We start from the raw sequence: 121,556 nt of genomic DNA on the forward strand, positions 1-121,556 counted from the left end.
ATATGATATACCTATATCTCACAAACAAATGAATTAGAATTATTTTGTGAGAATTATACATTAGTGTATACATTTGTTAAATATGACAAATAAATAAGTACATTTGAGTTTAAAGATAGATGTAAACGACAAATGCATGGCAAAGACAATTTCAATGTCATATAAGCCATAATTCTTACACTCTACTCATTATCATGTCCACATCCTTTCATGGCACTTTCGTTTTATTATGTTGTTATTTGAAAATTTTAACTTTAGAGATAATTATTAGTATACTACGATATGATATAATATAGATAGAAAATGATACGTATTTTAAGGTATATCAAATTTATATGATACAATGAATGTATTATATAATACGATATGTATCTTACAATATGATACATATTATCAATATACATTTTTTGGAGAAAATAAAAATGTAATAGAGGTATATATAAGAAATTATAAAATTTTTAAAGTTGTTTGTTGTGATATTTTTCAAAATGATTACTTGTTAATCAAAATTTTTTATTATTTTATTATATTATTTTTTTAAAAGGTATCTTATACAATACAATATACAATACTTGATATAAAAATTTTGATTTTTGATACATGATATGATACACTATCAACTACCATGTTTAGGAGATATGATTTGTCTTGTCTTTATGCATTGATGGAGAGAGAGAGCTAACAAAGATTTATGGTGAGAAGAGAAAAGTCGTCAAATACGGAGATAATGGGTAGAGAGGAAGAAAAAAAAACCTTAGGGATGGGGGGAAGAAGTCAAGTTAGAAAAGTTGAGATAGAGTGAAATTATTAATTTTCAAAACTTAAGGAAAAATAAAATAAAATTATATATTTTTTAATATTACTAATAAAATATAGATTTATCGTCACAATTAAAAGAGAATTTTAATAGAATTTAGAGGATGGGTGGACATTTAAGTTTTTGAAACTTAGTTACTAGGAGTTTTGATAATAGACTAAACCTTGGGTGGGAAAAAGTGTTTTGGCCTTTTTTAAATTCCCAAGAAATGGAGCTCATACAGCAAGGCCTACAGAGGAATCAACGTTTGGAAAACTTTCAAAATGGTAAAAGGGCGTTTAATTTGGGTAATAATTTATTATCAAAATTAATAGATTGCTTTGAAAATAAATTACTTTAGAAATTACTGAATATAAATTAATGTCGTGTTTGATAAAATTTGATAAAATGGATAAGTATAAATAATTATTGTGTTTGATTAAAGGTAATAAAAGAATACTAATATATTATTTTACTTAAATATCCTTGAATATAATTATTCTAAAATATTTTTAGATTATTTTTTATATTAATTGAAAATGAAATTATTTTTATCTTAAAAAATTAATAAATAAAAATATAATTATAATAAAATTAAAATTATCTTAGTAATATTTTAATGTCTAAGGTAAATATGGTAATCAAATTACCATATATATTACGTGTTACATCAGTATTGATAATAAAAAATTATCAATAATATTTTATTATTGATAAATCAAACAAAATAACATAATTAATAAAAAATAGATTATCAGAGTAATATTTATAAAACTTTAACCAAACACCCCCTAAATTGCAAAGTCAGCCTGTGAATTTATATATTTTTGCTGCCACTTGATAATTTTTTGTTGTTAGAGTCAGCATTGATTGTAATGTTATACCTGATACCTGATACCAGCTTCGAAAATATTTAATGAAGGTTTTTCTTTCCCCATTACAGCCTGACCAATATTTTAAGTTTTTTTAATTTCTTGATGCTACATTATCTGCTTGTTAATGACGGTGTCAATTTGGGATATTGGATCAAAACCTTTGCCCCAACCCAATTTAAATTAAAATTGTGTTAAAATTTTCAACTTTAACTTAACTTTAACTATGATTGGATTAACTTAACATCACCGAATTGATCTGAAATCACTCTGAGAGAGTTTTTAGCTTTTAATTTTTTATCTACATCTAATTGGCTTGACTCTAACAAAGTTGTTCAGTGTATAACATAAATTAATTTACTCTAGCGATGTAATTGATGAGGTGTTCTGCCCAAAATTAATTCCAAGAAATGGAGGTCAGACACATAGGCGGGCGGGGGAATCCATGTCTGGGAAGCTTTGAAAAACCTAGTATGTGAAGTCAGCTATTTTTAAGTTGCCATTGTTAGTCAGCATTGTTTTTAATATTATAATTTTATAGCTGCGGTGAGTATATGTAATGAAGTTGTTTCCTTCACCGTTACAATGGGATCTAAGCTCAATATTGTCCAATTTCTTAAGCATATGCATCAAGTATGAGTAGTTAAGCCATAATATAATATATTATCATATGAATAGATTATACCACTCAATTTAATCTGATTCAATCCGATATAACTTAAAAAACATTAAACCGTAACCGTTTTTTCTCAAAAAATACAACCAAATTGATCCAATTTTTAATACTTCAGTGATAAGAAGTTCACTTTAACAAACAAGCAAGCAATAGCTGAAGGGTACTGTTTCAAATTTTAAACACAACAATTCCTACGGGCAACATTACCCCCTCAACCCAATTATTGATATAATAATTGTAACATTACTTTGTATCACTCATTCTAAAAGTATTATCTTTCAAAATAAAATATTACTATTATTGATGATAAAAACATATATCTTTATAATAAATAAATAAGAAGAAATTAAAACTATAACTAAATTTTGTTTAAAACCAAGATATCCTTATTTAAAATATTGCAGAAAACGTTTCAATGATGTCTCTACTACACGTAATAATAAAATTCAGATCCCAATTACAATATTCAATTGATAAAAACAGATAATAGTAATAGAGTCAAAAATATGGGAAACATGGAAATGACATAAATGCCCCTCTATCACTCATGTCTGTCGAGACTTCGCACTGCAACCATCACTCAGTTCTGTCTCTTACAAAACAGATAAAATAGGACAATATAAGTGATAAACACTATAAGAAAAAACATAGTTTAAAATTTTTTATAATCCCTATTTTACCTCTTGACTCTAAATTGGTCATTGAAGGCATACTTTTTACTCTAACTATATGACGCGAACTCATATGTAACTATCTATTACTTAGGATCTCTAGGCCCCTCAAGTCTGCCTCATGACCTCTAATCCTCATGTCAAGCATCTATCGATCTCTCGAGATCCTAACCAAATTGATATGTTATAAGTGAAAGCTTACTTAACATAATTAAACTGTAACTGACTTGTCGATCAGACTAAGTTGATATAAGAATTTGATATCTTGACCATGTGAGTCTGTTATTATGCAGTCCACTCCTTGCACCATTATCAGATTGTAGTCTAACTCAAGCCTATTGTGGCTCACCATACCTTGTTGCAAGTGATTGGATTCTACTATAAACCAAATGTTCTATTGTAGACAGTGTCTTACTGTAGACAGTATAAGGAGTATCTTACAAGTATCCTCTTGTAATGACCCTAAAACTCATACTACTAACTAAGGTATGATCACACTACACATGCATGTTGAGCTATTTGCCTATGAGCTCATAACACTTACACCTTTATTGTTCTTATATCTTAGACTCTTTAGGTAATATTTTATATTGAACTCAAGATTCATGCCTTAGCTTTCTCATAATTTTTCTATCAAGCACAAACATTCACTTATCAGGTATACAGTTGTCCCTTTATGAAATGTGATGCACAAGTGTGTATGGTTTTATGCACGGGCATGCATCACTCTTTAATGCACGACTATCCTTCTCCATTATGTTCTTCCCTAAACCCTAAGGGTAATTCTATTATTGTACATAAATGCACACTTAGGTAACCTAGTCCAAAACTTTTCAGAATTTTTCTCTAAAACGATAAGCCCCATAAAAGTACTTAACTAAGGAATTTTGTAAACCTAATAAATTAATTTTTTTTTTGGAAGTTTTATAGGCGAACAATAGAGTTGAGATGTTGTTTTAGTTTTAACAGCAAGTAGAATGTCCTTATATAATTGTTGCATCTAGCGAACCTTGGCGATCATAGAAGATGTACAAAGCTGTCAAATTTTTACTGTTGTTTTATTCACTTTCATACATCAAATCAACAACTTCACAGCCTCTATTATTGAGTAGATAAGGAAATATTAGAAGCTTGTGTAAAGAAAATGGCAGGCAAAAGGAGGTGCAAGGGGTGGATATGAACTAGGTTGAGTCCGAACACTTTTTGGTTTGAGTTCGATTTGAATAAAAAACGGTTAAGTTTAAGATTGTTAAGCCAAATTTAAGATTTGAGTTTGACTCAAATAAAAAATAGTTTGGTTCAATTTAACTCAAATTTGATTTGAATTTATAGTTAAAATTTAATGTTTGAATTTGTGATTCAAGTTTACGATTTGTTGACAAATCGATACCATTTTACCTAAATAGTCCAAGGATGCATGCAACTAGTGCCTCCAAGTTTTTTCAACCTTGATAACCTTTCTAACTAGCCCTAAAATTGCCCACAAGAAACCTGCATAAACTCAAATTTCTTTATTTCTCTCTTTTACACTTGTCAATTTCATAAGTGCCTTTGAGTGTTTCAGGGGTAAATACCTAGCCATCTGTTAAATTTTGTTGTTACTATCAGAGATAAAATTATTATTTATCAAAATATTTAAAAAAAACTAAAAATTTATCGCATTTCCCCTTCTTAAGTTCAAAAATTTTAAAAATTTTCCCCCATCCCAACTTTGAAAACTCAACATTTTCCCCCTAGGGTTTGCATTTTCCCTTATTGTTGCTCTTTCAGTGACTGGAGTTGGCCAATCTCCACACCAACACTCCTCCCTCTCCCAGAAGGTGACGATTTTGCCTGTAAGAAGTTTTCACTTGCTGCTTGCTCCTCTAGTGAGTCAATGAAGATGAAACAAATCTAAATTAGGGACTGGTGCAATAGTAGAAGTAGAAGAGGGTGACGAGACATCACAAGGTGGGGGGAAGAAGCAATGTTGCTGCACAAAGGAAAGAGTGCACCAAGTTGTCAAGGAATAGTGTGACGCACAGAGATTCCTTTTTTAGGGACTTTGTGTCGATAATTCGTCATCTTTTGGGAGAGAGAGGAGCACCGGTATATAGGTTGATTGACTCTAGTCACGATAGGAGCAATACCTAGGGAAAATGTAAATTCTAGAGGGGAAATGTTGATTTTTCAAAGTTTAGGTGAAAAAAATTTGTTAGATTTTTAAACTTAAGGAGAAAATGTGATAAATTTTTAGTTTTTTTAAATATTTTGATAAATGATAATTTTATCTCCGACAGTAACAATAAAAGTAAAATTTAGCAAACAGGTGGGTACTTAGATTTTTGATAGTTAACGGGTGAAAAATTGGGTTTGCATGGAACCTTGGGTGGGACATAGTCATTTGGTCTAATAATAATTCTATAAGAAATGAATTGTAAACTTGAATCACAAATTTTAACAACAAATTTGAATAATAAATTCGAATTAAACCCATGTCAATATTTATTTGGGCCACTCGAGTCCAAACAAGAACCAATTAGAAGATTAACAAATTAAAACTCACACTTGACTAAAAAATAATTTAATTTTAGATTTTATATATACTAATTTAAACTCAAATATTTAAATTAACTTAAAAGTTTGGCTCATTTCATAAAAATAAGTCCGGTATACAAGACTAAACTTTTTCAACCATAAGCATTGTTCAATCACGATAAAAATCATTCCCTTGTGAATCTTGCTAGAATATTTTCTAATATAATATAAAATTTTGTCAATTTTCACACCAAACATTCATAATCGACATAAGATAATTAAAATAAATATTGAAAAAATAAAACAAAATTGGCAGCTACAAATAATTTGTTATCAACACTTAGACATGACAATTGTAGGCCCGACCCAAAAAACGAATTTTAAGCCCACTTCGAAAAGGCTTGGCCCAATATTGCAACATGTCAGACCAAGCCCATTAGCTTGATGGGTCAAACTGGAGTCGGCCCGACCCATTGACATGTCTACCAACAGTCATTCAACCCAAAAAAAAAAGAAGAGAAAAGACAGGGGTGTGATGGAAGGATTCAAACCCTTCATTTAATTAGACATTGACATCTGCAAAATTTCTTCCGTGCAAAAGGCAAACAGTAACTCATAATTTTCATTCTTATAACTCAAGCTATCACTGTAACTTCTGTAATTGAAAGATAATTTACAAAAAGATTTCTTAAAACAGCCATAAAGACATGGAGGAAAGGTTGCAGAGGATCCTTATGTTTTGGAGCGTATTGATCAAGTACCATTTGTGACTACTCCCACTTCGCCAAGGAAATACTAAACTTAAAGCCATCATTTGCTTGGAAGTGAGACCATTTGGCTTTGGAGGGGAAGCACCTGCAGGAAGGGCTTAGGCCTCGACATACAGATTTGGAGGGAAAGTTACAGGAACTTGTAACATGGTTGACAAAACATGACGGTGGGCTTGTCCGTGTTAAAGCAAGGGGGTGGTTACTCCTTTGCATTATGCAGCTCAACTAGACGATTAATCCAGTTTGGCTGGGTTTTTGCATGTTTGTCCATCAATAATCCAAGATTTGACTGTTAAATCTGAAACTGCTGTCCATCTCGCCCTAAAAAACAGGAATTTTAAACCCTTAAGAGTGTTCTTAAAATGGCTTCGACGCTTCAATAAAGAAGAGATCCTGGACTGCGAGGACGAAGAAGGAAACAATGCATTGCATACTCCAGTATCTGCATATCAGCCTGCTGTAAGCATCCGATTAGTGTTTAACTGCTTGCTATTTTTCTTTACATAAGCTTCTAATATTTCCTTTTTTACTCAATAATGAAGGTGTTGATTGGATTCATGGAAGTGAATAAGAAGAACTGTAAAGGTTTGACAGCTTTTGACATCTTCTATGATCGCCAAGGTCAAGGTTTGCGAGATCCAGCAGTTGGGGACATTCTACTTGCTGCTAAATGTAAAACTGCATGAAATTCTTTACTGCATCGTCCTTCACAAAAAACTCACTAATCGAGAACTTTTCTAGCGGCTTATCGTTTTCAGAAAGAATTCCGAAAAGATTTTGTCTTGTTACAGAAGCGTTGATAAAGTTCCTCGTAAAGTCTGAATGTGTTGTTCGAATTTGTGACTCAGATTCATGTTTTGAGTTTATGGCTAATAAATAAAATGATATTATTTTAGAAAACGAAATTGTTTCGTAAATGAGTTACAAAGATAAAACACGAATCCAAGCTACAAATTCGAGGCAAATCTGAATTATAGATTCGAATTATGAATTTAAACCTAATTGAGCTGAATGCCTTTAACTCGTGTCCAACTTGGTTTAAAAAATGAGCAACTAAGCAAATTGAAACTGAGTTAAGCCAGTTCCGCCCTAAAAGCAGCTAGCAGTTAAAAACAAATAGAATGCTAACCTCAGGTTGATTTGCAGATACGGCAGTATGCAATGCATCGTTTCCTTCTTTGTCCTTCCGGTACAGCATCTCTTCATTGTTGAAGCGTCGAAGCCATTCTAACAAGATTTTAAAGGCTTTGAAACTCCCGTTTTTAAGAGCGACATGTACAGCAGTTTCAGATTGAACAGTCACATCGTGGATTGAAGATGGACAGACATACAAAAAATCAGCCAAATTGAATTCATCGTCTAGTTGAGCTGCCTAGTGATAAGGAGTAACCATCTCCTTCGCTTTAACGCGGACAAGCTCACTGTCATGTTTTATCAACCATGTTACAACTTCGTGGAACTTTCCCTCCATGTCCGGATCTCGAGGACTAAGCCCATCCTGCAGGTGCTTCCCCTCCAAAGCCAAATGGAGGCTTTAACTTTAGAATTTCCTTGGCGAAATTTCTCTCAAATTGTACTTGATCAATACGCTCCATAACATAAGGATCCTCTGTAAGTACTGAAAAAAAATGCTTCTACATTTCCTTTTTTGACAAAATTCTGCAACCTCTCGTCCATGTGGGTGTTTAAAGGAATCTTTTGCCAAATTTCTTTGAATTATAGGAGAAACAGTAGTGGCAGTTTAAGGTAGAAGAATGAAAATTATGAGTTACTGTTTGCCTTTTGCAGCACGGGAGAAATCAGCACCGCCGATTCCTATCTTCCGATAAGAACTGCAGCATAGTCTGGTCAATGTTTGATTAAACCAACTAGTCTTTTATACAAAACAAAAGTGATGGAGCATCAAACCACAGTATATACAGTAAAACGATTATCTTGTTAAATAATTGTTTAGGTGATTTTTATTTAAAATAAAATAATAATCAAACTCATAATAACATATTATTTATATATCTAATTAAATAATTAAAGTATGCAAATATAGAATTGCTCAACTTTATAATATATTTTCCATCTCTTGGCCAACTACCACGCTCTTTGCACCTACTCTTCAATTTCCCTTTTTCTTTTACATATATTTATTATAATTAAGAAATCCATTAGCTTATTAACAATAAATTACCTTAGCTACCACAATTGACCACTAAGGTTTTTGTAATTGAATCAAATACTCTAGCTTTATAACTTTTTCAAAAACACATAATTATGACTGATTTTTTTTTTTTAACCTGAAATGGAGTTTGGTTCATCTTATTAAACATAACAAAATGGAGGTGGACATATCAACAAACCAGTCAAGTGGTCTTCAAGATCATGAGCTCCAATTGCAAACAAAACTGGTGACTACTAGAAAGGATAGTTACTCCATATAAGTTCGGGTGAAATAGCCTGAAATTCATGGTCCCGCTCAGTGTTTCAAATGACTCAATAACTTATAATTTGAATTCGATTGCAAATTAAGTTAGAATGTTTCTTGATTCAAGTTCATCTCGAATAAAAAATAATTTTACTTAAAGTTTTATTCATAGAATTAAATAGTCACTTGAATTAAATAGTCAAATAATAAAACAAAACTGGTGACTACTAGAAAGAATGTTTCTTGGTAGCTTCACCTGAATTTCTTAGCAACTTCCTTTTGTCATTTTTATAGAATTAAATAGTCATATAATAAAAAACTTTTCAAGTGACAAGACTGAGAGAAGGATCCAGAAATAAGCATGCAGGTAGACTATCAACTCAACACAATGGAACTAGGGATGACAATGGGACACATAACAATATTGTATTAAATCTGAAATTGTCGAAACAATTTTGTATCTTCTATTATAGAGTTGCCCTTATTACTATTTAAAAGCTTATAATGGACAAGGTCACTAACTAGTCTGGATCATTTAACGAAAAATAATAATAATATATTTATCTAATAATAAGAGATAATTAAACAATTTAAAGAATTTTGAATATAAATTTTTTTAATTTACGGATAAGTTTAAAATTTATGTTTCAAAGAAGTAAATATACTTTATTATTGTTGATAATTGTACAAATTTGATTTTAATGAACTTAATATGGTTTATGTTTAAAACATGTGTTAAATGTAAGATATTATTTAATAAATTTGATATTAAATTGAACTGAACGAATCAATCAAACCGTAAACTAGTGAGATAATCGGTTTGATCATCAATCCAATTTTAAAAACATTGCTTTGATATTAACTAGTAACTGCCCTTCCAAAATTGCCCTCCAAAAGGAAAATGTTATTACACTACACTAACTAAATTGAAGCATGAGAACACTTAAAATCTTGCGGAAATTAAAAACAGTCATTAAATGACCAGAACACCTTTAATCATAAACACCAATGAAACTTCAAAAGATGATCATATATACATAGGTAATAAACATTTTAACTCCCCTGTCTTAAAATTTATTTCTGTAATATGTCAAATATTTATGTGCATAGTTGGGAGTTGAGATCCCATTTGAATGGTGAAAGAGGTAAGTTCATCAAATATATTCAGAGAGTTGTTGTAACATTTCAAGCAATTACAAAACATAAACAAGTGGCAGAAAAAATATATAAATTCACTATTACTATTTACAGCTGATTTCCCATCTTCGGTTGTTCAAAGCTTCCCAAATGTAGGTTCTTCGGGTGGCCGTTCTGTGTGAGCTTTGAATGTTGCCAAGCTAAGAACCATGGGATATAATATGTTGCAAGATGACTTACAGATATAAAAAAGATAAACAAGCAGCCTAGAAAGAAATTTACGTTGTAGCTAGTAGTTTCAATAATAGAAGAATAATAAGAAAATGCCATCCCAGTTGTCATTGCGATAATGATTCCGCAAAATGGGAGGTCAGTTACAAGAATGGAAATAAAGCACACAGACGTAAAAAAGACCAAAGAATTAGTTGCCAAAAATGATAATTGTGCTGAAGACCGCGGAATCATCGTCCCTATATCATGTTGTTCAGAAGGTTCTGTATTACAGAGGATGCTGGTGGCGTTACTGATACCAGCGTTGTTGACGGCAGGATGCAGATTGCCGTCATCTCCTCCAGGGGGGCTTAATGCTGCTTGATAGGTGGCTGTGGCTATCAATATAGCCACCACAAGTAGTACGTTCCGGACTTCAAGAGGAACTTCATGAACTCTTCGGTAACCTAGCGAGAATCCTTTCAGAATTTTTTCTGGAAACGGTAAGCCACCAGAGAAGTACTCGACTAGTAAAGTTTTTTTTGAATCTCTTAAAGACTGAAGATGGAGTTGAGATGCAGTTTTAGCATTAGCAGCAAGTAGAACGTCCCCAACTGCTGCATCTACCGAACCTTGACATCGGCGAACGTAGAAGATGTCCAAAGCTGTCAAACCTTTACTGTTGTTTGTATTCACTTTCAGATATCCAATCAACAGCTTCACCATCTTCACAATTGAGTAGAAAATGAAATATTAGAAGCTTATATAAAGAAAATGACAAGGCAAATCGGATGCTTACCTCAGGTTGATCTGCAGACACTGCAGTATGCAATGGATTGTTTCCTTCCTCGTCCTTCCACTTCAGGATCTCCTCTTTGTTGAAGCGTCGAAGCCATCCTAACAAGACTTTAAAAGCTTTCAAACTCCCGTTTTTTACAGCGACATGTACAACAGTTTCAGATTCAACAGTCAACTCTTCGATTGATAATGGACAAACATACAAAAAGTCAGCCACACTGGATTCATCGTCTAGTTGAGCTGCATAGTGCAGAGGAGTAACCATCCCCTTTGCTTTAACACGGACAACCTCACTGTCATGTTTTATTAACCATGTTACAAGTTCCTGGTACTTCTCTTCCAAATCCAAATCCCGGGGACTAAGCCCTTCCTGCAGGTGCTTTCCCTCCAAAGCCAAGTGGAGGGGGCTACGCCCAAGATGGTCTCGCTTCCAAGCAAATGAAGGCTTTAAGTTTAGTATCTCCTTGGCGAAATGGATCTTTCCCTCCCTTGCAGCTGTATGCAAGGGAGTAGTCACAAATGTTTCTTGATCAATACGCTCTAAAACATACGGATCCTCTGCAAGTACTGAATATAATGCATCCACATTTCCTTCCATGGCAGCATTCTGCAACCTCTCATCCATGTCTGTGTGGGTGTTTAAAGAAAGGGATATTAAAATTTTTACCACTATTTTATTCCGTCTATACAAAATTATCACCTATTCTAAAGCTTTCACAAATATACTACAACAGTACTCACCTTCCCCAAAATACCCCTCTTCAATCTTTCATGCAGATATTTTCTCTCTCCTTCTCTGCAACTTTTTTCTCTCTTCTTCCTCTTCTTTCTCTTCTTTCAAATGATAAAAGAATCATATAGAAAATATAATAAGTGTTTCAAAAACAAAAAAAGAAAGGAAAAAAACTAAAAAAAGAAACAGATTTCAGATTACGAATTTTTTACTGAAAAAAAAAGTTAAAAAGATTGACAGAATAAAAATGTGGGTGTTGACGCTAACTCTTTTTATTATATTATATTGATATTTAATTAAAAGAAACTGGAAAAAAAAACTTGCTGATGGACTCATGAAACCTTATTTTGCTGATTTCAGATTTCAAAATAAGATTGATATTTAATTTAAAAAAAAACTAAAAAAAAAACATTTTTTGGGGGTTGGCGTTACGCCAACCCATTAAAAGCAGAGCACCTAACGCCAACCCAATATTAATATAAAAAACTGGCGTAACCCATTATAATATAAAAAAACTGGCAGGCAAAGGGTTGGCGCACGCCAACCCTTTGCAATATAATATAATAATATTATATTATAATATAATATTATATTATATTTATAATTATAATAATATAATATAATATAATATAATATATAATATATTATAATATTATAATATTATTTATAATATTATATAATATTTTATATTATAATATGTTAAATATGATATAATATATTATATTATATTAATATTATTTATTATATATAATATAATTATATTTTAATTATAATATAATATATATTATATTATATAATATATTATATTATAATATAATATAATTTAATATATATAATATATAAACTGATAATATATATATAATATATTATAATATATTAATATATATTTTATTATATATAATATTTATAATAAAATATTATATATATATATATATATAATATTATAATATTACAATAGGTTATATATTATAATATATATATATATATATATATATTAATATATATATATATATTGCCAAAGGTTGGCGGCAACCCCTGGTAATAATTATATATAATATATTTTATATATATTATATTATATATGTAATATTATATTTTAATAATATTATTTAAATTATAATATATTATATATTATATTAATATATTATTATATGATAATATTATAGTATATAATATATAATTATATAATATAATTATAATATTCTAATTAAAATATAATATAATATATCATATATTAATATATAATATAATTATATATATATATATAAAATTAAATAATTATATATATATATAAATCATGTTTTGCTTTATAAAAGGTGGGCCCACCTTACATTAATGCTACAGGCCAATTTCCCTTATCGCCAACCCAGATTGCTTTTACATATATTTTATAAAATATAAAATTATATTATAATATAATATTTATAATTATATAAATTTTATTATATAAAATAAGTAATATATTATAATAATATATAATTATAAAATATATAATATTATATATAATATAATATAATATTATAAAATATTATAATAATATTAAAAATTAATTATATAAATTATAATATTTTATATATTATATTAATATAAAATATTAATATATAATTATAATATTTTAATATAATAATATTATTATATATATAATATATATTACAGGGGTTGGCGATGCCGCCAACCCCTGTAATAATTATATATATTATATATAATATATTTTATATTATATATGTAATATTATATTATAAAATATTATAATTTAATTATATAAATTATAATATATTATAATATTATAGTATATAATATATTATATTAATATAATAATATTATTTAATATTATATACATATATTAAGGGTTGGCGTTACACAGTAACTTTCACGCCAACCTTTTTTTTTTTTTAAAGTTAAATGCCCAGTTTTTTTTGTTTCACTTAAATCCTTAAATATCAATTTTTTTTCTTTTTCCAGTTAAATACTGTTACATGATCATCTTACATGGTCATTTCTTCGATGGTCATTTTTTATCTTGTAGGTTGCTCTTTTTTTCCCCCTTTTTTTTTTTTTAAATCCTTACTTTGAAGAATTCTTAATTTGAAGAATTTGGTTGTTTCCTTCCTGTTTTTGTTTTTGAAGATGAGGGAGAAGAGAGAGTGATTTCTTTATAACTTTGGAAGAAGAGGAAGAAGAGAAAAAAAAGTTGCAGAGGAGAGGAGAGAGAATTTATGCATGAAAGATTGAAGAGGGGTATTTTGGGGAAGGTGAGTACTGTTGTGGTATATTTGTGAAAGTTTTAGGATAGGTGACAATTTTGTATACACGGAATAAAAAAGTGCTAAAAATTTCAATTTCCCTAAATGTTTTGCAAATTTTCTTTCAACTACAGGAGTAACAATGGTAGTTTGGGTTATAAGAATGAAAATTAGGAGTCACTGTTTGCCTTGTGCACAGGACAGGAGAAATGAGCACCACAGATTCCTCTCTTTGGATAAGAAGGAACGAAGAAACATCGAAACAGAGAGTCTTGGTCAATGTTTTGGACAGCTTTTGGAGTATTCCATAATGTCCCAATTATATGGTCCATCATCCAGGAATTTTGAGGCTCTCAACTCATACTGTCAAGATTAGTAAAACCCTAGATGATAGATGCTTGTGAACGAATCATTCTTCAGTATCATTCCCTTCAATTTTGCAAGCAATTTTGCCTAGGCTCACACGAAATAACTATCCCTTATGTGTGATACCACCTTGCACTCTAAATCCTAAATCCTAAAATCACACAATAAATAATATCTCTTATATATAATATCTCTAATCAAATTAATGATTTGATTCAAACTGAATTGGTTTGGTTCGATAAAGAAGGAGGTATGATAAGGTGGAGTGGCAACCGAGAGTGGAAATTGTGAATGTGAGGTCATGAAAATACGGTGGTGAGGCTTCCATGCCAATAATTCTAAAGAAAAAAACATAAAACTTGTATCTTGATCCTTAAGACTTCACTACAATAAGGAAGCTGTTAATGACGTGTTTTCAAAAAGGGCAACTCAATTTTATTTCATGGTAGCTTCACAAAATTTCCTAAGTACTTCCTTTTGTCGGTTCATAATAGTTAAAAAATAGTCAAACAATCCAAAACAGTTCAAGTCTAAAAGTAACAAGACTGAAAAAAATTTAAAAGTCATCTCCTTTTTCTCAAGGCAATGAAGGAGCTCCAAAAATAAGCATGAAAGTAGACCATCCAGCAACTTACCACAATGGAATTAGACATGGCATCCTCAACATAGAGATAACAAGGAATCTCACTCCCTTTCCCCTTGGGAAAAAATTCTCTCTCCTTCTCCTTCTCATTTCCACTAGAAAAATATTAAAATATTTATTATATATTAGAATATATTTATAATAATTCAAAAATTTTTAAAGGTATTTCAATATTTAAAGATTCAAAGAATATATAGGATAAGAGACAAATTGAAGAGAGGATCGGTTGGAGATATTTCTATTATAATCCTTGATTACAAGGATTTTAGTCATCTCTATTCTCGTTTTATCCTCATTCTTATTGAAGAATTAAGAAGGGTGGACCACAGATTCAGTTTGACAGATCCAATTGTCAATTCTAAATGAAACTTGAGGAACTTAAAACTATCTTCATTAAGCGTGGCCACATTAACGAGAAACAAGAGAAACGAGTTTGTTTCTAAGAAACGAGAGCACATCACCTAACAACCATATACTTATTTTTTTCAGGGATTGATTCTAATCTCAGTTTCACTCTTTCACACATCCAACCAGTAATGCAAAAGTTGTTGTATACACTTGACAAACTCTCTGTTGTCTTCCATGATCTTCTTCATGGCGTTCTTAATGTCAGAATTTTTTATGTGAGCATATATTGATTATGTTTTTATTTGATAAAAATAAAAATCGGGTAAATGTGTATCTAAAAATAATTTTTTTAAGCATTATGTGATCATTCCTTATCTTCTGGACAGGATTGTATTTGTCAAATTTTCAAACTTGTAGGGACTACATCAATATTTTTTTTGTAGGTTTTTAAATTTGTAGGTTCATGCGTAATTATGATTTTTTTTTTTAACTGAAATGGAGTTTGGTTCATCTGATTAAACATAACAAAATGAAGGTGGACATATCAACAAACCAGCCAAGTGGTCTTCAAGATCATGAGCTCCGATTGCAGACAAAACTTGTGACTTCTAGAAAGGATAGTTACTCCATATAAGTTCGGGTGAAATAGCTTGAAATTCATGTTTTGACCCAGTGTTTCAAATGACTCAATAACTCATAATTTAAAATCGATTGCAATTAAGTCAGAACGTTTCTTAATGCAAGTCCGTTTCTAATAAAAACTAGTTTTATTTTATGTTCATTCAAGTTCGTCGAACCAATATTAACAATGGCTCGTGTTTGCTTGATTAAATAATTATTTGGTTTAATTTAGTTCGAGTTTGATTCAAATTCATGGTTCGAATCAGTGTTTAAATTCTTAGCTCAATTTTGCTTGAATCAATAGTTTGAATTTATGACTTATTAGTAGAACAATATCGTTTTACTCAAATAATAGGTAAAACCATTTATTCGAATCATGGATTTGAGTTGAATCAAATCATAAATTCGAATTATTAATTTAAGTTGAAGCAAGCCATAAATTTGAACCATTGATTTAAGTCATGAATTTGAATTGAATTTGAGTCGATTTAAGTTGAACACATCCTAACTTTGAATATAGTTGTTAAATCAAAACTTAATTATCTAGATTGAAGATCCACATGTCTCCTTATATATTGATAAACAAAACAAGTTAGAATAATATATTTGAAAATTCGAATATCAATTACTTAGTTTAACGCTATTTTTTCAAAAGATTGAAACTCTGTCTTTGGAAATGAAATTGTGTGAGGTATGGTTGCCAAAATAAAGTTGCAGATTTGGAGGAAGAAATTCAATTTTTGAAATTAACCTCCTTGATTTTAATTGACATGTGCTTTGGTTTTTTTATAAAAATGTGGTGTTTGGGTAATAACCTAAGTCAATTCTACATTTGGTTTAAAGTTTTATTTTGTATTAAGACAAACATGTCCTTTAATTCTAATTTCAAACTCATTTGAGAGTGAGTCTAATAATATATCTTTAAATTTATTTGTTCAAACATATTTACCATTAAGGGTGGACGCAAGTAACTTATTTTCAATTTTTTTTTTTAATTTGAGGATGAATTTAAATAATGTTTCTTCAATTTTTTTTCTAATTGAAGAGTGGGTTTAGGCCAACTAACAAAGTTCATGGGGTCGTGAAAGTACGATGGCGGGGCTTCCATGCCAATAATTCTAGAGAAAAAGCATAAAACTTGTATGATGACTCTTTTTCAAGAAGTGCAACTCATTTTTATTTCTTGGTAGCTTCACCTGATTTTCCTAGCAACTTCTTTTTGTCATCTTCATAGAATTAAATAGTCATATAATAAAAAACTTTTCAAGTAACAAGACTGAGAGTAGGATCCAGAAATGAGCATGCAGGTAGACTATCAACTTAACACAATGGAATTAGGGATGACAATGGGACACATAATAATATTGTATTAAATCTGAAATTGTCGAAACAATTTTGTCTCTTCCATTATGGAGTTGCCCTTATTACTATTTAAAAGTTTATAATGGATAAAGTCACTAACTAATCTGGATCACTTAACGGAAAATAGTAATAACAAATTTATCAGATAATAAAAGATAGTTGAATAATTCTGAATATAAATTTTTTTAATTTAATGATGAGTTTAAAATTTATTTTTCAAAGAAGTAAATATATTTTATTGTTATTGATAATTGTACAAATTTGATTTTAATAAACTTAATATGGTTTATGTTTAAAACATGTGTTAAATGTAAGATATTATTTAATTAATAAAACTATGTGTACCCACTTTGGGTACACAAATATATACACATTTATATGTGTCATCATGTGATTGGATGATTTTGAATTAAGAATAAAATAATAACCAATCATATGATGATACATATGAGTGTGTATACATTTGTGTATCCAAAGTGGGTACACATAGTATTGCTCTTATTTAATAAATTTATTATAATTTGATATTAAATTGAACTGGTTAAATCAATCAAACTATGAACCAATAAGATAATCGGTTTGATCATTGATCCGATTTTAAAAAGATTGTTTTGATATTAACTAGTAACTACCATTCAAGAAGGACAATGTTATTACACTTCACTAAATAAATTGAATCACGAAAACACTTTAAATCTTGCGGAAATTAAAAACAGTCATTAAATGACCATAATACCTTTAATCATAAACACCAATGAAACGTCAAAAGATGATCATACATACATAGGTAATAAACATTTTAACTTCCCTGTCTTAAAATATATTACTGTAATATGTCAAATATCTAAAAACTTAAATATATTCAGCGAGTTGTTGTAACATTACAAGCAATTACAAAACATAAATTCACTATTACTATTTACAGCTGATTTCCCATCTTCGGTTGTTCAAAGCTTCCCAAACGTAGGTTCTTCCGGCGGCCATGCCGCGTGAGCTTCGAATGTTGGCTAGCTAAGAAAGATGGGATATAATATGGTGCAAGAAAACTTACAAACAGAAAAAAGAAAAACAAGGAGCCTAGAAAGGAACTTTCGCTGAAGTCAATAGTTTCATGAATAGAAAAAAAATAAGAAAATGCCATCCAAGATGTCATTGCCATAATGATTCTGTAAAATGGGAGGCCACTTACAAGAGTGGAAATAAAGCACACAGACGTAAAAAAAGCCAAAGAATTAAATGTCAAAAATGATAATTGTTCTGAAGACCCCAGAATCATGTCCCCTGCAGCATGTTGTTCAGAAGGTTCTGTATTAAAGCTGGTGCTATGACTTGATGTGATTATGTTTTTTTGGTGGGTAAAAACATAAAACTTGTATCTTGATTCTTGTGTTTTCAGTGTGATATGGGAGTTGGTAATGACTTGTTTTAAAAAAGGGAAACTCATTTTTATTTCATGGTAGTTTCACCTTAATTTCGAAACTATTTTATTTTTTAGTTTTTTATTGAGTACACAAATAGATACAAATTTGTGTATCATCATCTAATTATGTGTTTTTTTATCTTTAACTCAAAATCACCTAATTACATAATAACATATATATGTATTTATTTATGTGTTCAAAATAGATACATATAGTTTTATTAAATAATTAAATATTGAAATAATAAAAAATATTTCAAGTTTGAAAGTGACAAGACTGAGGGAGAATTTTAGGAGTCTATCTTTTTTTTAATAAAAAATTTTATTCAAATTAGATTTTTGTGTTGAAAGTAAAATTTTTTATTTATAAGCTGGCCTTAAAACTATTATACCGAATAATTTAAAAGTCTAATATTGATCTAATATCATAAGTTTTAAATCCAAACCCTCCCCTTTAGGAAATCCCATACTTTTGACATTCAATCAACCCATTAGGGTAAGTCATCTCTTTTTTGTCTGGGCAGTGTATATGAGTGGGTAATGTTACCGGCACGCAGGTTACATTGAGCCCAAAAATGAAAATAGTATTTTGTAGATTCGTTTCCAGTCATTGCTTGCTTGCTGCAGTGAGCTTCTGATTCTTACAGCGACCTTTCTTTTTCTATCTGCATGCATGGGCCAATTAGCCAGCGTATTCACCACTCGCTTTCTTTCAATTTACAAATTGGTCAATGTCGGCAGTGGGCATTTAAAACTCACCGAACTAACGTGTGACAAAATTTCTTTAAACCATTAACTTTCAAATGTTTTTCATTTTCGTCCTTAGTGCCAAGCAAGTGTTTGACGATCAAGGTTTTGGAAGTTAATTGTTTCTTTTTTGCCAAAACACTAATTCCCACCCAAAGTTTGGTAAAATTCAAAACTCTCACATACGAAATTTAAAAAATCTAAATATCCACTATTATTAAAATTGATTACATTTTTATAATACGAGTTAACTTTAAATTAATCTAAATATTTAAGTTTGAATTGATTTATATTAAATTTAAAATTAAATTAATCTTTTCTAATCAAGTTTAAACTCATTCAACTGTTATTTAAAGTTAACGTGGATTGGATTTACTGTTAGTTATATACAGCCGTGATATTTTAAGGTTGAGTTATTAGATATTGGTATGGTAGATTAGTCATGTGAATAATATTTGAGTTATTATTTTAATAACAATTAAATTATATATATTTAAATATTAATTTTTCTATTAACGGTGTAATAGAATATTTTCGATAATCGGCGAGGAGGTACTGTTACTGTCACGGTAGGAATTATCGTATTTAAAATTTGAAATCGTAGATTCCACCGCTTGCTTGCTGCAGAGTTACTTCTGATTTCTTCTCAGTGACGTTTCTTTTTCCAACTGCACTCACAAATTTTTTACTCTTCACGCACCAATAAGCCAGCGTAATCTCTACTCGCTTCCTGCCAATTTGCAAACCGGACCGGCCAATTTGACGGAGAATGGGCAAATACCGCAATCTAATTTTCACTAACTGTTTTGATATATGATTTGATCAAATTCAATAAAAACAGTAAATTGATCAAAATTCGTAGAATTGGGTTTGATTAACTTTTATTACTTTAACCTTTAATTTTAATTTTTATTCTAGTTTCCACAGCTTTTTTTTTTTGTTTTAATGAATTAAAATTTATGTTCCAAAAAAGTAAATATATTTTATTGTGGTTAATAATTGTTTACTTTTAATGAACCTAATATAGTTCATGTTTAAAATATATGTTAAATGTATAGTATTATTTAATAAATTTATTATAATTTAATAATAAATTAAATTGATTAAATCAATCAAACTATAAAACAATAAGATAATAGATTTGATTATCGATCCGATTTTAAAAACATAACTTTAATATTACTTAGCAACTACCCTTCCAAAGATGCCCTCTGAATCACACACACTTAAATCTACCTTTATTTAACTAGCTAAATAAAACATGAGAACACTTAAATCTTCGGTAATTAAAAACCGTAATTAAATGACCATAATACCTTTAATCACATACACTAAGGAATCGTCAAAAGACGATCATATATACATAGGTAATAAACATTTGAACCTCCTTGTCTTAAAATTTATTACTGTAACATGTCAAATATCTAAAAACTTGAAATATTTATGCCCATAGTTGGGAGTTGAGATCCCATTTGAATTGTGAAAGAGACGAGTCCATTAAATATATCCAGAGAGTTGTTGTAACATTACAAGCAATTACAAAACATAAACAAGTGGCAGAAGCAATATATAAATTCACTATTACTATTTACAGCTGATTTCCCATCTTCGGTTGTTCAAAGCTTCCCAAACGTAGGTTCTTCCGGCGGCCATGCTGTGTGAGCTCCAAATGTTGGCAAGCTAAGAAAACTGGGATATAATATGTTGCCAGCAGACATACACCTATAAAAGGGATATAGAAGACTGGAAAGAAACTTCCGCTGTTGCCTATATTTTCAAGAATAGAAAGCCAATAAGAACCTTCCATCCAAGTTGTCATTATGAGAATGATTCTGTAAAATGGGAGGCCAGCTACAAGAGTGGAAATAAAGCACACAGACGTAAAAAAGGCCAAATAATTAAATGTCTGTCGGAAAGACTGCCGAATCATCTTCCCTGCAGCATGTTGTTCTGTATTAAAGATGGTGCTGGTGGTGTTACTGATACCAGTGTTGTTGGCTGCAGGCTGCAGATTGCCGTCATCTTGCCAATATCCTCCGGGGGGGCTTAATGCTGCTTGATAGGTGGCTGTGGCTATCAATATAGCCACCACAAGTAGTACGTTCCGGACTTCAAGAGGAACTTGATCAACTCTTCGGTAACCCAGCGATAATCTTTTCAGAATTTTTTCTGAACACGTTAAGCCACCAGAAAAGTACTCGGCTAGTAAAGTTTTTTTCGAATCTCTTAAAGACGGAAGATGGAGTTGAGATGCAGTTTTAGCTTTAGCAGCAAGTAGAATGTTACCAACAGCTGCATCTACCATACCTTGACATTGGCGAAGGTAGAAGATGTCCAAAGCTGTCAAACCTTTATTGTTCTTTATATTCACTTTCAGATATCCAATCAACAGCTTCACCATCTTCATAATTGAGGAGAAAATGAAATATTAGAAGCTTATATAAAGAAAATGACAAGGCAAATCGGATGCTTACCTCAGGTTGATCTACAGACACTGCTGCAGTATGCAATGGATTGTTTCCTTCCTCGTCCTTCCACTTCAGCATCTCCTCTTTGTCGAAGCGTTGAAGCCATCCTAACAAGACTTTAAAGGCTTTCAAACTCCCGTTTTTTACAGCCACATGTACAACAGTTTCAGATTTAACAGTCAACTCTTCGATTGATAATGGACAAACATACAAAAAGTCAGCCACACTGGATTCATCGTCTAGTTGAGCTGCATAGTGCAGAGGAGTAACCATCCCCTTTGCTTTAACACGGACAAGCTCACTGTCATGTTTTATCAACCATATTACAAGTTCCTGGTACTTCTCCTCCAAATCCAAATCACGGGGACTAAGCTCTTTCTGCTGGTGTTTTCCCTCCAAAGCCAAGTGGAGGGGGCTACGCCCAAGATGATCTCGCTTCCTAGCAAATGAAGGCTTTAAGTTTAGTATCTCCTTGGCGAAATGGATCTTTCCCTCCCTTGCAGCTGTATGCAAGGGAGTAGTCACAAATGATACTTGATCAATACGCTCTAAAACGTTGGGATCCTCTTCAAGTATTGAAAATAATGCTTCCACATCTCCTTCCATGGCAGCATTCTGCAATCTCTCATCCATGTCTGTGTGGGTGTTTAAAGAAATCTTTTTGCAAATTTTCTTTCAACTACAGGAGTAACAATGGTAGTTTGAGTTATAAGATGAAAATTAGGAGTCACTGTTTGCCTTGTGCACAGGACAGGAGAAATGAGCACCACAGATTCCTCTCTTTGGATAAGAAGGAACGAAGAAACATCAAAACTGAGAGTCTTGGTCAATGTTTTGAACAGCTTCTAGAGTATTCCTTCTCATTTTCTCAAAAATCAGAGCCATAGAAGACTATCGTCGCTATTATATGATCAATCTTCCATGAATTTCGATGCTCTCTACTCACACTGTCAATATGAATAAAACCCTAGATAAGAGATGCTTGTGAACGAATCAGTCTTTAACATCATTCCTCTCAGATTTGCGAGCAATTTTGCCTAAGCTCATGCGTAACACCTAAGCTTATGTGTATCATCTTTCTCTAGAGGATTAGATTCGAACTGGGTTGATTTGGTAAATAATGAGGTGTGATAGGGTGGAGTGGTGACCAAGAGTTGAAGTTGTGAACGAGAGGTCATGAAGGTACGATGGTGGGGCTTCCATGCCAATAATTTCATAGAAAAAACATAGAACTTGTATCATAATTCTTGTGTTTTCATTGAGATGGGGGAGTTGGTAATGACTCGTTTTCAAAAAGAGCAACTCATTTTCAGGGCAGCTTCACCTGAATTTCCTAGCAATTAAAAAATAGTGAAACAATGCAAAATATTTCAAGTATAAGAGTGACAAGATAGAGAGAGAGAGAAATTTAAACGCCAAAAGACTAATTCCCACTCAATGTTTAATTTTTTTTTAAACTCTCACTATTTTAAATTTTAAAACCCTAAATATCTATCTATCATCTAATTTTTATTAAATTTTGTTATTAATATAAAAAGTAAAAACATCATTCAATCATTCTATTTGCAAAATAATAAATTTTTTCTCTTTTTATCTTAGTTTTGAAAATTAATAATTTTTCTTTAACTTAATTTTTAAAAAATTACTTTTTCTACCACCATTTAAGGTTTCTATCTTTTTCCCATTTGCAGTTGCCCCTAGATTTTTGAAAAGTTTAGTTTAACCCCACCTCTTCAACTTTAGATTACTTGAACATTTTGGCATCCTCTCCCTCCATCTTTGATGTCCTCTTTGGCCTAAAACTAAGCCAACATTAGCTTTACATTCTCTCAGATGCTTGAGCTATCTTCTAGCAATGATGTGATGTGATTATGTTTTTTTGGTGGGTAAAAACATAAAACTTGTATCTTGATTCTTGTGTTTTCAGTGTGATATGGGAGTTGGTAATGACTTGTTTTAAAAAAGGGAAACTCATTTTTATTTCATGGTAGTTTCACCTTAATTTCGAAACTATTTTATTTTTTAGTTTTTTATTGAGTACACAAATAGATACAAATTTGTGTATCATCATCTAATTATGTGTTTTTTTATCTTTAACTCAAAATCACCTAATTACATAATAACATATATATGTATTTATTTATGTATTCAAAATAGATACATATAGTTTTATTAAATAATTAAATATTGAAATAATAAAAAACATTTCAAGTTTGAAAGTGACAAGACTGAGGGAGAATTTTAGGAGTCTATCTTTTTTTTAATAAAAAATTTTATTCAAATTAGATTTTTGTGTTGAAAGTAAAATTTTTTATTTATAAGCTGGCCTTAAAACTATTATACCGAATAATTTAAAAGTCTAATGTTGATCTAATATCATAAGTTTTAAATCCAAACCCTCCCCTTTAGGAAATCCCATACTTTTGACATTCAATCAACCCATTAGGGCAAGTCATCTCTTTTTTCTCTAGGCAGTATATATGAGTGGGTAATGTTACCGGCACGTAGGATACATTAACCCTAAAAATGAAAATAGTATTTTGTAGATTCATTTCCAGTCATTGCTTGCTTGCTGCAGTGAGCTTCTGATTCTTACAGCGACCTTTCTTTTTCTATCTGCATGCATGGGCCAATTAGCCAGCGTATTCACCACTCGCTTTCTTTCAATTTACAAATTGGTCAATGTCGGCAGTGGGCATTTAAAACTCACCGAACTAACATGTGACAAAATTTCTTTAAACCATTAACTTTCAAATGTTTTTCATTTTCGTCCTTTCTCCTTAGTGCCAAGCATGTGTTTGACGATCAAGGCTTTGGAATTTAATTGTTTCTTTTTGGCCAAAACAGTTTTCCCCACCCCAAAGTTTGGTAAAATTCTAAACTCTCACATATAAAATTTTAAATATCTACCGTTCTTAAAATTGATTACATTTTTATAATACGAATTAACTTTAAATTAATCTAAATATTTAAGTTTGAATTAATTTAAATTAAATTTAAAATTAAATTATTTTTTTCTAATCAAGTTTAAACTTTAGTTTATTGATCTCATTCAACTGTTATTTAAAGTTAACGTGGATTGGATTTACTGTTAGTTATATACAGCCGTGATATTAAGGTTGAGTTATTAGATATTGGTATGGTAGATTAGTCATGTGAATAATATTTGAGTTATCATTTTAATAACAATTAAATTATATATATTTAAATATTAATTTTTCTATTAACGGTGTAATAGAATATTTTCGATAATCGGCGAGGAGGTACTGTTACTGTCACGGTAGGAATTATCGTATTTAAAATTTGAAATCGTAGATTCCACCGCTTGCTTGCTGCAGAGTTACTTCTGATTTCTTCTCAGTGACGTTTCTTTTTCCAACTGCACTCACAAATTTTTTACTCTTCACGCGCCAATAAGCCAGCGTAATCTCTACTCGCTTCCTGCCAATTTGCAAACCGGACCGGCCAATTTGACGGAGAATGGGCAAATACCGTAATCTAATTTTCACTAACTGTTTTGATATATGATTTGATCAAATTCAATAAAAACAGTAAATTGATCAAAATTCGTAGAATTGGGTTTGATTAACTTTTATTACTTTAACCTTTAATTTTAATTTTTATTCTAGTTTCCACAGCTTTTTTTTTTTGTTATATTACTATCTCATTTCATCACCTTAATTTTATCTCATTTCATCACCTTAATTTTAAAAATTCACAATTTTCTTCTAACCTAAGTTTTAAAAATTACTTTTTTCCCTTAACATTTATTTTTCTTTTCTATATTTTCTAACCACTAGAATTTGGCTGACAAACTACCTTCTTCAGCCTAGTCTCTCTCCCTCCCGGCATTCTCTCCAACCAAAATCTAATACCAATTTTTTTTTTTTTTCACATTTAATGGTCAAATATCTCATTGACTATTACTGATCAGAACTTGGATCCTTCAACTGCAAGTATTGGTATGATCTAAATGTCAATTTGAAATATTTAGTTGTTAATTTGAAGTTAATTTTAAGCAAGCAATAATTGTAGATTTCATTAACTAAAAAAAATTATTTATCCTCATTAAAATCAAGAAGGGCATGGTAATTGGTAGCTTTAAATTATTCACCCTAGGCCATTATTTTTGTAGTTGGCAAAATAAATTCAAACACTAAACCATCTCAAAAACAATTATAAGAATATAATTCAGCCTCACCTTTGAAGTTTCAATAATTTCCGGTAATTACTATTATTCGAAATCTAACTAGCTAAATAAAACACGAGAACACTTAAATCTTCCGGTAATTAAAAACCGTAATTAAATGACCATAATACCTTTAATCACATACACTAAGGAATCGTCAAAAGACGATCATATATACATAGGTAATAAACATTTGAACTTCCTTGTCTTAAAATTTATTACTGTAACATGTCAAATATCTAAAAACTTGAAATATTTATGCCCATAGTTGGGAGTTGAGATCCCATTTGAATGGTGAAAGAGACGAGTCCATTAAATATATCCAGAGACTTGTTGTAACATTACAAGCAATTACAAAACATAAACAAGTGGCAGAAGCAATATATAAATTCACTATTACTATTTACAGCTGATTTCATATCTTCGGTTGTTCAAAGCTTCCCATACGTAGGTTCTTCCGGCGGCCATGCCGTGTGAGCTCCGAATGTTGGCCATCTAAGAAAGATGGGATACAATATGTTGCAAGAACACTTACAAACAGAAAAATGATAAACAAGGGGCCTAGAGAAAAACTTTCGCCGTACTCTATAGTTTCAAGAATAGAAGAAAAATAAGAAAATTCCATCCAAGATGTCATTGCGAGAATGATTCCGTAAAATGGGAGGCCAGCTACAAGAGTGCAAATAAAGCACACAGACGTAAAAAAAGCCAAAGAATTAAATGTCAAAAATAATAATTGTCCTGAAGACTGCAGAATCATCTCCCCTGCAGCATGTTGTTCTGTATTAAAGATGGTGCTGGTGGTGTTACTGATACCAGTGTTGTTGGCTGCAGGCTGCAGATTGCCGTCATCTTGCCAATATCCTCCGGGGGGGCTCAGTGCTGCTTGATAGGTGGCTGTGGCTATCAATATAGCCACCACAAGTAGTACGTTCCGGACTTCAAGAGGAACTTCCTCAACTCTTCGGTAACCTAGCGAGAATCTTTTCAGAATTTTTTCTGAAAACGGTGAGCCACCAGAGAAGTACTCGACTAGTAAAGGTTTTTTTGAATCTCTTAAAGACGGACGATGGAGTTGACAGGCAGTTTTAGCATTAGCAGCAAGTAGAATGTCCCCAACTGCTGCATCTACGGAACCTTGACATCGGCGAACGTAGAAGATGTCCAAAGCTGTCAAACCTTTACTGTTCTTTATATTCACTTTCAGATATCCAATCAACAGCTTCACCATCTTCACAATTGAGTAGAAAATGAAATATTAGAAGCTTATATAAAGAAAATGACAAGGCAAATCGGATGCTTACCTCAGGTTGATCTGCAGACACTGCAGTATGCAGTGGATTGTTTCCTTCCTCGTCCTTCCACTTCAGGATCTCCTCTTTGTTGAAGCGTCGAAGCCATCCTAACAAGACTTTAAAGGCTTTCAAACTCCCGTTTTTTACAGCGATATGTACAACAGTTTCAGATTTAACAGTCAACTCTTCGATTGATAATGGACAAACATACAAAAAGTCAGCCACACTGGATTCATCGTCTAGTTGAGCTGCATAGTGCAGAGCAGTAACCATCCCCTTTGCTTTAACACGGACAATCTCACTGTCATGTTTTATCAACCATGTTACGAGTTCCTGGTACTTCTCCTCCAAATCCAAATCCCGGGGACTAAGCCCTTCCTGCAGGTGTTTTCCCTCCAAAGCCAAGTGGAGGGGGCTACGCCCAAGATGGTCTCGCTTCCTAGCAAATGAAGGCTTTAAGTTTAGTATCTCCTTGGCGAAATGGATCTTTCCCTCCCTTGCAGCTGTATGCAAGGGAGTAGCCACAAATGGTACTTGATCAATACGCTCTAAAACGTAGGGATCCTCTGCAAGTACTGAATATAATGCATCCACATTTCCTTCCATGGCAGCATTCTGCAACCTCTCATCCATGTCTGTGTGGGTGTTTAAAGAAATCTTTTGCAAATTTTCTTTCAACTACAGGAGTAACAATGGTAGTTTGAGTTATAAGAATGAAAATTAGGAGTCACTTTTTGCCTTGTGCACAGGACAGGAGAAATGAGCACCACAGATTCCTCTCTTTGGATAAGAAGGAACGAAGAAACATCGAAACAGAGAGTCTTGGTCAACAACATTCCACACTGAGCCACGAATTGACATGGCTTGACACTTTGGATAAACCGTTAAAATTTTTTCCCTTGTTCACAAAAACTCCGAAGTGTGCATTTGGTATAATAAATTTTTATATTTTTTATTACTTATATTATTTATATTTAATCCGTTAAATAATAATATATTAATATCTCTTTTAATACTATCAATCAAATACAAAAATTATTTATAAATATTTATTACATAAACATATTATTAATTTATTTTTATTAATATTTAAAATAATTTATTTTTATAATAATCTTTTAAGTTTTGATAATAAAATATTTTTTAATTAAGTAGACCCTAATTGGAGTCCTATCTATAGTATACATGCAGTTCAATTGAAGTACTACGTCATAATTTACGTTTGAATGAAGACTTATATGATGTTTTACAAATTACAACTAAAGGATGTCTCATGGAACATTTCACATCTAAGGGGACTCATCATATTTTACATCAAACAGAACTGATCTGATATTTTACATCTAATGGTAGACTCATGAAACTGTATATAAAATAATAAAAAACGACATTAATAATCTACATCCAAATCCAATTACCTTCACTTTATCCAACAAAATGATTAGGCGCACTTGGTTAGGCCATATAAAAATTAATATAGTAATTTATCTTTTATTCTGATTTCTCAATAAATAAAAAATTTCAAGAATTTTATATTATCATGATAATGTAACTTGGATAATATTTTTTAATAATTATACTTATAAATAATAAGTAAAATAAACTCTTAATGTTTTTTTTAATTACCACAAATCATACACCACCGAAACTTTTTATATTTCATATTATATTTCTTTTATTGATCCTTTTTACTACACCGAAAGTTACTTTGTGGGGCCTTTGTTTATTAATTTTTTTGGTTGTAAGTTTTCTTGCAGCATATTATATTCCTTTTTCGTTTTTTAAATCACCAACGTTGGAAAGTCACTTGGCATGGCCGCTGGAGAAACCTGCGTTTGGGAAGCTTTAAACAACCTAAGATGTGAACTCAGCTGTTGCTGCTATTTTTTATGTTATGTTGATAGAGTTAGCATTGTTTATGATGTTTCTTACATTGCCTGCAGAGCTGGACTATATGTGGATCCGGTCCAGAGGTCGATTAGACTATTTAATCGGTGATCAAATTATTTAATTGATTAAAAATAATCTTATATAATTTATCATTAGATATATTATCTAATTTATTTTAACAGAAAAATAAATTTAAGGGAAATTTAATTAAATACCCAAATTATGATCTAATTAAACATAATTTCCCAAATACATTAACACAAAACCAATATACCCAATTTATGTACAATGACCAAAATGCCCTGGTATAAAACCAAAACAAAATGAAGACCCCAACTATTGCAAAATCACCAACCAAACCCGTTAGCTCAAGGATTTGCAAGCCGTCCAACCCTGTGACTTTCTCTAGAGACGCAAATGGCAAATCAAGTTAGTCATATTTTTACAATTTGATGTAAAAATTTAGGCGATTGAAATGAACACTTTGGGTGTTTTTTATGTTAAGGTTTTGAGATATGAATTTTTGATTAAATGGCTTGAATCTTTCATGTTTTGGATGAATTTTGTTAAAATGCATCTTCTCTCTCCCATTTTGAACCCTAACTTTAATTTAGCTACTTCTCCTCTATAACTTGTTAAAATTTATCTTCTCTCCACCTTCAACTTCTCCAACTATTAGTGAACATTAAAAAATTAGCTTTGTTTGATTTGATATATACTGTTTATTTGGTTATCAGTTCATAAATCAAGTTAATTGAATGCACACTTTATTGTTATTAAAAAGTTGTCACAATTTTTTTTAAAGAAATACAGTTTATTGTATATTTTATATAAAAGTTGGCATAGACTTAAATCTAATATAATTAAATGTTTTTATATAAGTTATAATCCATGAAAAAGATTCCATACAAATTTAGAGTTCAATCACAATTTTAATACAAGTAAAAGACACAAAAGTTTATAAAAAGATTGATTAAATTTACTAGAAAATTAATTGATATTTAAGTTTTATAACTTTGAATCTAGTTGTTAAATCAAAACTTAATTATCTAGATTGAAGATCCACATGTCTCGTTGTATATTGATAAAACAAACAAGTTAGAATAATATATTTAAATATTTGAATATCAATTATTTAGTTTAACACTATTTTTTCAAAAGATTGAAACTCTATCTCTGGAAATTAAATTCTGAGGAATGGTTGCCAAAATAAAGTTGAAGATCTAGAGGAAGAAATTCAGTTTTTGAAATTAACCTTCTTGATTTTAATTGACATATGCTTTGGTTTTTCCAATAAAAATGTGGTGTTTGGGTAATAACCTAAGCCAATTCTACAATAGGTTTAAAGTTTTGTTTTGTATCAAGACAAACATGTCCTTTATTTCTAATTTCAGACTCATTTGAGAGTGAGTCTAATAATATATCTTTAAATTTATTTGTTCAAACATATTTACCATTAAGGGTGGACGCAAGTAACTTATTTTCAAACTTTTTTTTTTTATTTGAAGATGAATTTAAATAATATTTCTTCAATTTTGTCAAATTGAAGTGTGGGTGTAGGCCTACTCTAACAAAGTTCAAATCCGCCGCCGGGTGTGATTGGATGGAGTAGCGGAAGTTGTGAACATTTTTAATTCTAATTTCAGACTCATTTGAGAGTGAGTCGTGAATGTACGATGGTGGGGATTCCATGGCAATAATTCTAGAGAAAAAGCATTAGACTTTGTATCTTGATTCTTATGTTTTCACTGCATAATGACTCTTTTTCAAGAAGTGCAACTCATTTTTATTTCTTGGTAGCTTCACCTAAATTTCCTGGCAACTTCCTTTTGTCATTTTCATAGAATTAAATAGTCATATAATAAAAAACTTTTCAAGCGACTAGACTGAGAGAAGGATCCAGAAATAAGCATAAAGGTAGACTATCAACTTAACACAATGGAACTAGGGATGACAATGGAACACATAACAATATTGTATTAAATCTGAAATTGTCGAAACAATTTTGTATCTTCCATTATGGAGTTGCCCTTGTTACTGTTTAAAAGTTTATAATAGACAAGGTCACTAACTAATCTGGATTACTTAACGAAAAATAGTAATAATAAATTTATCTCTTAAGTTATTATTTTCAAACAAATTGTTGGACCATCTCTTTCAAACAGATTGTTTCTCACATGGAACAATCTTAGGTAATCTCTTTTGTGTATTATCTCTTAAGAAAATTACATTCGAATTGATTTGATTCAATAAAGAATGAGGTGTGATAGGGTGGAGTAGCGACGCAGAGCGGAAGTTGTAAATGCGAGGTCATAAAGCTACGGCGGTGGAGTTTCCATGCCAATAATTTCAGAGTAAAAACAAAAAATTTGTATCTAGATTCTTGTGTTTACACTGCAACATTTTTATTTAGTGGTGGCTTCACCTAAATTTCCTGCCAACTTCTTTTCGTCATTTTCATAACAATTAAGAGCAATGCTATATTTATTTAAGCGAGTTGCATCCTTACAATACAATAATTATTCACCAAGTGCCTTCCACGAACCCAGTTGAGTTGGTGACTCTGGTGCCTATTCGGCTCTCTCAAAAGATGACTGAACTGTCGTGCTACACCGCATTTGGTTTCCACGTCATCAGCCTTCGACCAAAACTATTGTTCTTTTGCGCAGAAAAAACAAAAAAAGGCAAAAATATATGAAAAGCATTTGAATAATAAAGACAAGGATTTTGAGTAAAAGTTATTTGAGTAAAACTATTGTTCGGATTCATATACAACAAGTTTGTTTCAAATTTATTTGAGTAAAAGTTAATTTAAACCCGAACAAGCTCACGAATCAACTGGATGTAGTCTACATCGGATAGATTATTAATATCATTAGTTATATTATTTTAAATACTATATATTTTATTATATTCTGGATATCTTTCAATTAGAGATACATACATGTATTAATATTTTAAAAGTAATGTTATGTATATATATTTTAATTTAGATATATAATTAATATATAATTATGTGATTAAATATTATTTTATCTTTAATTCAAAATTATTTAAAAAATTTTAGTATAGTGAAATTCATTAGAATGAATATTAAAAAAATTAAATCATCATATTTAAGTTTCATAAAAAAATAATTATTTTTTTAATTAATAGATAATAAAATTATTTTTTATAAACTGTAAAATATTATTTAACCTTTTTTTTTTCCCTTTTTTTGCCTCTTAATTAGTTTTATAGTCCAGACTAACCCATACCAAGTTCTCTATAAAAAAGAAGAATGAGCTCCTTATTCTCCGATAGGCTGAAAAATTTGCAAAATTGATCACTAATCGTAGAATGGAAGGCCCCAGCAGCATGGTGAGACTTGATACGTTGCGGAATCTACAGAGCCTGGCCAAGGAAGGAGATGTGGAAGCATTATTTTCAATACTCGAAGAGGATCCCAACGTTTTAGAGCGTATTGATCAAGTACCATTTGTGACTACTCCCCTGCATACAGCTGCAAGGGAGGGAAAGATCCATTTCGCCAAGGAGATACTAAACTTAAAGCCTTCATTTGCTAGGAAGCGAGATAATCTTGGGCGTAGCCCCCTCCACTTGGCTTTGGAGGGAAAACACCAGCAGAAAGGGCTTAGTCCCCGTGATTTGGATTTGGAGAAGAAGTACCAGGAACTTGTAACATGGTTGATAAAACATGACAGTGAGGTTGTCCGTGCTAAAGCAAAGGGGATGGTTACTCCTCTGCACTATGCAGCTCAAGTAGACGATGCATCCAGTTTGGATGAGTTTTTGTCTGTTTGTCCCTCATCAATCGAAGAGTTGACTGTTAAATCTGAAACTGCTGTCCATGTCGCCATAAAAAACGAGAGTTTGAAAGTCTTTGACGCCTTGTTACAATGGCTTCGACTCTTCAACAAAGAGGAGATCCTGAACTGGAAGGACGAGGAAGGAAACAATGCATTGGATACGGCATTTTCTGCAAATCAATCTGACGTAAGCATCCGATTTTCCTTGTCCTTTTCTTTACATAAGCTTCTAATATTTCATTTTCTCCTTAATAATGAAGATGGTGGAGCAGTTGCTTGGATATATGAGAGAGGATATAGAGAACAGTACAGGTTCGACAGCTTTGGATATCTGCTCTGAGGAAAATGAAGCTGTTAGGGACAATCCACTTGCTGCTAGAGCTAAAAGAGCATGTGATCTCTGTTGTCCTTCACTAAATATTCCAGTAGCAGTCATGAAGTTTCCTAGTCGCTTATCGCTAGCAAAAATAATTCTGAAAAGCCCTGGTCAGGTATACCAAAGCGTTGGTAAAATTCCCCTTGAAATCCGAAATGTACTACTTGTGGTAGCTACATTGGTAGCCACAGCTACCTATCAAGCTGCACTGAGCCCCCCGGGAGGATATTGGCAAGATGACGGCAATCAGCTGCCTGCAGCCAACAACACTGGTATCAGTAACACCACCACCTCTGCTATCAGTAACACCAACACCACCACCGCTATCAGTAACACCACCACCACCGCTATCAGTAACACCACCACGGCCGTCTTTAGTTCAGAGCCTTCTGAACAACACCGTGCAGGGAATATGATTCTGGGGTCTATAAACCAATTAGTATTTTTGGCAAGTAATTCTTTGGCTTTTTTTACGTCGGTGTGCTTAATTTTGACTATCATAGCTGAGCTCCCATTTTTTGAAATCAATTTTCTAATGATATCTCTGATGGTAACTTCGTATTTTATTTCTATTTTTGACACTTTTCACCCCACCGAAAGTAACTTTGAAAAGTCTGCTTCTATCATTATTCTGGCAGTAGGTATTTGTACAGCATATGTTATTGCATTTTATTTAAGCAGAGCCGGTGTAAAGATGCGACAACGTAGGGTGTAAACTTAGGAGCCTTCGTAGAAAAGTGAATTCAATTTTAGCTGCCACTTGTTTATGTTTTGTTGTTAAGAGCCAGCAATATTGTTTGTAATGTGATTGTCATCCCTGATTTTAATATATTCAATGAATTTGTTTCTTTCACCGTTACAGATTACAATGGGATTTCAACTATGATTATTGTAAGGACGTAGCTTATTATCCAATCCAATCATCTTAAAACATGTGAATTTGTAATATCACTCTTATCTGATAAATGTGTTAGGACTATTGAAATAAATATGATCAATTACAAAGCATAATTATAATCACATTTTTTTTATACAAAATTTGGTATATAAATAATATATTAATATATAATTGAGTGACTTTAAACTTAAAAAAAAGTTACACCTAATCATATGATAATATATCATATATATATTCAATTATATATTAAAATATATGAGCTCATAACATTACTCCTATATAATATGGATGAGCATTTCTAAAACACTCAAGGGCAGTTATGAAATGGACAATTATAAAAGAGAGAGGGGAAGAAAATTTGAGTTTATGGGTTAATTAGAAAGGTTATCAAGGTTGAGAAACTAATTGCATCCTTGGGTTTATTTGGGTAAAACGTCGTCATTTTGTTAATAAACAAGAAACTTGAATCATAAATTCAAACATCAAATTCAAACTATAAATTTAAGTTAAATTTGAGTTAAATTATTTTTTATTTGAATCAAACTCAAACCAATCTTAAATTTGGTTTAACAATCTCAAATTTAACAATTTTTTATTTGAATCAAATTCATATCAATAGGTGTTTGAATTCAACCTAGTTCGTATCTACCCCTTGCGCCTCCTTTTGCCTCGACATTTTCTTGACACAACTTTCTGATATTTCCTTATCTCCTCAATACTAAAAGCGGTGAAGTTGTTGATTGGATGTATGAAAGTGAATAAAAAGAACAGTAAAGGTTTGACAGCTTTGGACATCTTCTATGATCGCCATGGTTCGCCAGATGCAGCAGTTAGGGACATTCTACTTGGTGCTAAAGCTGAAACAGCATCTCCAGTTCTCAACTCTATTGTTAGCCTAAAAGACTTCCAAAAAAAAAAAATATCATTAATTTATTCGGTTTACAAAATTCTTTAGTCAAGGACACCATTGCTTTAATCTGTTTTAAGATAGTAATTAAATTTGAATATGTTTGTAGGGCGACAAATTTGCTATTAAGTGAAATTTGTTTTCTGTTGGACACAAATTTCTGTTGGATTCAATTTAATTTACATTTAAAAATTTATTATATCACTCATATATTTTTTTAATTATCACTTATATCATGTGAATGTTATTGATCTAATCTAACCTAAAAGGGGTATTAACTGAATTAAGTTCAAACACCCCCTATCTTAAGTTCAATTCAAATAAAAGATGAGCCCGCTAGAGTTTGATGAGTCAAAATTAAGGATAATTTAAGTTCAACTTCAATTTAAAAAATTTTAGTTTGGTTCAATTTAAATTCATTGCTCATATTCACGCTCTATTAACAAAACAATATCGTTTAACCTAGAAATTAACACAACTTCGTTTTAAAAATTATTTGACATAACTTGAATTGAGTCATAAGTCAAGTTTAAACCAAACTGAGTCATTCCTTGTAAGTTAAATCAAACTCTCTCTAATTGGAGTTTGGTTTGGTTTTAAAAACAAATTAACTCAACTTTCTCAATTCAAATTTAGGTTAAATTCAAATTAAATGAATTCAAACCTAACTAGGCTGAACTAGTTCTGTTTGGGTCCAATGCTAGTCCAACTGGTATTGATTGAATCTATTAAGACTTATTGAAATTCAAGTGATAGAGCCTCTTGAGTATTCTTTGTGATCCAAATTACTTTATGCACACACTTTCGAGTATATGATTAGGTATACAAATTATATATATCATCATGTGATTAGATGATTTTAAATTAAAAATAAAATGATACTCAATCAAATAATAATACACTATCTATATATCTAATTATATATTAAATAAGATTGCTCAACTTAAATAAGATTATTTTATGCACACACTTTTGGAGTATGATTTAAATCATAGTTATCAATATCCTATGATACAATACATGCTACGTATCTTATGATATGATACGATACATATAGAAAACTTATGTATTATAAAGTGTATTGAATTAATATGATATAATAAATGTTTAATACGATACGATGTATATTATTGACATAAATTGATACACTTTTTTTAAAAAAATGATGGTATAGTATGAGTGTTTATGAAAAATTTTTAAATTTTAAGAGTGTTTGTGATATTTTTCAATATGATGATATGTTAATTATAATTTTTTTAATATTTTATTTTTTAGGGGCGTATCATACAATATCATATATGATACATAATATAAAAAATTAGATTTTTGATACATGATTTAATACACGAATCGACTAAAATGGTTTGAGCTTTTTAAAATCATATATATATAATTTAATAAAATTAATTGAATTATATTTTTTCAAAACAAAATATAAACATGTAAAATAAATATTATATATACATATATATAAAATATACATTTAAAGAAAATAACAAAATAAATATTAAAAAAAAAGTTATATATCTAATTGTTTATTAAAAAATTTTGTTAAACATAGTTTTATATATACATATAATAAAAAATTACGGTTTATGGTTTAGTTCAATTTGAAAATCGCCTAAATTGAAAAAAAACGATTTAAAATTTTTTCAACCCAAACAAAACCATTTTACAAACCAAACCAAACTGTAATTTGTTCCGAATTATGTGCTCCCCTATTTAAGATCATGAGCTCTGAATGCAAACAAAACTTATGACTTCTAGAAAGGATGGTTACTTCATGTAAGTTTGGAAGAAATTGCTTGAAAACTTGAATATATGCTACCAAAGATTGATTTGTTCTCAAATACTTTTCATCTAGTGTTTCAGTCTTGACAATAGAAGTAGATAGCATGAATTTTTCACAAAAATTGGTACAATATTGATGTTAGTCTTCTAAGTCTCTAATACGATGTTCAAGGTCAAAGCAACGACAAAAAAAATTGAGAGAAAAAATATCAATTCTTTTATTGATTGATTGATTGATTGATTGATTGATTCAAGATAAAATACATCTTAGATGTAAATACTCTTGCTTCTTGATACAACCAACTAACAAGCATCTTGTCAATTCTGAAATTGATGTAAACAACCAACTAACAAGCATCTTGTCAATTCTGAAATTGATGTAAACAACCAATTAACAAGCATCTTGTCAATTCTTTCCCAAAACACATCATCATGATTTGGGTGTTTTTTTTTTTTTTACCTGAATTAGAGTTTGGTTCATCTAATTATTAAAACAAAATTTTGAAAAATAGAATGGGCAAAGGTTTACTGAATTGGTTACAGACTGCTTCTAAAAATCAGAGAGGAGGATGATTAAAAAGACTTTAATGTTATCAAGGTTGTTATACATTCTAGAAAACTTTAAAACACAAGGAAAACTCAAGTAAACTAAAAATTAACAAATTCAAAGTTAAAAAATAGAAAAACATGAACCATTCCACCTGAGAAATCCTTGTCAATGGAGAACTGACGTCAGAACAGAAGATTCAAGGCTATAGTCTTGAATTGAAAACCAGAGACGTGGAGAGAGACGCGAATGAAAGTGAAGAAAGCCACAAACATTTCGTTTCTTTTAATCTAACCAAAAACGACATCGTTTGCGTGAGGAAGACATGACTCGTGAGCTGAGTTGAACTACTCGGCTTAAAGCTTGGGCTCGGGCTCGATTTTGCTATCATATGGAGCTCGAGAGTGGGCTCGTAAATCCCTGGCTTGTTTCAGGCTCGAATAGGCTGAGCTCGATATCGAACTCGAACAAGCTTGGCTCGAATCCACCCCTGCTTGTGAATCTTTCTAAAATATTTTCTAATATAATATAAAATTTTGTCAATTTTCACACCAAACATTCATAATCGAAATAAGATAATTAAAATAAATATTGAAAAAATAAAACAAAATTGGCAGCCACAAATAATTTGTTATCGACACTACATGACAATTGCAGGTCTGACCCAAAAAACAAATTTTAAGCCCACTTCGAAAAGGCTCAACCCAATATTACAACATGTCAGACCAGACCCATTAACTCGATGGGTCAAACTAGAGTCAGCCCGACCCATTGACATGTTTATCATCACTCATTCAACCTAAAAAAAAAAAATGAGAGAGATGTGTGATGGAAGGATTCAAACCATTCATTTAATTAGACATTGACACCTGCAAAATTTCTCTCGTGCAAAAGGCAAACAGTAACTCATAATTTTCATTCTTATAACTCAAGCTATCACTGTAACTTCCATAATTGAAAGATAATTTACAAAAAGATTTCTTAAAACAGCCATAAAGACATGGAGGAAGGTTGCAGAGGATCCTCATGTTTTGGAGCGTATTGATCAAGTGCCATTTGTGACTACTCCCACTTCGCCAAGGAAATACTAAACTTAAAGCCATCATTTGCTTGGAAGTGAGACCATCTTGGGCGTAGCCCCCTCCATTTGGCTTTGGAGGGGAAGCACCTGCAGGAAGGCTTAGGCCTCGACATACAGATTTGGAGGGAAAGTTACAGGAACTTGCAACATGGTTGATAAACCATGACGGTGGGCTTGTCCGTGTTAAAGCGAGGGGGGTGGTTACTCCTTTGCATTATGCAGCTCAACTAGACAATTAATCCAGTTTGGCTGGGTTTTTGCATGTTTGTCCATCATTAATCCAAGATTTGACTGTTAAGTCTGAAACTGCTGTCCATCTCGCCCTCAAAAACAGGAATTTTAAACTCTTAAGAGTCTTGTTAAAATGGCTTCGACGCTTCAATATAGAAGAGATCCTGGACTGCGAGGACGAAGAAGGAAACAATGCATTGCATACTCCAGTATCTGCATATCAACCTGCTGTAGGCATCCGATTAGTGTCAATAAAGATTTTGTCTTGCAGCTCATTGATAAAATAGTGTCGTTTTAGAAAACGAATTTGTTTCATAAATGAGTTACAAAGACAAAACACAAATCCAAACCACAAATTCGAGGCAAATCTAAACTACTGATTTCAACAAAGAATTTGAATCTAACCGAGTTGAACGCCCTTAACTCGAATCCAACTTGGTTTAAAAAATGAGCCGTTTCTTCATATTTGAAGTCGGTTTGAATTCGAACTAAGCAAATTGGAACTGAGTTAAGCCGGTTTGGCTCGGATTCGGCCCTAAAAGCAGCTAGTAGTTAAAAACATATCGAATGCTAACCTCACGTTGATTTGCGGATACGGCAGTATGCAATGCATTGTTTCCTTCTTCGTCCTTCCGGTACAGCATCTCTTCTTTGTTGAAGCGTCGAAGCCATTCTAACAAGACCTTAAAGGCTTTGAAACTCCCGTTTTTAAGAGCGACATGTACAGCGGTTTCGGATTTAACAGTCACATTGTGGATTGAAGATGGACAAACATACAAAAAATCAGCCAAATTGAATTCATCGTCTAGTTGAGCTGCCTAGTGGAAAGGAGTAACCATCTCCTTCGCTTTAACACGGACAAGCTCACTGTCATGTTTTATCAACCATGTTACAACTTCGTGGAACTTTCCCTCCATGTCCGGATCTCGAGGACTAAGCCCATCCTGCAGGTGCTTCCCCTCCAAAGCCAAATGGAGGCTTTAACTTTAGAATTTCCTTGGCGAAATTTCTCTCAAATGGTACTTGATCAATACGCTCCATAACATAAGGATCCTCTGTAAGTACTGAAAAAAAATGCTTCTACATTTCCTTTTTTGACAAAATTCTGCAACCGCTCGTCCATGTGGGTGTTTAAAGGAATCTTTTGCCAAATTTCTTTGAATTATAGGAGTAACAGTAGTGGCAGTTTAAGGTAGAAGAATGAAAATTATGAGTTACTGTTTGCCCTTTGCAGCATGGGAGAAATCAGCACTGCCGATTCCTATCTTCCGATAAGAACTGCAGCATAGTCTGGTCAATGTTTGATTAAACCAACTAGTCTTTTATACAAAACAAAAGTGATGGAGCATCAAACCACAGTATATACAGTAAAACTATGGGCAGATCCTTTTAGAAAAAATGATTATCTTGTTAAATAATTGGTTAGGTGATTTTAATTTAAAATAAAATAATAATCAAACTCATAATAATATATTATTATATATCTAATTAAATAATTAAAGTATGCAAATATAGAATTGCTCAACTTTATAATATATTTTCCATCTCTTGGCCAACTACCACGCTCTTTGCACCTACTCTTCAATTTCCCCTTTTCTTTTACATATATTTATTATAATTAAGAAAAATCCATTAGCTTATTAACAATAAATTACCTTAGCTACCACAATTGACGATTAAGGTTTTTGTGATTGAATCAAATACTCTAGCTTTATAACTTTTTCAAAAACACATAATTATGATTGATTTTTTTTTTTTTTTAAACTGAAATGGAGTTTGGTTCATCTGATTAAAACATAACAAAATGGAGGTGGACATATCAACAAACCAGTCAAGTGCTCTTCAAGATCATAAGCTCCAATTGCAAACAAAACTGGTGACTGCTAGAAAGGATAGTTACTCCATATAAGTTCGGGTGAAATAGCTTGAAATTCATGGTCCGGCCCAGTGTTTCAAATGACTCAATAACTCATAATTTGAAATCGATTGCAAATTAAGTTAGAATGTTTCTTGATTCAAGTTCACCTTGAAAAAAAAAATAGTTTCACTTGAGTTTCATTCAAGTTCGTCAAACCAATATTAACGGTAGCTTGTGTTTGCTCGAATAAAAAATTATTTAGTTTAATTCAATTCGAGTTTGATTCAAATTCATGGTTTGAATCAATATTTCAAATTTTTAATTCAATTTTGTTCAAATCAATAGTTTGAATTTATGGCTTATTAGTAGGGCAACATCGTTTTACTCAAATAATAGATAAAACCATTTATTCGAACTATGAATTTAAGTTGAACTAAAACATAAATTCAAATCGAAGCAAACCACAAATTTAAACAACTGATTTGAGTCATGAATTCGAATTGAATTTGAGTTGAATACCTCCTAACTTGAGTTTAACTCAGTTTCAATAACGAGCCAAATCTTTTTGTTTGAATTCAATCCAAGTTGAGCGAGTTAAGTCAGTTATTGAGATTGAGCAGCTTGGTTTAGATCCAACCCTATCTCTACAGCTCTACCATTGTTCATTAATCAAGTAATGAAAACTTAAAAAATAAAAATCACCAATCCATGAGTAAAAGAAATAATAGAAAAGAAAAAGTATAATAACATAAGTAATATTTTAGGTAGAATAAACCTTTTCAATGTAAAGAAAAAAAAAAACCATAGAGATCTAACCATCGACTTAAGTCTAATATAATTAAATGTGTTTATATAAGTCATAATCTATGAAAAAGTTTCCATACAAATTTAGAGTTCGGTCACAATTTTAATATAAATAAAAGACACAAAGGTTTATAAAAATATTGATTAAATTTACTAGATAAGTAATTAATCTTTAGGCTTTATAACTTTGAATCTAATTGTTAAATCAAAATTTAATCATCTAGATTGAAGATTCATACATCTCGTTGTGTATTGATAAACAAAACAAGTTAGAATAATATATTTAAATATTTGAATATCAATTATTCAGTTTAACACTATTTTTTCGAAAGATTGAAACTCTATCTTTGGAAATGAAATTGTGAGGTATGGTTGCCAAAATAAAGTTGCAGATTTAGAGGAAGAAATTCAGTTTTTGAAATTAACCTCCTTGATTTTAATTGACATGTGCTTTGGTTTTTTAATAAAAATGTGGTGTTTGGGTAATAACCTAAGTCAATTCTACATTAGGTTTAAAGTTTTATTTTGTATTAAGACAAACATGTCCTTTAATTCTAATTTCAAACTCATTTGAGAGTGAGTCTAATAATATATCTTTAAATTTATTTGTTCAAACATATTTACCATTAAGGGTGGACGCAAGTAACTTATTTTCAATTTTTTTTTTATTTGAAGATGAATTTAAATAATATTTCTTGAATTTTTTCTAATTGAAGTGTGGGTGTAGGCCTACTCTAACAAAGTTCAAATCCGCCGCTGGGTGTGATTGGATGGAGTAGTGGAAGTTGTGAACATGAGGTCGTGAATGTACGATGGCAATAGTTCTAGAGAAAAAACATAAAATTTGTATCTGTTATAAATATAATAGAATGAATGGCAAGTGATTGAATTACAAAATGAGAATTATGATTTTATTAAGCTAAAGCCACGACAGAAAGGAAAAAATAAGCAAAAGAAAAAGCAAGAAAAAAGCTTAAGGGAAAGAAGTGTATATCTTTCACGAGGAGAGGAAGGCGGTATTTATAAGAAATTTACCATCCCTCCAGTCAACAAAAATAGTTTTCTTCTAAGCCAAGGTTTCAAAGCATTTAATGTTTTTACATTACTATTTAGCCAAAGTCAAATACATATGGTGGAAAAATCCACCATGTATCACAGTATCTTGATTCTTGTGTTTTCACTGCATAATAACTCTTTTTCAACAAGTGCAACTCTTTTTTATTCCTTGGTAGCTTCACCTGAATTTCCTAACAACTTCCTTTTGTTATTTTCATAGAATTAAATAGTCATACAATAAAAAACTTTTCAAGTTTAAAAGTAACAAGACTCGGAGAAGGATTCAGAAATAAGCATGAAGGTAGACTATCAACATAACACAATGGAACTAGGGATGACAATGGGACACATAACAATAGTGTATTAAATCTGAAATTGTCGAAACAATTTTGTCTCTTCCATTATGGAGTTGCCCGTGTTACTATTTAAAAGTTTATAACGGACAAGGTCACTAACTAATCTGGATCACTTAATAAAAAATAGTAATAATAAATTTATCAAATAATAAGAGATAGTTGAACAATTTGAATAATTTTGAATATAATTTTTTTTAATTTAAGGATGAGTTTAAAATTTATGTTTCAAAGAAGTAAATATACTTTATTGTTATTATTGTTATTGATAATCGTACAAATTTGATTTTAATGAACTTAATATGGTTTATGTTAAAAACATGTATTAAATGTATGATATTATTTAATAAATTTATTATAATTTAATATTAAATTAAATTGATCAAACTAGTCAAACCATGATTATTGAGAAAATCGGTTTGATCATCGATTCGATTTTAAAAACATTACTTTGATATTAACTAGTAACTACCCTTCCAAAATTGGCCTCCGAAAGGAAAATGTTATTACACTTCACTAAATAAATTGAAGCATGAGAACACTTAAATCTTGCGGAAATTAAAAAGAGTCATTAAATGACCATAATACCTTTAATCATAAACACCAATGAAACGTCAAAAGATGATCATATATACATAGGTAATAAACATTTTAACTTCCTTGTCTTAAAATTTATTACTGTAATATGTCAAATATCTAAAATCTTAAAATATTTATGTGCATGGTTGGGAGTTGAGATCCCATTTGAATGGTGAAAGAGATAAGTTCATCAAACATGTTCAGAGAGTTGTTGTAACATTACAAGCAATTACAAAACATAAACAAGTGGCAGAAAAAATATATAAATTCACTATTACTATTTACAGCGGATTTCCCGTCTTCGGTTGTTCAAAGCTTCCCAAACGTAGGTTCTCCCGGCGGCCACGCCGTGTGAGCTTCGAATGTTGGAGAGCTAAGATAGATGGGATATAATATGTTGCAAGAACACTTACAAGCAGAAAAAGGATAAACAAGGGGCCTAGAAAGAAACTTCCGCTGTAGCCTATAGTTTCAAGAATAGAAGAATAATAAGAAAATTCCATCCAAGATGTCATTGCGATAATGATTATGTAAAATGGGAGGCCAGCTACAAGAGTGGAAATAAAGCACACAGACGTAAAAAAGGCCAAAGAATTAAATGTCAAAAATGAAAATTGTCCTGAAGACTGCAGAATCATCTCCCCTGCAGCATGTTGTTCTGTATTAAAGATGGTGCTGGTGGTGTTACTGATACCAGTGTTGTTGGCTGCAGGCTGCAGATTGCCGTCATCTTGCCAATATCCTCCGGGGGGGCTTAGTGCTGCTTGATAGGTGGCTGTGGCTATCAATATAGCCACCACAAGTAGTACGTTCCGGACTTCAAGAGGAACTTCATCAACTCTTCGGTAACCCAGCGAGAATCTTTTCAGAATTTTTTCTGAAAACGTTAAGCCACCAGAAAAGTACTCGACTAGTAAAGTTTTTTTTGAATCTCTTAAAGACGGAAGATGGAGTTGAGATGCAGTTTTAGCTTTAGCAGCAAGTAGAATGTTACCAACAGCTGCATCTACCAAACCTTGACATTGGCGAAGGTAGAAGATGTCCAAAGCTATCAAACCTTAACTGTTGTTTATATTCACTTTCAGATATCCAATCAACAGCTTCAACATCTTCACAATTGAGTAGAAAATGAAATATTAGAAGCTTATATAAAGAAAATGACAAGGCAAATCGGATGCTTACCTCAGGTTGATCTGCAGACACTGCAGTATGCAATGGATTGTTTCCTTCCTCGTCCTTCCACTTCAGGATCTCCTCTTTGTTGAAGCGTCGAAGCCATCCTAACAAGACTTTAAAGGCTTTCAAACTCCCGTTTTTTACAGCCACATGTACAACAGTTTCAGATTTAACAGTCAACTCTTCGATTGATAATGGACAAACATACAAAAAGTCAGCCACACTGGATTCATCGTCTAGTTGAGCTGCATAGTGCAGAGGAGTAACCATCCCCTTTGCTTTAACACGGACAACCTCACTGTCATGTTTTATCAACCATGTTACAAGTTCCTGGTACTTCTCTTCCAAATCCAAATCACGGGGACTAAGCCCTTCCTGCAGGTGCTTTCCCTCCAAAGCCAAGTGGAGGGGGCTACGCCCAAGATGGTCTCGCTTCCAAGCAAATGAAGGGTTTAAGTTTAGTATCTCCTTGGCGAAATGGATCTTTCCCTCCCTTGCAGCTGTATGCAAGGGAGTAGTCACAAATGGTACTTGATCAATACGCTCTAAAACGTAAGGATCCTCTGCAAGTACTGAATATAATGCATCCACATTTCCTTCCATGGCAGCATTCTGCAACCTCTCATCCATGTCTGTGTGAGTGTTTAAAGAAATCTTTTGCAAATTTTCTTTCAACTACAGGAGTAACAATGGTAGTTTATGTTATAAGAATGAAAATTAGGAGTCACTGTTTGCCTTGTGCACAGGACAGGAGAAATGAGCACCACAGATTCCTCTCTCTGGATAGGAAGCAACGAAGAAGCACCGAAACATTGAGTCTTGGTCAATGTTTTAGAAGACTAGCTTCGCTATTATAATGTCAATCTTCCAAGAATTTTGATGCTCTCTACTCATACTGTCAATATGAATAAAACCTACATTAGAGATGCTTGTGAATGAATCAGTCTTCAGTACCACTCTCTTTAGATTTGCAAGTGATTTTGCCGAAGCTCACACTTTACAACCATCCCTTTCGTATATCAACTCCCCCTAGAGAACTAGATTCAAACTGAGTTGTTTCGAGAGGGGGGCGAACGAGAGTGTGAGTTGTGAATGTGAGGTCACGAATGTATTGTGGTGGGGCTTGCATGCCAATAATTTCAAAATAAAAACATGAAATTTGCATCTTCATTCTTGTGTTTTCACTGTGACATGGAAGTCGGTAATGACTCGTTTTCAAAAGGACAACTCAATTTTATGGTCGTTTCGCTTGAATTTCCTAACAACTTCTTTTTGTCTTTTCATAACAATTAAAAAATAGTCAAACAATCCAAAACATTTCAAGTTTAAAGGTATTTTAATATTTAAGAATTCAAATAATACATAAGATACAAAGCAAATAAAAAAGGGGATAAATTGAAAATATTTTTATTTTTATCTCCGATTACAGGGATTTAATTACTATCATTACTATCCCTATTCTTGTTGTTATCAGAAAATCATCTTTCCATTTGAGAAAAGACAGGGTACAAATCTGGTTGATTCTTAATATTTGACTGGTCAAAAGATTGTTTAACCATCAAAAATAATATTTTAAATAATTTATTATTAAATTTATTTGCTAAATTATTTTAATATCAAAATAATGTAATGTATTAATAAAATGATAGATAAAATTTGGATTTAAGTCTTAAAGTCTAACTATTCCAACCACTTAGTTTAATTCAATTCAAATTAGTTCAATCTAATCTTACTCAAAAAAATGGTTTTCAAGCAAACCATTACTACTTTTGGGAGGGGGTGGGTGGTGACAATCCACTCAGTTTGATTTGGTTACCATTATAAATTACAATGGGACTTCAACTCAATCACCTTAAATTATACACATTACACGTAGTTTTAACTATTTAATTGAGTATTCATATAATATATCATCATATGATTAGATATTATTTTATTTTTAATTTAAAATTATCATATTATTTAAATATTTAATTAAATATTCAAAACTAGATATATATAACATTTTTTGTAATATTTTTCATCAAGGAAAACTGCAATATTACATATCTGGTGGACTTTTTTGATATAATACATATTAAAGTGAATTATGTGTTATTATAGTTAGAATTATGTATAAATATGATATTTTACAATTAACCTATTTTTAACATTATTGTATTATTTTCCACCGTGTCTAAGCATAATCCACGCTTTATATTTTAGACTAGTCGGTTAAACCAGTTTGATCTAAATTTGATGATTGATATGATTCAAATAAATGTTTAAACTTATACTAATTATTAGATAGAATCAATTTGTAGTTGAATTCAATCAAATGATGATTTTAGATGATTTTGAATCAAAGATAAAATAACACTCAATTAAATGATGACATATCTCAAAGCAAGTTGCAAGTAACATTGCTAAGTGACCAGTGTACGAGCATGATCAGCGTAGATAAATCATGTTGTAATACCAACTAGAAACAACTTCTCGAGAATTGTTGCCCTTCAAATAAAAATGTTACTGCACTTTACTAAATAAAGTATGAGAACACTTAAATCTTGCGGAAATTAAAACAACTATTAAATGACCATAATACTTTTAATCATAAATAGTAGCCAAAGGACTTATTCACCCAACACCCCCCTACAAAGTATATTGTTTTCTCAAGTTTTTTTCTTTTAACTTTGAAAATCTCAAATATGTATTTATAATTGGTTAAAGTTAACAGTTCTAGGGGTAAAATTGTTATTTTATCTGTAATACTAAAAATAAACTAAAATATAATCTACTTTTTCTCCCCTAAACTTTAAAAACTAAAAGTTTCCTTCTAACCCAAGTTTTAAAAAATGATAGTTTCCCTCATAGTTTAGTTTCCAAATCTCTGACATCATTGCCAATGGCCTCTCTCTCTCGAAGCTTCCTCTCTCTCCGACAATCTCTTTCCACTTAGTTGGATGCTTGATTGACATCCAATGAAGCTTTAGACCAATGAAGCTTTTCGTCTTTCTAGACATCTCTGAAGCTTCCTGTCTTCGTTTGGAAAGATAAAGAGCTTTTCTCTGAACAAAGCTCTTCATCTTTCCAGGCTGGATTTGCGTTGACCGGTGTTCTAGAGAAGGGAAGAGAGACCGCTAGAGCATGGTGGTGTATCAGGGAAGCTTCTAGACGACGATGACATTGGATTTGGTGTCGTGGTTTGTAAACTAAACCCTAAGGGGGATGCCATTTTTTAAAACTTGGCCTAGAAGGGAAATAGCTAGTTTTTAGGGTTTAGGGGAGAAAAGAGAGAAAATTCTAAGGAGTTAGGATCCTGATAAGTTTAACTATTTATGGGTGGATAAATAGGATTTTCAAAGTTAACAGAAAAAAACTTGAGATAACAGTATATTTTGGGTGGGAAATAGTCCTTTGGCCTAAATACTAACGGCAACCTCAAAAGATAACAATAAATACATAAGTAATAAACTTTTTAACTCCCATTTGAATGGTGAAAGAAACAGTTCCCTTAAATATATTCAGAGAGGTGTAACATTACAAACATGAATGTTATATTCTATTATGGTAGGAATGTGATAAGCCTTCAAGAGGAGTAGTTGTTGGATTATGTTTTGTTTTCAATTCTATCCTAGAGTTTTTTTGCTATCCTCCTGGTGGGTTGGATGTGCTTAGGCTGTTCTCGAGTCATTTCATTAGGGGTCCCTTTGCCTTTTTGTTTATATATACATTTATTCACAAAAAAAAAAAAAGAATTACAAACAATGCTGACTCTAACAACAAAACATAAACAATTGGCAGCAAAAATATATGAATTCACTATTACAAATTGAAGGCACATAAGAAGTTTTTGGAACAATTTTCATTCATTTATTCTTTACACAAGGATTACACCATACACACACACACACACAAAAGAGGTTAACTAAATCAAGAAAAAATCTTTATCTTAAGCTAGTAATTAGGCTAACTATATGGCAGCTAAATATTCTTACACAATGATACAAAATACAGCTAGTTATTCCTATACAAAAAATATAACTCATGCTACGCTATTATTTCCTATATAGAAAATACAGCTCAGTCAACACTAATCACAGCTGAGTTCACATCTTAGGTTGTTCAAAGCTTCCCCAACGAAGGTTCTTCCGGCGGCCATGCAGTGTGAGCTTCGAATGTTGGTGATCTAAGAAAAATGGGATATAATTTATTGCAAGAAAACTTGCAGGCAGGAAAAAGATAAACAAATAGCCTAAAAAGCCACATTCGGTGTGGTTAAAAGTTTCACGAATTGAAAAATAATACGAAAATACCATCCAGGATGTCATTGTGATAATGATTCTGTAAAATGGGAGGCCAGTTACGAGAGTGGAAATAAAGCACACAGACGTAAAAAAAGCCAAAGAATTAAATGTAAAAAATAATAATTGTTCTTGAGACCCCAGAATCATCTCCCCTGCAGCATGTTGTTCAGAATGTTCTTGGCTGCACGTGGAGTTACTGATACCAGTGTTGTTGGCTGCAGGCTGCAGATTGCCGTCATCTTGCCAATAACCTCCCGGGGGACTTAGTGCCGCTTGGTAGGTGGCTGTGGCTATCAATATAGCCACCACTAGTAGTACATTTCGGACTTCAAGGGGAACTTCATCAACTCTTCGGTAACCTAGCGAGAATCTTTTCAGAACTCTTCCTGAAAACGATAAGCCACCAGAAAAGTGCTCTACTAGTGAAGTTTTTTCTGAACCGAATAGATGAATAAATATTTTTCTAAGTATTGTAGGCCCACGATAGATTAGTTCAGATGCTCTTTTAGCTTTAGCAGCAAGTAGAATGTCCCCAACGGCTGCATCCAGCGAACCTTGGCGATCATAGAAGATATCCAAAGCTGTCAAACCTTTACTGTTCTTTATATTCACTTTCATATATCCAATCAACAGCTTCACCATCTTCTTAATTGAGGAGATAAGGAAATATTAGAAGCTTATGTAAAGAAAATGACAAGGCAAAAGGAGCTATCTGTGAAAAGCAAATCGGATGCTTACCTCAGGTTGATCTGCAGACACTGCAGTATGCAATGGATTGTTTCCTTCCTCGTCCTTCCACTTCAGGATCTCCTCTTTGTTGAAGCGTCGAAGCCATCCTAACAAGACTTTAAGGGCTTTCAAACTCCCGTTTTTTACAGCCACATGTACAACAGTTTCAGATTTAACAGTCAAGTCTTCGATTGATAATGGACAAACATACAAAAAGTCAGCCACACTGGATTCATCATCTAGTTGAGCTGCATAGTGCAGAGGAGTAACCATCCCCTTTGCTTTAACACGGACAACCTCACTGTCATGTTTTATCAACCATGTTACAAGTTCCTGGTACTTCTCCTCCAAATCCAAATCCCGGGGACTAAGCCCTTCCTGCAGGTGCTTTCCCTCCAAAGCCAAGTGGAGGGGGCTACGCCCAAGATGGTCTCGCTTCCAAGCAAATGAAGGCTTTAAGTTTAGTATCTCCTTGGCGAAATGGATCTTTCCCTCCCTTGCAGCTGTGTGCAAGGGAGTAGTCACAAATGGTACTTGATCAATACGCTCTAAAACATAAGGATCCTCTGCAAGTACTGAATATAATGCATCCACATTTCCTTCCATGGCAGCATTCTGCAACCTCTCATCCATGTCTGTGTGGGTGTTTAAAGAAATCTTTCGCAAATTTTCTTTCAACTACAGGAGTAACAATGGTAGTTTGGGTTATAAGAATGAAAATTAGGAGTCACTGTTTGCCTTGTGCACAGGACAGGAGAAATGAGCACCACAGATTCCTCTCTTTGGATAAGAAGCAACGAAGAAACATCGAAACAGAGAGTTTTGGTCAATGTTTTGAACAGCTTCTAGAGTATTCCTTCTCATTTTCTCAAAAATCAGAGCCATAGAAGACTATCGTCGCTATTATATGATCAATCTTCCATGAATTTCGATGCTCTCTACTCATACTGTCAATATGAATAAAACCCTAGATAAGAGATGCTTGTGAACGAATCAGCTTTAAAATCATTCCTCTCAGATTTGCGAGCAATTTTGCCTAAGCTCACACGTAACACCTAAGCTTATGTGTATCACCTTTCTCCAAAGGACTAGATTCGAATTGAGTTGATTTAGTAAATAATGAGGTGTGATAGGGTGGAGTAGTGACCGAGAGTTGAAGTTGTGAACGAGAGGTCATAAAGGTACGGTGGTGGGGCTTCCATGCCAGTAATTTCATAGAAAAAACATAGAACGTGTATCATAATTCTGGTGTTTTCACTGAGATGGGAGAGCTGGTAATGACTCGTTTTCAAAAAGAGCAACTCATTTTCAGGGCAGCTTCACCTGAATTTCCTAGCAATTAAAAAATAGATAAACAATGCAAAATATTTCAGGTTTGAAAGTGATAAGATAGAGAGAAATTTAAACGCCAAAAGACTTAGTCCCACCCAATGTTTAGTTTATTCCCAAACTCCCATACATTAAATTTTAAAATTCTAAATACTTATCTGTCACTTAACTTTTATTAAATTTTATTATTAATATAAAAAATAAAAACATCATTCAATCATTTTATTTAAAAAATAAAAAATTATCTTCTCTTTTCACTTTAGTTTTGAAAATTAATAATTTTTCTCTAACCTAATTTTTAAAAAATTACTTTTTCTCCCACCATCTAAGGTTTCTATCTTTTTTTCATTTGTAGTTGCCCCTAGACTTTTGAAAAGTTTAGTTTAACCCCACCTCTTCAACTTTAGATTACTCGAAAATTTGGCATCCTCTCCCTCCATCTCTGATGTCCTCTTTGGCTTGAGACTAAGCCAACGTTAGCTTTACCTTCTCTCAGATGCTCGAGCTATCTTCTAGTGATGACGTGATGTGATTATGTTTTTTTGGTGGGTAAAAACATAAAACTTATATCTTGATTTTTGTGTTTTTAGTGCGATATGGGAGTTGGTAATGACTCGTTTTAAAAAAGGGCAACTCATTTTTATTTCATGGTAGTTTCACCTCAATTTCAAAACTATTACATTTTTTAGTTTTTTATTAAGTACACAAATATATATATATTTGTGTGTTATCATATAATTATGTGTTTCTTTATCTTTAATTTAAAATCACCTAATTACATAATAATATATATTTATTTATTTATATATTCAAAATAGATATATATGATTTTATTAAATAATTAAATATTAAAATAATAAAAAACATTTCAAATTTGAAAGTGACAAGACTGAGGGAGAATTTTAGAAGTCCATCTTTTTCTAATAAGAAATTTTATTCAAATTAGATTTTTTTGTTGAATCTTTAGGAAATCCCATACTTTTGACATTCAATCAACCCATTAGGGCAAGTCATCTCTTTTTTCTCTGGGCAGTGTATATGAGTGGGTAATGTTACCGGCACGTAGATACATTGAGCCTAAAAATGAAAATAGTATTTTATAGATTCATTTCCAGTCATTATCACAATGAAAATAGATTCATAAATATAATTTTAAAAAATATTTATGATGTTTTCTTAAAGAGTATTCTTTTCTAATTTGATTATATTTTTAAAAAATTTGTAAAATACAACATGATGCCACATGTGGTAAGGAATACACAGCCCCACTCAAGTAAACATCATCTCCCATCAAATTTATTACGATGGGCCTTGGGCGGTTGTAGAAATGGTAGGTTTATATCTTTAGCATTTATTGTGCAGTTGTTTTTTCTGTTTTCTTTTAGCTATTTTTTTCTCAAATTGTATTTTTTTCGGAAATTTTATATTTATATGTGTGTGTGTGTGTGTGTGTGTGTGTGTTATGAATATAAAAGTCGTGTTTTAATGGTAATTTGATTTGGATAAGAAGGAACGAAGAAACATCGAAACAGAGAGTCTTGGTCAATGTTTTGGACAGCTTTTGGAGTATTCCTTCTCATTTTCCCCAATATCATAGCCATGGAAGACTAATGTCCCAATTATATGGTCCATCATCCAGGAATTTTGAGGCTCTCAACTCATACTGTCAAGATTAGTAAAACCCTAGATGATAGATGCTTGTGAACGAATCATTCTTCAGTATTATTCCCTTCAATTTTGCAAGCAATTTTGCCTAGGCTCACACGAAATAACTATCCCTTATGTGTGATACCACTTTGTACTCTAAATCTTAAATCCTAAAATCACACATAATAAATAATATCTCTTATATATAATACCTTTAATCAAATTAATGGTTTGATTCAAACTGAATTTGTTTGTTTCGATTAAAAAGGAGGTATGATAAGGTGGAGTGGCAACCGAGAGTAGAAATTGTGAACGTAAGGTAATGAAAATACGTTGGTGAGGCTTCCATGCCAATAATTTTAGAGAAAAAAACATAAAACTTGTATTTTGATCCTTAAGACTTCACTGCAATAATGAAGTTGTTAATGACGCGTTTTCAAAAAGGGCAACTCAATTTTATTTCATGGTAGCTTCACGAAATTTCCTAAGTACTTCCTTTTGTCGGTTCATAACAGTTAAAAAATAGTCAAACAATCCAAAACAGTTCTAAGTCTAAAAGTGACAAGACAGAAAGAAATTTAAAAGTCATCTCCTTTTTGTCAAGGCAGTAAATGAAGGAGCTCCAAAAATAAGCATGAAAGTAGACCAACCAGCAACTTAACACAATGGAATTAGAGATGGCATCCTCAACATAGAGATAATAAGGAATCTCCATCCCCTTCCCCCTAGGAAAAAATTTTCTCTCCTTCTCCTTCTCATTTCCATTAGAAAAATATTAAAATATTTATTATATGTTATAATATATTTATAATAATTTAAAAAATTTTAAAGGTATTTCAACATTTAAATATTCAATGGATATATAGGGTAAGGGACAAATTGAAGAGAAGATGTGCCCAGGATATTTCTATTATAGTCATTGATTACAAAGATTTTAGTCATTTCCATTCTCATCTCATCCTTATTTCTATTGAAGAATTAGGAAGAGTGGGCTATGGATCTAGTTTGATAGGTCAAATTGTCAATTCTAAATGAAATTTGAGGAACTTGCCGCATTAATGAGAAACAAGAGAAATGAATTTGTTTCTATGAAACGAGAGCACATCACCTAACAATCATATACTTGTTTTTTTTAGGGATTGATTCTAATCTTAGCTTCACTCCTTCACGCATCCAACCAATATTGTAAAAGTTATTGTATACCCTTGACATACTCTCTGTTATCTTCCATAATCTTCTTCATAGCATTCTTATTGTTAGAATTTTTTATGTTAACATATATTGATTATGTTTTTATTTAATAAAAATAAAAATCTGGTAAATGTATACTCCAAAAATAATTTTTCATAAGCATTATGTGATCATTTCTTATCAATTCTGGACAGGGGTGTATTTGTCAAAATTTCAAACTTCTAGGGATTACATCAGTGTTTTCTTTTAAGGTTTTTAAACTTGTAGGTTCATGCATGAAATAGGTCTGAAATAGGCCAAAAGCCTGAAAAATTTTAATGAACCAAGACAAAACAAAAAAATTTGATGCCCGAATGGGCAAGTCTAAAGCTTGAACCTAAACTTTTTTTCAAATTTGGACTTGAACAAGCTACACCCGGTTCAATAGGCCCAATTAACAAACTTATAGATAGCAACCCAAGCAAAAATGATTCCTTTTGGTCAAAAGCTGTATTCCCTACACACTGCTTTTTGATTGAGGGGGATATTAGTCAACAAATGCTAAAATCAGTGAGTTTTTCATTACACCCCTTGAGCAAGATTGAGTAAATCTTCGACTTGCCGCCTTGACCCTTCCACACAGTGTTTTGGTTTCTATTCTCTTTAATCCAGTGGTGAGTTTTGTTACAATTTGTTATTTCTAGTTTGATTAATCAATGGTTGAGATTTGATAGTCTTTTGTAAAAATATTTAGAATCTATAAAAGAATCCATACAATTTTGGAGATCATTTGATTGGTTTGTTGATATGTCCACCTCCATTTTGTTATGTTCAATTCGATGAACCACACTCCAATTCAGGTAAAATAAAAAAAACCAGATCCCAATCATAATTATGTGTTTTGGAAAAGAATTGATATGAGGCTTGTTTGCATTAATTTCAAAAACATGTTTATAATTTATAATTTTTTTTATAATATTATAAAATACATTTGTAGGCCATGTTTTTATGGGTCAATATACTAAATTGTAATTTATAATATTTTTTAATTTTTATTAATATTTAATCAATTTTTAAAAATATGCTTTATTAATATTTTTAATGAACCACCCACAAGTTTTATCTCATGACCCCGTTAAAGCTTGCAGGCCTGACACAGCCGATTAAGTTGTAGGCCTGACACAGTTCGCTTTGATCCATTCCGAGCTAACACAGGCTTTTTCAAATTATAGGGCCGAACCAAGCTGGGGTTGGGGACTTTCACGGCCCCATGTTGTAATTTGTAACAGTGAAAGAAGCAACTTTATTAAGTTTTTTCAGAGCAGATGTAACAACAAAACGTAGACAACTGACAGAAAAATAAATTCACTAGCTGAATTCACATCTTAGGTTGTTCAAAGCTTCCCAGACGTAAGTTCCTCCGGCGGCCATGCCATGTGAGCTTCAGTTGTTGGTAACTTAAAAATATTGGAATATAATATGCTGCAAGAAAACTTACAAGCAGAAAAATGAGAAACAAAGGCCCTACAGAGGTCCTTTCGTTGTAGTCAAAAGTTTCAAGAATAGAAACATAATACGAAAATGCCATCAAAGATATCAATGTGATAATGATTCTGTAAAATGGGAGCCCAGTCACGAGGGTGGTAATTAAGCACACAGATGTAAAAAAGGCTGCAGAATTAAATGTCAAAAATAATAACTGGCCTAAAGACCCCAGAATCATGTTCCCTGCAAGGTGATCAAAAGGCTTTGTATTATTATAGATGGTGCTGGCCGTGAGGTTACTGATAGCACTGGTGGTGGCTGGAGGCTGCACATTGCTGTCCTCTTGCCAAAATCCTCCAGGGGGGCTTAGTGCAGCTTGATAGGTGGCTGTGGCTATCAATATAGCCACCACAAGTAGAACATTTCGGACTTCAAGTGGAACTTTATCAATGCTTCGGTAACCCAGACCAAAGCTTTTCGGAATTCTTTTGCAGAAAATGATAAGCCCCTGGAAGAGTTCTTAAATAGTGAAGCTTCTTCTGAACCTCTTAAAGACGGACAATGGAGTTGAGATGCACTTTTAGCTTTAGCGGCAAGTAGAATGTCCCGGACCGCTGCATCTACCAAATCTTGACCTTGGCGATCATTGAAGATGTCCAAAGCTGTTAAACCTTTACCGTTCTTTTTATTCACTTTCATACAACCAATCAACAGTTTCACCGCCTTTATTATTGACCAGATAATGAAATATTAGAAGCTTGTGCAAAGAAAATTACAAGGCAAATTGAGCTATAGCAGTTAAAAACATATGGGATGCTTACCTCAGGTTGATTAGCAGAAACTGCAGTATGCAATGCATTGTTTCCTTCTTCATCCTCCCAGTTCAGGATCTCCTCTTTTTTGAAGTATTGGAGCCATCCTAACAGGAATTTAAAGGCTTTCAAACTCCCGTTTTTGAGGGCGACATGGACAGCAGTTTCAGATCTAACAGTCAAATCTTCGACTGATAATGGACAAACATACAAAATGTCTTTCAAATTGGATTCATCGTCTAGTTGAGCTGCATAATTGGATTCATCGCTAAATTGACAAAAACTCAGGTTGCTAACCATAAGCCTATCAATCGGGCCTATTGAACCGAATCTAACTTGTTCAAGCCTAGATTAGAAATAAAATTTTGGCTTTGGGCTTAAGGTTAACTATTTCGGTTAGAAATTAAATTTTTTTCGAAGTTCAGGCTTTGAGCTTATTCCGTGTATGTACCTATAACTTTAAAAACCTGCAAAAAAAAAAAAAACATAGAACTTGTAACTTGATTCTTGAGTCCTTGGTGCAACTTCGGTGATGGTAAGGACTTGTTTTCAGAAAATGGAAATCATTTTTATTTCATGTTAGCTTCACCTAAATTTCCTAACTATTTCCTTTTGTTATTTCATAACAATTAAGTAGTCAAAAAATCCAAAACATTTCAAGTTTAAAAGTAACAAGACCAAGAGAGAAATTTAGAAGTCATCTCTTTTTTCTCAAGGCAGTAGATATGAAGGAGTTCCAAAACTAAGCATGAAGGTAGACCAATAACTTAACACAATGGAACTAGCAATGGCCACGGGACGGGGAGAGGCCAAATCCCTAATCTCGATCCCCCTCCTTGATACATAAAGGATGAGAAATCTCCATCCTCTTACCTACAAGGAAAATTTCTTTCCTTTTTCTTTCCATCCCTACTAGAAAATTATTAGAATATATATTATGTGTTAGGGTGTATTTATGATAATTCAAAACTTTTAATGGGTTTTCAATATTTAAGGATTTAGAGGATATGCGTGGTAGGAGATAAACCGGAGAAAAGATGAGTCAGAGAGGGGATGGGTCAAAGATATATCTATCTCTATCCCCGATTTTAGGGATTTTAGTCATTTCTATCCTCATTCTCATCTATGTTTCAATCGGCAAATCCTCTCTCCATTCAGAGAGGAGCAAACTAAAGATTTGGTTTGATGGATTGAATTGCCATCTTTAGATGGACCTTGAGGAGCTTAAAATTATCTTCAAAGAACTTAGCTACATTAATGAGAAACAAGTTTGTTTCTATGAAATGAGAGCATATCACCTAACAATTATGTCCTTTTTTTTTTTCCAAAGATTGATTCTAATCTCAGTTTCACTACTTTCTACATCCAACCAATACTGCAAAGGTTCGTGGGTACACTTGACAATCTCTCTATAACCAATATTGTAAAGTTGGTGGGTACTCTTGACAATCTGTATTGTCTTCCATAATCTTCTTCATGACTTTCTTAGAAGTTGCAATCTCCTACGACAATACTCATTATCAACTCGGTATGAACAACCAGAAGCAGCAAATCATCAACGAACAGATACACATAAGCATAAGCACCTAGTGCTCTATAAAAATCATAGAATCTTCCAACACTAAGACCAGGCCAGTCCATGAAATCATACAGATCTTATCCAGTTTCAGGTTTGAATAGTCTAAATTCGATAATTTAATGGATAAATGTTTTGCTAGTCTGAATAGTCCTTTGGCCTTAGAAAAATGAGTATCTTGTTAAATAATTGGTTAGGTGATTTTAAATTTAAAAAAATAATAATTAAGCTTATAATAACATATTATTTATATATTTAATTAAATAATTAAAAGTATGTAAATATAGAATTGTTTAACTTTATAATATATTTTCCATCTCTTGGCCAAACTACCACGCTCTTTGCACCTACTCTTCAATTTCCCTTTTCCTTTTACATATATTTATTATAATTAAGAAAAATTCATTAGCTTATTAATAATAAATTACCACAATTGACTATTAAGGTTTTTGTAATTGAATCAAATACTCTAGCTTTATAACTTTTTCAAAAACACATAATTGTGATTTAATGTTTTTTTTTTAACTGAAATGGAGTTTGGTTCATCTGATTAAACATAACAAAATGGAGGTGGACATATCAACAAACCAGCCAAGTGGTCTTCATGATCATGAGCTCCGATTGCAGACAAAACTTGTGACTTCTAGAAAGGATAGTTACTCCATATAAGTTCGGGTGAAATAGCTTGAAATTCACGTTTTGACCCAGTGTTTAAAATGACTCAATAACTCATAATTTGAAATCGATTGCAAATTAAGTCGAAATGTTTCTTGATTCAAGTTCGATTAGAATAAAAAATAGTTTCACTTGAGTTTCATTCAAGTTCGTTGAACCAATATTAACTGTAGCTCATGTTTGCTTGAACAAAAAATATTTTGGTTTAATTCAGTTCGAGTTTGATTCAAATTCATAGTTTGAATAAGTGTTTCAAATTCTTAGTTCAGTTTTGCTCAAATCAATAGTTTAAATTTATGATTTATTAGTAGGACAATATCATTTTACTCAAATAATAGATAAAACCACTTATTCGATCCATGAATTTGAGTTGAACCAAATTATAAATTCGAACTATAAATTCAAGTTGAAGCAAACAACAAATTTAAACAACTGATTTGAGTCATGAATTCGAATTGAATTTGAGTTAAATACCTTTTAACTTGAGTTTGACTCAGTTTCAATAACGAATCAAATCTTTTTGTTCGAATTCAATCCAAGCTGAGCAAGTTAAGTTAGCTATTGAGATAGAGCGGCTTGATTTAGATCCAACCCTATCTTTACAGCTCCACCATTGTTCATTAATCAGGTAGTGAAAACTTAAAAAATAAAAATCACCAATCCATAAGTAAAAGAAATAATAGAAAAGAAAAAATATAATAACATAAGTAATATTTTAGGTAGAATTAACCTTTTCAATGAAAAGAGAAAAAAAAATCCATAGAGATCTAACGATCGACTTAAGTCTAATATAATTAAACGTGTTTATATAAGTTATAATCCATGAAAAAAATTCTATACAAATTTAGAGTTTAATCACAATTCTAATACAAAAAGAAAAAACAAAAGTTTATAAAAAGATTGATTAAATTTACTAGATAAGTAATCGATCTTTAGGCTTTATAACTTTAAATCTAGTCGTTAAATCAAAACTTAATCATCTAGATTGAAGATCCACACGTATCGCTGTGTATTGATAAATATTTGAATATCAATTATTTAGTTTAACACTATTTTTTCGAAAGATTGAAACTGTATCTTCTGAAATGAAATTGTGAGGTATGGTTGCCAAAATAAAGTTGCAGATTTAGAGGAAGAAATTCAGTTTTTGAAATTAACCTCCTTCATTTTAATTGACACGTGCTTTGGTTTTTCAATAAAAATGTGGTGTTTGGGTAATAACCTAAGTCAATTCTGCATTAGGTTTAAAGTTTTATTTTGTATTAAGACAAACATGTCCTTTAATTCTAATTTCAAACTCATTTGAGAGTAGTCTAATAATATATCTTTAAATTTATTTGTTCAAACATATTTACCATTAAGGGTGGACGCAAGTGACTTATTTTCAATTTTTTTTTTATTTGAAGATGAATTTAAATAATATTTCTTCAATTTTTTCTAATTGAAGTGTGGGTTTAGGCCTACTCCAACAAAGTTCAAATCTGCCGCTGGGTGTGATTGGATGGAGTAGTGGAAGTTGTGAACATGAGTTCGTGAATGTACGATGGCGGGGCTTCCATGGCAATAATTCTAGAGAAAAAGCATAAAACTTGTATCTTAATTCTTACGTTTTCACTGCATAATGACTCTTTTTCAAGATGTGCAACTCATTTTTATTTCTTGGGAGCTTCACCTGAATTCCCTAGCAACTTCCTTTTATCATTTTCATAGAATTAAATAGTCATATAATAAAAAACTTTTCAAGTAACAAGACTGAGAGTAGGATCCAGAAATAAGCATGAAGGTAGACTATCAACTTAACACAATGAAACTAGGGATGACAATGGGATACATAACAATATCGTATTAAATCTGAAAGTGTCGAAACAATTTTGTATCTTCCATTATGGAGTTGCCCTTATTACTATTTAAAAGTTTATAATGAACAAGGTCACTAATCTAGATCACTTAATAGAAAATAGTAATAACAAATTTATCAGATAATAAGAGATAGTTGAATAATTTGAATAATTTTGAATATAATTTTTTTTAATTAATGATGAGTTTAAAATTTATGTTTCAAAGAAGTAAATATATTTTATTGTTGTTGATAATTATACAAATTTGATTTTAATAAACTTAATATAGTTTATGTTTAAAACATGTGTTAAATGTGAGATATTATTTAATAAATTTATTATAATTTGATATTAAATTGAATTGGTTAAATCAGTCAAACCATGAACCAATGAGATAATCAGTTTGATCATTGATCCGATTTTAAAAAGATTGCTTTGATATTAACTAGTAACTACCCTTCCAAAATTGCCCTCCAAAAGGAAAATGTTATCACACTTCACTAAATAAATTGAGTCACGAAAACACTTAAATCTTGCGGAAATTAAAAAAAGTCATTAAATGACCATAATACCTTTAATCATAAACACCAATGAAACGTCAAAAGATTATCATGCATACATAGGTAATAAACATTTTAACTTCCCTGTCTTAAAATATATTACTGTAATATGTCAAATATCTAAAAACTTAAAATATTTATGTGCATAGTTGGGAGTTGAGATCCCATTTGAATGGTGAAAGAGACAAGTCCATTAAATATATTCAGCGAGTTGTTGTAACATTACAAGCAATTACAAAACATAAATTCACTATTACTATTTACAGCTGATTTCCCATCTTCGGTTGTTCAAAGCTTCCCAAACGTAGGTTCTTCCGGCGGCCATGCCGTGTGAGCTTCGAATGTTGTCTAGCTAAGAAAGATGGGATATAATATGTTGCAAGAAAACATACAAGCAGAAAAAAGAAAAACAAGGAGCCTAGAAAGAAACTTTCGCTGAAGTCAATAGTTTCATGAATAGAAAAAAAATAAGAAAATTCCATCCAAGATGTCATTGCGATAATGATTCTGTAAAATGGGAGGCCACTTACAAGAGTGGAAATAAAGCACACAGACGTAAACAAAGCCAAAGAATTAAATGTCAAAAATGATAATTGTTCTGAAGACCCCAGAATCATCTCCCCTGCAGCATGTTGTTCAGAAGGTTCTGTATTAAAGCTGGTGCTGGTGGTGTTACTGATAGCGGCGGCGGTGGTGTTACTGATACGAGTGTTGTTGGCCGCAGGCTGCAGATTGCCGTAATCTTGCCAATATCCTCCGGGGGGTCTTAGTGCTGCTTGATAGGTGGCTGTGGCTATCAATATAGCCACCACAAGCAATACGTTTCGGACTTCAAGAGGAACTTCATCAACTCTTCGGTAACCAAGCGAGAATCTTTTCAGAATTTTTTCTGAAAACGGTAAGCCCAGAAAAGTACTCGACTAGTAAAGTTCTTTTTGCATCTCTTAAAGACGGACGATGGAGTTGACGAGCAGTTTTAGCATTAGCAGCAAGTAGAATGTCCCCAACTGCTGCATCTACCAAACCTTGACATCGGCGAACGTAGAAGATGTCCAAAGCTGTCAAACCTTTACTGTTCTTTATATTCACTTTCAGATATCCAATCAACAGCTTCACCATCTTCTTAATTGAGGAGAAAATGAAATATTAGAAGCTTATATAAAGAAAATGACAAGGCAAATCGGATGCTTACCTCAGGTTGATCTGCAGACACTGCAGTGTGCAATGGCTTGTTTCCTTCCTCGTCCTTCCACTTCAGGATCTCCTCTTTGTTGAAGCGTCGAAGCCATCCTAACAAGACTTTAAAGGCTTTTAAACTCCCGTTTTTTACAGCGACATGTAAAACAGTTTCAGATTTAACAGTCAAGTCTTCGATTGATAATGGACAAACATACAAAAAGTCAGCCAAACTGGATTCATCATCTAGTTGAGCTGCATAGTGCAGAGGAGTAACCATCCCCTTTGCTTTAACACGGACAACCTCACTGTCATGTTTTATCAACCATGTTACGAGTTCCTGGTACTTCTCCTCCAAATCCAAATCCGGGGACTAAGCCCTTCCTGCAGGTGCTTTCCCTCCAAAGCCAAGTGGAGGGGGCTACGCCCAAGATGGTCTCGCTTCCAAGCAAATGAAGGCTTTAAGTTTAGTATCTCCTTGGCGAAATGGATCTTTCCCTCCCTTGCAGCTGTGTGCAAGGGAGTAGTCACAAATGGTACTTGATCAATACGCTCTAAAACATAAGGATCCTATGCAAGTGCTGAATATAATGCATCCACATTTCCTTCCATGGCAACATTCTGCAACCTCTCATCCATGTCTGTGTGGGTGTTTAGAGAAATCTTTTGCAAATTTTATTTCAATTACAGGACTAACAATGGTAGTTTGAGTAATAAAAATGAAAATTATTAGTCACTGTTTGCCTTGTGCACAAGAAAGGAGAAATAAGCACCACACAGATTCCTACCTTTGGATAAGAAGCAACGAAGAAGCATCAAAACAGTGAGTCTTGGTCAATGTTTTAGAAGACTAGCTTCTCTATTATATGGTCAATCTTCCAAGAATTTCGATGCTCTGCCAATATGAATAAAACCTACATTAGAGATGCTTGTGAATGAATCAGTCTTCAGTACCACTCTCTTTAGATTTGCAAGTGATTTTGCCTAAGCTCACACGTTACAACCATCCCTTTCGTATATCAACTCCCTCTAGAGAACTAGATTCAAACTGAGTTGTTTCGATAGGGTGGGGTGGCGACCGAGAGTGTGAGTTGTGAATGTGAGGTCACGAATGTATTGTGGTGGGGCTAGCATGCCAATAATTTCAAAATAAAAAATGAAGTTTGCATCTTGATTCTTGCGTTTTCACTGTGACATGGAAGTCGGTAATGACTCGTTTTCAAAAGGACAACTCAATTTTATGGCCGCTTCGCTTGAATTTCCTGACTTCTTTTTGTCTTTTCATAACAATTAAAAAATAGTCAAACAATCCAGAACATTTCAAGTTTTGTTATAAAATAATAATCAAGTATGTAAGGATAATGAGATAAAAGTAAAAATGAGAAGAGAGAAGAAGAAGAGCAGAAGCTATTCAAGGAAAATGCTTTCCCGGATGAAGATAAGAAAGAAAAGTAATCTGCAATTAATTGAGAAAAGGCATCTGTACAAATGAGAGGAGAAGGCTTTATATAGAAAGCCTGCTGCCCCCCTTTCTTGACTATAATGCATGCTTAATTTCTTGCATTCACACTATTTTGTCAACTTGCCTACGTGATGGAAAATCCATCATATATATAACACTCCCCCTTGGATTTCCATCACTTATAGATAATTATATTAACTTTGCTAAGGAAAAATCCAGTGGGATAAAAACCAAAGCAAAAGAACATAATTATTAAATGCCCTGTAAGTTGGCGTTGGACGTGCTTAAACTGCCTCATTAAAAACCTTACTAGGAAAACCCAGTGGGACAAAACCTAGTGAAGGAAAAAAGAGTACAGTGCACCTTTTGTCCAATATTTGATAAACTTCATACTTTTGCCTGATGAATGCTCCCCCTGATGAACGTTCCCCCTCTTTGTAGTAAGATTAACTTGGTTGCGTGTTAAGCCGCCGCATACCGATGTTATACACTAACTTCTCAAATGTTGATGTCGGTAGTGTCTTAGTGAACAAATCTGCAAGATTCTCCTTGGATCTGATTTGCTTGACATCAATCTTTTTACTCTGCTGGAGCTCATGAATGTAAAAGAACTTCGGTGAGATATGTTTGGTTCTGTCTCCTTTGATGCATCCACCTTTAATCTGGGCTATACATGTTGCATTGTCTTCATATAATATGGAAGGAGTGTTTGTTGTAGAAGGAAGATTGCATGCATTCCGGATATGATGGATGACAGACCGTAACCATATACATTCTCGGCTGGCTTCATGGAGGGCTAAAATTTCTGAATGATTTGAAGAAGTTGCAACCAAGGTCTGCTTGGTGGAACGCCATGATATAGCTATGTCATTATAAGTGAAAACATATCCCATCTGTAAACGGGCCTTATGGGGGTCAGAAAGATAACCAGCATCTGCATATCCAACCAAACTAGGATTTTTAGGGGATTTGACAAAATAGAATAATCTCAAATCTCTAGTTCCACATAGGTAACGAAGTATATGTTTGATTCCGTTCCAGTGGCGACGGGTTGGTGCAGAGCTAAATCGGGCCAATAAATTAACTGCAAAAGATATATCCGGTCTCGTGCATTGGGCCAAATATAATAAGGCTCCAATGACATTAAGATATGGTACTTCATGACCAAGTATCTTTTCATCTTCTTCTTTAGGACGAAATGAATCCTTTTTTGGATCAAGAGACCGAACAACCATTGGGGTGCTCAAAGGATAAGCCTTATCCATATTAAAGCGTTTTAATAATTTTTCAATATACGATGATTGATGGATAAGTATTCCATTTGAATTATGCTCGATCTGTAAGCCGAGACAATATTTTGTTTTTCCCAAATCTTTCATTTCAAATTCTTTTTTCAGATATTCAACAGTTTTTGAGAGCTCTTCAGGAGTCCCAATTAAATTCATGTCATCAACATAAACTGCTACAATAACAAATCCCGATTCTGACCTTTTGATAAAGACACATGGGCATATAGGGTCATTCACATAGCTTTTTTTTTTCAAATATTCACTAAGGCGATTGTACCACATACGTCTGGATTGTTTTAATCTGTACAATGATCGTTGTAATTTAATTGAGTACAAGCCTCTTGAATTGACCCTTTTGTTTCAGGTAATTTATATCCTTCAGGGAGTTTCATATAAATTTCAGTATCCAAATTTCCATACAAATAAGCAGTAACTGCGTCCATTAGACGCATATCCAGTCTTTCAGAGACTGTTAAACTGATTAAACATCTGAATGTGATTATATCCATTACAGGTGCATATGTTTCATCAAAGTCTATACCAGGCTTTTGGGAAAAGCCTTGGGCTACAAGTCTGGCTTTATATCTAGCAATTTCATTTTTCTCATTTCTTTTTCTCACAAATACCCATTTATATCCAACGGGTTGTACGTCTTGAGGTGTTGGAACTACAAGCCCAAACACTTGACGTTTTGTTAGAGAAGCTAATTCTGTTTGAATTGCTTCTTCCCATTTAGGCCAATCATGTCTTTGTTTGCATTCAGCCATAGTACGTGGCTCAAAATCATCATCATTCAAAATTTCAGTAGCTACTGCAAATGAGAATATATCATCAACTATAATTGTTTCACGATTCCACATTTCTTGTGTATGAACATAATTTAAAGATATTTCAATATTCTCATTTTCCTGTTCTTCAGGATTTTGTACCACTTCAGGGGTTTGTGCCATTTCAGGGGCTTGTGCCACTTCAGGGACTATAACCTCTTCTGGTGGAATATTTGTTTGATTATTTGTCTTTCTTTTTCGAGGAACAGTGTCCTTCAATCCAACAGGTCTACCACGCTTCTGGCGTGAGGTAGATGGATCAGTCACGGCTCAAATAGACTGTTCAGCAGTCACATTGATTCTTGCTAGTGTATTAATAGCTGGAACATGTGATCTTGTCACTTTTACCGTATTTACAAATGCATCAGGCATTTAGTTGGCAATAATTTGTAATCGCACTATCCTTTGCACTTCAGTTTCACTTTGGGATGTGCGAGGATCTAAATGAGACATGGTAGGCACATACCAAGTAAGTTCATGCCTAACTTCATGAGGCATTTTCTTTTCCCCTAAAGATGGGAAAGTTGTCTCATCAAAGTGACAATCTGTAAATCGTGCAGTAAAAAGATCACCTGTTAATGGTTCTAGATACCTGATAATGGATGGTGAATTATATCCAACATATATTCCCAAACGACGTTGGAGTCCTATTTTTATGCGTTGAAGAGACGCGATAGAGACATATACAGTACAACCAAATATTCTCAAATGAGATACATCAGGTTGGTGACCAAGAACCAATTGTAGGGGAGAATATTGATGATAAGAAGAAGGTCGCAAGCGAATTAACGCTGCAACATGTAATATAACATGTCCCCACATAGAAGTAGGTAATTGACTTTTCAGTAATAAAGTTCATGCAATTACCTGGAGTCGTTTGATAAGAGACTCAGCTAATCCATTCTGTGTATGGACATGCGAAACTAGATGTTCAACCTCAATCCCCATAGACATGCAATAATCATCAAATGTTTTGGATGTAAATTCACCAGCATTATCTAGCCGTATTGACTTGATTAAATAATCTGCGAAATGTGTTTTTAATTTGATAATTTGTGCTAACAGTTTAGCAAATGCAACATTTCGGGTAGGCAATAAACAAACATGAGACCATCGTGCAGATGCATCAATTAAGACCATAAAATAACAAAATGGCCCACTTTGTGGATGAATGAGTCCACATATATCCCCTTGAATCCTTTGCAGGAATGATGGGGAATCACCTCCAATTTTGGAGGGGGATGGTCTTATTACTAATTTGCCTTGAGAACAGGCAGTGTAGAATTGTTTACTGGATAATAAAATTTTATGATTCTGTAATGTATGTCCATGTGAATTTTCAATAATCCTACGCATTATTGTAGATCCTGGGTGGCCTAAATGATCATGTCAAAGCATAAATGCTATTAGATCAACGAACTTCTGGTTCGATACTGCGTAGGTTTCAATTGCCTTTATGATTGTATAATACAATCCAGATGATAAAGTAGACAATTTTTCTAGTATAAGCCTTCTTCCGAAGGCATTACTAGTTATACAGATGAATTCTGTACCATTTTCACTCATGGTTTCAAGATGATAACCATTTTTTCTTATATTTTTAAAACTTAGTAGATTTCTTTTGGATCTACTTGAATATAATGCATCATTGATGCTTAATTTGGTCTCATTGTTTAACATAATTGTGGCTCTTCCGGAGCCTTCTATCAGATCAATTGATCCTGATATGGTAGTTACTTTAGCTTCAATTAATGCTAAAGATAAGAAAAATTTATTTTCCTTAAGAATTGTGTGCGTTGTTGCACTATCCACCAAACACATATCTCCTTCATCAGCCTTTGAAGTCAATGCTTCAATTTTGGAGTCCATTTCCTTTCATTTAAAAATTACGTTAGTTATAACGTACACAAAATATTGAAAGGAAGAGAACATGACAATAAAATACAAAATAATATGCATGATTCCAAAATAAATATATATGATGGATTTAATTATAAAAATTTTGGGCATTTCATACTCATAATAACTACTTCTGGTAGTTGCGTTTACTTCAGGGAATGATGTATAACGAGAAAATAGTAATTCAGAATTTCTTTTCTGATATTGCTACTACAGGAGCAAAAATAAAATGTGAGAAATATTTTATTTTTCACATTTAAGAAAAGATTCTGAATATTACAAAGTTATACTAAATATAGAGTCATTGGGAATATTATTGAATCTGATGTTCAAATCTATCTTTTAAATTTCTCCGCAAATTTAATGGATTTATTATTATATCCATATTTCGGCTTGCAATCTTCAGGGATATGATGCCGAAAAATAATAGTCTTGTATTTGTCCTTCTGGGACATTATATTTAGTTAGTTTTTCAATGTTCACAAATTCTAGGTGGTGACTCATGTAAAAAACCCATTTAATATTATCCATCCAATTTTAGGAATTTCAGGTTCAATTATTGTCATATTTACAAAACTTCTAGTTTTGTATACAATATATATGAGTTAATCTTTGAAACTTCAGGTTCAAATATTATTTCATATTTACAAAACAGCTGATTTTGTAGGAGAAATATTATGATCAATTTTGGAAGCTTTAGGTCCATATATTATCCCATATATACAAAACTTCTGGTTTTGTAATTAGTTTTCAGAATATTATAATACGTATTCTGATTATGTTTTAGACTTCAAGTCCATATTTTTCACACTTTATGCAAACTACAGGTTGCAAAGGTGATATTATTATTCTAAAATAAAGACTTTGATGAAACTTGGGACTTATGGCCCATATATATGTATTCTCTTGATTTTACAAACTTCAAATTGTAAATTATAAAATTCGGGACTTCGGGCCCATACATATGATTTTCTCACGATTTTACAAACTTCAGGTTGTAAATCAGATATAAATAAAAATAAAGATTCAAATAAATAAAGATGCGAATAAATAAATATTCAAATAAATGGAATACAATAAAAATAAATATTTAAATAATATCATGACTTCTGGTCCAGATTATTGGTTTTGTAAGCTTCAGGTTACAAATAATATTTATGATTTCAAGTCACAAATTTATAATTTCGTAAACTTCGGGTTACGAATGATATTCAGGATTTTAGATCTAGATTCATGATATTCAGGACTGCAGGTCCAGATTCATAATTTTGTAAACTTCAAGTTACAAATAAGATTCAGAATTTCAGGTTCAAATTTATGATATTCCAGACTTCAAGTTTAGATTCATAATTTTGTAAACTTCAGGTTACAAATAATATTCAGGGCTTCAGGTTCAGATTTATAGTATTCCAGACTTCAGGTCTAGATTCAAGAGTTTTAGGACTTCAGGTCCAGATTCAAGAGTTTTAGGACTTCAGGTCCAGATTTATAATTTTGTAAACTTCGAGTTGCAAATAGAGTACAATTATAATAAAATTAAACAGAAATATAACATAAATTACTGAGATATCACAACTGAGATATTCGTATTTATAATATATAAACAACATAATGACATAATAGAAAGATATAATATATTTGAGCTAATGGTGTTGATAACGTGTTATAAAATAATAATCAAGTATGTAAGGATAATGAGATAAAAGTAAAAATGAGAAGAGAGGAGAAGAAGAGCAGAAGCTATTCAAGGAAAATGCTTTCCCGGATGAAGATAAGAAAGAAAAGTAATCTGCAATTAATTGAAAAAAGGCATCTGTACAAATGAGAGGAGAAGGCTTTATATAGAAAGCCTGCTGCCCCCCTTTCTTGACTTTAATGCATGCTTAATTTCTTGCATTCACACTATTTTGTCAACTTGCCTACGTGGTGGAAAATCCACCATATATATAACAAGTTTAAAATTGACGAGGCAGAGAAATTTGAAAGCCACCTCTTTTTTCTCAGGGAAGTATACATATGGAGAGCCAGAAATAACAGGAAATATCCGTCACTTCCCCCTAACAAAAAATTCTCTCATTTTCAACTTCCCACTCTCACATAAAAAAATATTAAAATATTCATTAATAGTTATAATGTATTTATACTAATTTAACAACTTTTAAAGGTATTTTAATATTTTAGAATTCAAATAATACATAAGATACAAAGCAAATAAAAAAGGTGATAGATCGAAAATATTTTTATTTTTATCTCCGGTCACAAAGATTTTAATTATCCTCATTACTATCTCTATCCTTGTTCTTATCAAAAAATCATCTTTCCATTTGAGAAAATACAGGGCACAAATCTGGTTGATTCTTAATATTTGACTGGTCAACAGATTGTTTAACTATTAAAAATAATATTTTAAATAATTTATTATTAAATTTATTTGCTAAATTATTTTAATATCAAAATAATGTAATGTATTAATAAAATGATAGATAAAATTTGAATTTAAGTCTTCAAAATTAATTTTTAAAAAATTGAATTTTTAATATAATTATCAAACCCCCTTTTTTTTTTAACTCTAACCATTCCAACCACCTAATTTAATTCAATTCAAATTAGTTCAATCTAATCAATTTGATTGGCTAGTTTGATTTGGTTACTATTATAAATTACAATAGGACTTCAACTCAGTCACCTTAAATTATACACATTACACGTAGTTTTAACTATTCAATTAGGTATTTATATAATGTATTATCATATGATTAGATGTTATTTTATTTTTAATTTAAAATTATCATATCATTTAAATATCCAATTAGATATTCAAAACTAAATAAATATAACATTTCTCATAATATTTTTCATCGAGGAAAACTGCAATATTACATATCTGATGGACTTTTTTGATATGATATATATTAAAGTGAATTATGTGATAGTATAGTTAGAATTATGTATAAATATGAAATTTTACAATTAACCTATTTTTTAACATTATTGTATTATTTTCCACCGTGTCTAAGCATAATCCATACTTTATATTCTAGACTAGTTAGTTAAACCAGTTTGATCTAAATTTGATGATCGATATGGTTCAAATAAATGTTTAAACTTATAGTAATTATTAAATAGAATCGATTTATAGTTGAACTCAATCAAATGATGATTTTAAATGATTTTAAATCAAAGATAAAATAATACTCAATTAAATGATAACATATCTCAAAACAAGTTGCAAGTAACATTGTTAATTGACCAGTGTACGAGCATGATCAGCGCAGATAAATCATGTTGTAATACCAACTAGAAACAACTTCTCTAGAATTGTTGCTCTCCAAATAAAAATGATACTGCACTTTGCTAAATGAAGTATGAGAACACTTAAATCTTGCGGAAATTAAAACAACTATTAAATGACCATAATTCTTTTAATCATAATAGTAGGCCAAAGGACTTATTCCCACAACCGCCCCACACCCACCCCCCCACCCCCAAAGTATATTGTTTTCTCAAGTTTTTTCCTTTTTAACTTTGAAAATCTGAAATACTTACTCATAATTAGTTAAAATTAACGGTTCTAGAGGTAAAACCATTATTTTATCTATAATATTAAAAATAAATTAAAATATAATCTACTTTTCCTCCTCTAAACTTTAAAAACTAAAAGTTTTCTCCTAACCCAAGTTTTAAAAAATAATAGTTCCCCTCAGGGTTTAGTTTCCAGATTTTCGGTGTCATCTCTGACATCATTGCTGGCGACCTCTCCCTCTCAAAGCTTTCTCTTCCTCCAACGGTCTCTCTCTACTTAGTTGGACGTCTGATCAACATCCAACAAAGCTTTGGATCGATGAAGCTTTTCGTCTTTTTAGACATCTCTGAAGCTTCCCGTCTTCGTTTGGGAAGATAAAGAGCTTCGTCTTTTGACGAAGCTCTTCATCTTTCTAGGCTAGATTCGCGTTGACTAGCATTCTAGAGGAGGGAAGAGAGACTGCTAGAGTATGGTGATGCATTAGGAAGCCTCTTCGAAAGCGATGGCACCAGGGATTGTAAACTAAACCCTAAGGGGGGATAACATTTTTAAAAACTTGGCCTAGGAGAGAAATAGTTTGTTTTTAGGGTTTGGAGGGAAAAAAAGATAAAGTTTTAAGGGGTTAGAGTTTTGTTAAGTTTAACTGTCTATGAATGGGTAAATAAAATTTTCAAAGTTAACGAAGAGAAATTGAGATAATAGTATACTTTGGGTGGGAAATAGTCCTTTGGCCTAAATACTAATGGCAACCTCAAAAGATAACAATAAATACATAAGTAATAAACTTTTTAACTCCCATTTGAATGGTGAAAGAAACAATTCCCTTAAATATATTCAGAGAGGAGTAGTTGTTGGATTATGTTTTGTTTTCAGTTCTATCCTAGAGTTTTTTTGCTATCCTCCTGGTGGTTTGGATGTGCTTGGGCTGTTCTCGAGTCATTTCATTGGGGCCTCTTTGCCTTTTTGTTTATATATACATTTATTCACCAAAAAAAAAAATTACAAACAATGCTGACTCTAACAACAAAACATAAACAATTGGCAGCAAAAATATATGAATTCACTATTACAAATTGAAGGCACATAAGAAGTTTTTGGAGCAATTTTCATTCATTTATTCTTTACACAAGGATTACACCATATATATACACACACACACAAAAAAGAGGTTAACTAAATCAAGAAAAAATCTTTATCTTAAGCTAGTAATTAGGCTAATTATATGGCAGCTAAATATTCTTACACAATGAAACAAAATACAACTAGTTATTCCTATACAAAAAATATAACTCATGCTGCACTATTATTTCCTATATAGAAAATACAGCTCAGTCAACACTAATCACAGCTGAGTTCACATCTTAGGTTGTTCAAAGCTTCCCCAACGAAGGTTCTTCCGGCGGCCATGCAGTGTGAGCTTCGAATGTTGGTGATCTAAGAAAAATGGGATATAATTTATTGCAAGAAAACTTGCAGGCAGGAAAAAGATAAACAAAAAGCCTAAAAAGCCACATTCGGTGTCGTTAAAAGTTTCACGAATAGAAAAATAATACGAAAATACCATCCAGGATGTCATTGTGATAATGATTCTGTAAAATGGGAGGCCAGTTACGAGAGTGGAAATAAAGCACACAGACGTAAAAAAAGCCAAAGAATTAAATGTAAAAAATAATAATTGTTCTTGAGACCCCAGAATCATCTCCCCTGCAGCATGTTGTTCAGAATGTTCTTGGATCCAGGTGGAGTTACTGATACCAGTGTTGTTGGCTGCAGGCTGCAGATTGCTGTCATCTTGCCAATAACCTCCCGGGGGACTTAGTGCTGCTTGATAGGTGGCTGTGGCTATCAATATAGCAACCACAAGTAGTACATTTCGGACTTCAAGGGGAACTTCATCAACTCTTCGGTAACCTAGCGAGAATCTTTTCAGAATTCTTCCTGAAAACGATAAGCCACCAGAAAAGTGCTCTACTAGTGAAGTTTTTTCTGAACCTAATAGATGAATAAATATTTTTTTAAGTATTGTAGGCCCACGATAGATTAGTTCAGATGCTTTTTTAGCTTTAGCAGCAAGTAGAATGTCCCCAACAGCTGCATCTAGCGAACCTTGGCGATCATAGAACATATCCAAAGCTGTCAAACCTTTACTGTTCTTTATATTCACTTTCATATATCCAATCAACAGCTTCACCATCTTCGTAATTGAGGAGATAAGGAAATATTAGAAGCTTATGTAAAGAAAATAACAAGGCAAAAGGAGCTATCTGTGAAAAGCATATCGTATGCTTACCTGAGGTTGATTTGTAGATACTGCAGTATGCAATGCATTGTTTCCTTCCTCGTCCTTCCACTTCAGGATCTCCTCTTTGTTGAAGCGTCGAAGCCATCCTAACAACACTTTAAAGGCTTTCAAACTCCCGTTTTTTACAGCGACATGTATAACAGTTTCAGATTTAACAGTCAACTCTTCGATTGATAATGGACAAACATACAAAAAGTCAGCCAAACTGGTTTCATCGTTTAGTTGAGCTGCATAGTGCAGAGGAGTAACCATCCCCTTTGCTTTAACACGGACAACCTCACTGTCATGTTTTATCAACCATGTTACAAGTTCCTGGTACTTCTCCTCCAAATTTAAATCACGGAGACTAAGCCCTTCCTGCAGGTGCTTTCCCTCCAAAGCCAAGTGGAGGGGACTGCGCCCAAGGTGGTCTCGCTTCCAAGCAAATGAAGGCTTTAAGTTTAGTATCTCCTTGGCGAAATGGATCTTTCCCTCCCTCGCAGCTGTGTGCAAGGGAGTAGTCACAAATGGTACTTGATCAATACGCTCTAAAACATAAGGATCCTCTGCAAGTGCTGAATATAATGCATCCACATTTCCTTCCATGGCAACATTCTGCAACCTCTCATCCATGTCTGTGTGGGTGTTTAGAGAAATCTTTTGCAAATTTTCTTTCAATTACAGGAGTAACAATGGTAGTTTGAGTTATAAGAATGAAAATTAGGAGTCACTGTTTGCCTTGTGCACAGGACAGGAGAAATGAGCACCACAGATTCCTCTCTTTGGATAAGAAGCAACGAAGAAACATCGAAACAGAGAGTTTTGGTCAATGTTTTGAACAGCTTCTAGAGTATTCCTTCTCATTTTCTCAAATATCAGAGCCATAGAAGACTATCGTCGCTATTATATGATCAATCTTCCATGAATTTCGATGCTCTCTACTCATACTGTCAATATGAATAAAACCCTAGATAAGAGATGCTTGTGAACGAATCAGTCTTTAACATCATTCCTCTCAGATTTGCGAGCAATTTTGCCTAAGCTCACGCGTAACACCTAAGCTTATGTGTATCATCTTTCTCTAAAGGACTAGATTCGATTTGAGTTGATTCAGTAAATAATGAGGTGTGACAAGGTGGAGTGGTGACCGAGAGTTGAAGTTGTGAACGAGAGGTCATGAAGGTACGGTGGTGGGGCTTCCATGCCAGTAATTTCATAGAAAAAACATAGAACTTGTATCGTAATTCTTGTGTTTTCACTGAGATGGGGGAGTTGGGAATGACTCGTTTTCAAAAAGAGCAACTCATTTTCAGGGCAGCTTCACCTGAATTTCCTAACAATTAAAAAATAGTGAAACAATGCAAAATATTTCAAGTATGAAAGTGACAAGATAGAGAGAGAGAGAAATTTAAACGCCAAAAGACTTATTCCCACCCAATGTTTAGTTTATTTCCAAACTCCCATTACTTTAAATTTTAAAACCCTAAATATCTATCTGTCATCTAATTTTTATTAAATTTTATTGTTAATATAAAAAGTAAAAATATTATTTAATCATTCTATTTAAAAAATAAAAAATGACCTTCTCTTTTCACTTTAGTTTTGAAAACTAATAATTTTTCTCTAACTTAATTTTTAAAAAGTTACTTTTTCTCCCACCATCTAAGGTTTCTATCTTTTTCTCATTTGCAGTTGTCCTTAGACTTTTGAAAAGTTTAGTTTAACCCCACCTCTTCAACTTTAGATTACTCAAAAATTTGGCATCCTCTCCCTCCATCTCTGATGTCCTCTTTGGCTTGAGACTAAGCCAACGTTGGCTTTACCTTCTCTTGGATGCTCAAGCTATCTTCTAGCAATGACTTGATGTGATTATGTTTTTTTGGTGGGTAAAAACATAAAACTTGTACCTTGATTCTTGTGTTTTCAGTGTGATATGGGAGTTGATAATGACTCGTTTTAAAATAGGGCAACTCATTTTTATTTCATGGTAGTTTCACTTGAATTTCAAAACTATTTCATTTTTTAGTTTTGTATTGAGTACACAAATAGAGACATATTTGTGTGTCATCATGTAATTATGTGTTTTTTTATTTTTAATTCAAAATCACCTAATCATATGATAACATATATATATTTATTTGTGTATTTAAAATAGATATATATGATTTTACTGAATAATTAAATATTGAAATAATAAAAAACATTTCAAGTTTGAAAGTGACAAGACCGGGGGAGAATTTTATAAGTCTATCTTTTTTTAATAAGAAATTTTATCCAAATTAAATTTTTTTTGTTGAAAGTAAAATTTTTTATTTATTAACTGGCCTTAAAACTATTATACCGAATAATTTAAAAGTCTAATGTTGATCTAATATCATAAGTTTTAATCCAAACCCTCCCCTTTAGGAAATCCCATACTTTTGACATTCAATCAACCCATTAGGGTAAGTCATCTCTTTTTTGTCTGGGCAGTATATATGAGTGGTTAATGTTACATTGAGCCCAAAAATGAAAATAGTATTTTGTAGATTCGTTTCCAGTCATTGCTTGCTTGCTGCAGTGAGCTTCTGATTCTTACAGCGACCTTTCTTTTTCTATCTGCATGGGCCACTTAGCCAGCGTATTCACCACTCGCTTTCTTTCAATTTACAAATTGGTCAATGTCGGCAGTGGGCATTTAAAACTCAGCGAACTAACGTGTGACAAAATTTCTTTAAACCATTAACTTTCAAATGTTTTTCATTTTCGTCCTTAGTGCCAAGCATGTGTTTGACGATCAAGGTTTTGGAAGTTAATTGTTTCTTTTTGGCCAAAACACTAATTCCCACCCAAAGTTTGGTAAAATTCAAAACTCTCACATACGAAATTTAAAAAATCTAAATATCCACTATTATTAAAATTGATTACATTTTTATAATATGAGTTAACTTTAAATTAATCTAAATATTCAAGTTTAAATTGATTTATATTAAATTTAAAATTAAATTAATTTTTTCTAATCAAGTTTAAACTTTAGTTTATTGACCTCATTCAACTGTTATTTAAAGTTATCTAAATATTCAAGTTTAAATTGATTTATATTAAAGTTAACATTTTGGATTGGATTTACTGTTAGTTATATACAGCCGTGATATTTTAAGGTTGAGTTATTAGATATTGGTATGGTAGATTAGTCATGTGAATAATATTTGAGTTATTATTTTAATAACAATTAAATTATATATATTTAAATATTAATTTTTCTATTAACGTTGTAATGTTTTCGATAATCGGCGAGGAGGTACTGTTACTGTCACGGTAGGAATTATCGTATTTAAAATTTGAAATCATAGATTTGATTATCGATCCGATTTTAAAAACATAACTTTAATATTACTTAGCAACTACCCTTCCAAAGATGCCCTCCGAATCACACACACTTAAATCTACCTTTATTTAACTAGCTAAATAAAACATGAGAACACTTAAATCTTCCGGTAATTAAAAACCGTAATTAAGGTTGTCTTAAAGACCATAATACCTTTAATCACATACACTAAGGAATCGTCAAAAGACGATCATATATACATAGGTAATAAACATTTGAACTTCCTTGTCTTAAAATTTATTACTATAACATGTCAAATATCTAAAAACTTGAAATATTTATGCGCATAGTTGGGAGTTGAGATCCCATTTGAATGGTGAAAGAGACGAGTCCATTAAATATATCCAGAGAGTTGTTGTAACATTACAAGCAATTACAAAACATAAACAAGTTGCAGAAGCAATATATAAATTCACTATTACTATTTACAGCTGATTTCCCATCTTCGGTTGTTCAAAGCTTCCCATACGTAGGTTCTTCCGGCGGCCATGCCGTGTGAGCTCCAAATGTTGGCCAGCGAAGAGCAATGGGATAAAATATGTTGCAAGAAAACATACAAACATAAAAAGGATAAAGAAGCGTCGAAAGAAACTTCCGCTGTGGCGTATATTTTCAAGAATAGAAAAAAAATAAGAAACTTCCATCAGAGATGTCATTAAGATACTGATTATGTAAAATGGGAGGCCAGCTACAAGAGTGGAAATAAAGCACACAGACGTAAAAAAGGCCAAAGAATTATATATCAAAAATTGAAATTGTCCGAAAGACTGCCGAATCATCTCCCCTGCAGCATGTTGTTCTGTATTAAAGATGGTGCTGGTGGTGTTACTGATACCAGTGTTGTTGGCTGCAGGCTGCAGATTGCCGTCATCTTGCCAATATCCTCCGGGGGGCTTAATGCTGCTTGATAGGTGGCTGTGGCTATCAATATAGCCACCACAAGTAGTACGTTCCGGACTTCAAGAGGAACTTGATCAACTCTTCGGTAACCCAGCGAGAATCTTTTCAGAATTTTGCCTGGACACGTTAAGCCACCATAAAAGTACTCGGCTAGTAAAGTTTTTTTCGAATCTCTTAAAGACGGAAGAATGAGTTGAGATGCAGTTTTAGCTTTAGCAGCAAGTAGAATGTTACCAACAGCTGCATCTACCAAACCTTGATATTGGCGAAGGTAGAAGATGTCCAAAGCTGTCAAACCTTTACTGTTCTTTATATTCACTTTCAGATATCCAATCAACAGCTTCACCATCTTCATAATTGAGGAGAAAATGAAATATTAGAAGCTTATATAAAGAAAATGACAAGGCAAATCGGATGCTTACCTCAGGTTGATCTGCAGACACTGCTGTATGCAATGGATTGTTTCCTTCCTCGTCCTTCCACTCCAGCATCTCCTCTTTGTCGAAGCGTCGAAGCCATCCTAACAAGACTTTAAAGGCTTTCAACCTCCCGTTTTTTACAGCCACATGTACAACAGTTTCAGATTTAACAGTCAAGTCTTCGATTGATAATGGACAAACATACAAAAAGTCAGCCACACTGGATTCATCGTCTAGTTGAGCTGCATAGTGCAGAGGAGTAACCATCCCCTTTGCTTTAACACGGACAACCTCACTGTCATGTTTTATCAACCATGTTACGAGTTCCTGGTACTTCTCCTCCAAATCCAAATCACGGGGACTAAGCTCCTTCTTCTGGTGTTTTCCCTCCAAAGCCAAGTGGAGGGGGCTACGCCCAATATGATCTCGCTTCCTAGCAAATGAAGGCTTTAAGTTTAGTATCTCCTTGGCGAAATGGATCTTTCCCTCCCTTGCAGCTGTATGCAAGGGAGTAGTCACAAATGATACTTGATCAATACGCTCTAAAACGTTGGGATCCTCTTCAAGTATTGAAAATAATGCTTCCACATCTCCTTCCATGGCAGCATTCTGCAATCTCTCATCCATGTCTGTGTGGGTGTTTAAAGAAATCTTTTTGCAAATTTTCTTTCAACTACAGGAGTAACAATGGTAGTTTGAGTTATAAGATGAAAATTAGGAGTCACTGTTTGCCTTGTGCACAGGACAGGAGAAATGAGCACCACAGATTCCTCTCTTTGGATAAGAAGGAACGAAGAAACATCAAAACTGAGAGTCTTGGTCAATGTTTTGAACAGCTTCTAGAGGATTCCATCTTATTTTCCCAAATATCAGAACCATAGAAGACTGTCGTCGCTATTATTTGATCAATCTTCCATGAATTTCGATGCTCCCTAGTCATATTGTCACTTTTATGTTGTCATCTTATTATCAATTTATTTTTTCTAATAATAAAATTATGTATATATATTTTAAACATATAAAATGAATACATAAATAATATATAAATTTTTTAATAATAATTTTAAATAAAAAATAAAATAAAATTTAATCACATATTGTTTCTTTAACAGATTTTAAAAAGTTGGTTTCTTTCAAACAAATTGTTGGACCATTTCATTCAAACGGATTGTTTCTCACATGGAACAATTATCCCTTTTGTGTATTATCTCTTAAGAGGATTAAATTGGAATTTAGTTGATTTGATAAAGTATGAGGTCTGATAGGGTGGAGTGGCGATAGAGAGCGGAAGTTATAAATGCGAGGTCATGAAGCTACGGTGGTGGGGTCATTTTATTTCGTGGTAGCTTCACCTAAATTTCCTACCAACTTCTTTCGTCATTTTCATAACAATCAAGAGCAATGCTATATTTATTGAAGCGGGTTGCATCCTTACAACACAATAAGTATTCACCAAGTGCCTTCTACGAACCCCGTTGAGTTGGTGACTCTGATGCCTATCCGGCTCTCTCAAACGATGGCTTATCCCATCAGAACTGTCGTGCTACACCTCATTTGGTTTCCACGTCATCAGCTTTCGACCAAAACTATTGTTCTTTTGCGCAGAAAAAAAAAAAAGAAGCAAAAATATACGAAAAGCATTTTAATAATAAAGACAAGGATTTTGAGTCTGAAAAATAATAATATAATCTTGATTCATTGCAACATCTGCATCAAAATGCCTCAGAAGCCGCTGCATTAGACAGACATAGACTGCTGATGTGTGAAGCTGTCAACAGGACCAGAACATGAGCCGAGGTGGACTGTAGATAATGTTGTTATGTTGCAAATGAAGAATGAATCTGCAGAGAAAAGGTAAAGCTTTTAGGAAGTTAGTTGTTTCTTTTTTAACAGCTTATAATCTGATGTCAAGAGTTGTTAGTCATGTCTTTATTTATCTTGTAATCAACATATCTTTTAGGTTTTTTTTTTAATTTAAACATTTTCTTTAATTAAGAATATTGCATTGAATCAAGATTATATCATTATCTTTAGTCTAAAAATCCTTGCATTATTGTTAAAATTCTTTTACTGTATTTTTGTTTTGTTTCTGTACAATATAACCAAAAAAAAGTATTTCAAACGATCGAAAGGTTGCAACAAATGGGAAGTGGCTCCGATTTGTCTTTATTTTCCCTCCTTGTGTAGCCCGATCATCAACATTCCACACTGAGCCACAAATTGACATGGCTTGACACTTTGGATAAACCGTAAAAAATTTTTCCCTTGTTCACAAAAACTTCGGAAGTGTGCATTTGGTAAAATAAATTTTTATATTTTTCATTACTTATATTACTTATATTCAATTCGTTAAATAATAATGTACTAATATCTCTTTTAATACTATCAATTAAATACAAATTTTTTTTTATAAATATCCATTGCCTAAACATATTATTAATTTATTTTTATTAATATTTAAGATAATTTATTTTTATAATAATCTTTTAAGTTTGATAATAAAATATTTTTTAATTAAGTGGACCCTAATTGGAGTCCTATCTACAGTATACATGCAGTTCAATTGCAGTACTACGTCATAATTTACGTTTGAATGAAGACTTATATGATGTTTTACAAATTACAACTAAAGGATGTCTCATGGAACATTTCATGGAACAGTATACTGTGATATTTTACATCTAATGGCAGACTCATGAAACTGTATATAAAATAATAATCTACATCCAAATCCAATTGCCTTCACTTTATCTAACAAAATGATCAGGCGCACTTGGTTAGGCCATATAAAAATTAATATAGTAACTTATCTTTTATTCTGATTTCTCAATAAATAAAAAATTTCGAGAATTTTATATTATAATGATACTTATGTATAATAAGCAAAATAAACTCTTAATATTTTTTTTATTGCCATAAATCATACACCACCGAAACATTTTATATTTCATATTATATTTCTTTTATCTATCCTTTTTACTACACCGAAAGTTACTTTGTGGGGCCTTTGTTTATTAATTTTTTTGGTTGTAAGTTTTCTTGCAGCATATTATATTCCTTTTTCGTTTTTTAAATCACCAACGTTGGAAAGTCACTTGGCATGGCCGCCGGAGAAACCTGCGTTTGGGAAGCTTTAAACAACCTAAGATGTGAACTCAGCTGTTGCTGCTATTTTTTATGTTATGTTGATAGAGTTAGCATTGTTTATGATGCTACACCTGCTCTGAATATACATATAGTTAGCGGAGATGTTTCTTACATTGCCTGCAGAGCTGGACTATATGTGGATCCGGTCCAGAGGTCGATTAGACCATTTGATCGGTGATCAAATTATTTAATTGATTAAAAATAATTTTATATAATTTATCATTAGATATATTATCTAATTTATTTTAACAGAAAAATAAATTTAAAGGAAATTTAATTAAATACCCAAATTATGATCTAATTAAACATAATTTCCCAAATACATTAACGCAAAACCAATATACCCAATTTATGTACAATGACCAAAATGCCCTGGTATAAAACCAAAACTATTAATGAACATTCAAAAATTAGCTTTGTTTGATTTGATATATACTGTATTTGATTGTCAGTTCATAAATCAAGTTAACTGAATGCACACTTTATTGTTATTAAAAAGTTGTCACAATTTTTTTTAAAGAAATATAGTTTGTTGTATATTTTATATAAAAGTTGGCATTTATATGAGAAACCCTCTATATTTTTTATATTTATACTCTTTCCCTTGTTTTCATCTTTTGTGTTTCTGAGAAACTACGTTAAACATTTCAGTTTCGACATTTTCACATTTTTGTGTTTCTGTTTCTGTACCTTCATACTTATTTATGGAACTCCTAAATTTCTTCCCCAGTCCTGTTACTTTAAACTTAAAATATTTTGGATTGTTTGACTGTTTAATTGTTATGAAAATGACAAAAGGAAGTTGTTAGGAAATTTAGGGTGAAGCTATCATGAAATAAAAATGAGTTGCACTCTTGAAAATGAGTCATTACCTACTCCCATGTCGGCTCAAGAATCCAGATACAACTTTTATGTTTTTTTCTCTGGAATTATTGGCATGGATGCCCCATCACCATGACTTAATGACCTAGCGTTCAAAACTTCTACTCCCGGTCGTCACTCCACCCTATCACATTTCATTCTTTAATGATGGTGGGTATGGGTATATTTGTCAGATTTTCAAATCTATAGAAGATGGAAAAGTGTTTTTTTTTTTTTTTTTTGGTTCTGCAGATGTAGGTTTAATAGCCTGAAAGGCTCAGAACCTGAAAAAATTTAATAAAATGGGTTTGAACAAAAAATTTAAGGCCCAAAGCTTGAGCTCAAATTTTTTTTCAGACCTGCGCTTGAATACGTTAAACCTAGTTCACAGATCTGGTTGACAGACATTTTGATAGTAACCAAAACAAAAATGAACCAATGTGTCCACCTCCATTATGTTATGTTCAATAAGATGAACCAAACTCTAATTCAAGTGGAAAAAAAAAAAAAAGAATCTAATATAAGTGTACATGCCCTGTTCATAAATTGGAATGATAAGTTTGTACTACCATAAGTGAATGACAAATGAAAATTTAACTTTCTAAAATTTAATTAAGGAGAATTTGTACGCTCACAGGACATTGGTTGGGAAATACCCATTTCGCCAAAAATTAATAATAAAAGGGATGTTGAACAATTTGAATGTATAGATTTTAATATGAAGTACCTGCGGGCACTAAGTAGACTTTAATGCTTAGGTTCACATGGGTCAAATTAATTAATTTAGATTATGAAATTAACATTTTGTTAGATAGAGTCAAGCTAATTTGATGTAGATTATTAATATCATTATTTTTATTGTTTTAAATACTAAATATTTTATTATAATCAGGATTCTTATCCAGGAGAGACACGTTTAAAGTCCTAGTTTTATAATCAGGAAATCTTTCATTTTTTTAGAGTGAATCACATTTTTCTATCCAAAATTAGACTTTCAAATATTTTTTTCATCCCTAATTTGATCCGTGATTAGAATATTTAACTATTTAAAATAATTTTGTATAATTTATTATTGGATATATCAACTTTTTTTAACATCAAAGTAAATTTTGATAGTGTACATATTTAAATTTCATAGATAAGGTTAATGTTTATCAATACTCTCTGAAACATAAGGATCCTCTACAAGTATTGAATATAATGCATCCACATTTCCTTCCATGGCAACATTCTGCAACCTCTCATCCATGTCTGTCTAGCTGTTTAAAGAAACCTTTTGCAAATTCTCTGTCAATTATAGTAGTGGTAGTTGAGTTGTAAGAATGAAAATTCTGAGTCACTGTTTGCCTTGTGCACAGGACACAGGAGAAATGAGCTCCACATATTCCTATCTTTGATTTGGATAAGAAGCAACGAAGATGCATCAAAACCTAGAAAGTTGGCCAATGCTTTAGACAGATTCTGGAGTACTTTCATTTTCCCAAATATCAGGGCCATGAAAGACACGTCGCTATTATATGGTCCATCTTGCAAGAATTTCGGGGGACTGTGCTCATACCGTCAAGAAGATTAAAACCCTAAATGAGAGATGCTTGTGAACGAATCAGTCTTCAGTATCATTCCCCTCATGAAGGTACAGTGTTTTCACTGCAACTTGGGAATTGGTAATGACTTTTCAAAGTACGCAACTCTTTTTTATTTCGTGTTAGCTTCATCTAAATTTCCCACCAACTTCTTTTCCTCATTCTTGAAATATATGTATATTTAATACAAATAGATATATATATTTATATATGGTATTATATAATTATATATGATTTTATTATTGATTTAAAATTATTTAATCACATATTATACATATCAAATGTATATTCAATTATAAACTTAAAATAGTTATATATAATTTTATTAAACAATTAAATAGTGAAATAATCCAAAATATTTCAAGATTAAAAGTCACAAGATAGAGAAATTTATTTTATTTTTTACTGAGTAGCTTTATTCAAATTGAATCTTTTTTTTTTTTTGTTGAAAATAAAATTTTAGATCTAAGACTCACCTTACAACTATTGTATCATGTAATTTAAGAGTTTGATCTTGATATAACATCAACAGATTTTAAATCCAAACTCTTTCTCTTAAAAATTTTACATTTTTTACATTCAAGTAGCCTTTAGACCACCCCTTTGGAGCTCTATTTGAGTGGGGTAATGTTACCCCTTAATGTCACGCCCCTATGCCACTCAACCGTCCCTTCGGGCTACTTTGGAGTCATTGATAAATCGCTGCAGTGAGAATCCAGAATCCTATAGCAACCTTTCTTTTTCTATTTGCACACACCATTTAGCCAGCCCTTTTTTTTGTTTTTTGTAAGTAAATGTATACATTAAAAAAAATCAGAAAACGGGCCGCAAATACAACCCAAGTTCATCCCACAAGACAGCCAAAAATCACTCAAAGTACAAGTCAACGCGAGCCTATTGGCTAAAACACACAATTACAAACCAAAAACAAACCACTTAAATAACAGAAATCGTACTAGAGACAACAATCTGAAATTAAACTAACCATGAACCCAGCCTATCCAGCCATGGCAGGAAGCCAAAGACAGCAAGTAAAGCCCAGCCATCAGTTTGAAGCATCAAACGGCACACACCTGAAACACAAAGCAGCATCCGGGGAACCAGGAGCAATCACAGAAATGGACCTTTGTGCAACCATTTCATTAAGAAACAACTTACTGGAACCACTACCAAGAACCAACATTATTGGTACTCATTATAAGTACACTCTAACATCACTCTTCCTCAAAACACATATTATATTCAATTACGTTCAGGTTTTTTTTTCCCTTCCCACAACCAAATTTGCAACATGATGAATAATATTCCACATTGAACTTTTATTATTACCATTCACCAAGCTTTCCATGAATCATGTAGAACCTTTTCTTCATGTTAGGTTATACGAGTTCGATTCAATCTAAGTTGTTCAAGTTCGAATTTGAGTTTAGATCTACTGTTTTTAAAATCAAACTGGTGATCGAACCGGTTGTCTCACTGGTTCATGGTTCAACCAGTTCAGTTTATTATCAAATTATAATAAATAGATTTTGCTTAAAAAATGTGTAAAAAATAAAATCAATCAAATACTCACACTTATAAATATTAGAACATATCATTTTTAAAGAGTAATAATTATTCATTTGATTTCAATTAAACAATTAAAATAAAAAAAGTTTCAATCTTATGATACAAAAAAAAAAACACAATTTTGTAAATTATTGCTTATAGAAGACATTTCAATAGATATGAGATTTTTTTTTTCCTTTTTATTTTATTTTTCCTTACAAACTTTTATAAATTCATTCAATCTAATAAAAAATAATCAAATTATTCAAAAATAATTAATATTTAGAAAAAATTCAAAATTTTAGTCAAACCTGATCAAATTTGGTCAAATCTAATTTTTGACTGGTTCAATCGGTCAAACCCAAATTTTGATTGGGTTTCACCGAATCAATTAAAAACCCTTATTTTTATATTAACTAAATCAGACTTAGAGCCGATTAAATCGATTAGTTTGATCCGATTTTAAAATAATTGTTTAGATCAAATAAATTGAGTTTGAGCCTAAATATTGGACTTTTATCATAAACAAATCAGGTTTGAGCTGGACCATGTCAAATTCAAAATTAAAATTTTTTTTAATTGAATACGGATTTCAACTTGTTGGCAGCACAGTGAAGCGGTCAACGGGGGCTTGAACATGAGCTGAGGTGGACTTTAGATAATGTTGTTAAGTTGCAAATGAAGAATGAGTGTGCAGAGAAAAGATCAAGCTTTTAGGAAGTTAGTTGTTTCTTTTTTACCAGCTTATAACCTGATGTCAAGAGTTGTTAGTCATGTCTTTATTTATCTTGTAATCAACATATTTTTTAAGTTTTTTTTATTAAACATTTTCTATAATTAAGATTGTTGCATTGAATGTGGCTCCGGTTTGTCTTTGTTTTCCCTCCTTTTGTAGCCCGATCATCAACATTCCCGACTGAGCCATGAATTGACATGGCTTGACACTTTGGGTAAACCCTTGTTCCCGTATTTGGTATAATAAATTTTTATACCTTTTATTACTTATATTATATATATTTAATATGTTAGATAATAATATATTAATATCTCTTTTAGTACTATCAATAAAATGCAAAAATTATTTATAAATGTTTATTATATAAATATATTATTAATTTATCTTTATTAATATTTAAAATAATTTATTTTTATAATAATCTTTTAAATTTTGATAATAAAATATTTTCTAACTAAACCAACCATAATTAGAGTCCCATCTACAGATACATGCAGTTCAATTGAAGTACTACATCATACTTTACATCTGAATGAAGATTTATATGATGTTTTGCAAATTACAACTAAAGGATGTCTCATGGAACATTTCACATCTAAGGGGATTCATGTAATATTTTACATCAAATAGAACTCATGTGATATTGTACATCTAATGGTAGACTCATGAAGAATGTTAAATCAAATAATGTACTTATTTGATATTTTACATCCTCGGAAGACTGCAATTTTTCTCATTGGTGAAGGATTTTTTTTTTTTTATATGATACATACTGAAGTGAATTATGTCATGCTATAGTTAGAATTATGGATATATTTGATATTTTACTATTAACCCCATTTTTTAACATAACTGATTAATTTCCTTTCACGGGTATTTGTTTGAGGTATCAAAAGATTATTACCCCCCTTATTTTATTTAGTTAATCCAATAATAAAAGATTTTGATAATTTTTTATTAACACATGTGACAGATAATATAAGAAGTGATTTAATTATAACTTTTATTTTAAGTATTAAAATATTATCAAGATAATTTTTTTTTTTACAGTTTAATAATTTCTTATTAACTTTTCAAGATAAAAATATTTTTATTTATAATTAATATAATAAATAACATGAAAGATATTTTAATAATTATAAAGAAAAATATTTAAGTAAAATAATATTATAGTATTATTTTAAAACGTTTAATAATACATAATAATTATTTATATTTATAAATTTTTATCAAATATAATAATAATAATTTATACCTATATACAATAATAATTAATATATAGTAATTTTATTAGTATATATTTTTATGAAAATATATTTTTTATTTTGATAATAAAATAATATATGAACTAAAGGCACCATTAGTGTCGAGGCGTAACAAGTCTTGTTAAGGCATGGACAAGTGTATTTTGTAACGGTGGGAGAAACAACTTCATTAAATGTATTAAAAACAGGTATAACATTACAAACATTATTGCTGACTCTAACAACAAAATATAAACAAGTGGCAGCTAAAAGTAAATTCACTTTTCTATGTAGGTTCCTAATTTACACTTTACGCGGTAGTTTCCTTCCAAGGTCTTGGCCTAACCAAAATGGAAGACAACATGCCGCAGAAGCAACTATAACCAGAAAAATGAGAAACCAAGCCAAGACCAAAATGGATGCATTATTTTCAATACGTGCGGATGATGCATATGTTTTGGAGGATATTGATGAGATCCCATTTGTGACAACTCCCTTACACACAGCTGCAAGCCAAGGAAAGATCCATTTCGCCAAAGAAATACTAAACTTAAAGCCATCATTTGCTGGGTAGCGAGACCATCTTGGGCGTAGCCCCCTCCATTTGGCTTTGGAGGGGAAGCACCTGCAGGAAGGGCTTAGTCCTCGAGATCCAGATATGGAAGGAAAGTTCCAGGAACTTGTAACGTAGTTGATAAAACATGACAGTGAGCGTGTCCGTGTTAAAGCAAAGGGCATGGTTACTTCTTTGCACTGTGCAGCTCAACTAGACGACGAATCCAATTTGACAGACTTCTTGTATGTTTGTCCATTATTGTTGAGGACTCAAATAAAGAAGAGTCTCACATCTAATGAACTTAAATAAAATGAGTGGTATATAAGTATTATGGATTGGACCTTAACATAAGCCAATTGGTTTTATGTAATATGAGTTTCAATCTTCACACTTATAAGCCCAATATATATTTCCGATATGGTATCAGAGCGCGAGCCAAACGGCGGGTTTAATAACCTAAGTGTTCCTGGATAAAAGTGATAACGGACCCAACCAAAAATCGACTGAACCGAAAGGCAGGTCTAATAGCTCCACCTTAGTCGGCCTACTCACTCAATCAAACAAACACCCAATGCGGAAATAATAAATCAATAAGAAGAATGCACACTACGTATGGGAAAACCTAACCCTTCTTTATTAACACTTGAGACGCCTAGACGCTAATGGTGCAAGAGTGCTCTCAAAACCCTAAGTCACTCTCATGCTTAACCTCTTTTAACAATGCTGTTTATATAATACAAGGTTAACCTCCCAAGTCCTAATCCTAGTGAAACACTGATTCTAACTAACCCAGCAGCCCATGATGATGCTCTACATCCAAGCCCAAAGCCTTTCTGCAAGTGCCTAGGCCCGCAAAGACTGCCGCTCACCTGTTGGTTAGTTTGCACGCAAGACTGCTCCACTCTGCCAGCTCTCCAGCGTGCGCGCGCTACAGTGCTGGGCACTCTCCCTGCGTTTTCTGCTTAGCCACCTCCAATGGTGTCATCGGCTGCTGTCCTAGTGCCACCTCCGTTGGACTCATCCCCGTGGATGATGATTTGTGCTTAACCGTTTGCACTTAAACGGGGGTGTTGAAGACTCAAATAAAGAAAAGTCTCACATCTAATAAACTTAAATAAAATGAGTGGTATATAAGTGTTGTGGATTGGACCTTAACACTTATATAAACCAATTGGTTTTATGTAATATGAGTTTCAATCTTCACACTTGTAAGCCCAATATATATTTTCGACAATTATTAATCGAAGATTTCACTGTTAAATTTGAAACTGCTGTCCATGTCGCCCCTAAAAACACGGAGTTCAAAGCCTTTAAAGTCTTGTTAGGATGGCTTCGATACTTCAACAAAGAAGAGATCCTGAACTTGAAGGACGAAGAAGGAAACAATTCATTGCATACTGCAGTATCTGCAAATCAACCTGAACTATATCCTACACTTCGGTGATGGTAAGGACTTGTTTTCAGAAAATGGAAATCATTTTTATTTCATGTTAGCTTCACCTAAATTTCCTAACTATTTCCTTTTGTTATTTCATAACAATTAAGTAGTCAAAAAATCCAAAACATTTCAAGTTTAAAAGTAACAAGACCAAGAGAGAAATTTAGAAGTCATCTCTTTTTTCTCAAGGCAGTAGATATGAAGGAGTTCCAAAACTAAGCATGAAGGTAGACCAATAACTTAACACAATGGAACTAGCAATGGCCACGGGACGGGGAGAGGCCAAATCCCTAATCTCGATCCCCCTCCTTGATACATAAAGGATGAGAAATCTCCATCCTCTTACCTACAAGGAAAATTTCTTTCCTTTTTCTTTCCATCCCTACTAGAAAATTATTAGAATATATATTATGTGTTAGGGTGTATTTATGATAATTCAAAACTTTTAATGGGTTTTCAATATTTAAGGATTTAGAGGATATGCGTGGTAGGAGATAAACCGGAGAAAAGATGAGTCAGAGAGAGGATGGGTCAAAGATATATCTATCTCTATCCCCGATTTTAGGGATTTTAGTCATTTCTATCCTCATTCTCATCTATGTTTCAATCGGCAAATCCTCTCTCCATTCAGAGAGGAGCAAACTAAAGATTTGGTTTGATGGATTGAATTGCCATCTTTAGATGGACCTTGAGGAGCTTAAAATTATCTTCAAAGAACTTAGCTACATTAATGAGAAACAAGTTTGTTTCTATGAAATGAGAGCATATCACCTAACAATTATGTCCTTTTTTTTTTTCCAAAGATTGATTCTAATCTCAGTTTCACTACTTTCTACATCCAACCAATACTGCAAAGGTTCGTGGGTACACTTGACAATCTCTCTATAACCAATATTGTAAAGTTGGTGGGTACTCTTGACAATCTGTATTGTCTTCCATAATCTTCTTCATGACTTTCTTAGAAGTTGCAATCTCCTACGACAATACTCATTATCAACTCGGTATGAACAACCAGAAGCAGCAAATCATCAACGAACAGATACACATAAGCATAAGCACCTAGTGCTCTATAAAAATCATAGAATCTTCCAACACTAAGACCAGGCCAGTCCATGAAATCATACAGATCTTATCCAGTTTCAGGTTTGAATAGTCTAAATTCGATAATTTAATGGATAAATGTTTTGCTAGTCTGAATAGTCCTTTGGCCTTAGAAAAATGAGTATCTTGTTAAATAATTGGTTAGGTGATTTTAAATTTAAAAAAATAATAATTAAGCTTATAATAACATATTATTTATATATTTAATTAAATAATTAAAAGTATGTAAATATAGAATTGTTTAACTTTATAATATATTTTCCATCTCTTGGCCAAACTACCACGCTCTTTGCACCTACTCTTCAATTTCCCTTTTCCTTTTACATATATTTATTATAATTAAGAAAAATTCATTAGCTTATTAATAATAAATTACCACAATTGACTATTAAGGTTTTTGTAATTGAATCAAATACTCTAGCTTTATAACTTTTTCAAAAACACATAATTGTGATTTAATGTTTTTTTTTTAACTGAAATGGAGTTTGGTTCATCTGATTAAACATAACAAAATGGAGGTGGACATATCAACAAACCAGCCAAGTGGTCTTCATGATCATGAGCTCCGATTGCAGACAAAACTTGTGACTTCTAGAAAGGATAGTTACTCCATATAAGTTCGGGTGAAATAGCTTGAAATTCACGTTTTGACCCAGTGTTTAAAATGACTCAATAACTCATAATTTGAAATCGATTGCAAATTAAGTCGAAATGTTTCTTGATTCAAGTTCGATTAGAATAAAAAATAGTTTCACTTGAGTTTCATTCAAGTTCGTTGAACCAATATTAACTGTAGCTCATGTTTGCTTGAACAAAAAATATTTTGGTTTAATTCAGTTCGAGTTTGATTCAAATTCATAGTTTGAATAAGTGTTTCAAATTTTTAGTTCAGTTTTGCTCAAATCAATAGTTTAAATTTATGATTTATTAGTAGGACAATATCATTTTACTCAAATAATAGATAAAACCACTTATTCGATCCATGAATTTGAGTTGAACCAAATTATAAATTCGAACTATAAATTCAAGTTGAAGCAAACAACAAATTTAAACAACTGATTTGAGTCATGAATTCGAATTGAATTTGAGTTAAATACCTTTTAACTTGAGTTTGACTCAGTTTCAATAACGAATCAAATCTTTTTGTTCGAATTCAATCCAAGCTGAGCAAGTTAAGTTAGCTATTGAGATAGAGCGGCTTGATTTAGATCCAACCCTATCTTTACAGCTCCACCATTGTTCATTAATCAGGTAGTGAAAACTTAAAAAATAAAAATCACCAATCCATAAGTAAAAGAAATAATAGAAAAGAAAAAATATAATAACATAAGTAATATTTTAGGTAGAATTAACCTTTTCAATGAAAAGAGAAAAAAAAATCCATAGAGATCTAACGATCGATTTAAGTCTAATATAATTAAACGTGTTTATATAAGTTATAATCCATGAAAAAAATTCTATACAAATTTAGAGTTTAATCACAATTCTAATACAAAAAGAAAAAACAAAAGTTTATAAAAAGATTGATTAAATTTACTAGATAAGTAATCGATCTTTAGGCTTTATAACTTTAAATCTAGTCGTTAAATCAAAACTTAATCATCTAGATTGAAGATCCACACGTATCGCTGTGTATTGATAAATATTTGAATATCAATTATTTAGTTTAACACTATTTTTTCGAAAGATTGAAACTGTATCTTCTGAAATGAAATTGTGAGGTATGGTTGCCAAAATAAAGTTGCAGATTTAGAGGAAGAAATTCAGTTTTTGAAATTAACCTCCTTCATTTTAATTGACACGTGCTTTGGTTTTTCAATAAAAATGTGGTGTTTGGGTAATAACCTAAGTCAATTCTGCATTAGGTTTAAAGTTTTATTTTGTATTAAGACAAACATGTCCTTTAATTCTAATTTCAAACTCATTTGAGAGTAGTCTAATAATATATCTTTAAATTTATTTGTTCAAACATATTTACCATTAAGGGTGGACGCAAGTGACTTATTTTCAATTTTTTTTTTATTTGAAGATGAATTTAAATAATATTTCTTCAATTTTTTCTAATTGAAGTGTGGGTTTAGGCCTACTCCAACAAAGTTCAAATCTGCCGCTGGGTGTGATTGGATGGAGTAGTGGAAGTTGTGAACATGAGTTCGTGAATGTACGATGGCGGGGCTTCCATGGCAATAATTCTAGAGAAAAAGCATAAAACTTGTATCTTAATTCTTACGTTTTCACTGCATAATGACTCTTTTTCAAGATGTGCAACTCATTTTTATTTCTTGGGAGCTTCACCTGAATTCCCTAGCAACTTCCTTTTATCATTTTCATAGAATTAAATAGTCATATAATAAAAAACTTTTCAAGTAACAAGACTGAGAGTAGGATCCAGAAATAAGCATGAAGGTAGACTATCAACTTAACACAATGAAACTAGGGATGACAATGGGATACATAACAATATCGTATTAAATCTGAAAGTGTCGAAACAATTTTGTATCTTCCATTATGGAGTTGCCCTTATTACTATTTAAAAGTTTATAATGAACAAGGTCACTAATCTAGATCACTTAATAGAAAATAGTAATAACAAATTTATCAGATAATAAGAGATAGTTGAATAATTTGAATAATTTTGAATATAATTTTTTTTAATTAATGATGAGTTTAAAATTTATGTTTCAAAGAAGTAAATATATTTTATTGTTGTTGATAATTATACAAATTTGATTTTAATAAACTTAATATAGTTTATGTTTAAAACATGTGTTAAATGTGAGATATTATTTAATAAATTTATTATAATTTGATATTAAATTGAATTGGTTAAATCAGTCAAACCATGAACCAATGAGATAATCAGTTTGATCATTGATCCGATTTTAAAAAGATTGCTTTGATATTAACTAGTAACTACCCTTCCAAAATTGCCCTCCAAAAGGAAAATGTTATCACACTTCACTAAATAAATTGAGTCACGAAAACACTTAAATCTTGCGGAAATTAAAAAAAGTCATTAAATGACCATAATACCTTTAATCATAAACACCAATGAAACGTCAAAAGATTATCATGCATACATAGGTAATAAACATTTTAACTTCCCTGTCTTAAAATATATTACTGTAATATGTCAAATATCTAAAAACTTAAAATATTTATGTGCATAGTTGGGAGTTGAGATCCCATTTGAATGGTGAAAGAGACAAGTCCATTAAATATATTCAGCGAGTTGTTGTAACATTACAAGCAATTACAAAACATAAATTCACTATTACTATTTACAGCTGATTTCCCATCTTCGGTTGTTCAAAGCTTCCCAAACGTAGGTTCTTCCGGCGGCCATGCCGTGTGAGCTTCGAATGTTGTCTAGCTAAGAAAGATGGGATATAATATGTTGCAAGAAAACATACAAGCAGAAAAAAGAAAAACAAGGAGCCTAGAAAGAAACTTTCGCTGAAGTCAATAGTTTCATGAATAGAAAAAAAATAAGAAAATTCCATCCAAGATGTCATTGCGATAATGATTCTGTAAAATGGGAGGCCACTTACAAGAGTGGAAATAAAGCACACAGACGTAAACAAAGCCAAAGAATTAAATGTCAAAAATGATAATTGTTCTGAAGACCCCAGAATCATCTCCCCTGCAGCATGTTGTTCAGAAGGTTCTGTATTAAAGCTGGTGCTGGTGGTGTTACTGATAGCGGCGGCGGTGGTGTTACTGATACGAGTGTTGTTGGCCGCAGGCTGCAGATTGCCGTAATCTTGCCAATATCCTCCGGGGGGTCTTAGTGCTGCTTGATAGGTGGCTGTGGCTATCAATATAGCCACCACAAGCAATACGTTTCGGACTTCAAGAGGAACTTCATCAACTCTTCGGTAACCAAGCGAGAATCTTTTCAGAATTTTTTCTGAAAACGGTAAGCCCAGAAAAGTACTCGACTAGTAAAGTTCTTTTTGCATCTCTTAAAGACGGACGATGGAGTTGACGAGCAGTTTTAGCATTAGCAGCAAGTAGAATGTCCCCAACTGCTGCATCTACCAAACCTTGACATCGGCGAACGTAGAAGATGTCCAAAGCTGTCAAACCTTTACTGTTCTTTATATTCACTTTCAGATATCCAATCAACAGCTTCACCATCTTCTTAATTGAGGAGAAAATGAAATATTAGAAGCTTATATAAAGAAAATGACAAGGCAAATCGGATGCTTACCTCAGGTTGATCTGCAGACACTGCAGTGTGCAATGGCTTGTTTCCTTCCTCGTCCTTCCACTTCAGGATCTCCTCTTTGTTGAAGCGTCGAAGCCATCCTAACAAGACTTTAAAGGCTTTTAAACTCCCGTTTTTTACAGCGACATGTAAAACAGTTTCAGATTTAACAGTCAAGTCTTCGATTGATAATGGACAAACATACAAAAAGTCAGCCAAACTGGATTCATCATCTAGTTGAGCTGCATAGTGCAGAGGAGTAACCATCCCCTTTGCTTTAACACGGACAACCTCACTGTCATGTTTTATCAACCATGTTACGAGTTCCTGGTACTTCTCCTCCAAATCCAAATCCCGGGGACTAAGCCCTTCCTGCAGGTGCTTTCCCTCCAAAGCCAAGTGGAGGGGGCTACGCCCAAGATGGTCTCGCTTCCAAGCAAATGAAGGCTTTAAGTTTAGTATCTCCTTGGCGAAATGGATCTTTCCCTCCCTTGCAGCTGTGTGCAAGGGAGTAGTCACAAATGGTACTTGATCAATACGCTCTAAAACATAAGGATCCTATGCAAGTGCTGAATATAATGCATCCACATTTCCTTCCATGGCAACATTCTGCAACCTCTCATCCATGTCTGTGTGGGTGTTTAGAGAAATCTTTTGCAAATTTTATTTCAATTACAGGACTAACAATGGTAGTTTGAGTAATAAAAATGAAAATTATTAGTCACTGTTTGCCTTGTGCACAAGAAAGGAGAAATAAGCACCACACAGATTCCTACATTTGGATAAGAAGCAACGAAGAAGCATCAAAACAGTGAGTCTTGGTCAATGTTTTAGAAGACTAGCTTCTCTATTATATGGTCAATCTTCCAAGAATTTCGATGCTCTGCCAATATGAATAAAACCTACATTAGAGATGCTTGTGAATGAATCAGTCTTCAGTACCACTCTCTTTAGATTTGCAAGTGATTTTGCCTAAGCTCACACGTTACAACCATCCCTTTCGTATATCAACTCCCTCTAGAGAACTAGATTCAAACTGAGTTGTTTCGATAGGGTGGGGTGGCGACCGAGAGTGTGAGTTGTGAATGTGAGGTCACGAATGTATTGTGGTGGGGCTAGCATGCCAATAATTTCAAAATAAAAAATGAAGTTTGCATCTTGATTCTTGCGTTTTCACTGTGACATGGAAGTCGGTAATGACTCGTTTTCAAAAGGACAACTCAATTTTATGGCCGCTTCGCTTGAATTTCCTGACTTCTTTTTGTCTTTTCATAACAATTAAAAAATAGTCAAACAATCCAGAACATTTCAAGTTTTGTTATAAAATAATAATCAAGTATGTAAGGATAATGAGATAAAAGTAAAAATGAGAAGAGAGAAGAAGAAGAGCAGAAGCTATTCAAGGAAAATGCTTTCCCGGATGAAGATAAGAAAGAAAAGTAATCTGCAATTAATTGAGAAAAGGCATCTGTACAAATGAGAGGAGAAGGCTTTATATAGAAAGCCTGCTGCCCCCCTTTCTTGACTATAATGCATGCTTAATTTCTTGCATTCACACTATTTTGTCAACTTGCCTACGTGATGGAAAATCCATCATATATATAACACTCCCCCTTGGATTTCCATCACTTATAGATAATTATATTAACTTTGCTAAGGAAAAATCCAGTGGGATAAAAACCAAAGCAAAAGAACATAATTATTAAATGCCCTGTAAGTTGGCGTTGGACGTGCTTAAACTGCCTCATTAAAAACCTTACTAGGAAAACCCAGTGGGACAAAACCTAGTGAAGGAAAAAAGAGTACAGTGCACCTTTTGTCCAATATTTGATAAACTTCATACTTTTGCCTGATGAATGCTCCCCCTGATGAACGTTCCCCCTCTTTGTAGTAAGATTAACTTGGTTGCGTGTTAAGCCGCCGCATACCGATGTTATACACTAACTTCTCAAATGTTGATGTCGGTAGTGTCTTAGTGAACAAATCTGCAAGATTCTCATTGGATCTGATTTGCTTGACATCAATCTTTTTACTCTGCTGGAGCTCATGAATGTAAAAGAACTTCGGTGAGATATGTTTGGTTCTGTCTCCTTTGATGCATCCACCTTTAATCTGGGCTATACATGTTGCATTGTCTTCATATAATATGGAAGGAGTGTTTGTTGTAGAAGGAAGATTGCATGCATTCCAGATATGATGGATGACAGACCGTAACCATATACATTCTCGGCTGGCTTCATGGAGGGCTAAAATTTCTGAATGATTTGAAGAAGTTGCAACCAAGGTCTGCTTGGTGGAACGCCATGATATAGCTATGTCATTATAAGTGAAAACATATCCCATCTGTAAACGGGCCTTATGGGGGTCAGAAAGATAACCAGCATCTGCATATCCAACCAAACTAGGATTTTTAGGGGATTTGACAAAATAGAATAATCTCAAATCTCTAGTTCCACATAGGTAACGAAGTATATGTTTGATTCCGTTCCAGTGGCGACGGGTTGGTGCAGAGCTAAATCGGGCCAATAAATTAACTGCAAAAGATATATCCGGTCTCGTGCATTGGGCCAAATATAATAAGGCTCCAATGACATTAAGATATGGTACTTCATGACCAAGTATCTTTTCATCTTCTTCTTTAGGACGAAATGAATCCTTTTTTGGATCAAGAGACCGAACAACCATTGGGGTGCTCAAAGGATAAGCCTTATCCATATTAAAGCGTTTTAATAATTTTTCAATATACGATGATTGATGGATAAGTATTCCATTTGAATTATGCTCGATCTGTAAGCCGAGACAATATTTTGTTTTTCCCAAATCTTTCATTTCAAATTCTTTTTTCAGATATTCAACAGTTTTTGAGAGCTCTTCAGGAGTCCCAATTAAATTCATGTCATCAACATAAACTACTACAATAACAAATCCCGATTCTGACCTTTTGATAAAGACACATGGGCATATAGGGTCATTCACATAGCTTTTTTTTTTCAAATATTCACTAAGGCGATTGTACCACATACGTCTGGATTGTTTTAATCTGTACAATGATCGTTGTAATTTAATTGAGTACAAGCCTCTTGAATTGACCCTTTTGTTTCAGGTAATTTATATCCTTCAGGGAGTTTCATATAAATTTCAGTATCCAAATTTCCATACAAATAAGCAGTAACTGCGTCCATTAGACGCATATCCAGTCTTTCAGAGACTGTTAAACTGATTAAACATCTGAATGTGATTATATCCATTACAGGTGCATATGTTTCATCAAAGTCTATACCAGGCTTTTGGGAAAAGCCTTGGGCTACAAGCCTGGCTTTATATCTAGCAATTTCATTTTTCTCATTTCTTTTTCTCACAAATACCCATTTATATCCAACGGGTTGTACGTCTTGAGGTGTTGGAACTACAAGCCCAAACACTTGACGTTTTGTTAGAGAAGCTAATTCTGTTTGAATTGCTTCTTCCCATTTAGGCCAATCATGTCTTTGTTTGCATTCAGCCATAGTACGTGGCTCAAAATCATCATCATTCAAAATTTCAGTAGCTACTGCAAATGAGAATATATCATCAACTATAATTGTTTCACGATTCCACATTTCTTGTGTATGAACATAATTTAAAGATATTTCAATATTCTCATTTTCCTGTTCTTCAGGATTTTGTACCACTTCAGGGGTTTGTGCCATTTCAGGGGCTTGTGCCACTTTAGGGACTATAACCTCTTCTGGTGGAATATTTGTTTGATTATTTGTCTTTCTTTTTCGAGGAACAGTGTCCTTCAATCCAACAGGTCTACCACGCTTCTGGCGTGAGGTAGATGGATCAGTCACGGCTCAAATAGACTGTTCAGCAGTCACATTGATTCTTGCTAGTGTATTAATAGCTGGAACATGTGATCTTGTCACTTTTACCGTATTTACAAATGCATCAGGCATTTAGTTGGCAATAATTTGTAATCGCACTATCCTTTGCACTTCAGTTTCACTTTGGGATGTGCGAGGATCTAAATAAGACATGGTAGGCACATACCAAGTAAGTTCATGCCTAACTTCATGAGGCATTTTCTTTTCCCCTAAAGATGGGAAAGTTGTCTCATCAAAGTGACAATCTGTAAATCGTGCAGTAAAAAGATCACCTGTTAATGGTTCTAGATACCTGATAATGGATGGTGAATTATATCCAACATATATTCCCAAACGACGTTGGAGTCCTATTTTTATGCGTTGAAGAGACGCGATAGAGACATATACAGTACAACCAAATATTCTCAAATGAGATACATCAGGTTGGTGACCAAGAACCAATTGTAGGGGAGAATATTGATGATAAGAAAAAGGTCGCAAGCGAATTAACGCTGCAACATGTAATATAACATGTCCCCACATAGAAGTAGGTAATTGACTTTTCAGTAATAAAGTTCATGCAATTACCTGGAGTCGTTTGATAAGAGACTCAGCTAATCCATTCTGTGTATGGACATGCGAAACTAGATGTTCAACCTCAATCCCCATAGACATGCAATAATCATCAAATGTTTTGGATGTAAATTCACCAGCATTATCTAGCCGTATTGACTTGATTAAATAATCTGCGAAATGTGTTTTTAATTTGATAATTTGTGCTAACAGTTTAGCAAATGCAACATTTCGGGTAGGCAATAAACAAACATGAGACCATCGTGCAGATGCATCAATTAAGACCATAAAATAACAAAATGGCCCACTTTGTGGATGAATGAGTCCACATATATCCCCTTGAATCCTTTGCAGGAATGATGGGGAATCACCTCCAATTTTGGAGGGGGATGGTCTTATTACTAATTTGCCTTGAGAACAGGCAGTGTAGAATTGTTTACTGGATAATAAAATTTTATGATTCTGTAATGTATGTCCATGTGAATTTTCAATAATCCTACGCATTATTGTAGATCCTGGGTGGCCTAAATGATCATGTCAAAGCATAAATGCTTTTAGATCAACGAACTTCTGGTTCGATACTGCGTAGGTTTCAATTGCCTTTATGATTGTATAATACAATCCAGATGATAAAGTAGACAATTTTTCTAGTATAAGCCTTCTTCCGAAGGCATTACTAGTTATACAGATGAATTCTGTACCATTTTCACTCATGGTTTCAAGATGATAACCATTTTTTCTTATATTTTTAAAACTCAGTAGATTTCTTTTGGATCTACTTGAATATAATGCATCATTGATGCTTAATTTGGTCTCATTGTTTAACATAATTGTGGCTCTTCCGGAGCCTTCTATCAGATCAATTGATCCTGATATGGTAGTTACTTTAGCTTCAATTAATGCTAAAGATAAGAAAAATTTATTTTCCTTAAGAATTGTGTGCGTTGTTGCACTATCCACCAAACACATATCTCCTTCATCAGCCTTTGAAGTCAATGCTTCAATTTTGGAGTCCATTTCCTTTCATTTAAAAATTACGTTAGTTATAACGTACACAAAATATTGAAAGGAAGAGAACATGACAATAAAATACAAAATAATATGCATGATTCCAAAATAAATATATATGATGGATTTAATTATAAAAATTTTGGGCATTTCATACTCATAATAACTACTTCTGGTAGTTGCGTTTACTTCAGGGAATGATGTATAACGAGAAAATAGTAATTCAGAATTTCTTTTCTGATATTGCTACTACAGGAGCAAAAATAAAATGTGAGAAATATTTTATTTTTCACATTTAAGAAAAGATTCTGAATATTACAAAGTTATACTAAATATAGAGTCATTGGGAATATTATTGAATCTGATGTTCAAATCTATCTTTTAAATTTCTCCGCAAATTTAATGGATTTATTATTATATCCATATTTCGGCTTGCAATCTTCAGGGATATGATGCCGAAAAATAATAGTCTTGTATTTGTCCTTCTGGGACATTATATTTAGTTAGTTTTTCAATGTTCACAAATTATAGGTGGTGACTCATGTAAAAAACCCATTTAATATTATCCATCCAATTTTAGGAATTTCAGGTTCAATTATTGTCATATTTACAAAACTTCTAGTTTTGTATACAATATATATGAGTTAATCTTTGAAACTTCAGGTTCAAATATTATTTCATATTTACAAAACAGCTGATTTTGTAGGAGAAATATTATGATCAATTTTGGAAGCTTTAGGTCCATATATTATCTCATATATACAAAACTTCTGGTTTTGTAATTAGTTTTCAGAATATTATAATACGTATTCTGATTATGTTTTAGACTTCAAGTCCATATTTTTCACACTTTATGCAAACTACAGGTTGCAAAGGTGATATTATTATTCTAAAATAAAGACTTTGATGAAACTTGGGACTTATGGCCCATATATATGTATTCTCTTGATTTTACAAACTTCAAATTGTAAATTATAAAATTCGGGACTTCGGGCCCATACATATGATTTTCTCACGATTTTACAAACTTCAGGTTGTAAATCAGATATAAATAAAAATAAAGATTCAAATAAATAAAGATGCGAATAAATAAATATTCAAATAAATGGAATACAATAAAAATAAATATTTAAATAATATCATGACTTCTGGTCCAGATTATTGGTTTTGTAAGCTTCAGGTTACAAATAATATTTATGATTTCAAGTCACAAATTTATAATTTCGTAAACTTCGGGTTACGAATGATATTCAGGATTTTAGATCTAGATTCATGATATTCAGGACTGCAGGTCCAGATTCATAATTTTGTAAACTTCAAGTTACAAATAAGATTCAGAATTTCAGGTTCAAATTTATGATATTCCAGACTTCAAGTTTAGATTCATAATTTTGTAAACTTCAGGTTACAAATAATATTCAAGGCTTCAGGTTCAGATTTATAGTATTCCAGACTTCAGGTCTAGATTCAAGAGTTTTAGGACTTCAGGTCCAGATTCAAGAGTTTTAGGACTTCAGGTCCAGATTTATAATTTTGTAAACTTCGAGTTGCAAATAGAGTACAATTATAATAAAATTAAACAGAAATATAACATAAATTACTGAGATATCACAACTGAGATATTCGTATTTATAATATATAAACAGCATAATGACATAATAGAAAGATATAATATATTTGAGCTAATGGTGTTGATAACGTGTTATAAAATAATAATCAAGTATGTAAGGATAATGAGATAAAAGTAAAAATGAGAAGAGAGGAGAAGAAGAGCAGAAGCTATTCAAGGAAAATGCTTTCCCGGATGAAGATAAGAAAGAAAAGTAATCTGCAATTAATTGAGAAAAGGCATCTGTACAAATGAGAGGAGAAGGCTTTATATAGAAAGCCTGCTGCCCCCCTTTCTTGACTTTAATGCATGCTTAATTTCTTGCATTCACACTATTTTGTCAACTTGCCTACGTGGTGGAAAATCCACCATATATATAACAAGTTTAAAATTGACGAGGCAGAGAAATTTGAAAGCCACCTCTTTTTTCTCAGGGAAGTATACATATGGAGAGCCAGAAATAACAGGAAATATCCGTCACTTCCCCCTAACAAAAAATTCTCTCATTTTCAACTTCCCACTCTCACATAAAAAAATATTAAAATATTCATTAATAGTTATAATGTATTTATACTAATTTAACAACTTTTAAAGGTATTTTAATATTTTAGAATTCAAATAATACATAAGATACAAAGCAAATAAAAAAGGTGATAGATCGAAAATATTTTTATTTTTATCTCCGGTCACAAAGATTTTAATTATCCTCATTACTATCTCTATCCTTGTTCTTATCAAAAAATCATCTTTCCATTTGAGAAAATACAGGGCACAAATCTGGTTGATTCTTAATATTTGACTGGTCAACAGATTGTTTAACTATTAAAAATAATATTTTAAATAATTTATTATTAAATTTATTTGCTAAATTATTTTAATATCAAAATAATGTAATGTATTAATAAAATGATAGATAAAATTTGAATTTAAGTCTTCAAAATTAATTTTTAAAAAATTGAATTTTTAATATAATTATCAAACCCCCTTTTTTTTTTAACTCTAACCATTCCAACCACCTAATTTAATTCAATTCAAATTAGTTCAATCTAATCAATTTGATTGGCTAGTTTGATTTGGTTACTATTATAAATTACAATAGGACTTCAACTCAGTCACCTTAAATTATACACATTACACGTAGTTTTAACTATTCAATTAGGTATTTATATAATGTATTATCATATGATTAGATGTTATTTTATTTTTAATTTAAAATTATCATATCATTTAAATATCCAATTAGATATTCAAAACTAAATAAATATAACATTTCTCATAATATTTTTCATCGAGGAAAACTGCAATATTACATATCTGATGGACTTTTTTGATATGATATATATTAAAGTGAATTATGTGATAGTATAGTTAGAATTATGTATAAATATGAAATTTTACAATTAACCTATTTTTTAACATTATTGTATTATTTTCCACCGTGTCTAAGCATAATCCATACTTTATATTCTAGACTAGTTAGTTAAACCAGTTTGATCTAAATTTGATGATCGATATGGTTCAAATAAATGTTTAAACTTATAGTAATTATTAAATAGAATCGATTTATAGTTGAACTCAATCAAATGATGATTTTAAATGATTTTAAATCAAAGATAAAATAATACTCAATTAAATGATAACATATCTCAAAACAAGTTGCAAGTAACATTGTTAATGTACCAGTGTACGAGCATGATCAGCGCAGATAAATCATGTTGTAATACCAACTAGAAACAACTTCTCTAGAATTGTTGCCCTCCAAATAAAAATGATACTGCACTTTGCTAAATGAAGTATGAGAACACTTAAATCTTGCGGAAATTAAAACAACTATTAAATGACCATAATTCTTTTAATCATAATAGTAGGCCAAAGGACTTATTCCCACAACCGCCCCACACCCACCCCCCCACCCCCAAAGTATATTGTTTTCTCAAGTTTTTTCCTTTTTAACTTTGAAAATCTGAAATACTTACTCATAATTAGTTAAAATTAACGGTTCTAGAGGTAAAACCATTATTTTATCTATAATATTAAAAATAAATTAAAATATAATCTACTTTTCCTCCTCTAAACTTTAAAAACTAAAAGTTTTCTCCTAACCCAAGTTTTAAAAAATAATAGTTCCCCTCAGGGTTTAGTTTCCAGATTTTCGGTGTCATCTCTGACATCATTGCTGGCGACCTCTCCCTCTCAAAGCTTTCTCTTCCTCCAACGGTCTCTCTCTACTTAGTTGGACGTCTGATCAACATCCAACAAAGCTTTGGATCGATGAAGTTTTTCGTCTTTTTAGACATCTCTGAAGCTTCCCGTCTTCGTTTGGGAAGATAAAGAGCTTCGTCTTTTGACGAAGCTCTTCATCTTTCTAGGCTAGATTCGCGTTGACTAGCATTCTAGAGGAGGGAAGAGAGACTGCTAGAGTATGGTGATGCATTAGGAAGCCTCTTCGAAAGCGATGGCACCAGGGATTGTAAACTAAACCCTAAGGGGGGATAACATTTTTAAAAACTTGGCCTAGGAGAGAAATAGTTTGTTTTTAGGGTTTGGAGGGAAAAAAAGATAAAGTTTTAAGGGGTTAGAGTTTTGTTAAGTTTAACTGTCTATGAATGGGTAAATAAAATTTTCAAAGTTAACGAAGAGAAATTGAGATAATAGTATACTTTGGGTGGGAAATAGTCCTTTGGCCTAAATACTAATGGCAACCTCAAAAGATAACAATAAATACATAAGTAATAAACTTTTTAACTCCCATTTGAATGGTGAAAGAAACAATTCCCTTAAATATATTCAGAGAGGAGTAGTTGTTGGATTATGTTTTGTTTTCAGTTCTATCCTAGAGTTTTTTTGCTATCCTCCTGGTGGTTTGGATGTGCTTGGGCTGTTCTCGAGTCATTTCATTGGGGCCTCTTTGCCTTTTTGTTTATATATACATTTATTCACCAAAAAAAAAAATTACAAACAATGCTGACTCTAACAACAAAACATAAACAATTGGCAGCAAAAATATATGAATTCACTATTACAAATTGAAGGCACATAAGAAGTTTTTGGAGCAATTTTCATTCATTTATTCTTTACACAAGGATTACACCATATATATACACACACACACAAAAAAGAGGTTAACTAAATCAAGAAAAAATCTTTATCTTAAGCTAGTAATTAGGCTAATTATATGGCAGCTAAATATTCTTACACAATGAAACAAAATACAACTAGTTATTCCTATACAAAAAATATAACTCATGCTGCACTATTATTTCCTATATAGAAAATACAGCTCAGTCAACACTAATCACAGCTGAGTTCACATCTTAGGTTGTTCAAAGCTTCCCCAACGAAGGTTCTTCCGGCGGCCATGCAGTGTGAGCTTCGAATGTTGGTGATCTAAGAAAAATGGGATATAATTTATTGCAAGAAAACTTGCAGGCAGGAAAAAGATAAACAAAAAGCCTAAAAAGCCACATTCGGTGTCGTTAAAAGTTTCACGAATAGAAAAATAATACGAAAATACCATCCAGGATGTCATTGTGATAATGATTCTGTAAAATGGGAGGCCAGTTACGAGAGTGGAAATAAAGCACACAGACGTAAAAAAAGCCAAAGAATTAAATGTAAAAAATAATAATTGTTCTTGAGACCCCAGAATCATCTCCCCTGCAGCATGTTGTTCAGAATGTTCTTGGATCCAGGTGGAGTTACTGATACCAGTGTTGTTGGCTGCAGGCTGCAGATTGCTGTCATCTTGCCAATAACCTCCCGGGGGACTTAGTGCTGCTTGATAGGTGGCTGTGGCTATCAATATAGCAACCACAAGTAGTACATTTCGGACTTCAAGGGGAACTTCATCAACTCTTCGGTAACCTAGCGAGAATCTTTTCAGAATTCTTCCTGAAAACGATAAGCCACCAGAAAAGTGCTCTACTAGTGAAGTTTTTTCTGAACCTAATAGATGAATAAATATTTTTTTAAGTATTGTAGGCCCACGATAGATTAGTTCAGATGCTTTTTTAGCTTTAGCAGCAAGTAGAATGTCCCCAACAGCTGCATCTAGCGAACCTTGGCGATCATAGAACATATCCAAAGCTGTCAAACCTTTACTGTTCTTTATATTCACTTTCATATATCCAATCAACAGCTTCACCATCTTCGTAATTGAGGAGATAAGGAAATATTAGAAGCTTATGTAAAGAAAATAACAAGGCAAAAGGAGCTATCTGTGAAAAGCATATCGTATGCTTACCTGAGGTTGATTTGTAGATACTGCAGTATGCAATGCATTGTTTCCTTCCTCGTCCTTCCACTTCAGGATCTCCTCTTTGTTGAAGCGTCGAAGCCATCCTAACAACACTTTAAAGGCTTTCAAACTCCCGTTTTTTACAGCGACATGTATAACAGTTTCAGATTTAACAGTCAACTCTTCGATTGATAATGGACAAACATACAAAAAGTCAGCCAAACTGGTTTCATCGTTTAGTTGAGCTGCATAGTGCAGAGGAGTAACCATCCCCTTTGCTTTAACACGGACAACCTCACTGTCATGTTTTATCAACCATGTTACAAGTTCCTGGTACTTCTCCTCCAAATTTAAATCACGGAGACTAAGCCCTTCCTGCAGGTGCTTTCCCTCCAAAGCCAAGTGGAGGGGACTGCGCCCAAGGTGGTCTCGCTTCCAAGCAAATGAAGGCTTTAAGTTTAGTATCTCCTTGGCGAAATGGATCTTTCCCTCCCTCGCAGCTGTGTGCAAGGGAGTAGTCACAAATGGTACTTGATCAATACGCTCTAAAACATAAGGATCCTCTGCAAGTGCTGAATATAATGCATCCACATTTCCTTCCATGGCAACATTCTGCAACCTCTCATCCATGTCTGTGTGGGTGTTTAGAGAAATCTTTTGCAAATTTTCTTTCAATTACAGGAGTAACAATGGTAGTTTGAGTTATAAGAATGAAAATTAGGAGTCACTGTTTGCCTTGTGCACAGGACAGGAGAAATGAGCACCACAGATTCCTCTCTTTGGATAAGAAGCAACGAAGAAACATCGAAACAGAGAGTTTTGGTCAATGTTTTGAACAGCTTCTAGAGTATTCCTTCTCATTTTCTCAAATATCAGAGCCATAGAAGACTATCGTCGCTATTATATGATCAATCTTCCATGAATTTCGATGCTCTCTACTCATACTGTCAATATGAATAAAACCCTAGATAAGAGATGCTTGTGAACGAATCAGTCTTTAACATCATTCCTCTCAGATTTGCGAGCAATTTTGCCTAAGCTCACGCGTAACACCTAAGCTTATGTGTATCATCTTTCTCTAAAGGACTAGATTCGATTTGAGTTGATTCAGTAAATAATGAGGTGTGACAAGGTGGAGTGGTGACCGAGAGTTGAAGTTGTGAACGAGAGGTCATGAAGGTACGGTGGTGGGGCTTCCATGCCAGTAATTTCATAGAAAAAACATAGAACTTGTATCGTAATTCTTGTGTTTTCACTGAGATGGGGGAGTTGGGAATGACTCGTTTTCAAAAAGAGCAACTCATTTTCAGGGCAGCTTCACCTGAATTTCCTAACAATTAAAAAATAGTGAAACAATGCAAAATATTTCAAGTATGAAAGTGACAAGATAGAGAGAGAGAGAAATTTAAACGCCAAAAGACTTATTCCCACCCAATGTTTAGTTTATTTCCAAACTCCCATTACTTTAAATTTTAAAACCCTAAATATCTATCTGTCATCTAATTTTTATTAAATTTTATTGTTAATATAAAAAGTAAAAATATTATTTAATCATTCTATTTAAAAAATAAAAAATGACCTTCTCTTTTCACTTTAGTTTTGAAAACTAATAATTTTTCTCTAACTTAATTTTTAAAAAGTTACTTTTTCTCCCACCATCTAAGGTTTCTATCTTTTTCTCATTTGCAGTTGTCCTTAGACTTTTGAAAAGTTTAGTTTAACCCCACCTCTTCAACTTTAGATTACTCAAAAATTTGGCATCCTCTCCCTCCATCTCTGATGTCCTCTTTGGCTTGAGACTAAGCCAACGTTGGCTTTACCTTCTCTTGGATGCTCAAGCTATCTTCTAGCAATGACTTGATGTGATTATGTTTTTTTGGTGGGTAAAAACATAAAACTTGTACCTTGATTCTTGTGTTTTCAGTGTGATATGGGAGTTGATAATGACTCGTTTTAAAATAGGGCAACTCATTTTTATTTCATGGTAGTTTCACTTGAATTTCAAAACTATTTCATTTTTTAGTTTTGTATTGAGTACACAAATAGAGACATATTTGTGTGTCATCATGTAATTATGTGTTTTTTTATTTTTAATTCAAAATCACCTAATCATATGATAACATATATATATTTATTTGTGTATTTAAAATAGATATATATGATTTTACTGAATAATTAAATATTGAAATAATAAAAAACATTTCAAGTTTGAAAGTGACAAGACCGGGGGAGAATTTTATAAGTCTATCTTTTTTTAATAAGAAATTTTATCCAAATTAAATTTTTTTTGTTGAAAGTAAAATTTTTTATTTATTAACTGGCCTTAAAACTATTATACCGAATAATTTAAAAGTCTAATGTTGATCTAATATCATAAGTTTTAATCCAAACCCTCCCCTTTAGGAAATCCCATACTTTTGACATTCAATCAACCCATTAGGGTAAGTCATCTCTTTTTTGTCTGGGCAGTATATATGAGTGGTTAATGTTACATTGAGCCCAAAAATGAAAATAGTATTTTGTAGATTCGTTTCCAGTCATTGCTTGCTTGCTGCAGTGAGCTTCTGATTCTTACAGCGACCTTTCTTTTTCTATCTGCATGGGCCACTTAGCCAGCGTATTCACCACTCGCTTTCTTTCAATTTACAAATTGGTCAATGTCGGCAGTGGGCATTTAAAACTCAGCGAACTAACGTGTGACAAAATTTCTTTAAACCATTAACTTTCAAATGTTTTTCATTTTCGTCCTTAGTGCCAAGCATGTGTTTGACGATCAAGGTTTTGGAAGTTAATTGTTTCTTTTTGGCCAAAACACTAATTCCCACCCAAAGTTTGGTAAAATTCAAAACTCTCACATACGAAATTTAAAAAATCTAAATATCCACTATTATTAAAATTGATTACATTTTTATAATATGAGTTAACTTTAAATTAATCTAAATATTCAAGTTTAAATTGATTTATATTAAATTTAAAATTAAATTAATTTTTTCTAATCAAGTTTAAACTTTAGTTTATTGACCTCATTCAACTGTTATTTAAAGTTATCTAAATATTCAAGTTTAAATTGATTTATATTAAAGTTAACATTTTGGATTGGATTTACTGTTAGTTATATACAGCCGTGATATTTTAAGGTTGAGTTATTAGATATTGGTATGGTAGATTAGTCATGTGAATAATATTTGAGTTATTATTTTAATAACAATTAAATTATATATATTTAAATATTAATTTTTCTATTAACGTTGTAATGTTTTCGATAATCGGCGAGGAGGTACTGTTACTGTCACGGTAGGAATTATCGTATTTAAAATTTGAAATCATAGATTTGATTATCGATCCGATTTTAAAAACATAACTTTAATATTACTTAGCAACTACCCTTCCAAAGATGCCCTCCGAATCACACACACTTAAATCTACCTTTATTTAACTAGCTAAATAAAACATGAGAACACTTAAATCTTCCGGTAATTAAAAACCGTAATTAAGGTTGTCTTAAAGACCATAATACCTTTAATCACATACACTAAGGAATCGTCAAAAGACGATCATATATACATAGGTAATAAACATTTGAACTTCCTTGTCTTAAAATTTATTACTATAACATGTCAAATATCTAAAAACTTGAAATATTTATGCGCATAGTTGGGAGTTGAGATCCCATTTGAATGGTGAAAGAGACGAGTCCATTAAATATATCCAGAGAGTTGTTGTAACATTACAAGCAATTACAAAACATAAACAAGTTGCAGAAGCAATATATAAATTCACTATTACTATTTACAGCTGATTTCCCATCTTCGGTTGTTCAAAGCTTCCCATACGTAGGTTCTTCCGGCGGCCATGCCGTGTGAGCTCCAAATGTTGGCCAGCGAAGAGCAATGGGATAAAATATGTTGCAAGAAAACATACAAACATAAAAAGGATAAAGAAGCGTCGAAAGAAACTTCCGCTGTGGCGTATATTTTCAAGAATAGAAAAAAAATAAGAAACTTCCATCAGAGATGTCATTAAGATACTGATTATGTAAAATGGGAGGCCAGCTACAAGAGTGGAAATAAAGCACACAGACGTAAAAAAGGCCAAAGAATTATATATCAAAAATTGAAATTGTCCGAAAGACTGCCGAATCATCTCCCCTGCAGCATGTTGTTCTGTATTAAAGATGGTGCTGGTGGTGTTACTGATACCAGTGTTGTTGGCTGCAGGCTGCAGATTGCCGTCATCTTGCCAATATCCTCCGGGGGGGCTTAATGCTGCTTGATAGGTGGCTGTGGCTATCAATATAGCCACCACAAGTAGTACGTTCCGGACTTCAAGAGGAACTTGATCAACTCTTCGGTAACCCAGCGAGAATCTTTTCAGAATTTTGCCTGGACACGTTAAGCCACCATAAAAGTACTCGGCTAGTAAAGTTTTTTTCGAATCTCTTAAAGACGGAAGAATGAGTTGAGATGCAGTTTTAGCTTTAGCAGCAAGTAGAATGTTACCAACAGCTGCATCTACCAAACCTTGATATTGGCGAAGGTAGAAGACGTCCAAAGCTGTCAAACCTTTACTGTTCTTTATATTCACTTTCAGATATCCAATCAACAGCTTCACCATCTTCATAATTGAGGAGAAAATGAAATATTAGAAGCTTATATAAAGAAAATGACAAGGCAAATCGGATGCTTACCTCAGGTTGATCTGCAGACACTGCTGTATGCAATGGATTGTTTCCTTCCTCGTCCTTCCACTCCAGCATCTCCTCTTTGTCGAAGCGTCGAAGCCATCCTAACAAGACTTTAAAGGCTTTCAACCTCCCGTTTTTTACAGCCACATGTACAACAGTTTCAGATTTAACAGTCAAGTCTTCGATTGATAATGGACAAACATACAAAAAGTCAGCCACACTGGATTCATCGTCTAGTTGAGCTGCATAGTGCAGAGGAGTAACCATCCCCTTTGCTTTAACACGGACAACCTCACTGTCATGTTTTATCAACCATGTTACGAGTTCCTGGTACTTCTCCTCCAAATCCAAATCACGGGGACTAAGCTCTTTCTGCTGGTGTTTTCCCTCCAAAGCCAAGTGGAGGGGGCTACGCCCAATATGATCTCGCTTCCTAGCAAATGAAGGCTTTAAGTTTAGTATCTCCTTGGCGAAATGGATCTTTCCCTCCCTTGCAGCTGTATGCAAGGGAGTAGTCACAAATGATACTTGATCAATACGCTCTAAAACGTTGGGATCCTCTTCAAGTATTGAAAATAATGCTTCCACATCTCCTTCCATGGCAGCATTCTGCAATCTCTCATCCATGTCTGTGTGGGTGTTTAAAGAAATCTTTTTGCAAATTTTCTTTCAACTACAGGAGTAACAATGGTAGTTTGAGTTATAAGATGAAAATTAGGAGTCACTGTTTGCCTTGTGCACAGGACAGGAGAAATGAGCACCACAGATTCCTCTCTTTGGATAAGAAGGAACGAAGAAACATCAAAACTGAGAGTCTTGGTCAATGTTTTGAACAGCTTCTAGAGGATTCCGTCTTATTTTCCCAAATATCAGAACCATAGAAGACTGTCGTCGCTATTATTTGATCAATCTTCCATGAATTTCGATGCTCCCTAGTCATATTGTCACTTTTATGTTGTCATCTTATTATCAATTTATTTTTTCTAATAATAAAATTATGTATATATATTTTAAACATATAAAATGAATACATAAATAATATATAAATTTTTTAATAATAATTTTAAATAAAAAATAAAATAAAATTTAATCACATATTGTTTCTTTAACAGATTTTAAAAAGTTGGTTTCTTTCAAACAAATTGTTGGACCATTTCTTTCAAACGGATTGTTTCTCACATGGAACAATTATCCCTTTTGTGTATTATCTCTTAAGAGGATTAAATTGGAATTTAGTTGATTCGATAAAGTATGAGGTCTGATAGGGTGGAGTGGCGATAGAGAGCGGAAGTTATAAATGCGAGGTCATGAAGCTACGGTGGTGGGGTCATTTTATTTCGTGGTAGCTTCACCTAAATTTCCTACCAACTTCTTTCGTCATTTTCATAACAATCAAGAGCAATGCTATATTTATTGAAGCGGGTTGCATCCTTACAACACAATAAGTATTCACCAAGTGCCTTCTACGAACCCCGTTGAGTTGGTGACTCTGATGCCTATCCGGCTCTCTCAAACGATGGCTTATCCCATCAGAACTGTCGTGCTACACCTCATTTGGTTTCCACGTCATCAGCTTTCGACCAAAACTATTGTTCTTTTGCGCAGAAAAAAAAAAAAGAAGCAAAAATATACGAAAAGCATTTTAATAATAAAGACAAGGATTTTGAGTCTGAAAAATAATAATATAATCTTGATTCATTGCAACATCTGCATCAAAATGCCTCAGAAGCCGCTGCATTAGACAGACATAGACTGCTGATGTGTGAAGCTGTCAACAGGACCAGAACATGAGCCGAGGTGGACTGTAGATAATGTTGTTATGTTGCAAATGAAGAATGAATCTGCAGAGAAAAGGTAAAGCTTTTAGGAAGTTAGTTGTTTCTTTTTTAACAGCTTATAATCTGATGTCAAGAGTTGTTAGTCATGTCTTTATTTATCTTGTAATCAACATATCTTTTAGGTTTTTTTTTTAATTTAAACATTTTCTTTAATTAAGAATATTGCATTGAATCAAGATTATATCATTATCTTTAGTCTAAAAATCCTTGCATTATTGTTAAAATTCTTTTACTGTATTTTTGTTTTGTTTCTGTACAATATAACCAAAAAAAAGTATTTCAAACGATCGAAAGGTTGCAACAAATGGGAAGTGGCTCCGATTTGTCTTTATTTTCCCTCCTTGTGTAGCCCGATCATCAACATTCCACACTGAGCCACAAATTGACATGGCTTGACACTTTGGATAAACCGTAAAAAATTTTTCCCTTGTTCACAAAAACTTCGGAAGTGTGCATTTGGTAAAATAAATTTTTATATTTTTCATTACTTATATTACTTATATTCAATTCGTTAAATAATAATGTACTAATATCTCTTTTAATACTATCAATTAAATACAAATTTTTTTTTATAAATATCCATTGTCTAAACATATTATTAATTTATTTTTATTAATATTTAAGATAATTTATTTTTTTAATAATCTTTTAAGTTTGATAATAAAATATTTTTTAATTAAGTGGACCCTAATTGGAGTCCTATCTACAGTATACATGCAGTTCAATTGCAGTACTACGTCATAATTTACGTTTGAATGAAGACTTATATGATGTTTTACAAATTACAACTAAAGGATGTCTCATGGAACATTTCATGGAACAGTATACTGTGATATTTTACATCTAATGGCAGACTCATGAAACTGTATATAAAATAATAATCTACATCCAAATCCAATTGCCTTCACTTTATCTAACAAAATGATCAGGCGCACTTGGTTAGGCCATATAAAAATTAATATAGTAACTTATCTTTTATTCTGATTTCTCAATAAATAAAAAATTTCGAGAATTTTATATTATAATGATACTTATGTATAATAAGCAAAATAAACTCTTAATATTTTTTTTATTGCCATAAATCATACACCACCGAAACATTTTATATTTCATATTATATTTCTTTTATCTATCCTTTTTACTACACCGAAAGTTACTTTGTGGGGCCTTTGTTTATTAATTTTTTTGGTTGTAAGTTTTCTTGCAGCATATTATATTCCTTTTTCGTTTTTTAAATCACCAACGTTGGAAAGTCACTTGGCATGGCCGCCGGAGAAACCTGCGTTTGGGAAGCTTTAAACAACCTAAGATGCGAACTCAGCTGTTGCTGCTATTTTTTATGTTATGTTGATAGAGTTAGCATTGTTTATGATGCTACACCTGCTCTGAATATACATATAGTTAGCGGAGATGTTTCTTACATTGCCTGCAGAGCTGGACTTTATGTGGATCCGGTCCAGAGGTCGATTAGACCATTTGATCGGTGATCAAATTATTTAATTGATTAAAAATAATCTTATATAATTTATCATTAGATATATTATCTAATTTATTTTAACAGAAAAATAAATTTAAAGGAAATTTAATTAAATACCCAAATTATGATCTAATTAAACATAATTTCCCAAATACATTAACGCAAAACCAATATACCCAATTTATGTACAATGACCAAAATGCCCTGGTATAAAACCAAAACTATTAATGAACATTCAAAAATTAGCTTTGTTTGATTTGATATATACTGTATTTGATTGTCAGTTCATAAATCAAGTTAATTGAATGCACACTTTATTGTTATTAAAAAGTTGTCACAATTTTTTTTAAAGAAATATAGTTTGTTGTATATTTTATATAAAAGTTGGCATTTATATGAGAAACCCTCTATATTTTTTATATTTATACTCTTTCCCTTGTTTTCATCTTTTGTGTTTCTGAGAAACTACGTTAAACATTTCAGTTTCGACATTTTCACATTTTTGTGTTTCTGTTTCTGTACCTTCATACTTATTTATGGAACTCCTAAATTTCTTCCCCAGTCCTGTTACTTTAAACTTAAAATATTTTGGATTGTTTGACTGTTTAATTGTTATGAAAATGACAAAAGGAAGTTGTTAGGAAATTTAGGGTGAAGCTATCATGAAATAAAAATGAGTTGCACTCTTGAAAATGAGTCATTACCTACTCCCATGTCGGCTCAAGAATCCAGATACAACTTTTATGTTTTTTTCTCTGGAATTATTGGCATGGATGCCCCATCACCATGACTTAATGACCTAGCGTTCAAAACTTCTACTCCCGGTCGTCACTCCACCCTATCACATTTCATTCTTTAATGATGGTGGGTATGGGTATATTTGTCAGATTTTCAAATCTATAGAAGATGGAAAAGTGTTTTTTTTTTTTTTTTTTTGGTTCTGCAGATGTAGGTTTAATAGCCTGAAAGGCTCAGAACCTGAAAAAATTTAATAAAATGGGTTTGAACAAAAAATTTAAGGCCCAAAGCTTGAGCTCAAATTTTTTTTCAGACCTGCGCTTGAATACGTTAAACCTAGTTCACAGATCTGGTTGACAGACATTTTGATAGTAACCAAAACAAAAATGAACCAATGTGTCCACCTCCATTATGTTATGTTCAATAAGATGAACCAAACTCTAATTCAAGTGGAAAAAAAAAAAAAAGAATCTAATATAAGTGTACATGCCCTGTTCATAAATTGGAATGATAAGTTTGTACTACCATAAGTGAATGACAAATGAAAATTTAACTTTCTAAAATTTAATTAAGGAGAATTTGTACGCTCACAGGACATTGGTTGGGAAATACCCATTTCGCCAAAAATTAATAATAAAAGGGATGTTGAACAATTTGAATGTATAGATTTTAATATGAAGTACCTGCGGGCACTAAGTAGACTTTAATGCTTAGGTTCACATGGGTCAAATTAATTAATTTAGATTATGAAATTAACATTTTGTTAGATAGAGTCAAGCTAATTTGATGTAGATTATTAATATCATTATTTTTATTGTTTTAAATACTAAATATTTTATTATAATCAGGATTCTTATCCAGGAGAGACACGTTTAAAGTCCTAGTTTTATAATCAGGAAATCTTTCATTTTTTTAGAGTGAATCACATTTTTCTATCCAAAATTAGACTTTCAAATATTTTTTTCATCCCTAATTTGATCCGTGATTAGAATATTTAACTATTTAAAATAATTTTGTATAATTTATTATTGGATATATCAACTTTTTTTAACATCAAAGTAAATTTTGATAGTGTACATATTTAAATTTCATAGATAAGGTTAATGTTTATCAATACTCTCTGAAACATAAGGATCCTCTACAAGTATTGAATATAATGCATCCACATTTCCTTCCATGGCAACATTCTGCAACCTCTCATCCATGTCTGTCTAGCTGTTTAAAGAAACCTTTTGCAAATTCTCTGTCAATTATAGTAGTGGTAGTTGAGTTGTAAGAATGAAAATTCTGAGTCACTGTTTGCCTTGTGCACAGGACACAGGAGAAATGAGCTCCACATATTCCTATCTTTGATTTGGATAAGAAGCAACGAAGATGCATCAAAACCTAGAAAGTTGGCCAATGCTTTAGACAGATTCTGGAGTACTTTCATTTTCCCAAATATCAGGGCCATGAAAGACACGTCGCTATTATATGGTCCATCTTGCAGGAATTTCGGGGGACTGTGCTCATACCGTCAAGAAGATTAAAACCCTAAATGAGAGATGCTTGTGAACGAATCAGTCATCAGTATCATTCCCCTCATGAAGGTACAGTGTTTTCACTGCAACTTGGGAATTGGTAATGACTTTTCAAAGTACGCAACTCTTTTTTATTTCGTGTTAGCTTCACCTAAATTTCCCACCAACTTCTTTTCCTCATTCTTGAAATATATGTATATTTAATACAAATAGATATATATATTTATATATGGTATTATATAATTATATATGATTTTATTATTGATTTAAAATTATTTAATCACATATTATATATATCAAATGTATATTCAATTATAAACTTAAAATAGTTATATATAATTTTATTAAACAATTAAATAGTGAAATAATCCAAAATATTTCAAGATTAAAAGTCACAAGATAGAGAAATTTATTTTATTTTTTACTGAGTAGCTTTATTCAAATTGAATCTTTTTTTTTTTGTTGAAAATAAAATTTTAGATCTAAGACTCACCTTACAACTATTGTATCATGTAATTTAAGAGTTTGATCTTGATATAACATCAACAGATTTTAAATCCAAACTCTTTCTCTTAAAAATTTTACATTTTTTACATTCAAGTAGCCTTTAGACCACCCCTTTGGAGCTCTATTTGAGTGGGGTAATGTTACCCCTTAATGTCACGCCCCTATGCCACTCAACCGTCCCTTCGGGCTACTTTGGAGTCATTGATAAATCGCTGCAGTGAGAATCCAGAATCCTATAGCAACCTTTCTTTTTCTATTTGCACACACCATTTAGCCAGCCCTTTTTTTTGTTTTTTGTAAGTAAATGTATACATTAAAAAAAATCAGAAAACGGGCCGCAAATACAACCCAAGTTCATCCCACAAGACAGCCAAAAATCACTCAAAGTACAAGTCAACGCGAGCCTATTGGCTAAAACACACAATTACAAACCAAAAACAAACCACTTAAATAACAGAAATCGTACTAGAGACAACAATCTGAAATTAAACTAACCATGAACCCAGCCTATCCAGCCATGGCAGGAAGCCAAAGACAGCAAGTAAAGCCCAGCCATCAGTTTGAAGCATCAAACGGCACACACCTGAAACACAAAGCAGCATCCGGGGAACCAGGAGCAATCACAGAAATGGACCTTTGTGCAACCATTTCATTAAGAAACAACTTACTGGAACCACTACCAAGAACCAACATTATTGGTACTCATTATAAGTACACTCTAACATCACTCTTCCTCAAAACACATATTATATTCAATTACGTTCAGGTTTTTTTTTCCCTTCCCACAACCAAATTTGCAACATGATGAATAATATTCCACATTGAACTTTTATTATTACCATTCACCAAGCTTTCCATGAATCATGTAGAACCTTTTCTTCATGTTAGGTTATACGAGTTCGATTCAATCTAAGTTGTTCAAGTTCGAATTTGAGTTTAGATCTACTGTTTTTAAAATCAAACTGGTGATCGAACCGGTTGTCTCACTGGTTCATGGTTCAACCAGTTCAGTTTATTATCAAATTATAATAAATAGATTTTGCTTAAAAAATGTGTAAAAAATAAAATCAATCAAATACTCACACTTATAAATATTAGAACATATCATTTTTAAAGAGTAATAATTATTCATTTGATTTCAATTAAACAATTAAAATAAAAAAAGTTTCAATCTTATGATACAAAAAAAAAAACACAATTTTGTAAATTATTGCTTATAGAAGACATTTCAATAGATATGAGATTTTTTTTTTCCTTTTTATTTTATTTTTCCTTACAAACTTTTATAAATTCATTCAATCTAATAAAAAATAATCAAATTATTCAAAAATAATTAATATTTAGAAAAAATTCAAAATTTTAGTCAAACCTGATCAAATTTGGTCAAATCTAATTTTTGACTGGTTCAATCGGTCAAACCCAAATTTTGATTGGGTTTCACCGAATCAATTAAAAACCCTTATTTTTATATTAACTAAATCAGACTTAGAGCCGATTAAATCGATTAGTTTGATCCGATTTTAAAATAATTGTTTAGATCAAATAAATTGAGTTTGAGCCTAAATATTGGACTTTTATCATAAACAAATCAGGTTTGAGCTGGACCATGTCAAATTCAAAATTAAAATTTTTTTTAATTGAATACGGATTTCAACTTGTTGGCAGCACAGTGAAGCGGTCAACGGGGGCTTGAACATGAGCTGAGGTGGACTTTAGATAATGTTGTTAAGTTGCAAATGAAGAATGAGTGTGCAGAGAAAAGATCAAGCTTTTAGGAAGTTAGTTGTTTCTTTTTTACCAGCTTATAACCTGATGTCAAGAGTTGTTAGTCATGTCTTTATTTATCTTGTAATCAACATATTTTTTAAGTTTTTTTTATTAAACATTTTCTATAATTAAGATTGTTGCATTGAATGTGGCTCCGGTTTGTCTTTGTTTTCCCTCCTTTTGTAGCCCGATCATCAACATTCCCGACTGAGCCATGAATTGACATGGCTTGACACTTTGGGTAAACCCTTGTTCCCGCATTTGGTATAATAAATTTTTATACCTTTTATTACTTATATTATATATATTTAATATGTTAGATAATAATATATTAATATCTCTTTTAGTACTATCAATAAAATGCAAAAATTATTTATAAATGTTTATTATATAAATATATTATTAATTTATCTTTATTAATATTTAAAATAATTTATTTTTATAATAATCTTTTAAATTTTGATAATAAAATATTTTCTAACTAAACCAACCATAATTAGAGTCCCATCTACAGATACATGCAGTTCAATTGAAGTACTACATCATACTTTACATCTGAATGAAGATTTATATGATGTTTTGCAAATTACAACTAAAGGATGTCTCATGGAACATTTCACATCTAAGGGGATTCATGTAATATTTTACATCAAATAGAACTCATGTGATATTGTACATCTAATGGTAGACTCATGAAGAATGTTAAATCAAATAATGTACTTATTTGATATTTTACATCCTCGGAAGACTGCAATTTTTCTCATTGGTGAAGGATTTTTTTTTTTTTATATGATACATACTGAAGTGAATTATGTCATGCTATAGTTAGAATTATGGATATATTTGATATTTTACTATTAACCCCATTTTTTAACATAACTGATTAATTTCCTTTCACGGGTATTTGTTTGAGGTATCAAAAGATTATTACCCCCCTTATTTTATTTAGTTAATCCAATAATAAAAGATTTTGATAATTTTTTATTAACACATGTGACAGATAATATAAGAAGTGATTTAATTATAACTTTTATTTTAAGTATTAAAATATTATCAAGATAATTTTTTTTTTTACAGTTTAATAATTTCTTATTAACTTTTCAAGATAAAAATATTTTTATTTATAATTAATATAATAAATAACATGAAAGATATTTTAATAATTATAAAGAAAAATATTTAAGTAAAATAATATTATAGTATTATTTTAAAACGTTTAATAATACATAATAATTATTTATATTTATAAATTTTTATCAAATATAATAATAATAATTTATACCTATATACAATAATAATTAATATATAGTAATTTTATTAGTATATATTTTTATGAAAATATATTTTTTATTTTGATAATAAAATAATATATGAACTAAAGGCACCATTAGTGTCGAGGCGTAACAAGTCTTGTTAAGGCATGGACAAGTGTATTTTGTAACGGTGGGAGAAACAACTTCATTAAATGTATTAAAAACAGGTATAACATTACAAACATTATTGCTGACTCTAACAACAAAATATAAACAAGTGGCAGCTAAAAGTAAATTCACTTTTCTATGTAGGTTCCTAATTTACACTTTACGCGGTAGTTTCCTTCCAAGGTCTTGGCCTAACCAAAATGGAAGACAACATGCCGCAGAAGCAACTATAACCAGAAAAATGAGAAACCAAGCCAAGACCAAAATGGATGCATTATTTTCAATACGTGCGGATGATGCATATGTTTTGGAGGATATTGATGAGATCCCATTTGTGACAACTCCCTTACACACAGCTGCAAGCCAAGGAAAGATCCATTTCGCCAAAGAAATACTAAACTTAAAGCCATCATTTGCTGGGTAGCGAGACCATCTTGGGCGTAGCCCCCTCCATTTGGCTTTGGAGGGGAAGCACCTGCAGGAAGGGCTTAGTCCTCGAGATCCAGATATGGAAGGAAAGTTCCAGGAACTTGTAACGTAGTTGATAAAACATGACAGTGAGCGTGTCCGTGTTAAAGCAAAGGGCATGGTTACTTCTTTGCACTGTGCAGCTCAACTAGACGACGAATCCAATTTGACAGACTTCTTGTATGTTTGTCCATTATTGTTGAGGACTCAAATAAAGAAGAGTCTCACATCTAATGAACTTAAATAAAATGAGTGGTATATAAGTATTATGGATTGGACCTTAACATAAGCCAATTGGTTTTATGTAATATGAGTTTCAATCTTCACACTTATAAGCCCAATATATATTTCCGATATGGTATCAGAGCGCGAGCCAAACGGCGGGTTTAATAACCTAAGTGTTCCTGGATAAAAGTGATAACGGACCCAACCAAAAATCGACTGAACCGAAAGGCAGGTCTAATAGCTCCACCTTAGTCGGCCTACTCACTCAATCAAACAAACACCCAATGCGGAAATAATAAATCAATAAGAAGAATGCACACTACGTATGGGAAAACCTAACCCTTCTTTATTAACACTTGAGACGCCTAGACGCTAATGGTGCAAGAGTGCTCTCAAAACCCTAAGTCACTCTCATGCTTAACCTCTTTTAACAATGCTGTTTATATAATACAAGGTTAACCTCCCAAGTCCTAATCCTAGTGAAACACTGATTCTAACTAACCCAGCAGCCCATGATGATGCTCTACATCCAAGCCCAAAGCCTTTCTGCAAGTGCCTAGGCCCGCAAAGACTGCCGCTCACCTGTTGGTTAGTTTGCACGCAAGACTGCTCCACTCTGCCAGCTCTCCAGCGTGCGCGCGCTACAGTGCTGGGCACTCTCCCTGCGTTTTCTGCTTAGCCACCTCCAATGGTGTCATCGGCTGCTGTCCTAGTGCCACCTCCGCTGGACTCATCCCCGTGGATGATGATTTGTGCTTAACCGTTTGCACTTAAACGGGGGTGTTGAAGACTCAAATAAAGAAAAGTCTCACATCTAATAAACTTAAATAAAATGAGTGGTATATAAGTGTTGTGGATTGGACCTTAACACTTATATAAACCAATTGGTTTTATGTAATATGAGTTTCAATCTTCACACTTGTAAGCCCAATATATATTTTCGACAATTATTAATCGAAGATTTCACTGTTAAATTTGAAACTGCTGTCCATGTCGCCCCTAAAAACACGGAGTTCAAAGCCTTTAAAGTCTTGTTAGGATGGCTTCGATACTTCAACAAAGAAGAGATCCTGAACTTGAAGGACGAAGAAGGAAACAATTCATTGCATACTGCAGTATCTGCAAATCAACCTGAACTATATCCTACACTTTCAGGTTGCAAACAAAATTTGAAGTTATTCTGAATTTTTGCTGACCATAATGTTGATAAAAATGAGAACAGTAGAGTCAGGCCATCCTAAAACCCATTAGAAGGACCATTTATATTGTTAAAGACAGAAGTAGAATTGCCATATAGAATAATATGCGTAA

General features: G+C 32.3%; 10 protein-coding genes, 1 long non-coding RNA gene and 2 pseudogenes across 13 annotated transcripts; 1 reads left to right on the forward strand and 12 right to left on the reverse strand.

Annotated features, from left to right (window-relative positions):
* Positions 1–6,063: 6,063 nt before the first annotated feature.
* Positions 6,064–8,141, reverse strand: LOC123204887. Its single transcript, XR_006499637.1, has 2 exons — positions 7,432–8,141; positions 6,064–6,623 (listed from the first exon to the last, which is right to left on the reverse strand). It is a non-coding gene; the product is annotated as an uncharacterized LOC123204887 (long non-coding RNA).
* Positions 8,142–9,991: 1,850 nt separating this feature from the next.
* On the reverse strand, positions 9,992–11,488 carry LOC123204362 (ankyrin repeat-containing protein BDA1-like). Its single transcript, XM_044620966.1, has 3 exons — positions 10,865–11,488; positions 10,270–10,791; positions 9,992–10,090 (listed from the first exon to the last, which is right to left on the reverse strand). Exons 1-3 carry the CDS (start codon positions 11,486–11,488, stop codon positions 9,992–9,994), a joined length of 1,245 nt encoding a protein of 414 aa, XP_044476901.1.
* Positions 11,489–20,823: 9,335 nt separating this feature from the next.
* Positions 20,824–28,093, reverse strand: LOC123204945 (ankyrin repeat-containing protein BDA1-like). Of its 3 annotated transcripts, XM_044621766.1 has the most exons (3): positions 27,308–28,091; positions 26,778–27,234; positions 20,824–21,290 (listed from the first exon to the last, which is right to left on the reverse strand). In XM_044621766.1, the coding sequence occupies exons 1-3, from the start codon at positions 27,929–27,931 to the stop codon at positions 20,935–20,937; spliced, it is 1,437 nt and encodes a 478-aa protein (XP_044477701.1). In that variant the 5' UTR covers positions 27,932–28,091; the 3' UTR covers positions 20,824–20,934. The 3 variants fall into 3 exon arrangements, with proteins under 3 accessions (XP_044477701.1, XP_044477699.1, XP_044477700.1); XM_044621764.1 differs by lacking the exons at positions 26,778–27,234; positions 27,308–28,091 and adding an exon at positions 21,821–22,912 and having other exon boundaries at positions 20,824–21,747; XM_044621765.1 differs by lacking the exon at positions 20,824–21,290 and having other exon boundaries at positions 26,298–27,234; positions 27,308–28,093.
* A 4,425-nt stretch (positions 28,094–32,518) lies between these two features.
* LOC123204944 (ankyrin repeat-containing protein BDA1-like) lies at positions 32,519–34,180 on the forward strand. Its single transcript, XM_044621763.1, has 2 exons — positions 32,519–33,184; positions 33,258–34,180. Exons 1-2 carry the CDS (start codon positions 32,528–32,530, stop codon positions 34,086–34,088), a joined length of 1,488 nt encoding a protein of 495 aa, XP_044477698.1. The 5' UTR covers positions 32,519–32,527; the 3' UTR covers positions 34,089–34,180.
* Positions 34,181–43,967: 9,787 nt separating this feature from the next.
* Positions 43,968–45,317, reverse strand: LOC123204946 (ankyrin repeat-containing protein BDA1-like). The gene has a single exon (XM_044621768.1). It carries the CDS (start codon positions 45,282–45,284, stop codon positions 44,469–44,471), a length of 816 nt encoding a protein of 271 aa, XP_044477703.1. The 5' UTR covers positions 45,285–45,317; the 3' UTR covers positions 43,968–44,468.
* Positions 45,318–48,482: 3,165 nt separating this feature from the next.
* Positions 48,483–50,655, reverse strand: LOC123204849 (ankyrin repeat-containing protein BDA1-like). The gene is made up of 2 exons (XM_044621653.1): positions 49,679–50,655; positions 48,483–49,582 (listed from the first exon to the last, which is right to left on the reverse strand). Exons 1-2 carry the CDS (start codon positions 50,300–50,302, stop codon positions 48,743–48,745), a joined length of 1,464 nt encoding a protein of 487 aa, XP_044477588.1. The 5' UTR covers positions 50,303–50,655; the 3' UTR covers positions 48,483–48,742.
* A 5,041-nt stretch (positions 50,656–55,696) lies between these two features.
* LOC123204364 (ankyrin repeat-containing protein BDA1-like) lies at positions 55,697–57,753 on the reverse strand. Its single transcript, XM_044620967.1, has 4 exons — positions 57,652–57,753; positions 56,564–56,579; positions 56,122–56,360; positions 55,697–56,023 (listed from the first exon to the last, which is right to left on the reverse strand). The coding sequence occupies exons 1-4, from the start codon at positions 57,751–57,753 to the stop codon at positions 55,697–55,699; spliced, it is 684 nt and encodes a 227-aa protein (XP_044476902.1).
* A 3,175-nt stretch (positions 57,754–60,928) lies between these two features.
* On the reverse strand, positions 60,929–63,378 carry LOC123204241 (annotated as a pseudogene).
* An 8,632-nt stretch (positions 63,379–72,010) lies between these two features.
* LOC123204861 (ankyrin repeat-containing protein BDA1-like) lies at positions 72,011–74,289 on the reverse strand. The gene is made up of 2 exons (XM_044621666.1): positions 73,228–74,289; positions 72,011–73,131 (listed from the first exon to the last, which is right to left on the reverse strand). Exons 1-2 carry the CDS (start codon positions 73,849–73,851, stop codon positions 72,292–72,294), a joined length of 1,464 nt encoding a protein of 487 aa, XP_044477601.1. The 5' UTR covers positions 73,852–74,289; the 3' UTR covers positions 72,011–72,291.
* A 2,604-nt stretch (positions 74,290–76,893) lies between these two features.
* Positions 76,894–78,738, reverse strand: LOC123204178 (ankyrin repeat-containing protein BDA1-like). The gene is made up of 2 exons (XM_044620760.1): positions 77,908–78,738; positions 76,894–77,834 (listed from the first exon to the last, which is right to left on the reverse strand). The coding sequence occupies exons 1-2, from the start codon at positions 78,529–78,531 to the stop codon at positions 77,361–77,363; spliced, it is 1,098 nt and encodes a 365-aa protein (XP_044476695.1). The 5' UTR covers positions 78,532–78,738; the 3' UTR covers positions 76,894–77,360.
* A 14,568-nt stretch (positions 78,739–93,306) lies between these two features.
* On the reverse strand, positions 93,307–95,746 carry LOC123204231 (annotated as a pseudogene).
* Positions 95,747–104,389: 8,643 nt separating this feature from the next.
* LOC123204858 (ankyrin repeat-containing protein BDA1-like) lies at positions 104,390–106,668 on the reverse strand. Its single transcript, XM_044621663.1, has 2 exons — positions 105,607–106,668; positions 104,390–105,510 (listed from the first exon to the last, which is right to left on the reverse strand). The coding sequence occupies exons 1-2, from the start codon at positions 106,228–106,230 to the stop codon at positions 104,671–104,673; spliced, it is 1,464 nt and encodes a 487-aa protein (XP_044477598.1). The 5' UTR covers positions 106,231–106,668; the 3' UTR covers positions 104,390–104,670.
* Positions 106,669–109,272: 2,604 nt separating this feature from the next.
* LOC123204161 (ankyrin repeat-containing protein BDA1-like) lies at positions 109,273–111,116 on the reverse strand. Its single transcript, XM_044620742.1, has 2 exons — positions 110,288–111,116; positions 109,273–110,214 (listed from the first exon to the last, which is right to left on the reverse strand). The coding sequence occupies exons 1-2, from the start codon at positions 110,909–110,911 to the stop codon at positions 109,390–109,392; spliced, it is 1,449 nt and encodes a 482-aa protein (XP_044476677.1). The 5' UTR covers positions 110,912–111,116; the 3' UTR covers positions 109,273–109,389.
* Positions 111,117–121,556: the final 10,440 nt, after the last annotated feature.

The sequence above is a fragment of the Mangifera indica genome, chromosome 20 (assembly GCF_011075055.1).
Source record: "Mangifera indica cultivar Alphonso chromosome 20, CATAS_Mindica_2.1, whole genome shotgun sequence".
Taxonomy (NCBI): Eukaryota; Viridiplantae; Streptophyta; class Magnoliopsida; order Sapindales; family Anacardiaceae; genus Mangifera; species Mangifera indica.

Coding starts and splice junctions, on each gene's coding strand:
- LOC123204178 (XM_044620760.1), bottom strand. CDS start 78,531: ATGGATGAGAGATTGCAGAATGCTGCCATGGAAGGAGATGTGGAAGCA. Junction 77,835..77,907: donor TGTCTGCAGATCAACCTGAG/GTAAGCATCCGA, acceptor TCAATTATGAAG/ATGGTGAAGCTGTTGATTGG.
- LOC123204945 (XM_044621764.1), bottom strand. CDS start 22,447: ATGGATGAGAGATTGCAGAATGCTGCCATGGAAGGAGATGTGGAAGCA. Junction 21,748..21,820: donor TGTCTGTAGATCAACCTGAG/GTAAGCATCCGA, acceptor TCAATTATGAAG/ATGGTGAAGCTGTTGATTGG.
- LOC123204944 (XM_044621763.1), top strand. CDS start 32,528: ATGGAAGGCCCCAGCAGCATGGTGAGACTTGATACGTTGCGGAATCTA. Junction 33,185..33,257: donor TTTCTGCAAATCAATCTGAC/GTAAGCATCCGA, acceptor TTAATAATGAAG/ATGGTGGAGCAGTTGCTTGG.
- LOC123204849 (XM_044621653.1), bottom strand. CDS start 50,302: ATGGATGAGAGGTTGCAGAATGCTGCCATGGAAGGAAATGTGGATGCA. Junction 49,583..49,678: donor TGTCTGCAGATCAACCTGAG/GTAAGCATCCGA, acceptor TCAATTAAGAAG/ATGGTGAAGCTGTTGATTGG.
- LOC123204362 (XM_044620966.1), bottom strand. CDS start 11,488: ATGGATGAGAGGTTGCAGAATGCTGCCATGGAAGGAAATGTGGATGCA. Junction 10,792..10,864: donor TGTCTGCAGATCAACCTGAG/GTAAGCATCCGA, acceptor TCAATTGTGAAG/ATGGTGAAGCTGTTGATTGG. Junction 10,091..10,269: donor TTTTGGCAACTAATTCTTTG/GTCTTTTTTACG, acceptor TATATCTGTAAG/TCATCTTGCAACATATTATA.
- LOC123204161 (XM_044620742.1), bottom strand. CDS start 110,911: ATGGATGAGAGATTGCAGAATGCTGCCATGGAAGGAGATGTGGAAGCA. Junction 110,215..110,287: donor TGTCTGCAGATCAACCTGAG/GTAAGCATCCGA, acceptor TCAATTATGAAG/ATGGTGAAGCTGTTGATTGG.
- LOC123204858 (XM_044621663.1), bottom strand. CDS start 106,230: ATGGATGAGAGGTTGCAGAATGTTGCCATGGAAGGAAATGTGGATGCA. Junction 105,511..105,606: donor TATCTACAAATCAACCTCAG/GTAAGCATACGA, acceptor TCAATTACGAAG/ATGGTGAAGCTGTTGATTGG.
- LOC123204946 (XM_044621768.1), bottom strand. CDS start 45,284: ATGGATGAGAGGTTGCAGAATGCTGCCATGGAAGGAAATGTGGATGCA.
- LOC123204364 (XM_044620967.1), bottom strand. CDS start 57,753: ATGGACTGGCCTGGTCTTAGTGTTGGAAGATTCTATGATTTTTATAGA. Junction 56,024..56,121: donor TTTCTGCTAATCAACCTGAG/GTAAGCATCCCA, acceptor TCAATAATAAAG/GCGGTGAAACTGTTGATTGG.
- LOC123204861 (XM_044621666.1), bottom strand. CDS start 73,851: ATGGATGAGAGGTTGCAGAATGTTGCCATGGAAGGAAATGTGGATGCA. Junction 73,132..73,227: donor TATCTACAAATCAACCTCAG/GTAAGCATACGA, acceptor TCAATTACGAAG/ATGGTGAAGCTGTTGATTGG.